The following is a 144,179-nucleotide window of genomic DNA, read 5'->3' as shown; positions in this document are numbered from 1 at the left end:
TTGACACAGCAAAAGAGCTGAGGCTATCAATCACAAGCTGTGTGCCGGAGTTCCCTTGCTGAGGCTATCAATCACAGGCTGTGAGATTGAACTCCCTCACCCGTCACCTTTTTTTCTCTTAGAGTCAGGAAGCATCAGAAGCAACTCATACTTATAGCAGAGAATTGAGGCTGCAGAGAAAAATGACACTTTGTGCTCTAGATTGAAACAAGCACACTCTATAGAGGGATACGCTTGTATTTGTTCAGTTTTTTATGTCTGAGGTTTACACTTTAATATACCAGGAGGCTTTTGGTGGGAAGGAAGGGGGTGTTGGGGTGTTCTCACCTAGGTGAAAAAGCTGGAAGTGGCCAGCCAGGACCAGCATGTGGGGGTAGTCACAAGGCGCATTCGCGATGCTTTAGTCCTGTGGCAAAAACTGTGCCCTCCACTCACATTCACTGACTGCGAGCCATACAAGGGGATGGAAACACACTGAAAACACCTGCAAACTGTACATCCCCCCCAATTCCTAAGAAAACGTTGATGGGGAAGTTGGGGAAAGGGAAAGAGGAGAGTGAAGGTCCACTTTATTGGGCTGTAATGCCCCTCAACACATTAGAAATTTTTGAATGCTGCATTTTTTTTGTAGCACAGCGCAACGCAGATGTCGTGGTGCAAGTGTGCTGTGGAGGTGCTTTAGGGTACCATTTGAAATAAATAGCAATGCAAAGCACCAACATGCGTAAGGTACATTAATGCAACAAGCTGAATTGAATGGGCCCCTAAGGTACATTGCTCTTGAGATTAGCCAAGCTCTGGGCAAAGCAAGCACTTTGGGTTTGATTTATTAAAACAGGAAAGTTCAAAATCTGGTGCAGCTGTGCATAATAGCCAATCAGCTTCTAGATTCAACTTGTTCAATTAGGTTTTGACAAAAAAAATCTGAAAGCTGATTGGTTTCTATGCAGAGCTGCACCAGGTTTTGCACTCTCCAGTTTTAGTAAATGACCCCTTTATTTCTAATAAAATATGGTCTAAAAAACGTACTGAAACGTGAAGACACACCGCACGCCGCCTGGCACAAAAATATCGGCCTGTCAACTGGTTGAAAAGGATCTATAAAAAGGGAAATCTTGCAAGGCACAAGTGTCTGATATCTGTGAGATAATCTGTGTAAGTGTGTGGTGGTGTTTTTTTACTCCGCTTGTTGTTTACAACGGATAAGACGCGGTGATGAAAATCGGGAATGACAGGGACGCTGGCTCTGCGGGAGAAAATGCGATCGGCTTTGTGCATTTTTTTTTTTAATTGACTTATCTCCATTCCAGAAAAATTGTTTTAAAAAAAAAAAAAAAAACTCAGTGACTCTCTTTCGGTGAAACTTGAGATGTTCAGTACTTGCCGTGTATAAATCACAGCGGGTCTTCTCTAGCAGACTCAACAGGCCTAATTTATGGGCGTAGATAAGGGAGGAAATGAAGGCGGCATTGCCCTTAGCAACCAACAGGATATCCCTTCCCCTTTTCCCCATACTGCGGATAGGGAAGCCTGGATGAATATTGGTTACCATGGGCAACACAGCATGTGCCGATTCTCCTCTAAGGCACCAAGCCCTGCTGTCTCTGCTTCATGGATCATTAAAATCCCCCCCCCCCCTACCAAGGCATGAAGTATGGTTGGTGCCATCAAAGCACTTTTAATAATTAACTCCCAGTGATCCCATAATGTGTTGAAGATGTCCTGTGCATCCTGGGAGTAGATGTAAACGCTCACAAATATTCTACAAAATAAGGCAACAGTGATAGGAAAACTTTCCAAAACAAATGGGATGACGAGTTCGCTTCAGATATGACAAGGCTGAATGGAAAGGGCAACCGATGTCCATGAGCCAGCGTTGTGCAGCCATGATGGGTCAAGTCAAAAGAATATACAAAGACCAGTGGCATCACTTAGGCAACGAGAGGCTTATTTGTAGAGCAAATCAAAATGGAGATGCTGCTCACAAGAACCAATCGGATTCCTAATTTCTATGGCAGAGTTTCTCAAACTTTTTTCAGTCAAGGCACCCTTTATATTCTGCACAACCTCAAGGCACCCCATTCTAAAATGTTAAAACGTAATGAATAGTTTTACGTAACGCAGCAACATCCACACACGTAGGACACGCACGTTAGAGATGATTAATTCTTCCAAAGCAAACACACCTTTCCACACTGCTACTGACAAGTATTCCAATGTTTCTCTGCTCACTCAGTTTCTTGCCCTCACTCCTCTAACGCTACCCCAATGCTGACAGAGAGGTGAAGAGGAGGGGCAAGCAAGAATGCCAACAGCCGACGTCCTCCTTATCAATCGATGACATCATTGGTTGTTAGGATGCTGGTAGCTAGAAGGTTGTAATGGTGCACAATAAAAAAAAAAAACTGTGGTTTTGGGTAACTAGAAGACACGCTTGATCCACCCGCTGGCTTGTACAGAACTCTTGGACAATTATTACACATTTTGCCAAGGCACCGCTGAAGAAACCTGAAGACACCCTGGTTGAAAAAGGCTGTTCTATGGCATATGAAAAAAAAAAAAAAAAAACATAGGCCAAAATCTGATTGGCTTCTAAAGCCGATGCCACTCTAGTATAGCCTTACTAAACCTTTTTAACATGAAGAAACCCTTAAAATACAGGGAACCCATTAATAATTTCTACAACTAAAAGTAACCTTACATTGGCAGCTTGGGGATTAGGAAGAAGGCTCCTTACATTTAAAGTCATTGGGAAACATTCCTCATTACAGGAAGCTAAAAAGACCATTGGCGTCAGGGGTCACTTTTTTCAGGGCCAGAAATTGCTCAAGGAACCCCTAAAAACTGCTGGAGGCACCCCCCCCCCCCCCGGTGGTTCCACTGAACCGTGGTTGAGAATGGCTGCCTAATGCCCCGTACACACATGCAGATCGTCGGCCGTCTTTTGTCCCCGGCTGTCGTGTCTGTTGAAAAGTGCAAAAGACTGCACAAGAATTTTGTCCGCTGACTACAGCCGACGGCAGAAGTGATGTCATGTGATGGTTAACTTTCCCTGTGTTTTTTTCTTTTCTGAGCATGCCCAGTCTTGCAAATCTGCTGTCTGTCGGCCGAATTCTGTACTGACTGGCGAACAATCGGCCGTTCTGGTGTCGGCATACAAAAATTTTAATGCTTGCACAACAGATTCTGTTCGGCCGAAAGTGCGCTGTCGGCTGTCGGAAGCATCATACTAACAAGCCTACAATCGGCCGATCGGTCGTCGGCCGAAACTTTTCGGCCGACAATCTGCACGTGTGTACGGGCCTTTAGTGTATCCAGTGGCTGGTGACAATTGTCCCACAACAGGATCACTAGAAAGGATAGAGAAACTACCTAACTGTTTCTAGTTTTGCTGCCCCTGTTCTGTGGGGAGATTTTCTTTTACTTAAGGTCTTGGATTCACAACAGAAAATCTCTCCTCAGTGAACTTAAAAAAAGGACCAGAGAGGCTTAAGCCCCATACACACGCAACGATTATCGGCTGACCGATCGTCCGTCTTTTGTCCAGAGTGGTGTTGTGTTGGTTGGAATGTGCCTAGACTGCACACAAATTTTCTCGCCCGACAAAATTCTACTTCTGAAGTGATGTCATGTGTTGGTTTGCTTTCTTTGTGTTTTTTCTTCTCTGAGCATGCCCAGTCTTGCTCATTAGATTTTTCCCTGTCGAAATCTGTACTGACTGCACGAAAATCAGCCGTGTTTGACGGCGGACAAAAATTTTATAGCCTGTACACCAGATTTTTCTCGGCCGAAAAGTCGGAGTCAGTTGTCAGAAGCATCATACTAACAAGCCGAAAATCGGCAGATCGGTCGCCGGACGAAAATTCCCTGCCGAATTTCGACGCGTGTGTACGGGGCTTTAGTTGTTATCTGTATGGAGATTTTGTTAGCCCCAGAACTTCCAAAGACCAAGTGTTTGAATGTATTTACATGTCTCCATAGAGATAGCATCCTGACTGGGATACAAACCAGGATCCCTAGTGCCACTAAGCAGAAGTGCCAACCGGAAAACCATCCTGCTGCTTCTATTACATTTTTTCGCCAGGTACGACTGGGAAGCTCCACTAACTCAGCAGGAAAGTAGGAAGCCATGCACCGATGAGGTGAGATAACACCCAACTTTATTAAAGCCAGGCAAAGCACATTGCAATGACTTTCATATGTTCCTTTTATTTACATGGAGTTTGCATGTTCTCTCTGTGCTTGTATGGGTTTCCTCTGGGTACTCCGGTTTCCTCCCAAACTCCAAAGACATGCTGGTTAATGGACTCCTGTCCACTTCCTAGTTGGTGTATGTATTCATAGGAAATAGGGATTTTAGAACGTAAGTTCCTTGAGGGCAGGGACTTCCAAACCCAAATATATATAATTTTTATATATACACTATATTACCAAAAGTATTGGGACGCCTGCCTTTACACACACATGAACTTTAATGGCATCCCAGTCTTAGGCCCCTTTCACACAGGGAGTCTGTTCAGATCCGCCTGTCAGTTTTTTTTGGTGGATCTGAACGGACGCCCCATGCATCTCTATGGGGCATCGGATGTCAGCGGACACATGTCTGCTGATAATGCAATGTTAGTATATAGCAAACCAAGTATGCTGGCTCTTGTAGCTCTATAGCCTAGTTTTTGTAGATGCTGTGACTTGTAGTGAGTACCCACTGCATGCTGGATTCTTGTAGTTCTACAGACCATATATCTCTTGCAATGGTTTATACCTGGAACCCTTAGACCATGCTGGATGAGGACGTGCCAGTGTATTGCAGACAAGGCATGCTGGCTCTTGTTCTATAGCCAAGGTATCTTCAGATGTACCAGGTACATTTGTGCATGCTGGCTCTATTAGTTCTATAGCCTAGTTATCTCTGGTTGCTGTATCCTTCTACTAGAAATCCCAGATCATGCTGGCTCTTGTAGTTCTACAGACTCGATATGTGTACATGTGGCAACTTTTACCAGGTACCCAATGAATGCTGGCTCCTGTAGTCCTAAAAACCACTTATCTCCTGGTGTCACTAGTAGCAGGGACCCTATACCATTCTGGATGATGCAATATCATTATATAGCAAACAAGGCATGCTGGCTGTTGTAGTTCCACAGACCACATATCTCCCGGTGTCACTACTACATGACCTGTGACATGACCTGGTACATGACCTGTAACATGACCCGTGACATGCCTGTGCCATGACCTATGACATGCCTGTACCATCACCTGTGACATGCCTGTACCATCACCTGTGACATGCCTGTGCCATGCCTGTACCTTGACCTCAAAGTCACGCAATTTTTTACCGTGTTTTTTGCTGCGAAGCAATAGCTATTACATTTTTCTTTTTGCGCCCCCACCCAAAAAAATTTTGGGCACCAACCGCCACTGATGCACCCATACATAAGACTATTTTAGCACAAGGATGTAAAGTCACATGTAAAATATGCCTATAGCTGAATGTAAAATTATCTTACATCTTTTCCTTGAGAACACCAAAACGCTATTACCTCTACCATACTGCCCTCTTGTGATGAAACATGTTTATGTTCCGTATTATAGTACTGATTGGTATGCACACCTTTTAAGCAGAGACAGCTGAAGCCTTTTGAGGGGCCCCACATTTTGTCTGTTTTGTACTGTACTGAGGCTTTGTGACAAAGTGTATGCTTGCAAGGTCTTTAGGCGATGAAACCTCTTCCAGAATGATTTTCCATAATGGTTAACCTATTTAATTTTTTTAAAATCAAAATTACATTCCCCCCCAAACTCACTCATCCATGTTTATGGACCTTGCTTTGTGCACTGGTGCGCAGTCATGTTGGAACAGAAAGGGCCATCCCCAAACTATTCCCACAAAGTTGGGAGAGCGAAATTGTCTTGGTATGCTGACGCCTTAATGCCCCATACACACATGCAGATTATCTGCAGACTTTTGTCTGCAGACTTACCAAAACCATATAATATGAGGTCAAACCTAAACACTTTCAATTTGTATGCAATCCGGCAGGCCCTTGCACTACATAGAAAAGGTAAGTCTGCAGACAAAAGTCTGCAGATAATCTGCACGTGTGTATGGGGCATAAAGCCCCGTACACACGTACCGATGGTCGGCTTACAAATGTTCCTCTTTTCTCCCCGGGATGTCGGTGTCTGCTGAAAAGTGCAAAGACAGCACAAGGACAGCACAAGAATTTTGTCCGCCGACTGCAGAAGTGATGTCATGTAATGGTTAACTTTCCCTGTGTTTTCTATTTTCTGAGCATGCCCAGTCTTGCAAATCTGCGGTCTGTCGGCCGAATTGTGTACTGACAGGCGAACAATCGTCCGTTCTGGTGTCGGCATACAAATATTTTCATGTTTGCACGAAAGACTTTTGTCCGCGGATTGTGCGCAGACATCTGTCGGAGGCACCATACTAACACGCGTACAATCGGCAGATCCTTCGTCCACCGACGTTTGTATGCCGACGATCGGTACGTGTGTACGGGCCTTTAGAGTTCCCTTCACTGGAACTAAGGGCCAAGCTCAACCTCTGAAAAACAACCCCCACACCAAAACTCCCCCCCCCCCCCCCTCCACCAAATGATTTGGACCAGTGCACAAAGCAAGGTCTATAAAGACATGGATGAGCAAGTTTGGAGGGGGGGAACTTGACTGGCCTGCACAGAGTGCTGACCTCAAACTGATAGAACGCCTTTGGGATGTATTAAAACGCAGTCTGCAAGCTAGGCCTTCTTGTCCAAAATCAGTGCCTGACCTTAAAAATGCGCTTCTAGAAGAATGGGCAAACATTCCCATAGACACACTCTTAAATCTTGTGGACAGCCTTTCTAAAGGTGTTGAAGCGGTTATAGCTGCAAAGGGTGGGCCAACTCAATATTGAACCCTACGAACTAAGACTGGGATGCCATTAAAGTTCATGTACGTGTAAAGGCAGGCGTTCCAATACTTGTGGTAAAATAGTGGATGTAGCCAGCCAAGTCACTGTGGGCAGAGAAGGTGATTCTCACAAACTAAAGCCTCGTACACACTGTAACAGGACGTCAAGTGAATGTGACAGGAAGTCAGCTAAATCTGTGAGTGTTGTCACAGATCGGATATACAATTCACCAGTTACTATAGGGTGTCGGCTGCAGAAGCCAGAAGAAATGTCTAAAGACGCTGAACAGATTTCAGCTGTTCGGAATGAGGGAGTTAAGGCTTCTATAATTGTCCAAAGGAAGTCTGAGGATTGCTGCCTCCGGAAGCTGTCTCCTGAAGCCATGTGGGCTGGGAGAAGGAGGACAGTCAGACCTGTGCCTCCCGACAGGATGTGTGGGCCTGGGAGAAGACCCCCCGGAGTAATGTGTACCAGGGAGGGTAACCAAGTGTGAAGACGTCTCAAAGGTGAGAAGACGAACTGTTTCTGTGTGAAAGAAATAAAGGACTGTTGCCCTGTGAAGATATTATAAATGGACTATTGAGTGTCCGCTGTAGGACAAGAAAGTCTGCCCAACAGTAGGTTGGAGACAGACTCTTAGGTAGGTTCCAGAGTGAGAAGGTAGCCGCCCACAGAGGCAAGGATTTATTTTCTGTTTTATTTTATTTTGGATGTTTTTGCTGCATGCAGTCTGGTGAAGAAAACACCATTAATAAACCAAACTGTTGTTTGCAAGCACTTTTTGGCTATCTCTCTGTGAAAACGCACCCCCCCTAGGGGTCATCTACGCCTACCACGAGCTAATCCCTCACATATGGTGGAGGTATGCAGTGGGCAGAAGCAGAGAGCTCTGCAAGGAAGTGCATATGTTTGATGAACTTTGTCTGGTGCACGAAATTGCACAATCTATATGTGCAGGAGAGAAGATCCTGAAAGAGGAAAAAAAAGTGTTTTAAAGAGACAGCGGTCTCAAAATTTTTGATGAACTGTGTCTGGTGCAAGGGACTGCACAAACTGTGTGTACAGGAAAGGAAATCCTGCAAGAGAGAGAAAAACTACTAAGTTATTAAAGAGACAGTGGTCTTAAAAGTTTTTCTGGACTTTGAAACATTTTTTTTGTGGAGTGACTAAAGATGGGGCGATCAAAACGCCTGAAAGATGCAAGGATCGCTGAAATGAGGGACCGGATTCTATGGATGGAGGGGATGTTACCGTCTGAACCAGCCCCATCCATGCCTGAAAAGAATCGGCTAAAGAGAAAGGTTGTTGTCCCTAGCAACACTGGGGCAAATGAAACTGCTATGGAGACGCAGTGTTCTCAGATGAAAAGTAAACCCAAAATGGGGGAGATGCTGAACCAGCAGAGCTTTGCAGCTCAACAAAAGGCTCACCAAGCGAGCATGGCAGGCTGGAAACAGAGACGCCAGCAGCCAATGGAGGAAATCGGTTTGGAGAAAACCGAGTATGTGTGCAGGACTGAGTTGGATGCCTTGCAACGGGAAATGGAAGAAAAGGAACAAGCCTTGGAGTTGCTTAGGATGGAGCATAGAAACGTGCAGGCTCAGGTGTTCCAGTGGGAAGAATCCACTGCTCTTCTTTGTTCCGAGTTGCACAAACGTAGAGAGACTATAATGGAGAAAGATACCATCCTCATGGAAAAGGAAATTGAAATTCAGACTTTGCAGAAGCAAAGTATGTGTGAAATGTTGGAGTTGCGTAATCAGCTGGAAAAAAGTCTTCAGTCTTTGGAAGCTACCAAAATAGACCTGCAGGGGGCGCAGGAACAGAATGTCGCTCTGAAAACGACATTGTCGCTCAGCGACAAAGAGAAAAGTGAAAGAGAGGCTAAATTACTGAGTACTATGTGTGAGCTCACCACTTTGAGAAGTGTGGTAGATGAATTGCGTATGGACTGTGAAAGTTGGAAAGATGAAGTCCAACGTGTCCAGCAGCAGTTAAAGGAGAAAGAAGCCTGTGTGGCAGAATTACAGTCTCATTCCCAGAAGCTAGCCAATGAGGTGCAAGCTCTTATGCAGGGAAAAGGAGATTCGGAACACAAGAGAAAAGAAGTAGAGGCACAGCTGCAGGAATCGCAAGTCAAGGTGTCAGAAGGTGACCGAGTGTGTGCTAAGCTGTCAGAGAAGGCAAACCGACTGCAGGTTGAGCTGGACAATGTTACAAATCAGCTTTCTCAAGCAGACAGCAAATCTAGAAAAATTGCCAAGGATTTCTCTATCTTGGAATCGCAGCTGCAAGACACACAGGAACTCTTACAGGAAGAGAGGTGTCAATGGCTGAGTTTTAGCACAAAGCTCAAACAAAGGGAAGATGAGAAAAATGGCTTCCTGGAACAATTTAAAGAGGAGGAGGAAGCAAAGAAAAACCTATCAGAGCAAGTCGCAACATTGCAAGCTCAGATAGCGGATATGAAAAAACGCATGGAAGAAAGCGTTTGTTCATTAGAGAGTGTTGAAGTTGTGAAAAAGAAACTGCAGAAAGACTTTGAAGTTGCTAATCAACGCTATGAGAAAAAAACAGCTGCTTATGACAAGCTTGAAAAGACCAAGACAAGACTTCAGCAGGAATTGGATGAACTGAGTGTGAATCTGGATCACCAGAATCAGATTGTGTCCAACCTGGAGAAGAAGCAAAAGAAGTTGGATCAGATGCTTGGTGAGGAGAAGACTGTGTCTGCAAAATATGCAGAAGAACGTGACTGTGCAAAAGCAGAGGCTCGGGAGAAAGAGAGCAAAGCCCTGTTCTTGGCTCGCTCCTTGGAGGAAGCTCTAGAGTGTAAGGCTGAACTAGAAAGAGTTAACAAACAGCTGTGTGCAGAGATGGAAGATGTGGTCCGCTCCAAGGATGATGTTGAGAAAAACGTTCAGGAGCTAGAAAAGTCTAAGCGAGCCTTAGAACAGCAAGTAGAAGAGATGAAGACTCAGTTGGAAGAACTTGAAGAGGAATTGCAGGCGACAAAGGATCTTTCCCAAAGACGGGATAGTGTGCCTGATGCAAGTTTTAAAAGGATCAGTGTTTTGGGGTATGTCCTGAGTGAGCATCAGAAATGTAATGACATGTTGTTTGAATCACCCCTCTGGAATAAACAGTTCCTTCAAAAACTTCAAGCATTGGAAAATATATCATTAGAACTTCAGCAAACAAAGGAGCTGGGTAAGAAATGTGATGATTTCTCAGTTCAAGCTGAAAACCTAGTGGAGAAAACTAAAGCGGAGAAAACTAAAGCAAGTGATATAAAGCTGGGAGAAAAAAAGCAAACACCACCTAGTGGAGAAAACTAAGGCTGTTGGTGAAAACGTGAAGCAAATGAATAAGTGCCTTTCAGGGAATATTTCCAAAATGGAACTGGTGAAAGATAAGTGGCAGAAGTTTGATCGTGATCTTGAGATACATTCCATGTGGAGTTCAGATAAAGAAAAGGAACCAGGTGACCTTGAGTGGTCAAATAGTTCAGCAGAAAGTGCATTGAAGAAACCTGTAATAGACTGTGTTGTTGCCTTTGACCCCTATGTTGGTGGAAGGAAAGTTGATGATGTTCTGGTTGGCTACTTCTGTGAAGAGTTGGGTAAGAAATATAAACTGGATATCAAATCAAATAGTAAGCCTTTACTGCGACTCGCTCAGGAGGGCGAAAAGTTTAAGAAGTGGATGAGTGCAAATGCTTCAGATTTGCCTCTGAATATGAAAGGTTTGGTGAATGATATTGATGTCTCTGGAAAAAGGAACAGGGGTCACTTTGAAGAAATGTGTGGCAGCCTGTTGTCACAAATGGAAAATCCTCTGCACAGCATCTTAGAGCAAGCTAAGCTCAAGACACAAAGAGTCAATGATTGTGTACAGCTGTATGGAGAGGCAACTCCAGTCACAGAGGGACATCAAAGAGTCCCTACTTGGAACAAAGCTTAGTGAAGCAAAGGTTCTCAAAGTTTTGTGGAAAACCTTTATGAATTGCAGAGAGAGGCGGCTCAAGAATGTTGAAGACATTAAGACTAGCACAATTGAGTTGCCTATGGATCACGGTCCCCCATGGCGGATAGGACAAACTTGAGAAGGAGCTAAATGATGCCAAAAATGCAGTTGAGGAATATGTATATGAGAAATCTGTCAGTGAAGATGACAACAGAAACAGTTTCATCCTGAAGCTTGAAAATACAGAGAGTTGGCTATATGAAGATGGCGAGGATCAGCCAAAACAAGTGTATGTGGACAAGCTGACGGACTTGGAGAGAGAGCCACCCCTGCAGGCCTTTCAACAGAGGTTGGCAGTTGTAAATTCATGTCGGCATGGAGGACAATGGCTGATGGAGAGAGCCCAGCAGATTGCTCAGAAGGATGTATCTCTGGCAGCTGAAGCAGACAGAGAATTGAATGGACTGAACATTACTTGGGAAGATACTGAGAGGCTTATCAGTGAGAGTCAAGAGCAATGCCAGACACATGCGTGCCTGGAAAACTGTGTCCCAACCCCAGGTTTGAGACAAGGGGGGGGGGGGGATATGCAACAGGACGTCAAGTAAATGTGACAGGAAGTCAGCTAAATCTGTGAGTGTTGTCACAGATCGGAGATACAATTCACCAGTTACTATAGGGTGTCGGCTGCAGAAGCCAGAAGAAATGTCTAAAGACGCTGAACAGATTTCAGCTGTTCAGAATGAGGGAGTTAAGGCTTCTATAATTGTCCAACGGAAGTCTGAGGATTGCTGCCTCCGGAAGCTGTCTCCTGAAGCCATGTGGGCTGGGAGAAGGAGGACAGTCAGACGTGTGCCTCCCGACAGGATGTGTGGGCCTGGGAGAAGACCCCCTGGAGTAATGTGTACCAGGGAGGGTAACCAAGTGTGAAGACGTCTCAAAGGTGAGAAGACGAACTGTTTCTGTGTGAAAGAAAGGACTGTTTTGCCCTGTGAAGATATTATAAATGGACTATTGAGTGTCCGCTGTAGGACAAGAAAGTCTGCCCAACAGTAGGTTGGAGACAGACTCTTAGGTAGGTTCCAGAGTGAGAAGGTAGCTGCCCACAGAGGCAAGGATTTATTTTCTGTTTTATTTTATTTTGGATGTTTTTGCTGCATGCAGTCTGGTGAAGAAAACACCATTAATAAACCAAACTGTTGTTTGCAAGCACTTTTTGGCTATCTCTCTGTGAAAACGCACCCCCCAAGGGGTCATCTATGCCTACCACCGAGCTAATCCCTTACAACACGTACTGATCGTCGGCCGAACGATCGGCCGTCTTTTGTCCAGGGCTGTCGTGTCTGTTGAAAACTGCAAAAGACTGCACACGAATTTTGTCGGCCAACAACAGCCGACTGCAGAAGTGATGTCATGTGATGGTTAACTTTCCTTGTCTTTTTTTTTTTTCTGAGCATGCCCAGTCTTGCAAATCTGCTGTCTGTCGGCCGAAATCTGTACTGACTGGCGAACAATCGGCCATTCTGGTGTTGGCCAACAAAAATTTTAATGCTTGCACAACAGATTCTGTTCGGCCGAAAATGCGCTGTCGGCTGTCGGAAGCATCATACTAACAAGCCTACAATCGGCCGTCGGCCGAATATTTACGGCCAACAATCGGTACGTGTGTACGGGGCATTACTGTAAAAGGAGGACCCAGACCCCTGCGGGTTAGGCCCCTTTCACAGTTGTGTGACTTCATGATTTCCAATGAGTTCCGTTCATATCTGTACGACTTCAAGTCGCAACGACTTCAAAGTAGTCCCTGCACTACTTTTGGCCAATTTTAATGCGTTTTGAGGTCCAAAGACAAAGGCATTGCTTCAAGACGCGTCAAAATTGCAGTAAAAAAATCGTGGCAACATCGCGCAACTTTTAAGTCGCACAAGTGTGAAAGAGGCCTAAATTGGAGGGCAGCAGGCCAGCACTGCACCAGAGAAGAAGAAAAAAGACAGTAACTCACTGTTCTCACAGTGTATCCTAACCACATTGCGTATCCTATGTGATGTGCATAGCCTGATACATCTTTCCACTTCCACTTGCCTCTTCGGGGGTCAGGGACGGGGTGGAGGCCTTTTCCCGCCCGGGCTCTTAGTCCTAGATGCCCTCACTGCTTGCTTTCCCTGCAGCCTCCACCTCCAGGGCTGCCCGCTCGCCGTGTGGGGATGATAGGTCGAGCAAATCACGTTAAAGGACGGCCCTGCTCTGTCACATTAGCCAGCTCTTGGACATGCGGCCTGGGCCTGCTAGTGTCCTCTACCCATCTTCACATCACCCCTCCCTGCACCCCACTTTAGTATTCTCTGCCCCTTGACATCACTCCCTACTGTAGTGTCCTCTGGCCCCCCTCCCCCATAGTAGTGTATTTTGTTCTCCCTTCACATCACCCCCACTGTAGTGTCCTATGCCCCTGTCCCCCTTCACATCACCTACCCCCATGTAATGTGCTGTGTAGTGTCATCTGCTGCCCTTCACAACACCCCCCCCCCATGTAATGTCCTCTGCCCCCTTTACATCACCCCCTCCCCACTGTAGTGTCCTCTGCCTCTCCCTTACACTGTCCAGTGCCCCCCCCCCCTTGCCCAAAGCAGTGTCCTCTGTCCCTTTCAAATCACACCCACTACCCCCCCTTTACCAACACCACTGTAGTGTCCTCTGCCCCCCAGCACACACAACACCACTGTAGTGTCCTCTGCCCCCCAGCACACACCCCAAAAACGCAGCAGGGCACAGGTAGCACTCTCCTACCTTATACACAGGTGTATTACAGAACGGAGAGTGGGAGCCAGCACAGTAATGGATGGAAGGCGAGAGCAGGAGCTGCCAGAGTTAACTTTTCACATTAACAAGTTACTGATTGGTAGGACCGCCCGGCATCCTAGCAACCAATCACCTGCTCGTTAACCCAAAAGGTAAACTGAGGCAGCTACCGATCCTGCCCTCCATTCACTACTACTGTGCTGCCTCCCGCTCTTCGTTCTGTAGTAAAGAAGAGAGCGGCAGAGGCTTGGGGGGGGGGGGGGGGCCTTTGGACCGGCAAAGCAGGGATGTGTTTGCGATCAACAGGTTCACAACCCAGGGCACATACTCGCCAAGCAGTTTATTAGACAGGGCCTCCCTTTGCTCTCAAAACAGCCTCAATATTTGGAGGCATGGATTCCACTTCTTATAAACATACCTTTGAGACATTGGTCCATATTGACATTATTGTATCATGCAATTTTTGCAGATTCGTCAGCTGCACATTCATGCTGCAAATCTCCATTTGATGTTCTGTTGATATCAGATCCTGTGATTCCCCTTTTTATGTTCTCTCAGCAGAAATCAAAGTTCATAACCCCAGGCTACTTTTTTCCAGTCTTCAACAGTTCAAAAAGGCCCAGAGTTAGAAAAGAAAAAGTGTGAACTCAGGGCCTCCATGACAGGGTTAAAAGGAGTTTGGTATGGAGAAGGTGTTTCTGGGCAGTTTTAGGCCCCTTTCACACATACGGTCCGTTCAGTTCATCAGTTCAGTCACGTCAAAATGTATCAGTTTTCCATCCGTTTTTCGTCAGTTGTCATCCGTTTTTCGTCAGTTGTTATCCGTTTTTCATCCGTTTCTCGTCAGTTGTTATCTGTTTTTCATCCGTTTGTCATCCGTTGTCATCCGTTTTTCGTACGATACGTTTTTATTGACGGATGAAAAAATAGGGCATTCATCCGTTCAAAAAAACGGACATTGACGGAAGTGGATGAAAACGGATGTTAACTGATGATCATCCGTTGTCATCCGTTTTTACATAGAGATACATTGGCCACAGGCTTTCACAATTTTGGCCAGTTTTATTGGGGAGAAGGCCCTGGAATTCGGGGTTATTCTACTATTTGGACACCTTCGGTAAGGCTTACCAAGTGTATGGTGCGGAAGCTTTGTTGCGATACGACGAGCAGTTCCGGCAGCGCAAGGCGGTGCGGCCGTCCTTGCGTTGGGACTATAAAGACATTGGTCTTTGGATGAAGCTGATGACATCGGCCCGGGCTGGAAATTATTTTTTATTTGTTCAGTCAGGATAGTGAAACCGCTACCTCGGGAAAACCGGCTACTACAAAGAAGGGGTACTGCTGGCAGTTCACCACAGGCACCTGTAAATTTGGCTTGTCCTGCAGCTTCAGGCATAAGTGCTCTCGCTGCGGGGGCTCCCATTTTTACTCTCCCTGTTTCAGCAACAGTAAGGGTCGTTCAGGCGAGTCTTCAGGAATACAGGAGGACAGCACGCCGGAGCAGGTAGTATGAAGGCGTCCTTTTTTCTACATAGTTACTTACCCCGAGAGGCAGGCGGAACAGCCATTGGCCATTGTTTGCACAATAGGGTTCGATTTACTGTTTGCTGTGTGGAGATTTTTTTTGGAGTAATGTGCCCAGTTCCATATACTTCATTCGATATTACGTTGTGGTGGGCTCGGAGTTATGTCCAGAGTGCCCTCTTGGGCGAAGACAGACATCAAATCCGACTTTCTTTTGTTACTGGTGCTCCTTCGTTGTTTTCGTCTGCTGGGCAGCTGCTGGCAAGGTTGTCAATTGGTTGTTTATATGGGGGGTTCAATTTACTGTTCGTTGTTGGATACTTTTAGTTACTTATTTGGAGTACTTTAGGGCCTCCCTTCAGTCAGCTGCTACTTGGATGAATGTTAAACTGGTGTAGCCAAAAGAGTCAGTAAGGTCCGCTAGGTGTAGGGTATGCTCACTCTGTGTCAACTGCAATTCCTTTTGGGGAAAACATGCCTTCACCTATTGAATCTTGCCCATGAATAGGGTGTTCTGCGGCGGGCTATGACTGGGGTTTTTGGCTGACCGTAATTGGCTGGCACAGAAGCTCGGTCAGTGTGGATGTAGGAGGCTTCAAGTAGTTTTGACTTGTAGCTTTTACTTAAGTGGCCAGTTCTCTTTGATATGGGTTATATTTTTAGGGTCACTGCAGTGTGGGCTGTGTCTTGCTGAGCGGTTTCTCATTGTGTTGGCCGTAGGACTGAGGAATGCGGAATTTTGAAATGGCAAGTAGCATTTGAAGGGTGGTATTGGTTACCAACAGTGTGTCTGTGTCTTCGCTGACCGTGATATGTTTGCTTGGACATTTAGTATTGGCCTGTTTGCGTTTGACTGCTTTGGTGTATGCTGTTCACATTCCTGGTTGCACACATTCTTTCACCTATTCGCTCTCTCGTTTCTAGTGGAGAACATTTAGGAAAGTTGGCAGGGGAAGTGGGAGTGCATCGGAATCCCTTGTCCAGCTTGGCTGTAGAGGATTGCTTTACATTGACCTCTTTTATTCAGCATTCGGGGAGAGTACACCTGGTTGGCTTACTCTAGGGCATGGGAGAATGGTACCGTTTGGTGAGTGTGGCCGGCAGTGTAATTTATGATGAGGATGAATATTTGCGGATGCTGTATTGTGCATGTCGCATTGTGGAGAATGGTGTGTCTGTGGGAGCACATTTGCGGGCTTGGCATTCTTGTTCAAGTTCCTGGATTTGATCACGCTAAAGAATTTTGGTCAGAGGAGCCCTGTGGGGCTATAGGCAAGGTTGACAACGGCCTGATGGTAGTCGGCCAGAGTCTCCTGCGCTGTTGGGTTTTTTGGTTACAGGTGTTTCCTTCCATCTGTTTTTAAGATTTTGAAGTGGTGTTGCTCAGGGCAGCGTTTGTCTTGGCCGTTATTGATGCTTTACGGATTGGGTAACTAGTCAGTGTCTGGAATCTGGGCACGGACAGTTTTTAGTTCCAGGACCTTCAGTGTTCAGTTAAGTTGGTGGTCCTCTGGATTAAGCAATCTGATCTGGATCAGCTTGCCAAGGGTGCGAAAGGGTCGTTTTTCCTCATTCCTGGTTCAGAAGTGTGTCTGATTTGAGTGAGGACCCACTTCTTGTCCCTGTGGCATGGCAGTAGTGGTCTAATTTTGGGTCATTTAAAATGGCTTGGCATTGTACCTATCATTTTGTTTCTACTTTATGCAACTGTTTGGCGACACTGGGTTATGCAGTTCTTTCCTTTGGGATTGGAGCAGCAACTGGGCAGCTAGATGTTTTTTTTTTGGGGGCAGGGATGGTCCACCCTATTGGTTGGATGGGAGTCTAGGCATTATCGCTTGTAGGTTTCCTCCTCACATCTTGTGAGGTAATGGTTTGTGGGTAGATGGGTGTTTTTTTTCTTTGTATAATTTTTCTGGTGGGTTTTTTGGGCTTGTCTTACCTGGTTCATGGGGCATTCCAATGTTGCTTGGGGGGCTAAGAGGGCAGAGATCCAGCTGAACTTAAGACAGTGGGGCTTTGCCAGAGAGGATGCTGTGATGCATTATATTGGCACACCCAGCATGGTTTGGAGCCGTGTGATGCCCAAGGTGTACTGGTTTAAACAACTGCATTGTGCTCCTGCAATTTTGCTAGTTCATGTGGGGGGTAATGATCTTGGCATTTTATCTATGAGAGAATTAAACAGGAATATAAAGTTTGATGTTTCACGTCGCTGTCATCACAAGGAGCGGGAGGGGACATCCCCCGCCCTCCCGTCCGGGTCTCTTGTCCCACCGGGAGACCCGGGCAACTAGCCTGCACGGCCGCTGAAGACACGATCAAAGCCACATTCGGCTCTGATCAGGTCTCCATGTAAAACCCGGAAGTAATGTCATGACTTAGGTATTTGGCGTTTTGAATGCTTTTAACTGCAGAGGAGGGGTTTGGGGTCTCTTAGAACCCCAGATCCCTCCACAACAGTACCTGTCAAGTGCTATAAAAAAAAAAGTTGTTTTTAAATGTACGAAAATATCGTCCAATACCGATATGCATTGGCCAAAATATCGGTATTGGTATTAGCTACGAAAAACCGATATCGGTCGATCACTAGTTTGACCAGAGCCCAGGTAAAGGTAAATTAAGATGTGACTTGCTTTGTGGTTAGGAATGACCAGGCGGTGGTCAGGCATATTGAGCTTGACATGGATACGTGGCAGTATTGGCGTGGGGATGGCGTGCACTTGCATTGGGTGTCTTGGGTTGCAGGATGGGCTTCAGCAGGCCCTGGGGGGTTGGCAGAATGTGCACACATAAGGTGTCATGTTCGCGCATTTGTGGTGGGGTACAAGGACCTTCTATGGTTTTGATTAAGAAAAATATGTACATTTGTAGGGACCCATCCTCGATACGGCTCCCATTATTATTTTTGGGACCCATTCTCGGTATGGCTCCTATTATTATGGTTGGGAGTCTTGGGACCTGTCCTCGGTATGGCTCCTATTATTATGGTTGGTGGTATCTGCGAGTAGTAGTTTGTCCCTGAGTCGGTGTTTGTTGCGGCTGGAGGCCTAAAAATTTGCAGTGGTTACGCAGGTACTGAATGTAGATGCCCACAAAGACCTTGTGACTCCTATTTGTCAGACTGTTCTGGATGTTCATAGGTTTATTTGTTATTTTTAAGGGTGTTAATAAAAGGCTGCTTTGACCATTAAACTCCATCTTGGATTTCATGTGTTTTTTTTTTCTTAAGAAAAAGTTAGTGGTGGTTCAGTAGTTAGGACAAAACATCTTTTATACCCTAGTCAAGTTTTAGGTAGCCTGTGTCCACTGCAGCCTCAGCTTTCTGTTCTTAGCTGACCCCAAGGTTGTCTTTTGCTGTTGTAGCCCATCCACCTCAAGGTTTGATTTGATTTGTTGTGAATTCTGAAATGTGCTTTTTTGCTCAAAACAATTTTAAAGAGTGGTTCCGGTCAGCTTAAACCTGTCTGGCCAGGCAGGCATTTTTGTCCACAAAACTGACACTCACTAAATGTTTTTTTTTTTGTATTTCACACCATTTTGATTAAACTCTAGACTGTTGTATAAAAAATGCCCAGTTATGGAAACATTAAAACCAACCAGTGGCAGCTGGTGCTCAAAGTTTTTGGGGGGGGCGCAAACAGAAAAATGTAATAGGCATTGCTTTGCGGCAAAAAACACTGTAAAAAATTACGTGACTTTGAGGTCGCAAAAGTGTGAAAGGGGCCTTCCCTTCAGTAATTAAGGTATAGTGTGCCCCCTTTCAATGCAGAGAGACCAGCGTGCCCCCTTTCAATGCAGAGAGACCAGCGTGCCCCCTTTCAATGCACAGTGACCAGCGTGCCCCCTTTCAATGCACAGTGACCAGCGTGCCCCCTTCAAAACAGTGACCAGCGTACATGCCCCCTTTCAATGCAGTGACCAGCATACATGCCCCCTTTCAATGCAGTGACCAGCGTACATGCCCCCTTCAATGCAGTGTGCCCCCCCAAGACCAGTGCACTTACCTGGAGCAGCCGCCGTTGCGCCTTCTCCTCAGTGTCCCGTCGGCGGCTTCTCTTCAATCCCCCGTCATCTCCACGAGTCCTCCCGCTCCCGCCTCCTCCTCGGCCAATGGCATGGGGTTTGCGGCCAATCAGGAAGAGCATAGCGGACGTGCTCCCTGATTGGCCAGGAGGAGGATCCGTGCGACAATAGCTATTGTCACACAATGGGTGGGCTCGGGACGCACTGCTCTGCGCCCCGGGTCCACCCTTTGCATTGCCCTATTAGAGCCTCTGGCTCTAATCAGGTGATGCCAAAAAAAAAGCCCCATTGAACTCCATGCGTCCGGCGCCACTGCATGCAGATTAAAGGGCCGGACGCATGGATAGGTGGGGCGGCGCCCCTGCACCCCCAACGCACCGGCCACCACTGAAACCAACCCATCTAGCACCAACAATTATGACACGGTCAAAATCATTTTTCCCCATTTTGGTGTTTGAAATGATCATTAACTAACATTTCTAAACAGTGTCTGAATGATTTCATCCATCGCGCTGCTGCCACATGATGGCTGATTAGATATTTGCAAGAATGAGAGTGTATATGTGTTAAAAAAATAAAATGCTTGGCGATTGTGTAATAGTTTTCAAGTTAAGCTTGCTCCATGAGAGAAAGCTTAGGCTTCATTCACACTTACATAGTTACATAGTTACATAGTAGGTGAGGTTGAATAAAGACAATAGTCCATCCAGTTCAACCTGTGTAGGTGTGTGTGACTGTAATCATCTAACATAGCCCTCAATCTCCTGATCCTTGAGATGTAAGTCTAAGAGTCTTTTGAAAGTCACCATACTACCCGCAGAAACCACCTCTTGTGGTAGACAATTCCACAATCTTGTAGCCCTAACAGTAAAGAACCCCCCACGTTGCCTGAGGTTAAAACGCTTCTCCTCTAATCGCATTGTATGTCCTCGAGTCCTCAAGTTGTATGACAAGTCATTCCCCATGTTTTCCAATGACAACTATTCATATATGTGCGAGTTAAAGTGCAGCAACTTCAAAGTAGTCCATGCACTACTTTGGTCTGCCTTTCATGCAACTTGAGGGCCATAGACTTCAATGTTAGTTCTCAAAAATTGCATGAAATTTTTACCTGAAGGTTACAGCCCTGGCCAAAAGATCTTTTTATCAGATGTTACTATGGTATACTGAAATATAGCTACAAGCATTTTATTAGTGGCAAATACTTTTATTGACAATTACATAGGTTTATGCAAAGAGTCAATATTTGCAGTATTGACCCCTATTTTTCTTGACCTCTGCAATTCGCCCTGACATTTGGTCAATCAACTTCTGGGCCACATCCTGACTGATGGCAGCCCATTCTGGCATAATCAATGCTTGGAGTTCTTTTGAGGATTGACCACCATATGTTTTCAATGGGATTAAGGTCTCGGGAGTTTCCTGGCCATGGACCCAAAATTTCCATGTTTTGTTCGCCAAGCCACTTAGTTATCACTTTCTGCCTTATGGCAAGGTGCTCCATCATGCTGGAAAAGGCATTGTTCATCACCCAACTGTTACTGGATGGCTGTGAGAAGTTGCTCTTGAAGGATGTTTTTGTATGATTCTTTATTCATGGCTGTGTTCTTAGGCAAAATTGTAAGTGAACACACTCCCTTGGCTAAGAAGCAACCGCACACAAATGGTCTCAGGATGCTTTACTGTTGCCATGACACAGGACTGATGGTAGCACTCACCTTTTCTTCTCCAGACAAGGCTTTTTTTTTGGATATCCCAAACAATTGGAAAGGGGATTATATTTGAGAAAAATGACTTTACTCCAGTCCTCGGCAGTCCAATCCCTGTACGGTTTGCAGAATATCGGTTTGTCCCTGATACTTTTCCTGGAGATTAGTGGCTTCTTTGCTGCCCTTCTTGACTTCTTATGTATAAATACATAACACCAAGTTCACTATATGGACCCCTTGAGCTGTTCCCTTTAAGGTCAACACAGAGGACAAGGAGGCACTCTTTACGTCTAGAGGAAAACAGATTTTGTCTCCAAATACGGAAGGGTTTCTTCACCGTAAGCTGTGAAAATGTGGAATAGACTTCCTCCAGAGGTGGTTCTGGCTAGCTCACTAGATTGCCTTAAAAAAGGCCTGCATTCTTTCCTAGGTGTACATAATATAAATGGGTACTAACATTTTTTTTAAGGTAAAGTTGATCCAGGGAATGTCCGATTGCCTCTCAGGGAATCAGGAAGGAATTTTTTCCCCTGCTGTAGCAAATTGGATCATGCTTTTCTGGGGTTTATTTTCACCTTCCACTGGATCAACAGCGGGTATAGGATTGTCTATATGGGATTGTATGGTTGGGTTCTGAACACTGTTTTTTTTTTTTTTGGTTGAACCGGATGGACGTGTGTCTTTTTTCAACCTGACCAACTTTGACACCAGGCCATCCTCCAAATGTTTTCGCCTCACTGTGCACTTACAGCTGCCTGCTGCAATTCCTGAGCAAGCTCTGCACTGGTGGTATCCAGATCCTGCAGCTGAATCAACTGTAAGAGACGGTCCTGGATCTTGCTGGACTTTCTTGGACACCCTGAATCTTTCTTTACAACAATTGAACCCCTCTCCTCATTAAGTTCTTGATGATCCAGTAAATGGTCGATTTAGGTGTAATCTTAGTAGCAGCAATATCCTTGCCTTTTTGTGCAAAGCAATGAGGACGTCCCGTTTTTCCTTGCAGGTGTCCATGGTTAACAGAGGAAGAACAATGATTTCAAGAACCACCCTCCTTTTAAAGCTTGCAATCTGTTTTTCTAACTCAATTAGCATTACACAGTGATTTTCAGCCTTGTCAACACAGACAACACAACACCTGTGTTAACGAGAGTGTCACTGACATGATGTTGGCTAGTCCTTTGTGGCAGTGGAAAGTTTTTTTGGGGGGGATTAGGTTAATTTTCATGGCAAAGAGGGACTTTGGATTAAATTGCAATTTATCTGATCACTCTTCATAACATTCTGGAGTATATGCAAATTTCCTTTATAAAAATTGAGGCAGCAGACTTTGTGAAAATGAATATTTGGGTCATTCTCAAAACTTTTGGCCAGAACTGTATACAATGCAGACAAAATAAGAGTGCAGATAACACCAGCCAAAAGAAGGTACCTGCATGATCCAAGTAATGTAACTAGGAAATGGCTTGATTTGATTCAATAGGATTTATGAAAAAAGTAACATCACATAATCAAAAAAGAACCACCTCCACCAATCACCATGTAAAAAATGACAACGTCATAATATAAAAACAAACAAAGAGCCCGTTGATCAAATAAATTAAAGATATGCTTGTACATATGCACTGTTACTGTCAAAATGACACTGGCAGGGAAGAGGTTAACTTTATTGGTTATCAAGGGGTTAAGTGTGTCCCTATGGGTGTGATTCTAACTGTGGGGGCGTGGCTTGTGATGTAACCACAGAGACATACGATCCTACATAGCAGGATCGTATAGTCGCTGCACTTACACCAGGGAGAATGACAGACGGCTGTGTTTACATCAGCCGTGTGCCTTTCTCCCTCTCCTGCGGGAGATTGCGAGTGGCTGGCGGACATCGGAGCCGCCGGTCACTCGCGCAGGGATCTCAGTGAACGAGCGGGGGTGGGCGCTCGCCCCCTACAGCCGGCTGAGCGAGTGACGTACCCCTACGTCACTTTGCCCAGCAGCGGCTGCCTGACACAGTATATCTACGGTGGGCGGTCGTTATGTGGCTAACATACACACTTTGAGGTTCTTCAGCTAAAACAGGGCAGCTGGGATTAAAGTCTTTACCAAGTAACTACAGACCTGTTAGTTTAATTTCTACAGTTGGAAAGATACTGAAAAGTTTAATCAAAGAACACAGATGAGTTCCTGCTGGAAAAAAATATTTTAAGCAACAGCCACCATGGATTCATGAAAGACAGAAGTTACATAGAAACATAGAATGTGTCGGCAGATAAGAACCATTTGGCCCATCTAGTCTGCCCAGTATATCTGAATCCTATGAATAGTCCCTGGCCCTATCTTATATGAAGGATAGCCTTATGCCTATCCCATGCATGCTTAAACTCCTTCACTGTATTTGCAGCTACCACTTCTGCAGGAAGGTTATTCCATGCATCCACTACTCTCTCAGTAAAGTAATACTTCCTCATATTACTTTTAAACCTTTGCCCCTCAAATTTAAAACTGTGTCCTCTTGTGGTAGTTTTTCTTCTTTTAAATATGCTCTCCTCCTTTACCGAGTTGATTCCCTTTATGTATTTAAAAGTTTCTATCATATCCCCTCTGTCTCTTCTTTCTTCCAAGCTATACATGTTAAGGTCCTTTAACCTTTCCTGGTAAGTTTTTTCCTGCAATCCATGTACTAGTTTAGTAGCTCTTCTCTGAACTCTCTCTAGAGTATCTATATCCTTCTGGAGATATGGCCTCCAGTACTGCGCACAATACTCCAAGTGAGGTCTCACCAGTGTTCTGTACAGCGGCATAAGCACTTCTCTCTTTCTACTGCTTATACCTCTCCCTATACATCCAAGCATTCTGCTGGCATTTCGTGCTGCTCTATTACATTGTCTTCCCACCTTTAAGTCTTCTGAAATAATTACTCCTAAATCCCTTTCCTCAGATACGGAGGTCAGGACTGTGTCAAATATTCTATATTCTGCCCTTGGGTTTTTACGTCCCAGGTGCATTATCTTGCACTTATCCACATTAAATTTCAGTTGCCAGAGTTCTGACCATTCTTCTAGTTTTCCTAAATCCTTTTCCATTTGGCGTTTCCCTCCAGGAACATCAACCCTGTTACATATCTTTGTGTCATCAGCAAAAAGACAAACCTTACCATCGAGGCCTTTTGCAATATCACTTATGAAGATATTAAACAAAATTGGTCCCAGTACAGATCCCTGAGGTACCCCACTGGTAACATGACCTTGTTCTGAATGTTCTCCATTGACTACAACCCTCTGTTGTCTGTCACTCAGCCACTGCCTAATCCACTCAACAATATGGGAGTCCATGCTCAATGACTGCAGTTTATTGATAAGTCTTCTATGTGGGACAGTGTCAAAAGCCTTACTAAAATCTAGATATGCAATGTCTACTGCACCTCCACCGTCTATTATTTTAGTCACCCAGTCAAAAAAATCTATAAGATTTGTTTGACATGATCTCCCTGAAGTAAACCCATGTTTTTCATCTTGCAATCCATGGGATTTAAGATGTTCCACAATCCTATCCTTTAATAGGGTTTCCATTAATTTGCCTACTATTGATGTCAGACTCACTGGTCTATAGTTGCTTGATTCCTCCCTACTACCTTTCTTGTAAATGGGCAAGACATTTGCCAATTTCCAATCTTCTGGGACGACTCCTGTTACTAATGATTGGTTAAATAAATCTGTTAATGGTTTTGCCAGCTCACCACTAAGCTCTTTTAATAATTTTGGGTGTATCTCATCAGGACCCTGTGACTTATTTGTCTTCACTTTAGACAGCAATCTTAGAACGTCTTCCTCTGTAAAGACACATGCATCAAACGATTCATTAGTCATCCTTTCAAGTGGAGGTCCTTCTCCTTTTTCTTCTGTAAAAACTGAACAGAAGTATTCATTAAGGCAGTCGGCTAGCCCTTTATTCTCTTCTACATACCTTCCATCCTTTGTTTTTAATTTAGTTATTCCTTGTTTTAATTTTCTTTTTTCATTTATATATCTGAAGAATGTCTTATCCCCCTTTTTCATAGACTGAGCTAGTTTTTCTTCTGCCTGCGCTTTAGAAGTTCTTATAACTTGCTTGGCCTCTTTCTGCCTAATCTTGTAGATTTCCTTATCTTCATTGCTCTGGGTTTTTTTATAATTACAAAATGCTAGCTTTTTATTTTTAATGATTTGGGCCACTTCTGCTGAGTACCACAGTGGTCTCTTCCTTTTTTTGCTTTTACTGACAAGTCTAATGCAATTTTCTGTTGCCTTCAATAATGCACCTTTTAAGTAGTCCCATTTCTCCTGGACTCCATGTAATCTTTGTTGCCAAACAAATCTGATTTCTTTTTATGAGAAGGTAAGTAAAACCTTAGACAGAGGGGTGGCGGTGGACGTGGTATGCTTGGATTTTACAAAGGCATTTGACACAGTTCCTCACACACAGCTAATGTGTAAGGTTAAAGCTGGATACACACTATACAACTTTTTGTTGTTCGATTTCCTTTAGATTTACCTTCAACTATGTTGTGTGAGGGCCTGCCTGAATGCATACAAATTGAAAGTGTTTAGGTTTCACCTCATATTATATGGTTTTGATAAAGCTAAAGAGGATTGTATAGTGTGTATCCAGTCGTACATACGATAAGAAAATTGGAAGTAAAATTTCATCCGACGAACGATCTGCCAATTTTCAGATCGTTTATCTAGTGCTTTCGACAGCCGATCAAGAATTTTCATATGACAAAAGCTGTGCAGGCTATAAAACTTATCACACATGAACACATTGTCTGATTTTCGTTTGAAAAAAAATCTTAAGAGCAAGACTAGGCATGCTCGGAAATTAAAGAATACATACAAAACAATTCAACACATGACATCACTTCTGCAGATGAATTCCGTTGTATGCAAATTTTCGTATGAAAGTAACCTCTTCACTTTCAATAGGAGACTAGCATGCAACAAAAAACAGACGAAAATGTGTCTGATAATCTAATTGTGTGTGTACGAGGCTCGAGTCTACAGGCTTGGAAGGATCAGTTTGTAAATGGATATAAAATTGGCTAAAAGACTGAATTAAGATAGTGGTTAATGATTCCTACTCTTACTGGTCTAAGGTTATCAGTGGTGTACTCCAAGGTTCAGTGTTGGGACCCTTACATCTTTATAAATTATATAGGGTCTGGGATTAAAAGTACCATTTCAGTCTTTGCAGATGACACCAAGCTTTGCAGTGGTATAACGTCCTTACAGGATGTCTCAAACTTACAAGCCAACCTCAATGCACGTTTCATTAGGCAACTATGAGGCAGATGTGGTTTATTGTTGATAAATGTAAACTGATGCATCATACATACTAGGGGGAGTACAATTTGGGGAATCAATGGCAGAGAAGGATCTGGGTGTTTTGGTAGATCATAAGATTAATAGCATGCAATGCCTAACTGTGGTTTCCAAAGAAAGCAAAATCTTTGGTATTGAGAGGTATGGACTCCAGAGAGAGAGAGAGAGAAAGATATCATTTTACCCCTGTACAAATCATTAGTAAGAACTCACCTGGAATTTGCAGTTCAGTTTTGGGGAACTGGAGAAAATGCAGAGAAGGGCAATCCAATATAATAACCAATGTAATGACAATAAGAGACATGGAGGACCTCCGCTATGAGGGAAGATTAGAGGAACTGAATTTATTTTCACTTGAGAAGAGGAAATTAACTCCTTCGCTCGAACGGAATGCAAATATGCAGCCTCTGCTTCAGGGGGTTGTACCGGGGTGATGCCTGCAGCTAGAGGCATCACCCCAGTACCGTTGTTTAGAGCAGACAGTTGGATTTCATGTAATGACAACCGATGCAGCTGAGCAGCCACTCGGCTGTCATTACAAGGAGCAGGGGAGACACCTTCTGCGGGGAGACCCGAGCGACCAGTTGGCACGTCCGCCAGCTGCCCAAAGATACAAACAAAGCCGCATTCGGCTCTGATCGGGTCTCCGATGTAAAAACCCATAAACAATGTCATCAAATCATAAAATGTATGGGTGGTTCCTGCGCTATCTGAGGTGGTGTATATTTCCTTCTTACTGCAGCCCCACGGTGCTGGTACCAGAAACCAGTTTATATAGATAAAATTAATTTGTATTTGTGGCGCGCTTCAGAAGTGAAAATACAAGTGCCTAATAAACTATTGTGAATCAGTATATAATCCTTGAGTAAAACTGTGTTCTTATTTGGCTGAAAAATAGTGAGTCACTTAAAATATACCGTGATTACATATAATAAAAAGTTCCAATATGTCTCTATAAATATCAAAAAGTGCTGAGTGCTTATGTTCCAAATAAAATGAATAACTAACCAATAGACTCAATATAAATATTTCTTCAAAATCAATCAAAGGTGCTCTGTGCTTTCTTCAATAAAAATTAATACAACACTGTGTTTCATAATGTCCATATATATAAAAATCCAAACGATAAGGTGCAATAGTATTCAATATCTTCAAAAGTGCTCTCATGCAAAGGAAAAGTGTTGTGACTTTCTACTTCCACCAGGTGTCACATCTAGGTGCTCTGGACTCTCACCTTAATGAGGTGTATATTGCGCCTATTATATATCACTCGGTCTCCGATTCGATAATTGAAGGTCTTTTTAAAACCGTTCCGATATCCTGTTATGATCCCAACGCTGTATTTGTATTATCTTGGCATACAAAAGACCTGCTAAATGTAAGTGCAGCTCTATTTTTTAACAATAAAACTGGTTTGATATACTACACCATGATGCCCATTTGTGCTTACTGAGCCCGAGGTACGTTAAAGGAGCCAAGGACGCTAGAAAGTATATAACCCCCCAGACACGGATAAGACAGGAAACACCCGTGGTCATAACAGGATATCGGAACGGTTTTAAAAAGACCTTCAATTATCGAATCGGAGACCGAGTGATATATAATAGGCGCAATATACACCTCATTAAGGTGAGAGTCCAGAGCACCTAGATGTGACACCTGGTGGAAGTAGAAAGTCACAACACTTTTCCTTTGCATGAGAGCACTTTTGAAGATATTGAATACTATTGCACCTTATCGTTTGGATTTTTATATATATGGACATTATGAAACACAGTGTTGTATTAATTTTTATTGAAGAAAGCACAGAGCACCTTTGATTGATTTTGAAGAAATATTTATATTGAGTCTATTGGTTAGTTATTCATTTTATTTGGAACATAAGCACTCAGCACTTTTTGATATTTATAGAGACATATTGGAACTTTTTATTATATGTAATCACGGTATATTTTAAGTGACTCACTATTTTTCAGCCAAATAAGAACACAGTTTTACTCAAGGATTATATACTGATTCACAATAGTTTATTAGGCACTTGTATTTTCACTTCTGAAGCGCGCCACAAATACAAATTAATGTCATCAAATCACTTCCGGGCACTGGAGCTTTAAAGGCGCCAGATTAAAAAAAAAAAAATCCCAAAAATTGCATTAAAAGACTGCTGAGCAAATACTGTGCAACATAAAATATTGCAACGACCACCATTTTATTCTCTAGGGTCTCTGCTAAAAAAAAAAAAAATGTATATGTATATGAACATGTGCAGTAGAAAACAGGCTGTGAAGCCGCAAACCTGCATCCGTTTTTTTTGTTTTGCAAAATAAAAATATTTTCATAACAGGGCTTCTGCTTGTTCGCCCTGCAGGCAACTTAATCTTTAACATCATTTATTGGCACCATCCTCCTAGTTCAATCTCATACTAGAGTTTTAATGTTGATTACTAGTTAGAATTGTCCATTTCGAGATATGCTTTGTTGCTGTTCCTGTTTAATGTAGTGCTCTATGCATTGTACAAGACTTTTGGTTGTATGGTCTCCTACAAAAAAAAAAAAAAAAAAGCAGTCCTGCAAGGGATAGTGGGCTAAAGTTCCTACAAAGCGATTTAAAAGTATCGGTATATAGGATGCTTGGTTCTAGTGTTATTTGCAAGCATTATTTATTCACTTTGCTCCCTTTATTAAATGTTAGATTTTGACTGCAGACCTGGAAACTTTCAGTCTGAGAGAAAATGCATTAACGGAGGAAATCAGGAAGTACAAAAACTTTTAATTTCACTATATGAGGTTAATTGTGAATGGTGGACACAGGAAGGATCTTTGTTAGGACCTGTGTCTACAGCTTTGCACTCGTGTCGATGGCCAAATGTAGATTGTATTTAGGTACATTCAAGCTGAACGGAGATCAGTTTCAGATGCTTCTGAGATCATTCAGAGTACATTGCATTTGACCTCCTGCTTTATCCTGCTTTGGGCTGGGCTTTTGCATTCGTATTGACTTGTTGATGAGAGCCGCAGTTTCCGTGCAAAAAAAGCCCATCAACACAGGCCCTAAAGGGATATACACACTATAAGATTTTCTGAAGACTTTTTCCTTCAGATTTACCTTTTCTATGTAGTGCAAGGGCCTGCCAGATTGCATACAAATTGAAAGTGTTTAGGTTTGACCTCATATTATATGGTTTTGGTAAGTCTAAAGGAAAAAGTCTTCAGAAAATCTTATAGTGTGTATGGCCCATAAGTCAGGTCAAGATGGAATATGTAGTCAGCTTTAGAGCCCATTCACACTAGCGCTACTTGTGAGGCAACTTGTGTTGCCCCAGGTAGATTGACATAACAAAAGCAATGTTAATCAATCAGTGCCATCTTAATTGGCACTACTGAAGTTGCTCCGACTTCAGAAAAGGGTCCTGTACTACTTTGAGGCGACCTGTGATCCGACTGTCCCATATACTTCAATGGGAGTTGCCTCCTTATCTTAATTGAAGCGACTTGTTATCAGACTTTCCAGGAAGAAGAAAGAGATTAGCCAGGCATTCCCCACAGACAAAGTCGCCTGTCTCTTCAAAGTAGTGCACAAGTCTCTAAACAAGTCTCTAAACAAGTCTCTAAACAAGTCTCTAAACAAGTCTCTAAACAAGTCTCTAAACAAGTCTCTAAACAAGTCTCTAAACAAGTCTCTAAACAAGTCTCTTCAAGTCACGGGGCGACTTTCTGGTAGTGGTAGTGTGAACCAGCTCTTAGGGTGTCAAAATAAACTCATGCGTGCCATAATAGCCATTCCTTCAATGAACACATCAGTCTGCTCAAGAAGTTACCACAAAACTTTTATCGGCAAATTATATATAAAATGTCACTAAAGGCACCTTTATGCATACAAACTGATTCTTAAAAAAAATACAACATAAACAATGTTATCGTTTCTTTTCTGATAAATCCTTCAATGTTGTTATTTACATGAGGTGCACATCCCAAATTAAATATAATGTACAGGTTATTTCAAAATATTAAAACTTTGTTTTTTTAATTTTGGCAAAATATAAACCTAAAGGCTGGGTTCACATATATGCAAATTGGATGCGTTTTACACTGCATCCAATTCACATGATATGTGAATGTGACAAGCTCTTAATGTAGCCAGTTCACACATGTGCAGGGCAGACGCAGAGTTTGTTGGTTTCAAAAAAGGTCCTGTGCGTTTTCATGTCTGCTTCAGGTGCGAATTCAGGAAAAATGTGGCCCTGAATTGCACTTGAACCTGTGAACACAAACGCACCGGACTCCGAGCTGAAGCCCGCAGTCAGACATGTGTGAACCCAGCCTTATTCAGTTTTTCTTTTTGTAAATATATACAGGTTTGCAGAATGCTAATGAAGTACACTTGTTATGAGAGAAATATGTGCTCTGCCATTGCTTGCCCCATGTGAAAGTTCAAATTTTTTGGTTCAGTACTTCTGAGCCATGGACCCAGAAGAAGTTTAGGTAAAAGCCAAAGTCTGAATCCCTTAACTCTAATCTTTCTCTGAGTCAGGGATTCAACGTACTGAAGCCAGTGAATCAACATGACAGCCACACAATGGCAGCCTACATATTTCCCCCCATGGCAGGTAACCTTTAATAAAAAGGCAAACTAAAAGGCAGCATTCAATAAAACTAAAAATATCAACATAATCAGTGACACAGGGCTCACAGCACAAAGCAGGTGCGATTCAAATACGGCAGCTATGAAGATTTCAGTTGCACCCTCATGTAAACCAAAAAAAAAAAAATTGAACTTGGCAGAAAATGAACATACCACACAAAAATGGTTAGAAAGGTTTGGATTGCGTATGCTGGTAAATTAACCTAGTAATGGTCAAAACTTTAAATCACAAGTCCATATGAGAACCGTCTGATGACTTTAAAGGTACAGAGTCAAATCCATCGGATGTTCTCTGGAATAGAAATAAACTGTCATAAGTCCCTAAGGTGCATATAGTATAAAAGGAGAGAAATAAAGATAGACAGTAGTAGAAGGAATATAAGAAATTATAGAAAAAACACACACCTTCTTAGACAGTGACATAAACTTGCGCAGTATGGAATGACGATTATTGAATATGAGTTCATCCTCGGCATCCTCCCCCTCCATTATGGCACAGCTGTCAGCTGCTGGTAGCTCTCCATCCTTACTTGGGGCATTCATCATCAGCCGCGAATACTTGTACTCCAAGCTAGGTGACAAGAGAAAAAAAAAAATCTGCATGATAATGTAGGAAAAGCTTTGAAATTAAGGACCTTCTAACGCGTATGAGATTACAAGCTTCCTTATAACACTATGTACATGTTAAAGAGGCTTCAGAGAATGAGCTTGAAGATTAATGATATTTATCCTTTTTACATTTTATCAGTGAGTATTCTATGGCAAGTTATTCCATTATAATGCACACCCCTTTATTAAAATAATAGCTTAAAGTATAACTGAAGGCAACATTTTTTTTTTAGTTTTGGATAGAGTAGAGAGGGATAGAACACCAGTCAGTGCCCCCATTAGGGAGAGTCATTCTATTTGTCCTGCTTACCATTATCATTGAAAGTAAGAGAAAATCCCAAATTTTGGGTTGTCCCCAGAAAAATACCAGGAGAAATCTTTCAATGAGGACCTGGAAATTCCCTTAATTTTTAGATATTTCCTCTCACTTCCTATTTGGTTATGGGACAGGAAGTGAAGGGAAATTTCTGCAATGGGACACAGATGGCAAAATATAAATTCTGACAGAGATTATAACCCTCCCTTACTCTATCCAAACTGAAAAAAAAAAATGTGCCTATAGTTCTACTTTAACCTAGAGTGTATATAAAATCTACTAACACCAATGCACAAAGTAAGAGATAAACACAATGGTGGATAATAGAGATACTATAAAAATAACCAACCGCAAATACTTGTGGTTGCTCTGCAAAAACATATACAGCAACAACAAGATAGACCTAGATCATATGATCTAACAAATCCGAGGTAAAAGGGGTAGAAACACAAGGTAAGGGATTAACCACCTTAGCGGTAATCCCGAGCGTGACTCGGGGTTGATTTTTCATATCAGGAGCGGTAACCCCGAGTCACGCTCGGGGTGGATTGCAGAGAGCGCAGCGGAGCTTCTCTTACCTTATCCTGGCAATCCAGCGATGATCTCTCATTGCTGCGACCGCCAGCCGAGAGTCCCGCCGCTCCTCCGTCCCTCCGTCGGTACGATCACTTCCTAGTTCCGTTCCCTGCAGCAGCAATGCTGCATGGGAGCGGAACTAGGGAGGGAAATTAAAAAAAAAAAAAAAAAAACGTTGCACAAAACACAAAACACACTTTATATTATATTATATATATATATATATATATATATATATATATATATATATATATATATATATATATATATATATATATATATATATATATATATATATATATATATATATATATATATAAATAATATGCACACACACACACACACACACACACACACACACACATATATATCTATATATAATATATAATGCATGAATTATAATCTAATCAATAATATAATTTTATTATATATATTAAATAATAAAATAATATTATTGATTCGATTATAATTCATGCGTTTGTGTTTCAAATTTATCACATCTGGGATGTCCACTAGAGTCTTGTTTTGGTCAGGTTTAAGTCAGTAATTACTAAGAATTATAGGCCTATAATACATAACGCCAAATTTCCATGAAAAGAATTGTACCGCTTTTGGTATGTAATTCCAGACATAATCATACCGCCAGGGAGGTTAATGGCCCGTACACACGATCCGAAAATCGGACGAAAATTAACGCTTGTGAAAGGATCGGACGATAATCGGATCGTTAGTACACAGCTTACGAGAGGCGATCACGACAGTTCACCCGATATTATCCGGTCGTGCAAGCATAAAAATTTTGATCGTATTATAACACATCGTACGATAATCGTATTATCAGTATGTTCTTCGTCCGAAAAAAATGGTGAGCAGTAGACAGCGCATGAGCAGTAGACATCATTTTCCCCTCACACGCTACAGCGTGGTTACGCATACCGGAAGCGAAGAATTATTGTCCGAGAAAATTCGTATCGTGAGTAACCTCTCCCGTTAAGAGAATATTATTGAGAGCTGCTAGAATACGAAAAATAACAGATGGAACGTCGCCCGATTTTCGGATCGTGTGTACTGGGCATAAGTAAACTGTATATAATGTGGCAATGGAGAGAGAAGCAGTAGCAGACCGGTGAATGAAAAAGTATTTGGTGTCAGATTGCATGCTTGCCTAAAAGGATGAATTTTAAGGGTGTATTTAACAGATTCACAGACTGGAGAGTACTGTGTGACTAAAGTGAAGGAGGTGGTCATTTCTGGAGTAGAGGTTTGAACTTGGTACACTTGATGGTATCTGGAAAATAGTAGGAAAATTTATGTATTTTCAGATTGGAATGACTTTGAAGGGTCATCAAAATTTGAGCTTAAAGCGGAGTTCCACCCTGGTTATACATTTTTTAATAAAAATACCCCCGGGACAGTCAGGCTAGCACATCCACAATGGCTAGCCTCTGATCTGTCCCGGGTTGCACTTACCTTTTGGGAGAAATACTTACCTTGAAAATGTATTCTCCAGCGCTGCCATCTCAGGTGTGGGCAGCTTGAAGCCAGCGCGATCCTCTTCCGCGTCCTCTTCCTTCTTCTTCGGTCCCACGATGCACTGCACCGGCCCCGACGTCACTTCCGGTGCGCGCGCGTCATCCCTCCACAGCTTCTGGGCATGCCCAGAAGCTGTTTAGAAGGGAATGACGCGCACGCCCCGGAACTGACGTCGGGGCCGGTGCAATGATTCCTGGGAGCGATGACGTTCAGCTCCCAGGAATCCTTGCAAAAGCCAGGAAGTGACGAATCGCCGCGGCGAGGAAGAAGGAAGTATATTTTCTCGACAAGTAAAAAAAAAAAAAAAATTGCGATTATCCATTTGTTTTTCAGGTGACCCGGAGCGAGAAGATGGAGGAAAGTATAAAATTAGGGTGGAACTCCACTTTAAAGACCAAGTCTAGTTTTCCCTCGCACCTCCCTTTCATTTTTAATGTTTTTACATTTTTCTGTATTGGTTGGTCCTGAATGTTGCAGGGAATGGTGTGGTTTTCATTATATAGTATTGTTCTCTGCAACCTTGTTCTTTGAACCCAGGGTGACTGAGTGACATACCCTCAGGAGGTGGGTCTTTGATGCCCTGGGTTAAACGCAAATGGCCCAAAGTGCCAGTACAGCATTCAGCCCAATCCAGCCACAGGGGGCCGGATTCTGCTGACCCTCCCGGGCACACTAAAACACAGCAGCTTGACAGCCCCTTCTGCAAGGGCCCTACGAGGTTAATGAGAATTTTTTTTTTTTCTTTTTACCATTTTGTTCATTTAGTTTTGTGGTAAATCAAAAAAGTATACACACTTTAAAAAAAACCTCTATTTCATTAGTAAATCATTTTACCATGCTGTATGCCATTTAGAAAAAAGGTACAAATCACAGAATACTGTAATTTATGAGATATACACTACATTAATTCCCAGATGGAGAAACACATTTTGGTTATTACAAAAATTTTAGCAAAAATCTGGTACAGTTTCATTATGCTCATGACTAAATCACACTGATTTGACTAGGTCTCACCCCCAGTTCTACTTAGTTTTAGATGGAGAAAAAAGGGGCAACCAAGGGACTTTGGCAGTCGTTTCTGGCATAGCAACTGTATGTTCAAGCACAAACCATCTTGGCTTGGTAAGCAGGGTAATTAATTATTAATATATTATTTAATATAATATAATTAATAATAATTATAATAATTATAATTCATATATTAATAATTAATATATTAATATTTACTGTCTGCTACAATGAGTATCAAGGATTTGACTGTCTTAGCCGCCATGACTGCTCAGATCACAGAACTCAATGAATGCAGGGAATTACAAACCCTTTGGGAGGTAAAAATTTCCGAATTTGTATTTCAACTGTGTGTTAAGCCATTTGCCAGGGGTTCTGTTTTGAGTATTGCTGTTAATTTTATAGCAACTGCTACAGCAAGGGGCCATATATACAACAAACAAATGGCAACTTTGCAGCAAGGAGCACATGGAAGAGCAACGCACAACAAAAATTTTTGATGTGCCATTTATTCCACACCTCACTGCAACGCATGCAATTTTAAAGCATAACTCCACTTTTGTTGAGAAAAACAACTTTTCCCTGTGAGTGATCTCTGTAAATTTTTAACAAACTTTGTTACAGATTCCTACCTTTTGTTATTCTGAAGAAATCCCTGTTTGTTCCTCTGTGCTGAGTTGGTCTAATGGGAGTGGTTTCATAATTATCCACCAGCTGTGGCAGTTGCAGGACACTTAGGAGGAAAGCTGCTGGGCCTGCATCCCTTTAGACATGTTTCTATTGGGAGTTTCTCACCAAAAATGACATTTGTATTACAGGGGATGCCAGAAATCTGACTTAGGCAGACTTCTGGGAAAATCGGTGAGCCAATTACACAAGCAGGAAATTATGTTTCTGGGGTGTGGTCAGTATACATTCTGTGTACAGAACAGCTCCCGGTAGCCATATTGCATTGCATTTTCAGAAAAATGCAGATTGAAGTAAAGGTAATTTTTAATTACATTCAATTACAATATGATTTGTGCCGCAATTGTATACGCTATATTGTTTTTTTCTTTGCTACTTTTTTTTCCCTCACGAAAGTGGAGTTACCCTTTAGGTGTTGAGGAACATTGTGGCGTGCTGCATTAGGCAGCCTATTTAAAATAAATGGGCTGCAATGCACCTCCATTTGCAAAAAGCAGTGCAGACAGTATTTTTTTTTCAGCGCTTAGCACAAGGCACAGTGTGTTGTAGTGAACTGAAGTGCGCGGTAGTGCACTGGGGTGCCATTGAAAATAAATCGGTAAAAGTTACTGCAACACAGTGGTATGAATAAACCCTAAAGATTAAATATATAGCAAACGAGAAAAAAAAAAAAAACACCTTTAAAAAGAACGGTAGGTAATTTAAAGGAAAATTCTTACTTGCGATTCTTGGTCCAAAAGTAAGCAGTAAGTGCTGTGAGTATCAGTGCAGAGCAAATACCACCGGTCACTCCCACTTTCAGCCAGAAATCCTCAGTCTTACAAATACTGACAGTCGGTTCTGGAAGCTTCACACCACCGACACACAGCCTTGGCATATGCCACAATGCAGTTGTCCTCTGAAAAAAAAGACATTATGGTAAAATGGTTAACCACTTAAGCTCAGGAGGATTTAGCTGCTCAAAGACCAGGGCCTACTTGCCATTCGGCACTGCATAACTTTAACGGACAATGATGTACCTTAACAAAATTGACGTCCTTTTTTTCCCACAAACAGAGCTTCCATTTGGTGGTATTTGATCACTTGTGTGATTTTTACTTTTTGCGCTATAAACAAAAATAGCAACAATTTTGAAAAAATAACAATATTTTTCAAATTTTTTTTATATGAAATTCAAAAAAAAATGTAAAAAAAAAAAAAAAAAAAAAATTTTTTTCCATTTTAGGCCAATTTGTTTTCTGCTACATATTTTTGGTAAAAAAAAAAAAAAAAAAAAAAAAAAAAAAAATCGCAATAAGCGTATTTTGATTGGTTTGCGCAAAAGTTGAGTTTACTAATTACGGGAAAGATTTATGTCATTTTTATTGTTTTTTTTTTTTTAGTAATGGCGGCGATCTGTGATTTTTTTTGTGGGACTGTGACATTGCGGCAGACAGATCGGACCACTCACTGACATTTTTGACACTTTTGGGAGTACCAGTGACATTATTAAAGTAATCAGTGCTATAAATATGCACTGTTACTTTAAAAATGACACTGGCAGGGAAGGGGTTAACCCCTTGATGGCAGGGAAGGGGTTAACCCCTTGATCACTAATAAAGTTAAGTGTGTCCCTAGGGGCGTGTTTCTGTCAAGGGGCGTGGCTTGTGATGTAACCACAGAGACATACGATCCTACATAGCAGGATCGTGTAGTCCCTGCAGTTACACCAGGGAGAATGACAGGCGGCTTTGTTTACATTAGCCGCCTGCCTTTCTCCCTCTCCAGCGGGAGATCGAGAGAGTGACCGGCGAACATCGGAGCCGCCGGCCACTCGCGCAGGGATGTCAGGGACCGAGCGGGGGTGGGAACTTGCCTCTAGCGGCGTGCGCTCGCCCCTAGAGGCTTGTGGGCGAGTGACATACCGATACGTCACTTTGCCCAGGAGGGGCTGACCGCCGCAGTATATGTACTTGCGGCAGTCGGCAAATGGTTAATGGACATTTATATAGTGTGTATATACATGCCTGCACTACCACTGAATCGAAAAATCAGACTTATTTTTATACCCGACTTTGTTCTCTATACTATCTGAATGCGCTCATTACTTAGTAGTTGTGTCATGCCTGATGACCTTCGTTATGGTTCCTTGAGAGTTTTATCCTGAGTACTGCTTGTTGTTTAAAATAAATAAGTATATTTGAACAAAAAAAATAAAATAATAACCGCACATATTTGCATGGCAAAATTTGCATTAATTACTTTTTTTGCAAATCAACCTGCTAAGCAGTGCAATATCAGGCTCCTGCAGACTCTTCATTCAGCATTGTGTCCATACCAATGCACTACCTTTCAGTTACTGAGCCAGAGGAAGAGTTCATGGACTACAAATGCAGGGATCACTGCTCTTTTCCATTGAGAACTTACAAGTCCATGTGCTGCAGTCAGGCCTTGGAATTAATTATTGGAATTAATTATTTACAGATAAAAATGTTTTAAAAATTTGGGGGTGAAGTCTTTTTGCACCATGTTACTGTCAGGTCACCTGCGGGACCAAGTGATGGGGAGCGTACCGCAGAGGTTGTGGACCCAACGGCTGATTGCTGAGGGTCGATGGCTTTGAGAAGCAGCTACACAGGGTGACAGCCACGGTCCTGGACAGGGAGCTAGAGCATAAGATTCCCCATGGCGCAGAGTCTAGGAGCCAGCAGATTTTCACCAGGGCCTCTGATGGGGAGGATCGACTTGGCTGCAGCTGACTCCAGGTCGCGGCCCCCAGCTCATGGTTGGCTCAAGTTAAAATAGTGTTTCCTGTTAGAGGCTGGGGGGGGAGCCATGCTAAACGCACAGGTGTCCCTAAAGCTGATACACAGACCAGAGAGGTAAGCAGATATTCAAGGCATGAAACATTACTGCAGATTCGTGACAGTTAAATCTTAAATGTAGGTGTAACATGTACCATAGCTCAAAAGGTAGAGTTCGCCTTTGAATGGCTTTTAAGCCCCCACTCTTTTTATTCCTATAGAACATAATCTCACTTCAGAGATACTGTAAAATCATATGACTATACTACTCCTAAGAGGATCCTAATAAGATGAGATCAGACCTATTTTTTTAAAAAAAAAAATAATAATAATAATAATAAAAATAATAATAAAGGCTGGTAAAACATTGAAAACATAAAAAAAAAAAAAAATATAAGAAACCCACTTTAGTATAGTTCTTTCTCCACACTGTAATTCGGGAATAGATCAAAGTGTGGCCATGCTCAGTTTAATAACAGCAAGGAGTTTGTTGAATTCGAATATCTCTTTCAACAAATTGGGGCACAACTTGTACATCTGTAATGAATAACTTTCACAAATCGGAGAATGCTAATTACATTTAAAAAATATATGGTTTATAAGGATTTAAAAAATCTACATAATCAAAAAGGTTTATGACGACACACCTGGATTCCATGCTGACACACACTTGTGATGATGTGGTAATCATTGACAGTACAAAGAGGACACGCCTGTTCTGTCTCCCACAGAAAATGAAATGCACAGCCATCACAAGTTCCCTCTGGGCAGTTCCTGTAAGACAAAATTAGCGTCATGTCAGATGCATTAGCTATTTCTTTACATTAAAGATGCTCTTCAGTCTGTAGAAAAAAAAAAACTTCTGGCTAGGTGATTCCAGCTGAAGTGGCAGTGGGTACCTGCCAAAACTAGTTACCCCCCCCCCCCTATATTAATTAAAGGGGGGGGTTCCTTAAAACAGAACTTTCCGTTGAGGGTGAAGTTCCGCTTTAAGCAATACTCACACAATCAAAATGTTAATAAATACAATCAGTACAAAACCCCAATGCTTTTTAGTACAAACCTTAAGTGAACTTCAGGTATAGTAATTATTGCATACTAACATTGTTCTAGCTTGGTAGCATTGAAGATATGCATATCTCACACCTGTTGGACCTCAGAGAAGCAGATCATTACTGCAGTAGGTGGTATTACTACAGTGATAGCAGAAATCTTGGTCCTGTGCCAAGCGGTTTTCAATGTGCAAACTGACCACAGGGGGCTGCTTTTCTCGCACGGCCACCATTCACATAAAGCCATATATTATTTTCAGTGAATAGAAGGCGTTCATAGGTTGAACTGGATGGACTGATGTCTTTTTTCAACCTCACTAACTATGTAACTATGGACTAGGTAGAGAGGAGGGGCAGAGATGTCACGATGCAGTTCTAACTATACTGAGCTAAAGATATTCTACCGGTAGGTAAAATATGCAGTATGTGTATATTAGTGACACTCACAAGCTAGCTTTGATAAGCTCTGAAACCTATTTAACATTGCAGAACAAGTTCAGATAAAAACAACTACTACTAACCATACCATGACCTTGATAAATTAGATCCTCCACAGAAAAGCAGTAAAGGGATTACTTGACTTCAGTGTCTAGTACCCTTCTCTGCCAATCCCTCCACTGGTTCCCCTTCCTAATACCCTTTTCTTTAGCCGGTTGCCGACCGCCGCAAGTACATATACTGCGGCGGTCAGCCCCGGCCAGGCAAAGTGATGTACCGGTACGTCACTTGCCTGTCACTAGTTTGTGAGCCAATAGCGGGCGAGCGCGCGCCCGCCCCGGCTCGTTCCCTCGGAAGTCCTTGCGTGTGACCAGCGGACCCGATTAAAAAAAAAAAAAAAACAGCAAAAATGACAAAAATCTTTCCCTTTGTTAGTAAACGCGATAACTTTTGCGCAAACCAATCAAAATACGCTTTTTGCAATTTTTTTTTACCAAAAATATGTAGCATAAAACAAATTGGCCTAAAATGTTAAAAAATTTTGATTTTTAAATTTTTTTTTGGGGAAATTTCATATAAAAAAAAAAAGTGAAAAATATTGTTATTTTTGCAAAATTGACGCTCTTTTTTTGTTTATAGCTCATGATCAAAAAAAAAAAAAAAAAAAAAAAAATCGCACAGGTGCTCAAATACCACCAAAAGAAAGCTCTGTTTGTGGGGAAAAAAAGGAAGTCAAATTCGTTTAGGTACAGCGTCGCACGACCGCGCAATTGTCTGTTAAAGTCACGCAGTGCCGAATCGCAAAAATCCCCCTGGTCAGGAAGGGGGTAAAATTTTCCGGGGCTTAAGTGGTTAAAGAAGCTTTTCCTGCTTCAAACTAATACACTGTTTTTTTACTTTCTCCATCATCTCACCCCCCAGTTTTGTATCTCGTTACCCTCTCTCTTAGACTGTTAGCTCCAACGCGAAGGGCCCTCTGATTCCTCTTGTACCAAATTGTATTGTAACTGTAATGTCTGCCTTCATTTTGTAAAGCGCTGCACAAACTGTTGGTGCTATATAAATCCTGTATATTAATATTTGAAAATAGTTTTCTTACCAATTGTTTATGCCTCTTTTTAAATTTATAAATAGTTGCATAAGAATTAAAATTGTAAATATTTCAGCTATATAGCTACAGTATATAATGTGAACCATGTGCAGTCAGTTTCAAATTCATATTGTTTTGGAACTGTATATAAATATAAAGAACATTTCCTACCTTGGCACAGATATATTTTGTATGCCAATAATTTGAGGATTACAGCGAAGGCGGATAGTAGTAGACCGGCCAGAAACACAGGACTGTGTAACCTCTTTTGACCTGTAAGAATATGAAGAGATTAGTGGAGAAAAAATTAAAGAATAAGCATACCTTAGAGTCTGTAAAATAACGAATGTTAACCTCCCAGTATTCGCAAAACAGACGGAATACATTATGTTACACACTGACACTGAGCATAGGACACTGCTATTTATGTATAAACAAAATTAAAATCTAGTGTATAGCAGAACTGTCATTATGAAGAATCCACAATAAAGGCAATGACTTTTAGTAGTGCTTCTGCTGGAATATATACAGTATATATATATATATATACATATATACACACACACACACACATACAGTGGGTACGGAAAGTATTCAGACCCCCTTAAATTTTTCACTCTTTGTTATATTGCAGCCATTTGCTAAAATCATTTAAGTTCATTCTTCTTCCTCATGAATGTACACATAGCACCCCATACTGACAGAAAAACACAGAATTGTTGACATTGTTGCAGATTTATTAAAAAAGAAAAACTGAAATATCACATGGTCCTAAGTATTCAGACCCTTTGCTCAGTATTTAGTAGAAGCCCCCTTTTGATCTAATACAGCCAGGAGTCTTTTTGGGAAAGATGCAACAAGTCTTTCACACCTGGATTTGGGGATCCTCTGCCATTCCTCCTTGCAGATCCTCTCCAGTTCTGTCAGGTTGGATGGTAAACGTTGGTGGACAGCCATTTTTAGGTCTCTCCAGAGATGCTCAATTGGGTTTAAGTCAGGGCTCTGGCTGGGCCATTCAAGAACAGTCACAGAGTTGTTGTGAAGCCACTCCTTCGTTATTTTAGCTGTGTGCTTAGGGTCATTGTCTTGTTGGAAGGTAAACCTTCGGCCCAGTCTGAGGTCCAGAGCACTCTGGAGAAGGTTTTTGTCCAGGATATCCCTGTACTTGGCCGCATTCATCTTTCCCTCGATTGCAACCAGTCGTCCTGTCCCTGCAGCTGAAAAACACCCCCACAGCATGATGCTGCCACCGCCATGCTTCACTGTTGGGACTGTATTGGACAGGTGATGAGCAGTGCCTGGTTTTCTCCACACATACCACTTAGAATTAAGGCCAAAAAGTTCTATTTTGGTCTCATCAGACCAGAGAATCTTATTTCTCACCATCTTGGAGTCCTTCAGGTGTTTTTTAGCAAACTCCATGCGGGCTTTCATGTGTCTTACACTGAGGAGAGGCTTCCGTCGGGCCACTCTGCCATAAAGCCCCGACTGGTGGAGGGCTGCAGTGATGGTTGACTTTCTACAACTTTCTCCCATCTCCTGACTGCATCTCTGGAGCTCAGCCACAGTGATCTTTGGGTTCTTCTTTACCTCTCTCACCAAGGCTCTTCTCCCCCGATAGCTCAGTTTGGCCGGACGGCCAGCTCTAGGAAGGGTTCTGGTCGTCCCAAACGTCTTCCATTTGAGGATTATGGAGGCCACTGTGCTCTTAGGAACCTTAAATGCAGCAGAAATCTTTTTGTAACCTTGGCCAGATCTGTGCCTTGCCACAATTCTGTCTCTGAGCTCTTCAGGCAGTTCCTTTGACCTCATGATTCTCATTTGCTCTGACATGCATTGTGATCTGGAAGGTCTTATATAGACAGGTGTGTGGCTTTCCTAATAAAGTCCAATCAGTATAATCAAACACAGCTGGACTCAAATGAAGGTGTAGAACCATCTTAAGGATGATCAGAAGAAATGGAAAGCACCTGAGTTAAATATATGAGTGTCACAGCAAAGGGTCTGAATACTTAGGACCATGTGATATTTCAGTTTTTCTTTTTTAATAAATCTGCAACAATGTCAACAATTCTGTGTTTTTCTGTCAGTATGGGGTGCTATGTGTACATTCATGAGGAAGAAGAATGAACTTAAATGATTTTAGCAAATGGCTGCAATATAACAAAGAGTGAAAAATTTAAGGGGGTCTGAATACTTTCCGTACCCACTGTATATACACATACATACATACACACACACACACACACACACACATTGCCTTGCAAAAGTATTCACCCCCCCCCCCCCCCCCCCTGTGCATTTTTCATGTTTTGTTGCCTCACAACCTGGAATTACCATGGATTGGTTGAGGATTTGCATCATTTAATTTACAGAACATGCCCACAACTTTGAAGATTTTTTTTTTTTTTTTTACTATTGTGAAGCAAAAAAACAAAAGACAAAATAATAGAAAAAGTCAATGTGCATAACTATTCGCCCCCCTAAAGTCAATACTTTGTAGAGCCACCTTTTGTGGCAATCACAGCTTATCGCTTTGGACAAGTCTCTATGAGCTTGCAACATCTTACCACTGGGATTTTCGCCCATTCCTCCTGGCAAAACTGCTCCAGCCCTTCAAGTTGGATGGTTTCCATCTTTCCCTCAACTCTGACCAGTTTCCCAGTCCCAGCTGCTAAAAAACATCCCCACAGCATGATACTGCCACCACCATGTTTCACTGTGTGGATGGCCTTCTTTGGGTGATGTGAGGTGTTGGGTTTGCGACAGACATAGCGTTTTCTTTGATGGCCGAAAAGTTAAATTTTAGTCTCATCAGACCAGAGCACCTTCCTCCATACATTTTGGGAGTCTCCTCACATGCCTTTTTGCAAACTCAAAACGTGCCATTTTCTTTTTTGCTGAAAGTAATGGCTTTCTTCTAGCCACTCTGCCATAAAGCCCAACTCTATGGAGCGTATGGCTTTTTGTCGTCCTATGTACAGATACTCCAGTCTCTGCTGTGGAACTCTGCAGCTCCTCCAGGGTTACCTTCGGCCTCTGTGCTGCTTCTCTGATTAATGCCCTCCTTGCCCTGTCTGAGTTTTGGTGGGCGGCGGTCTCTTGGCAGGTTTGCTATTGTGCCATGTTCTTTCCATTTGGTTATAGTTACATAGTAGTTGAGGTTGAACAACAGTCCATCCAGTTCAGGGGTATGGGAAATGATTCACACCTACACAGGTTGAATGTTTGATCCTGGAGATGTATTGTTATGATAGATTTGATGGTGCTCCTGGGGATCATCAAAGATTTGGATATTTTTTTATAACCTAACCCTGACTTCTACTTCTCAACAACATTGTCCCTTACTTGTTTGGAGAGTTCCTTGGTCTTCATGGCAGGGTAAAAAGGTGTGTATATGTAATGACAGATCACGTGACACTTAGATTGCACACAGGTGGACATCATTTCACTAATTATGTGACTTCTGAAGGTAATTGGTTGCACCAGAGCTTTTTATGGGCTTCATAACAAAGGGGGTAAATACATACGCATGTAGTACCCTCCTAGGTAGGTGCTAGGAAAAGCATATTTGTAGCCCTGTCTGCTTATCAGGGGGGGCCTGATCAGTCAGTTAGTCGTGTGTTCCCAGGTGTGGTCTGTTGAGTCTGGGGATTCTCCCCACTGTATCCAATGAGGGCTCCTGTTGGACAGTAGAGAAAACCTGGCTGATAGCACACCAGGGTTTATATCTGTCTCAGTGGGCGGAGTTTGCCGCAATGCACCCTGGGATTGGGTATAAGCCTAAGGGGAGCACGTGACAGCGCGTCTTTGGCGGGAGTCCCAGGAGGAGGCTGACGGCTGTCTCTCCTCCTGTCCGAGCAAGTGAGGGTGTACACTGGGCGGTCGGCCTAGAGGACCGGAGGCTGAGCTGGGCTACAGGAAGGATCCAGAGTGCTGTGCACCGAGTGGAGCTGCTGGAAAGAAGCTTCCTGGAAAAACAGTGTTGTGAGTACTCAAAACTGCCCGGGGGTCTGCCTGAGAGAGGGGACCACTCCAAAAGGTCAAAGGAATCTGGAAGCCAGCTAGCCAGTAGTGGTGGCTTAGAAAGGGGATGCCAGTATCTAAGCCCTGAAGATTGGAGAGAGAAAGGGGGCGCCGGTGAGGGCCCTGAAGTGTTCAGCAGTGCAGCAGTGTATTCAAGTAGCTACCTCAGCAGGAGTGTTTAGGGGAGCTTGAATAGGACTCTTTTAGGCAGAAAGCAGTCCCAAGTCAATTCAGCATTAACAGGCATCTGGCCAGCGTTAACAAGTGCCAAGTCAGTGTTGATAGGCATTCAGCCAGCGTCAAGTCAGCGCCCAACAGTAATATTCAAGTGTCTCCGCCAAACGAGCCTAGTTTAGTTCCAGGGGTATCCCACTCATCCCTTCTCCCATCCCAATAATCAAATAAATACAAAAAACCCAAAAGATACTGGACTGGTCATTGTCTCAGAACTCAAACTTGGAGAATATGCTTAAATGTGCTGTTGTTGCCAGCGGTAACCCGGGGGGGGGGACCCATGTCCAGCAAAACGGCTGGGAATTGTGCTACACGCACATGCCAATTTTCTGTTTTCGATTTCTAAAAAATAGTTTTATGTATATATTTTTCTCATTTCACTTCACTAACTTTGACTATTGTGTTCTGATCCCTCGCATAAAATTCATATTAACAAAAAATTTAACTTAAGGCTGTAATGTAACAAAATAGGTAAAAAGTCAAGGGGTTGAATACTTTTGCAAGGCACTGTATGTATGTATGTATGTATACACACACTATATATATATATATATATATATATATATATATATATATATATATATATATATATATATATATATATACATACACACACACACATATATACATACACACACACACACACACACACACAGTGTCTTGCGAAAGTATTCGCCCCCCCCCCCCCCTGAACTTTGCGACCTTTTGGCACATTTCAGGCTTCAAACAAAGATATAAAACTGTAATTTTTTGTGAAGAATCAACAACAAGTGGGACACAATCATGAAGTGGAACTAAATTGAAAAATTGGGCGTGCAAAATTATTCAGCCCCTTTACTTTCAGTGCAGCAAATTCTCTCCAGAAGTTCAGTGAGGATCTCTGAATGATCTAAATGTTGACCTAAATGACAAATAATGATAAAAAGAAACCACCTGTATCAAGTCTACGTATAAATGCACCTGCACTGTGATAGTCTCAGAGGTCCGTTTAAAGTGCAGAGAGCATCATGAAGAACAAGGAACACACCAGGCAGGTCCGAGATACTGTTGTGGAGAAGTTTAAAGCCGGATTTGGATACAAAAAGATTTTCCAAGCTTTAAACATCCCAAGGAGCACTGTGCAAGCGATAATATTGAAATGGAAGGAGTATCAGACCACTGCAAATCTACGAAGACCTGGCCGTCCCTCTAAACTTTCAGCTCATACAAGGAGAAGACTGATCAAAGATGCAGCCAAGAGGCCCATGATGAACTGCAGAGATCTACAGCTGGGGTGGGAGACTCTGTCCATAGGACAACAATCAGTCGTAAACTGCACAAATCTGGCCTTTATGGAAGAGTGGCAAGAAGAAAGCCATTTCTTAAAGATATCCATAAAAAGTGTTGTTTAAAGATTGCCACAAGCCACCTGGGAGACACACCAAACATGTGGAAGAAGGTGCTCTGGTCAGATGAAACCAAAATCGAACTTTTTGGCAACAATGCAAAACGTTATGTTTGGCGTAAAAGCAACACAGCTCATCACCCTGAACACCCCACCCCCACTGACAAACATGGTGGTGGCAGCATCATGGTTTGGGCCTGCTTTTCTTCAGCAGGGACAGGGAAGATGGTTAAAATTGATGGGAAGATGTTAGAATGACCAAGTCAAAGTCCAGACCTGAATCCAATCGAGAATCTGTGGAAAGAACTGAAAACTGCTGCTCACAAACGCTCTCCATCCAACCTCACTGAGCTCGAGCTGTTTTGCAAGGAGGAATGGGCAAAAATTTCAGTCTCTTGATGTGCAAAACTGACATACCCCAAGCGACTTACAGCTGTAATCGCAGTAAAAGGTGGCGCTACAAAGTATTAACTTAAGGGGGCTGAATAATTTTGCACAATACAGGAGATTGTTGTCACATGTACCACCCACGCAGCCAATACTTGGGCAGATATTCCTGCAGCTCCTTTACCCACTTACCGCCAATCGACGTAGCTCTACGTCGGCTGCAATAAGTGGCTGTACCGGGGTGATGCCTGCAGCTAGAGGCATCATCCCGGTACCATTTTTTTAGAGCCGGCGGTCGGCTTTCAGCTTGGGAGCCGCTCGATTGTTACCCCAAAGATCGGGAGAGGACACACCCTCCCGCCGCCTTCCGCTGGCTGGTTGGAGTCCCGATCAAAGCCGGATGCGACTTTGATCGGGTCTCTGATGACATAACCCGAAGGCGGCGTCCATGATATCACATCTGGGTTACTCGGCTGCTAAAGGCGCTAAATTTAAAAACTGACTGTATTCAAAATTGCCGTTTTCGGCATTTTGAATACATTGAAGTGCAGTGGAGGGGTCTAGGGTCTTTTAGACCCCCGATCTCTCCATAAAGAGTAACTGTCACTGCATATTGCTGTCACATGGGATGTTTACATTGCTTGTTACAACAATAAAAGTGATCAGATTTTTTAAAACCTGTGCTAAAATTAAAAAAATAAAATAAATAGGAAGAAAAAAAAAAAAATGTAACTGCGCCAGTCATGGTGAGCTCACGCACAAAAGAAAATGTACACGGAAGTTGCGCCACAAATGAAATCGCTGTTCAAACCACACATGTGAGGTATCGCCGCGATCGCCAGAGCGAGAGCAATAATTTAAAAAGAGCTACTCTCGAACTCTAAACTGGTAGAAAAAAAATTTAAAGCGCCGCCAATGGAGATTTTTTTATTGACCGTAGTTTGTCGCCATTCCGCAGGTGTGCGCAATTTTAAACCGTAACATGTTGGGTATCCATTTACTCGGCGTGACATCATTTGTCACAATATACAAAAAAAAAAAAAAAAAATGGGCTAACTTTACGGTTTCATTTTTTTTTAAATGCAGTGAAATGTAAATTTTTCAAAAAAAAAAAAATGGTTTGAAAGACCGCTGCGCAAATACCGCGTGACTAAAAAATATTACAATGGCTGCCATATTATTCTCCAGAGTCTTTGCTTAAAAAAAAAAATAAATTTATATATATATATATATATATATATATATATATATATATATATATATATATATATATATATATATATATATATATAATGTTTGGGAGTTCCAAGTAGTTTTCTAGCAAAAAAATGGATTTTTGTAAGATCTTACCGTAAAATCCTTTTCTCTTAAGCTCATTGACAGACGTAGTCTTCTTGATTCTCAAGAGCTGGGTTATGTTGTCTCCGCAGGAGTAGGACTAGGCAGAAAGACAAAACGTTCTGGCTCCACCTTAGGGGCAGTCCCTGAGGGTATATCCTCCCTCTCTCTGCTAATCAGTTCTGTTTTAAAGCAGTACAGAGAATTTAACCCAACCCAACTCAATGATAGAGGGGCGGGTACTACGTCTGTCAATGAGCTTAAGAGAAAAGGATTTTACGGTAAGATCTTACAAAAATCCATTTTTCTCTATCGCTCATTGACAGACGTAGTCTTCTTGATTCTCAAGAGCTGGGACATCCAGAAGCAGTGCCACAAATGAGGGGTGGGATTGACAAATCAAATCCAATCTAGAAGGCCCAACCGGTGCCAAACTAGAAGTTTTAAAGGCTCATTATAAACAAAGAATGAGACTAAAGAAAAAAATTTTCCAACGGAAAAACCCTCGAGGTAGACCACTGGTCTCCTCAAATTGCGGCCTGCAAAACCTTGCGGCCAAACGAGGCATCAGACGATGCCATTACATCAACTTTATAATGTTTAGTAAAGGTATGCACCGACGACCAGGTAGCCGCCTTGCACACCTGGACCACTGACGCCTGATGGCGAAAGGCCCATGACGCACTAAGTGCCCGAGTGGAATGCGCCTTAACAGGGAACGGGGGCTCCCGACCCTTAATAGAATAAGCCTGTACTACCGTCTGTCTGATCCATCTGGAAATGGTCGCGGCAGATGCAGGCAACCCCTTTTTGGGTCCATCTGGGATCACAAAAAGTGAATCCGTCTTGCGAAACGAGTCTGTCGTTTTCAAGTATACCCTGATCGCCCGGACCACATCCAAGGAGTGTAAAGCAAACTCCCGAGGATGACTGGGCTTAGGACACAGGGAAGGTAATACAATTTCTTCATTCAGATGAAATTCTACTAGACAGAAAAAAACTGATTCCCTGTAGCAGAGAGAGGGAGGATATACCCTCAGGGACTGCCCCTAAGGTGGAGCCAGAACGTTTTGTCTTTCTGCCTAGTCCTACTCCTGCGGAGACAACATAACCCAGCTCTTGAGAATCAAGAAGACTACGTCTGTCAATGAGCGATAGAGAAAATACTGATTTTAACTTGTAAACGTGTCAAAAAATGGGCTCGGTCCTTAAGTGGTTAATGTTGCTGTAGGCCTCTTGACAGCCTCCCTGACCAGTTTTCTTCTCGTCTTTTCATCAAATTTGGAGGGACGTCCAGTTCTTGGTAATGTCACTGTTATGCCATATTTTCCCCACTTTATGATGACTGTTTTCATGGTATATCTAATGCCTTGGAAATGCTTTTGTACCCTTCTCCTGATTGATGCCTTTCAACAATGAGATCCATCTGATGCTTTGGAAGCTTTCTGCAGACCATGGGATATTGATCTGGTCAGTTAAGTAGCAGAGGGGGTTGTTAATTTCAGCTGCTTTGGTGTTAACGAAATTAACAATAGGTGCAGTAGATGAAAACAATAGGAATGGTTTTACAGGTGTTTTTGCAGGTGGCCTCTAGTGTTTTTTTTCCTTAATAATCTTTTCTGACTGTTTTTCACTAATTTTGCATTTGGCTAGGGTCAGTGTCACTATTGGTAGCATGAGGAGATACCTGGACCCTATAGAGATTGCACAGGTAGTCCAACGCCTCCAGGATGGTATATCAAAACGTGCCATTCCCAGAAGGTTTGCTGTGTCACCTAGCACAAGAGCATGGAAGAGATTCCAAGAGACTGACAGATACTCTAAGAGAGCTGGACAGGGTCGTAGAAGGTCCTTAACCCATCAGCAGGACTGGTATATGCTCCTTTGTGCAAGGAGAAACAGGATGAGCACTGCCAGAGCCCTACAAAATGACCTCCAGCAGGCCACTAGTGTGAATGTCTTTGACCATACAATCAGAAACAGATTTAATGAGGGTGGCCTGATGTCCTCTAGTGAGTTCTGTGCTCACTGCTCTGCACCATGGAGCTTGATTGGCATTTGCCATTGAACACCAGGATTGGCAGGTCCGCCACTATGCTTTTCATAGATAAAAGCAGGTTCACCCTGAGCACATGTGACAGACATGAAAGGGTCAGGAGAAGCCGTGGCGAATGTTATGCTGCCTGTACCATCATTCAGCATGACCAGTTTGGTGCTGGGTCAGTGATGGTCTGGGAATGCATATCAATGGAGGGACGCACAGACCTCTACAGGCTAGACAATGGCACCCTGACTGCCATTAGGTATGGGGGATGAAATCCTTGGATCCATTGTCAGACCCTACACTGGTGCAGTGGGTGCTGGGTTCCTCCTGGTGCACGACAATGCCCGGCATCATGTGGCGAGAGTATGACAGTTCCTGAAGGGTGAAGGAATTGATACCATTGAATGGTCCCCACACTCGCCTGACCTAAACTCAATAGAACACCTCTGGGACATTGTGTTTTGGTCCATCCGACGCCGCCAGGTTGCACTGCAGTCTGTTCAGGAGCTCAGTGATGCCCTCAGTGATGCCCTGGTCCAGATATGGGAGGAAATACCCCAAGACACCATCTGTTGTCCCCCTTAGGAGCATGCCCCAACGTTGTCAGGCATGTATACAAGCATGTGGGGGGCCATACAGAGTATTGACTACCATTTTGAGGTGCTGCAATGAAATTTCAGCAAAATGGACTAGCCTGCTGCATCATTTTTTCACTTTGATTTTCGGGATGTCTTTGAATTGAGCCCTCTGTAGGTTGATCAGTTTCATTTCCATCAAACGATGTGGCATCCTTTCGTTCCTAACACATTACCCAGTCCATATCAGTATTGATATATAGCATGATATTTTCCCCATTCAGATCTGACGTGTTTTCAAAGCGTTCCTTTAATTATTTTGCACAGTACGATAGATAGATAGATAGATAGATAGATAGATAGATAGATAGATAGATAGATAGATAGATAGATAGATAGATAGATAGATAGATAGATAGATAGATAGATAGATAGATAGATAGATAGATAGATAGATAGATAGATAGATAGATAGATAGATAGATAGATAGATAGATAGATAGATAGATAGATAGATAGATAGATAGATAGATAGATAGATAGATAGATAGATAGATAGATAGATAGATAGATAGATAGATAGATAGATAGATAGATAGATAGATAGATAGATAGATAGATAGATAGATAGATAGATAGATAGATAGATAGATAGATAGATAGATAGATAGATAGATAGATAGATAGATAGAATGCCACCACAAAGAAGGGAAACCGGAAGCAATTCATGTCGGTCATTTTTTTCCCCACAAAAAAAAAAAAAAAAAGTTTGGACTGGAGTTCACTTTACATCTATTGATTTTGGGCCCAAATTACCTATCCACCCATTACCTTGGAAATCCACTTCTGCATGGTACAGAATAATGTATTTGACATTTGATTGTGGCTCGCTTACCTGTAATAGAATATGATGTCATTTATGGCTATATTTTCTCCAGGAAAAAGATTCACTGGTGAGGAGATTTTATCAAGAGTGGTTTCTGTTGTGACACCTAGCAATAGAAATAGATTTGTTTTTGCAGATTTTCCTTTCCTTCATATAGTCAGCTATTAGCAATTTATTATAGTAGCCTTTTAACGCCAAACTCACCTATGAGCTGATCAGCGAGGTTTGCTGGTTGTGTAGTCATCATTGTCTTGTGACCAACTGTATCTGATGGCACAAACATAGACTGGCAAACATAGGAGGCAACAAAACGCGTGGGCTCCATATCTGATCCCCAAGTATCTGATACATTTTGCACACACGTAGCCAGCTTTTTCCCCTATAAGAATAAATTTACACTTACAGCCTGATACATAAAATTAGAACATTTATGTTCATACACATTCTAACAGGTCAACAGAATCTGTAGCATACTTTGTGAGAAAGTAGTTTAAAAATTTTAGCTGCATCTAGGTCAGTGGCCCCCAAACTGTGGTCCCTAGCCTGCCTTTATCTGGCTCTTAAGTCTCCATTCAGACCTGAGCGTATCGTTTTAAGGCTTTTTTGGGCATTTTTCAGGCGTTTTCCTGGCGTTTTTTTGCAGGTGTCTGGAGGCAGGCATTGAGATCTAACAAAAACGCTTTTAATCTGCCAAAAAAGAAGCTCATGTATGTAGCACCCTACAGGTAGGTTCTAGGTAAAAGTATAACGGGCCTTGGCTGCCTAACAGCAGGGCCATGATTTCAGCTGGACTGTCATGTCTCCCAGGTGAGGTTACTCAGAGGGGAGTCTCCCCACTGGCTGTGTGAGAGGATTCTCATTGGGCAGTGGAGGAAACCCAATCAGTGGCTCAGTCAGGTCTGTATCTACCCCAGAAGGCAGATTCTGCCGCAGAGGATTCTGGGAGTAGGTATAAGTTTGAAGGGAATGCATGACACAGCATCTTTGGTGGGAAGCAGAGTCCCGGGAGGGAGAGTACGGCTGTCTCTCCTCTTGTCAGAGGAAACGGGTCTCTCGGTTGGCTGCCTGAGAATCCAGAGAGTGTTCAGCTGAGCTGTAGATGGGATCGGGTGTGCCGAGAACCAGCAAAGAGAGAGAGGGGTCCAGTTCCAGAAAAGCCTAAAAAAGGTCGTAAGCACTGTGGATTGCCCCTGGGGGTCTGCCTAGTGTCAGAGGGGACTACTCCAGAGAAGGTTCTAGGGATCCAGGAGTCAGCTAGCTGTTAAAGGGGGTGCCTGGTCAGAGGACCCTGAAGTATTAGAGAGGGTACCTAGGTAGAGGACCCTGAAGTGATAAAGGGGGCGCCTGCAGTTTGGGCCCTGAAGAGTCAGTGTACAGTGTGGAGTGTAAGAGTTGCAGCAGCCCAAGTATTTACAAGGAGCTACCTCAACCAGTGCAGGGCTGGAGGGAGCTGTTCAATGACTTTTGAGCTAAAGCAGTGTCAGGAGTCAAGTAATCTACAGTCCTGGTTATTCTGAGTTAACAGTCAAGTTAAAGTCGAGGTTCCAGCACAAGTTCAGTGTCATAGTAACTGTAAAGCGCTAGGAAGTGTTGGCCGGCATTCAGCTGGCGTCAAGACAGCGCAAACAGGCATTTTTCTTCAAGTGTCCCAAAATTGAGCCAGAGGAGTATCCCACTCATTCCCTTCTCCCATTCCCAAATACAATAAAACAAAACAAACCAAAGATGCCAAAATGGTCATTGTCTCAGTTCTCACACCTGGGGTCACAACTCAATTGTGTTGGAAGTGTCACCAGTAACAATGGCAGACCCACATCAGGCACAAGACATGGAAATACTGCTACGTGTACTTTGAGCTTCAGGCGACAAAACACTCATATGTGAACAGGGGCCGTTGAAATGAATGGGATTTTTTTTGTTAGGCGTTTTGAGACTTCAGAGATGAGCGTTTTACGAGCTGAAAAACCCTTAGATGTTAACAGGGCCTAAGGCACCATTCCATCCACTGACACCAATGTTGGGGCACTATTTCCTCCACTGACACCAGTGTTGGGGCACCATTTGTCCTACAGACACCAACAATGGGGCACTATTCCTCCCCTAAATACCAACAATGAGGCACTGTTTTTCCCACTAAAACCAATGATGAGGCATGGTTTACTGCTACTGCCGCCAGGGTGTTTTCTAATCCCACTGGTCACAGTCTGGTCTCCCTAAAGCCTGAATGAGAGTTAACTGGCCCTTTGCTTGGAAAGTTTGGAGACACCCTGATCTAGGTGGCTGTGGTACTGATTGGTTTATTGATTTTTTTATACAACTATTATGAAAAATGTTTTTTTATTGCTGCAGCAGACCTGCAACTGCTATGAGGCCCATGATACCTGGCAGTCATTAGATATTGAGATTGCTTATATCCTTTTATAGCTAAAAATACATGTAAACAGCTCAATAAGCAAAGAAATACATACAGTATGTGGGAGCGGTTTTACCTGTCAATTGGATTTGTATTTCTGTCTATCCAGTTATGGGATTTACCCAGCTCCGCCACACAACAGTGTCCAGCCTAGCAGGGGAGGGAACCTGATCTCTCTGGTGCAATTTCGCTTTCATTTACAGGTCCCTTTTCTACCCCCACCCTACAAGTGGACAGTGAAAACCAAAGCAGCACTAATGAGCTCATCGTCACTCTGCTCCAACTATTACTACATTCCTTGTACTACAACACACTTGAGTGGCCCCTTCTGCTGCTCCTCATTCTCCAGCTCAGATCTTTACTTTACAGGGACTGCAAGAGGCTGACACTGCTTGCATTACAAAAAAAAAAAAAAAAAAAATGAAGGCCCCCTTTAAATCACATTTTAACTGCACATATAAACTTTATATAAAAATATATTTTCTACTCCGCACTAAAGCTGGCCATCAATGACTCAATTTGTTTTTTCAATCAGCCAGTAGGCTGAACAAAAAAAAAAAAAATGGAATGGATTCCTCCATCCACACAAGCACCTCCCCACTGTGCTTATGTATTATGACAGTGGGGACTCCGCCTGTCAGAATACACCGATCAGCGCTGCAGCCTATTGGCTTCAGTTCTGATGGAACAAAAATTTACCAACAGTCCCATTCAAGAGGAGTCCATCAGATCGACTCCTCTCGAACAGTAACCACCATGGATGGATCAAAATTCAGCCGGTTTTGATCCATCTATTGCCAGCTTAAGTCGCCACACCTGTACACTAGTTAAAGCATGTTAGAAGAGAACGATATAATTTAGGACGATCTATTCAACCTTCCCTTATTTCTCAATGTGTCTCATATATAGTATCCAACAAACTTCAGATTAAGAAATGTCATATGCAGATTAATATCAGGTTATGTGCAATACTGAAACAGAACTGATTTTCTTAGTCCTTTTTGCCCTTACATTTTCCTTGTATAACCAGAATTTCAGGTTTGTAAATTAATGATAAATCGCATAATAAATAAATAAAAAAAGCATTACTTGGAAATGAAAACACTACAAAGAGCCTTTCAATAAACTAAATGTTGCAATTCACAACCTCCCACTTTAATTATAGTTTGCAGAGGTATGTTGTATTGTCTAAAAAGATTTGTGTAAGATTCTGCATGTAAAGCCACATATGGAAACCTGAAAGAACAAGTAGGGTATTGTTTTAAAAGGAGGTGTCAAAATTAGGTATAATGCCAACCCAAAAGTTCTGCACCTGCCCTCTATTTCTGGCCACAGCTCTTATATCATTTTTTGTTGCTTTGTTGAACTTCTAAAATACTAATGATTAATCAACAAGAAGAGCAGTTTTTTGCTAATCAGATTAAGTAAATGGCTGCCTATGAGGTCAGGTGCACAAGTATCATGTTATAGATATTTACTGCAATCAATTCTCTCTTAGCTTACACCATTAGAAGCCAGTTTTTTTTTTTTTTTTTTTTTTTTTTTTTTTTTTAAGACAACTGATCATATATTTGACTGGGGAATTTTGCAGATGGCTGACAACCCTAGGCAAAGTGGTGACAAAGAAAATAAAATTCAACTTTCACTTGTACCTGGCACCTAGAGAGATTGGGCAGTATAAAAAAAATAGTTTTTTCAAACAATAGGTTACATTTCTGTTATGGTATGAGGCAATTCTGAATAGAAAATTGGCGCTCAAATTATTCAAAGCTCAAGTATTTGAGATGGCCTTTAGCAATCTAAATAAAACCGGAAAAACACAACTACAGCAGATAACACAAACCTGGTTCCCGCAGAGGCTTATACTAAACTGACGATAGTATTTGAGTCCTTTGCCGGTAAAACTGGGAGCTCCAATAAATGTGGTTACATTTGAAAGTAATGTAAAGTCATACATCAGTTCTCTTCCGCCTGCTGATACAGTCATTTTGCAATCATGAAAACACAGGGAGTGTGCCTAAAAATGTAATTTAAAAACATTATAAATAAAATATAAAAAACATTTTTTTATAAAATAAGTGAACCTACATAACTTAAAAAGGACATTACAGTGATACCTCGGTTCACGAACTTAATTCGTGAACTGACTCTGGCCACGAACCGAATTGGTCATGAACTGAGGCACATTTTCCCATAGGGTTCAATGTAAATCCGGTTAATCCGTTCTGACCTTTTTTTTTTTGGTTTTTGAAGCACAAAAATATGAAACAAATTACAATGTACATTAATACAGTATAGTAATGTATAAAGAGAGAACACTAACCGTGCTTGAGATGACTCCACTGGCATGGAGGAAGACAGGTGGGAGGCTGTGAGATACAATACAGTATTGTACAGAAGTACTGTACAGTATTATCCAAAAAGTGCAGCGCTAAAATATTAGTGACATAAAAAGTAATAAACTTAAAAGTTCATATAAAAGGAACAACAAAGCAGGAGTGACTTAAGAACCAAGAAAAAAGTTCCATATTTGAAGGTGAATCCAGAAATATGAATCAATTCTTCCTCCTTATGACACCCAGGAATTCTGTGAAGGGGGGACACCTCTGTGCACAAGTGTGATAAGCAGCTTACCAGACAGCCATGGCTACTCAAATGAATGAGACAGCCTCGCCAGATATAACAAGAATCTCAGGAACTCCAAGGGGTCATGGAGAACACCAGAAGATAATTCCTCAGGGTAGCTCCATAAAGGTCAGAGGAGGGTGTAAGGAAAAAGATGGTACAAAAAGACCATAGCGTAATCCCGTAAGATCTAAAATAATGTATTTATTAAAAAACTACTCACATATAAGTAGAAAAGAACAGGCACATAATGTTGGTAGCTGGGGATCCAAACAGCGGCGTCCCGCATGTATCCAATCAGCATATAAAAAATGGTAGCCGGCTCATGGAAGGGGCGTGTGGACAATTGCGTCTGGAGTCGCCAACGTTTCGTCATAAAAAAGACTTCATGACGAAATGTTGGCGACTCCAGACGCAATTGTCCACACGTACCTTCCATGAGATGGCATTTTTTATATGCTGATCGGATACATGCGGGACGCCGCTGTTTGGATCCCCAGCTACCAACTTTATGTGCCTGTTCTTTTCTACTTATATGTGAGTAGTTTTTTAATAAATACATTATTTTATATCTTACAGGATTACGCTATGGTCTTTTTGTACCATCTTTTTCCTTACACCCTCCTCTGACCTTTATGGAGCTACCCTGAGGAATTATTATCTTCTGGCGTTATCCATGACCCCTTGGAGTTCCTGAGATCCATGTTATATCTGGCGAGGCTGTCTCATTCATTTGAGTAGCCATGGCTGTCTGGTAAGCTGCTTATCACACTTGTGCACAGAGGTGTCCCCCCTTCACAGAATTCCTGGGTGTCATAAGGAGGAAGAATTGATTCATATTTCTGGATTCACCTTCAAATATGGGACTTTTTTTCTTGGTTCTTCAGTCACTCCCGCTTTGTTGTTCCTTTTATATGAACTTTTAAGTTTATTACTTTTTATGTCACTAATATTTTAGCGCTGCACTTTTTGGATTATATTGTTTGCTGATCATTGCTTGTGGATCTTGTGCCAGCTGCTTTATACATTTTATCACTTAAATTTTTCGTCATTTTCACTCATTAGTTATAGCGCAGAAAATTTCGTATTTTTATTTTGTGTACTGTACAGTATTGTACAGTACAGTTCTGTATGTGCTAAAAAAGCACACCAAAAAGCAAAAAGTGTCTTCACAGTACCCACGGTACTTCTTTCTGTGTCTTTTCTTCTCTCCACGATCTTCCTACAGGAAGTCACGACCATGTGACAGCCTGGAAATAGCATTAAAATGGCCACGGCTCCTGTTTGTGAACCGAAACAGAGTTCGTGAACCGGAGCATATTTTTATGAACTTTTCTGTTCGTGAACCGAGTTGTTCATGAACAGAAGCATTCCTGAACTGAGGTATCACTGTACTTGTGTCTTAGTATTTTGAAATGTAAAAAAAAGCACGGCAATTGATTTACTGGACAAAGGTTATTTGGTTGTATATTCAAGTCTTGTTGACATTTGCAGTAAGATATACCACACTACACCACAAAGCGCATCGCAACCTTAGAACATTCATCATGTGTCATACATGTACAACATCTCAAAAATGGTACAAAACCTCAGCAAAAAAATAAAAAGCAATAAAGAAAAAAATAATAATAAAGAAAAGACAGCCTAACCTCCCAATTGTGTCCCCCACTTCCACATGAAAGGTGCATATCTATTGCTTCCAATCAAGAAGCGTGATGACAGTATTGGCATCTGCAGCTTGCTCCCCTGTAAGCATTATACCTGGGGATCCAGAATTTCTTGCTGATGAGGCCCAGATCCCTGGCAGTAACATGTGCAGGGTCCGAGCCACAGATGCGGACGCTGTCATCACGCTTTAACATAAGGACTGCTGAGCTGAGAGACTGTACGGTGTGGAATGCTGGTTGGGTATTGAGTGTTATCTAAGCACTAATGTCCCGCTTCTCTGTGTTTACTTTATCTGGTTTTAAAAAAAAAAGAAGATGGAGAGCACTTTTAGTCCTTTTCAGTTTTTTTGTATGTCAAATTTGGTGGCTACTTCCTTGGGGGGGGGGGGGGGGTCAGACAAGAGCCATGTAATGAGAGCTGCTGCGTGGGGGTTATTAATGGGGACACTGCTGTGTTTGGTCCTAAATGTTACAAACTTGATATGACCTCAAGTTGTTGAGGTAAGCAGTTACTTTTAATCATGTGGTGCAGAGCACAAGTGGTCGGCGGAGAATGGAAGCAATACGTGTGCACCTTTCCTGCAGAAGTGGGGGAAACAATCGGGAATTTGGACTGTCCTTTATGATTATTGATGGTTTCATGATTGCTTTTTATTTTTTGCTGATGATTTTTTTTAACTATTTTTGAGATGTTGTACATGTATGATACATATTGACTGGTATATGGTTGCGCTGCAATTTTTGGGGTATATCTGAGATTCGGGAGGGTGTGGGTTCACTCTTCTAGTGTTACAGCAGCAACCTAAAAGGCACGGGGTAGTTTGTGTATGATGAGGAGGTGACATTTTTAATCCTGTTTTTTTAAACCTGTAAAGCCTGCACCACTGTACCACAGAGGTATTGCATACAATTGCAGGGAAGTTGTGGTACTGCCCCACATAATGTATTGCCAGCCTACCAGATTGAAATTTACTGACACGGCACCCAAAATTTACTGGCCAAGTCAAGTTTTTACTGGCATTTCCAAAAATTACAAAATTACAGTTTTAAGGGAAACTTTAGTATTTAGGCTACAAACAACTAGTACAATATGCAATTAGCAATGTGATCAAGGCAAAAAATATATATATTTTTTATTTTTCATATAGCAGGTAAGTAGCTCAGGGACAGGACTCAGGAGGGCAAGAAATTAGAATGGGCAGGCACACACATGCATAAAATTGACTCTAACAGTGACACCGACAGCAGTGTATAGCAGCACAGATGAGGATGACACCTCACCGACAGGAACACGTCCCCTCCTGAGTCACAATGTCCGTCTCTACACCAGATGCTGTTGATGTGTTTTTTTTTTACACAATCGGCCGGGAGCGTCTGTACTTTATGTGGAAGTGATACAATCGGCTGTGAAGCCGTCTATCACTTCCACCACCATCCCCAGATCTGTAGAAACCCCTCTCAGATTGTTACCTTGTGGTATAAGAACATTATAATAAGCATTCTTTACAAATTTTACATTCCACTGACCAACATTTTCAGAATGTATGTATTTTCCCTTACATTATTGCTTCTTGTTCCAGGTCCACATTGTGCACAAGTTTCATCTCCAAAAGGTAAGTTTGATTGCAGGTAAGTGTTCGTTGGGCAGGAGATGCAGCTGCTGGCCTTTTTGTCAATGTAATGCCCAGGGGGACAGGAGACGCATTGGGAATCCTTGTCCTGGGCACATGGCCGACACCATGATGCAACGCCATCCTTGGCATTAGTAACATTTATGGAATATATTTTTGCAATATCTGCAGTATATTTCCGACCCTAAATAAACACAAAAGGTTAGTAGTAATACATTATTACAGAAATTGCATATAACAAATGGTTTTAAAATGGGATGCTCAATTCAAATGTATGTACTGTGATTGCACTATTTCTTTATCGTACATCACAGGACACAGAGCCATATTCATTACATATGGGTTATAGGCAGTGGTGGGATTCAGCCGGTTTGCACGGGTCCATAGAACCGGTTACTAACTTTCTGCAAGTTCGCAGAACCGGCTGAATTCCTCTGCGCGTCCGAGCGCAGTACAATTGAATGTCCCGCGCTCGGACCGCGCAGCCGCAGACGTAGCGGCCAGGAAGCGGAGCAGTGCGCCCCGACCCGCCCATTCTGTGACAATAGCGAATGAGAATTCACTATTGTCACACGGATCCTCCTCTTGGCCAATCAGGGAGCGGGTCCTCCCGCTCCCTGATTGGCCGAAAGGCAAACACCGTGCCATTGGACGAGGAGGAGGCGCCGCGGGAGGACTGAAGACTCGGAGACGCGGGGATCCGGGGACTACAGAGAAGCTGCCAGACCGTCCGTGAGGTAAGTGCTGGGGGAATCGCTGGCACTCTGCAATCATTGGGGGCAATGCTGTGGCTGGCACTCTGCAATCATTAGGGGGCAATGCTGTGGCTGGCACTCTGCAATCATTAGGGGGCAATGCTGTGGCTGGCACTCTGCAATCATTAGGGGGCAATGCTGTGGCTGGCACTCTGCAATCATTAGGGGGCAATGCTGTGGCTGGCACTCTGCAATCATTAGGGGGCAATGCTGTGGCTGGCACTCTGCAATCATTAGGGGGCAATGCTGTGGCTGGCACTCTGCAATCATTAGGGGGCAATGCTGTGGCTGGCACTCTGCAATCATTAGGGGGCAATGCTGTGGCTGGCACTCTGCAATCATTAGGGGGCAATGCTGTGGCTGGCACTCTGCAATCATTAGGGGGCAATGCTGTGGCTGGCACTCTGCAATCATTAGGGGGCAATGCTGTGGCTGGCACTCTGCAATCATTAGGGGGCAATGCTGTGGCTGGCACTCTGCAATCATTAGGGGGCAATGCTGTGGCTGGCACTCTGCAATCATTAGGGGGCAATGCTGTGGCTGGCACTCTGCAATCATTAGGGGGCAATGCTGTGGCTGGCACTCTGCAATCATTAGGGGGCAATGCTGTGGCTGGCACTCTGCAATCATTAGGGGGCAATGCTGTGGCTGGCACTCTGCAATCATTAGGGGGCAATGCTGTGGCTGGCACTCTGCAATCATTGGGGGCAATGCTGTGGCTGGCACTCTGCAATCATTGGGGGCAATGCTGTGGCTGGCACTCTGCAATCATTGGGGGCAATGCTGTGGCTGGCACTCTGCAATCGTTGGGGGCAATGCTGTGGCTGGCACTCTGCAATCATTGGGGGCAATGCTGTGGCTGGCACTCTGCAATCATTGGGGGCAATGCTGTGGTCACTGTGCATTGAAAGGGGGCACGCTGGTCTCTCTGCATTGAAAGGGGGGCACGCTGGTCACTGTGCATTGAAAGGGGGGCACGCTGGTCACTGTGCATTGAAAGGGGGGCACGCTGGTCACTGTGCATTGAAAGGGGGCATGCTGGTCATTCTGCTGGGAAAGTCGGAACTGGTTACAAAAATTTTTGAATCCCACCACTGGTTATAGGCCAACTTTAGGTGAATGGACACTGGCAACCAATCAGACAGGAAGTCCCCCTATATAAACGCCTCCTATACAGTAAGTACCTCAGTTTTGTAGCAAGCAATAAATATCCCATACAAGAGGGGAGGGACCTCTGTGTCCCTGATGTACTCCAAGAAATGGATTTTACAGGCAAGCTGTAGAGAAAGAAATCTACATTTCTTTATCGTACATCATGGGGCCACAGAGCCTTATTCATTAACCCATATGTAATGAATATCGCTCTGTGTCCCGTGATATACTCCAAGAAATAGATTTTACAGGCAAGCTATATCCACATATTTCAGGTATTGTGGTCAACAGCTGGATATAAAAAAATGCTACAAAAGCTTCATACTGTGTAGAAAATCTCTTTTTCAATATACCACAACATCATTGAAAATCAATCATATTTTCATTGTATCGGTTGACGTTTTCATATTCCATCCAATTTTTGATCAAAGTAATTCTTATGGATGACAAAAAAATAGCCTATGATGATAATTAGCTGTGAGATCACAGACATTATGGAGATATACACTAGCAAGCTGGTTCCTTTCACTATTGGCAATTATTCTCATTGATCTGCACTTTCTTCCAGAGGTATTAGTATGTATTTTTGTAGGGTGTGACACCAAAGTGACTACTTAGAGCATGGGGATATACATAACTACACCCAGTAATAATAATCTGTTGAATTTGGGAATAACTTGCATTTTCTTTTGTTCTCTGAAACTTTTATAATTGTTGTTACTGCATGTTACTCTTTAACATAAGAGGAGTAAGCCCCCGTTCACATAGGGGCGACGCTACTTCGCACCGCGACCTCGGTGCGGCTGCCACGGACTTCATAACATTGAAGTCTATGGCGGTCGCCTCCTGGTAGCCCCAAAGAAGCTCCGGACCCTTTTTCTAAGTCGGAGCGACTTGTGTCGCTCCTATTAGAACGGGTCCGCAGCTTCCCTATGGGAGGCGACCTACGGCGACCTGTGAGGCGACCAGGTCGCCTCACAGGTCGCCTTAGTGTGAACGGGGGCTAACTTGGATGTGTGCCAAGAATAAAGCTGAATGCCATGAATGAAGTAACTCTTATGCAAATGCACAGGACTTACATAATTCCTGGCTATCCTATGGTAGAATAGGAGCAATGGGGTAATCAGCAGACGTGGGAGAGGGGATGGCGGCTGCCATCATAGTACTGAAGACTGAGAGACTTGAGACAGCTCACTTAAAAGTGAAATTGTGGGGGGGGGGGGGTGTTACAAAGCTTTAGTAAACACTGCTCTGGTCCTTCTCTTTTACTTTTATATGCGTTATTGCATAGTAAGGCAGCTCATCACTATAATCTGCCGGCTGCAATATGTATAAGCCGAATGTCAGAAACACAGTAGCAACCAGGGAACCTATGCATTGCAACGTATACTGTGTTTTTGGGTGCCTACCATTGCATAAGTAAGGCTAACTAAATGTATAGAAAAAGGTAAACAAATTTGTCGACAGATTTACAATCCCCTGTATTTTAATGTGGTAGCAATGCAGTGCAGCATAATATACAAAATAAGACATACAGATGACTATTTATTACTTACCCCATCTGAATCATCACTTGTCCTTTGGAATGCCCATGTAAAAGTGGTATTAGCATTTTTCTCCACACGATATGAATAGGACTGTTTTTCTGTAGAACCCGTCCAGCTTTCTACCAATGAGCTCATTTCTGAATTTACAGCCTGAAAACAATCACACAAAAAGTTATATAAAGACAACTAAAAAGGTAAATACAAAAATAACATAGTAATTCACCAAGTTGAATGCGCATGTAATCATACCTGAATTATTTCAGATGGTATTGAGGTTTTGAACACCAGCTGAGGAAGAGCCTGGAGGAAGTTCCCCCAACTTAATATGGGCTGCTATATTTAATGTCTATTAGGACTGCCTGGCCCTTAAAACCATGTTGGTTTGCCTGCAGGGCCATGGGCTACACAACTCACATGGAACAGCAGTAATGTTCGGAGGGTGCGGTCCAAATGACTCAGATAGCTACCTCTAAAGAGCAACAGTCTGAAAGTAAACAGCTTTTGCTGTACTCTCACTGCAAATGCATAATGCTCTGTGAATTCGGTCTCATCTGTGTAATAAAAGTTCAATTGTGAAACAATTTTTACAATTTGGAAAAAAAGCAGACCAAAGATTCTATACAGATAATAAAGAAGGAGAGAATATATCCTTAGTTTGTGATTAAATACACCAGTACTTACCATCATGAAAAAGAGCTGGCATTTGACAATACATTTGATATCAAACACAAATGAAATATGGGCCACTTCATTATTACTGTCATCTGTTACACTTCTAGGAGAGCTGTACAAAAAGGGAAAGCAATTAGACATTTAGTCAATTAACTAATAGGCTGCTATGTTTACAGGTTACGAGGATTATTACCTGAAGCTAGGTATGTTCAATCTAAGTACCATGTAATCATTATCTGAAGATGCAGCAGAAGTGTAAATATATTCTCCAGCAACTTCCCACCCTGAAAAACAGGTAAATGGAAATAGAAACAACCTTTTAAAGTTTTTTTTAGCAAAATATTTGTAGGTGCTCTTACTTTGTGATTAGTTCATAATAAATTTAGAATAGCCCTCCATGATTAAATGGTTGCACAATACGTAAAGGTGGTCATATGTATAAAAAGTCCCATTAGTACATTCGATGACAAGAAGAATGTCGTTAAAAATTGTTTGCTTTTAAACAGTTTTTAAGCCCTTACATATACCCAGTGATGGGACTGGCCTCAGGTGACACACAGAGATGAAACCAATCCTTCTACATTCGTTCTACCTGTTTAACTGCAGCCCTGTCTCCTCTACAGCCGTTCAAAGACCAGAATTTATACAGCTTATCTGAGCTTTGAGAAAGCAGTGGCAGGAGGCTAAATTTACACCCTGCAGTGCTTAGCGAGAGCTGATTGGAGGTAAGGTACACACGCCCCTTCTCACAAAGTGCACAGTAACAGAGATGAGGATATAAATCTTTGGCTATGTGCTGGAGCTCCCTCCCCTGTCACCTTTTTACCTCCTGGTGTCAGGAAAACTTGTCAGAAATTACTCAAGCTGATAGAGGAAAGAGGCAGAAAACAGAAAGGACACTTAGTGCTCTGGATTGAGACAAGTACTCACTATAGAAGGATACGCTTTGTTCATATTTCATGTTTGATGTTTACAACCAGTTTATAACAAAATCGATTTTGGAGTGAATGGACTTTCCTAAGTGAAAACCACATTCACTGTTCGAACTTTGAGAAAAGTTTTCCATTCTGCTCCTTCGGATTTCCTGGTCTCTATAGTTAAAAATTAAAGAGGAAGTAAACCCTCAAAAAAAAAAAAAAAAAAAAAAAGAGAAAAAAAACCTGTAAAGACAAAGGCATAATGAGCTAGTATGCATCGCATACTAGCTCATTATGAAATACTTCCCTTAAAACGAAGCCCTCGCAGTGCCGCCCGCTCAGCGACAGGACGGCCGACATGTCCGGCCGTCCTGCTTCCTTGTTCGCGTCCTCCGGCCATCTGATTGGGAGCCGCCGTTCACGGCATAACACTCTGAAGGGACGGCACGAGTGGCCGTTCCTTCAGAGCACATGCGCCGATGACGTCATCGGCTGCATGCACTGTAAATATCTCCTACACTGTGCATGTTTAGGAGATATTTATAGCACCTATAGGTAAGCCTTAATATAGTCTTACCTATAGGCAAAAGACTTTATAGTGGGTTTACAACCACTTTAATGTCAAATTGACCCAACTCACAATAAAAAAAATTTGAGCAACACTTCAAATTCGACTGTGTATAGCCAGCTTTAGAATAAATAGCCTTGAAGTACAAGTAATGTCAAGTCTTGATGACCATGTACTATAAAACATGACCATTTTGACCAAACGTGGGTGCAGATGCATCTCCCCTGAACACATGAAATTGGGAACAGAAGCAGCCACGTTTGGTCAAAATGGTCTTGTTATATAGTACACCTATGCATCTCCTGCAGGCAAAACACAGCCCTCACAGAGGTGTATGCTTAAGTATGCCTGTGTGAACAAGACCCTAAAAGGGATGTAGAACATTTTTTAGTGAGCAAATATTTTGAGTAATTTTTGCAGTGTTTATCTCAATGGTTCTAAAGCTTCTTCTGTCATGCTTTACTTTAAGATACCATATATACTCGAGTATAAGCATTTTTTGTCCTGAAAAGGTCCCCCTCGGCTCATGCTCGAGTCATAAAATAAAAAAAAAAAATGTCCGCGGCCGGCCCGTCAAGCACACTGCGCATACGCTGCCGCTGCTCGGTGATTTTTTTTTAAATCTAAAGCGTCTCAGGAACAGGTAAGTGAGACTCCTCCAAAGCCGCACTGCCTACCATTATGCGGGGCTGCGGGCATACTACAGGAGATGCAGTGCTGCAGGTATGGTACCCCTGTACCATACCCGCAGTACTACATCTCCTGTAGTATGCCCACATTCTCTTGTACTATGCCCGCGGCCCTGCATTCTCCTGTACCATGCCCGCAGCCCTGCATTCTCCTGTACCATGTCCGCAGCCCGCATTCTCCTGTACCATGTCCGCAGCCCTGCATTCTCCTGTACCATGTCCGCAGCCCTGCATTCTCCTGTACCATGTCCGCAGCACTGCATTCTCCTGTACCATGTCCGCAGCCCTGCATTCTCCTGTACCATGCCCGCAGCCATGCATTCTCCTGTACCATGTCTGCAGCACCTGCACCATGCCCGCAGCCCCTGTTTGGGGTCTCGTGGTGGTCCAGTTGGGTCCAGTAGCTGCTGCATTTTCCCCCTCGAGTCAATAATTTTTCCTAATTTTTTTGTGGTAAAATTAGGGGCCTCGGCTTATTTTCGGGTTGGCTTATACACGAGTATATACGGTGGTTAAATATTTACCCCATTACCCAAAAAGATATGCCTACCAGTGTGTTGTAACAGTGGTTTACACATTCTCCCCATGAGCATCACCTTGATGCACTGGCACCTGGATTCAAGTGGTTTTTACTCTGATTATGTAAAACGCTTTCAATTAAATTGCAATGAAACAGAAAAGACTATGGTCTCTCATTAAGCCTCGTACACACAAGGAGAAAAATCGGACGAAAAATTCTGCTTTCGATGTGATCGTACGGTTATCTGATCATTAGTACACACAGCATAGTAGTACACAGCTGTCCTATGAAATTTCCCGAAGGGACAAAAACAAAATTTTTTCTCATAGGATACTAGATAGTACAATTTTCGTTTAATCAGTACAGTTTTCATCCAAAAATTCAATACAAATACATCACATCACTTCCAAATTTTTTTTCTGTCGTACGAGAATTTTAGTACTTTAGTAACCTACTCGCATTCGATATGGGAGACTGGCATGAAAAAAAAAAAAAAAAAAAAGCAACAACACGGACAATCATTCGTTTGATAATCTTATTGTGTGTACTGTACAATTTCAGCCACATAGGGAATGGATTGTGTTCAGCCAACTCACAGACATGCACTCTGAGAAGGAGCTGTAAAATAGGGCCTGTGTTTGTAATGGACAAATATAGATGCCCCCATGCACATGTAGAAATTACAAGTTATAACTACAAACAAGCTTTTTAAAACACTTACACGTTGAAAACACTATGTAGATCTATCTAACCTCTTTAAAGTCTATACCTCAAAAACACAAAAAAGGCTATACACTATATTTGTATATCTACTGTATGTATGTAGCAAATTCCATGAAAAAAAAAAAAAAAACACACACAAAACACCAAACCTTTCTGGCAGTTGCCTGGTACTTACCTGACACCTTCTCATACTCAAAGGTAAGCCCACTCATGACCAAACTTTGCATGTTGTCAGGTAGTGTATTCCACCATTTGTACTCATATCCAAGCACAGCTTCTGTACCAGCTGGGCAGGGATTGCAAGCTATGAGAAAGAAACACAAAAGTAGGGGGTAAGACGAATAGAATAGCCAACATTCAAGCTGCAGTAAAATTGCAACTTTATCGCTATTTATTCATCTACAAAATACATATCATACATTAATGAAATGTTAAACACATCAATGTTAAAGTTCTTTAGAGAAACCAGCTTATCCAATATAATTAAAAATTATTCCTGTTGTCAAAACTTGTTAATCCTTTAAAAACTAAAAGATTTGTGACAAAACAGGAATCAGAAATTAAAGTGAAACTCCAGACAAATTTATTTATTTTTTTGTATAAGCAAGAAGATTTTCCCCTTGTTTTTTGTTTTTAAGGCACAACAGAAAGTGAGAGGAAAACCACCCAAAAATGAAGGAGAGTCCCACCCCTGACCGTTGCCACTCTTTACTGGTAGAACTTCTCTATGCTCTTGTTCCATGGATGGCTATAAAAAAGGTTTTACATTCTTTGTACTGATAGAAGTCAAAAGAACGGATAAGTAGGAGTGCATGAACGTCTGGAGTACCACTTTAAATATGTAAACCCAGTTACTAAAATATCACAAACAAGCAAGTTAAAATATTTCTTTAAATCTACAGCTTTCATTAAAATAACATATGGTGATCAAGCTATGAAGACATATGGTAAAAATGCTCTATTGTGCTCCAGCATTGTCACATGGGCTTCAGATGGAGACTACAAATGGCCGTTTTAGCATCTGTTCCCCAAAGTCCACTTTTATCACCATCAGGGAACCCACCCTGGGAACTATCATACAGCTATTGCTGTAGTGGATGCATGTAGACAGCAATTGTATACGCTATATTGTTTTTTCTTTATTTGATTTTTTTTTCGTCACAAAAGTGGAGTTACCCTTTAAACGGAAGAGAACAAGGCACCTCTAAGTGCAATATAGACCATTTAATAGAGTATAAAAGGGTTAAAAAAACTTACAAAAAGTTCTTAAAATGAAAGCCAAAAGCAGAAGGTGGAGATGGATGAGCAGCATATCTTTTCAACCGAAGGAGCCAATGCTCACTTGTCCAGTGTCCGAGAGGCTGTTTTGTGTATCGGTGTGCACACAGCGTGGAAGGGCTTCTGGTAACCATGCTGGAATGCACGCGGCCGGTGTCAGATGTGGGTGGGCGGTAACATGTTTCGGAGCATGCGCAGCTCCTTCATCAGATCTCCGCCCGCTGAAGATCTATTGATTTATAGAGACAAGTGGGGCCAAGGATGGCAGGGGCTAAATGATTACTTCATGACTACTCATAGAAAGACAACCAAGGGGAGGAGGAACGGGGCAAGGGATGAGCTTTCATGTCGGCATCGTACCTGTATTCTATCATGATCGTTCGTATATGGACAATTTAAATAAGGAGATGTGAGCTAATGGAAAAAAAAATTCTAAAATTAAAAAGGAATAAAACTGAGGGATTAAAACCAAAATGAAAAAAAAAAAAAAAAAAAAAAAAAAAAAAAGGGGGGGGGGGGTAATCAAAAATAAACAACAAATACATGTGGTCATAATAGATATAAAATTCTCTACAAAAAAAAAAAATAAAAAAAAAAAGGAAAGAATGAGAAAGGAGAGTGAGGGAGATCTACCGTGGTCCAGAGTGACTCTATATTGGTAATAACACCAATAGAGAGTCACTCTGGGACCATAGTAGATCTCCCCTACTCTCTTTCTCTCCTTTTTTCTTTTTTGTTGAGAATTTTAGGTCTATTATGACCACCTTTGTTATTTTTTTAATACCCCCCCTTTTTATTTTTTGTTTTTAATCCCTCAGTTTTTATTCCTTTTTAATTTTAGAATTAATTTCCATTAGCTCACCATCTCCTTATTTAAATTGTCCATATATGAATGATCATGATAGAATACAGATACGATGCCAACATGTATGCTCATCCTTTCCTCCTCCCCTTTGTCGTCTTTCTACGAGCAGGCATGAAGTAATCATTTAGCCCCCTCCCATCCCCGGCCCCACTTGTCTCTATAAATCAATAGATCTTCAGCGGGTGGAGGTCTGATGAAGGAGCTGCGCATGTTCCGAAACATGTTACCGCCCACCCACATCTGACACCAGCCTACCACGATGCACACCGATACACAAAGCAGCCTCCCAGACACTGGGGCTTAAAAGATATGCTGCTGATCCATCTCCACCTTCTGCTTTTGGTTTTCCTTTTAAGAACTTCTTGTAAGTTGTTTTAAACCTTTTATGTTCTTTTAAATGGTCTATATTGCACTTGGAGGCGCCTTGTTCTCTTCCATATTTCTGCAGAGCCGCTTCTCCTCTCAGGTTCGGCCCGAGTGCATGTAGATCTATACAACCCGTTGGATCCAGGGCTCTACCCCACGGAAGCGCCCACATATACACCTTTTTTACCCGAGTTACCCTTAAAGCAGAACTAAACTCCACAGCAAAATACTCACACGCAACTTCCAGCAATGCATTGGTTACACCCCTCTCATTTACCACTGTAATCTTCCATTTCTGGGTGCCGGGGTTTCAGCCTTTTTGGCTGGCCTTTGGAGGAAAATGGATATCCATGCATGCAGACATAAGTCAGTTATTTTGGCACACCTGCAGTGTGTCGGGGATGCACGTTGAGCTTCGCATTCGCAGCTCAGTAAAGGTTTTATAGAAGATTGTAAGCAGACAGGTAAGTGTGTCTTATTGCAGAAGAGACATAGCATAGCCTGTTGATCATTTTTATTTGTAGGCTTGGTTCCATTTAAGTCATCAACTGCCTCATTATTGTGCTTACACCTAGAATTATACTTCGTATCAATAAAATTAATTGAACTCTCACTACAACATTGTGAAATGCAGCTCCTCTACACACCTCTGTGGTGCACCCTATTTCCCTTTAAAATGTCCTTGATCAATACCCTTTAGCAGTAAACATTTCTAACAAAATATTAAATTTATGTATTATGTGGATACAGGTTCTTTTAAATTTTATGTTGAAAGTTTCAAACGCTAAATGCCGTGGACCAACAGCTGTTTATGTTTTCTAGCCGAATACTGCTTAGACCTAATAAAGAATGGATCCCTGACAAATGAACTGACAGTGCAAATAAAAAAAAAAAAAATTCAATATAAACTAAAGTGCAAAGATATCAGCTGGTAATGGTGTTTATACAAATTATCATTAACGTAAACCTGTCAAAGAAATATAGGGGCTTCTATTGCTGATCTCCAGCATTTGCCTTCTACTCCTACTGCCCCGCTTTCTTTAAAACATCAATAGCTGCTGACGTGGCACAAGTATGCAGATCAGCAAATAGCAAAACATTTTTTGCTTGTCTTTATCTGCTTTGTTCCAGTTTAGTGACTTAAAGAACTGAAGCAGGAGAAACAAAACAGCAGCCAGGCAACAAACTGATGTCAGAGATAGCAGTTTCTATGTTTAGGTTATAAAAGCTTTTCTTTAAGTATTCATTTCCATTTGTGCAGTGCATTAATGGGCATCATGGTGCAAGTGGTCTTGCTCGTTGAGGACCTTTTTACACCATCCTGTTGCATTAACATGCATTAATGGCAATGCATGTGCAATGTGTTTGAAATGAAGTGCTGCCATTTCATAATGGAATCATTTCAGCGCAACCTCTGTTGGAAGGTACCTTGTGGCTCCATTCCAAATGGATGGCACCATTCCCCCAATGCATTACACCAGCACATTAGATGTGTTATGTAAAGAGGTGTTGTGAAGGGGCCCGGAAATCAACCAAAACCTTAAAAAAAAAAAAAAAAAAACAAATTTCAGGAGGTGCGAAAAAAAATTGTAACACGATGCATGTGATCTGCTGTAACTCATGTTCACCGCCTTGGTGTGCTGTGATGCCATTTAAAATGAATGGCATGTATAGCGAACATTGCCATGCACTACCACAATGCATAAACGTGCATGGGCCTTTGCCGTGTGTATTCACAGATATTCAACTTCATATCCACTCAGAGAACTTTGTCATTTAACTTTTTTTTTTTATTTGTTACAAATATGCAGGACTTACTGGTCCCATTTGAAAAAGCATTTTTGGGGCAGGGCTCACAAGAACTCGTATTTGACACATAGAATCCTGGATTGCATGGTGGACACTTCTTCTTAACACCGGATACTGGCAGACCTTTCGCTCCTTCCACACTGTTACTGCATATCTTGGGCTCAATCCATTTATACATGAGTTGAGTCTACACACAAAGACAATACTGGTTAACACTTTTCCATTTCTGCAAATTCCATTGTGGCGTAAAGTTCTACAATTTACCTCCCCATTGGCATCACATGGTGTGTGTGTGTAGAAATAATCTTTGTCTGTGCATGGTGGACGAGGAAGACAAGATCCAGATCCAGGAACTGGAGATAAAACATTACATGGGGAGGATTAGTATTATTTTTATTTATTTTTTTCCACCAAAAGGTTCTTTGCTTTTATCATCTGTGAACCATGCTCCTCGAACAAGAAGAGGTGAACCACAAATTAGCTGTTATAACTGAACTCTGGCTCAAATAAAAAAACAAAAACAGACTCTGTTAACACTAGGATGCACCTCCTGCACCCTGGAGTCATTTCACACTTTTTATGCGGTGAGTGTACAAGCTGGGAATGGTCTTGTTACACAGCACCAAGTATTGTAACAGCATGTTGCAAACAAAAAAGCTACATAAATTCTAATTTTCTGCAACAGTCATGTGAAGCAAACTACAACTAAAAGTAACTTTTTTTTTTTTTTTTTTTTTACACAATAGTCACTTAAGCAACTTGGAATGCATTTAAAAATGGCAACACTGGATTATTGAAAAGTAGCTGACCTTTTCAGCTCATCTATAGGCAAACGGATATATATGTACATAAGGGCTGTCTTTCCTGCCAAAGGATTTGTATCTCTGTCGATCCAGTTCTGAGATTTACACAGCCCTGCTACATAGCATAGTCCTGTCGGGCAAAAATGGGACCCGTTTATGCTCTGCTGCATTTTTGGTACTACTTACAGATTTCCTCCCTGTGACTATGCAGTAAATAAGAAGCAGCACAATGATGAACTCCTCTGTCCCTCTATATTCCTACCCACATGCATTTTTTTTAACTGGAGAAAATCGCACATACTGTTGTGCTCATTTTGCCTCCTTCCTCCGAGCTCTTATGTACAGAAATCTGCAAGAGGCTGATTCCAAGTAAAATTCAGGTGCTAAAAAGTCAAAAGAAAAAGAAGATAAGACACACCCTGTAGGTTACCTCTGAAAAAAAGTTATTAGCCAATGGAGGCAAGAGAACAACAAAAACAGCATAAGATCCCAAAGAACACTGTACAGTCCAGTGTTAATTTTGGCAGCAAATTTCAATTTAGTCTTAGTCTTAGGACTAAAATGGCATTTTAGTTTTAGTCCCATTTTAGTCTTCTGCAAGTGTTTTAGTTTTAGTCGTATTTAGTTGACTAAAACTCCAGTACATTTTAGTCGACTAAAACGTCCTACATTTTAGTCGACTATAACTCATTTTAGTCATCTATAATCGAATGGGTGTAGTTCAATTGTAATTTGTAATGCATTATTTAAGCATTTCTCTACAATTTCCAAACTCATTATATACTACTGCTAGTCCTGGAGTGAAAAATCTAATATGTTATTATTTATGCTATTAAGCTTTGAGCATGCACCAGTGTTATTTTGGCAGAAAATTTCAATTTAGTTTTAGTTATAGTCTTTTGACTAAAATGCCATTTTAGTTTTAGTCGTATTTTAGTCTTAAGACTAAAATGCCATTTTAGTTTTCGTCGTATTTTAGTCGACTAAAATTTTTTTTACTTTAGTCGACAAAAATGTTTTAGTCGGTTTTAGTAGACGAAATTAACACTGGTACAGTCCTCCCCTAAAAACAATCCACTCACCTAAACATGCCCCTAACGCCTAAAAATACCCTCCTACAACCACCCACAAGGATACTCCCGCAGGAGCTGGTCTAAAACTCCCCTAATAAGTCCCCTTCTCCCTGCCCAATGACCTGCCACAGACAACACTAGTAAATGAAATATTCAAAAAACCGGTTGATACCCTGAGAGGCCTGCACCTCACCTTAAAACCACAATGGGTAAATGAGGTGCTGAAACTCTACAAGGTAAAGACTAAAAACTTGAATGGAGCAGTAATGTGTGTGCAAACAAGCAATGCGGAGCTCAGTATTCTTCAAAACGGGCATTAGAGATCGTCCTTAGGAGCCAAAGCAGATCCTCTGATCGTAGCATGCAGATACAAATGAGCTGAGTGAAGCTGAACACCTGATGCCGGTATGTGACTGCAAATTCATATAGGCTGTGATTGATCACTCAAAGGTGGTTAATGATGACTAAACAAAGTCTAGATATAATATCAACCATGTAGCAGTTCACCATTGATATGACAGTTTGTGGAAATCACATAAGCACAGACCAAAAGGAGGATATATACAGACTAGCTTCCGGTCCTTAATGTTCAAAGTATATGGTACACAGACTCTCATAGGAGTGTGTGGTCCAGCCTGTAGCACTGGGATAGTACCAGTGATTGAGTAACCCAAACCCCTAACTGCCTACAGCCGATGTGACCATTTACACAAACACCTTGTGTCTATTAGTGCTGCAGTACTCACTATCCTCAGTCTGTTTGAATGGTCTCACTTGATGCTGTATAGTGTCCGATGCTTGTCTCCCATGAGCAGACCATTGCTGTGCCGACCTAGGCATTCAGGGAATCAACACAATAGTGATGGCCGCTCCCATTATATGCTGTAAACTCGGATAGTCCAGATAGGGAAGTATAGCCGGCATAACAAAAAGGTCAAGTCAAGCGGCAGGGCAAAGAGGCCGGGGCTCTTCCCCAGACTGTCCCTGTGTCTACATGTTTTGTTCCGCCCACCGGAACTTCGTCAGGCCATGTGAGGTATGAGTTGTCACCGGACTATATATGCGGGCTAGATCCTGCCCCTCACTGGGGAGATGACCTGTGATTCAAATCTAAAACAACTCACTACTGGTACAAGCATATACATAGAACAACTATGTGGTACTCTGGCAGGTAAAAAAAAAACTATTTAGAAGAAGTCTATAGACAACTGGATGATTTTAGTTGCTATGAGAAATGGAGAAAAAATCCCTTCCCTGATCTTGTAAGGGAAATTAAATTATCGTCACACAGAATTTGACTACCTTCGGTTAGGGGATTATAATATCCCTACATTCTATGTTACACCAAAGATACATAAAAATATGGACAAACCACCAGGAAGACTCATAGTATGAGGAGTGGGGGGGGGGGCATTGGAAAGGATAAGCAAATACATTGATAAGAGGATAAAACCCTTAATAAAGAATTACTCTCTTTTGTATTGGACTCGACAGATATTCTGCGGAAGCTTATAGATCCTAATATACCGGAGAATGGTTTACTCCAAGTGCATATATCCTCCTTTTGGTCTGTGCTTATGTTCAATTTCACTCAGCTCATTTGTATCTGCATGCTACGATCAGAGGATCAGTTTTGGCTCCTAAGGACGATCTCTCATGCTCGTTTTGAGGAATACTGAGCTCCGCAATTCTTGTGTACACACATATTGCTGCTCCATTCGGATTTAGTCTTTACCTTGTAGAGTTTCAGCACCTCATTCACCCATTGTGGTTTTAAAAGTTGAGGTGCAGGCCTCTCAGGGTATCGACAGTTTTTTTTGAATATTCAATTTACTAGTGTTGTCTGCGGCAGGTCATTGGGCAGGGAGGAGGGGGCTTATTAAGGGAGTTTTAGACCAGCTCCTGTGGGAGTATCCTTGTGGGTGGTTGTAGGAGGGTATTTTTAGGATTTAGGGGCATGTTTTAGGTGAGTGGAATGTTTTTAGGGGAGGACTATACAGTGTTCTTTGGAATCTTATGGTGTTTTTGTAGTTCTCTTGCCTCCATTGGCTAATAACTTTTTCCAGAGGTAACCTACAGGGTGTGTCGTATCTTCTCTTTTTCCTTTTAAAGTCTATATAGTGATTACATAACCCCTGGTCTTTAAAAGGGATAGAACCTCTTGGTCTTTTTTGTGGATGTGGCAGAACACCTGGATACAATTTTTGTTTCTTTTTGATGAAAATTCAGGTGCTTACAGCACTTGCATTAAAAACTATGTACTAATGAATTCAGAATTGCATTAATTTGTGTTCTTTATATCTGCCTGTAGTTCAGCTTTAACTGGGTTGAAGTGTTTGTAAAGGTATTTTTTATGGAGTAGGGAAGGATTAAAAGGCACCGTCAAGTTTTTAGAACTGTCACTGCTGGAGAAAATCCTCCTTCTATTTCCTCTGGTGACCATTTTCACTATAAAAGTGAAGGGGAAACCATTTTTATTTTTTTGGTGTCACCAGAGCAAAGGGTAAACGGAAAATCCTCAAATGGAGGACCCTGCTCCTCTGAAAACAGAGGTTGGAATTCCATTCTCTTTAGAAAGATTATGTCTCATTTCTGGTTGCTGCTGCAGGACAGGAAGGTAAAATAAATCTCTGTAGCAGAACACATGAAAAAAAAAAAAAAAGGGGGGGTGTCAACCTTTTTTTTTCTATTTACAACTTAAAAAATGTTTGCATTTCAAAACAGTTTTGCAGTTAGCGTACTTAAATTTGTGTTGACATCGGCCTCCTGTGATCACCTGTAAAGCAGACTGCGATAAATAGAAGCAACACTAGTGACTGAAGGGATGACCTCATAAATAAGCTACTGCCATGGTTGCATTGTCCACACGTCACCAAGGCTCTGTTTACACCTATGGTTGAGCAGCAATTTTAATGTCCCCCAACTGTTCCCCTTTAAGCTGCAAAGACAGAGAACAGAAGTGTACACATGCCACTATCAGTATGCCTTGAATCTCAACATGGCAAATATGATCTCCCCAGTTGCAATCAGTGGGTAGTACAGCCTGCTGAGCATGACCCAGTCAACTGAATGGAGCTGCACTACAAAAGCCCCTTATTGCATATGGTTACAATGTGGTGGTGCAGGTTTTTAGTGTTAAACCAGTCAATGAGTAGGCAACATAAAGCCTCTTCACTGCCTGTCAAATGCCCCCTGAGAAGAGATGCATGACAAAGTGACCTTCAGATGGCTAACACCAGTGTAAACTAGCTTCAAGGGTGGGTTTTGACTAGTGTTTCTGACCAAGTTGTGTTGCTGCTGCAGTGGAGGTCAGGCCCTACAGAGTAAAAATGCAAATCCTTTGGCAAGAAGCCAAATCTCAACTCACCAGAGTACTTATCAGCTTCACATGGTATACAGGAGGAAGCTCCACGTATTGAGTAAGTGTTTCTTTGGCAAATCTGGCAGGATGGTGCTCCATCACTGGGTGCAAATGTTCCAGGCTTGCATGGGAAACATTCTGATGTATATGCAGCACCTGTGAAAAAAGATACACAATATTTTTCCTATACTACCAGAATAAAAAGGAAAAAAAGTAATACAGTGTAAAAATACCTGTGATGAAAATGTTTCTCAACAACACTGGTTTAGGGCTGGTCTCTCCAAAGTAAAAGGCTGTAGTTTTCCAGTACAGTACATTGGTTCCTTGAGTAAGTTTTACCTGCAGATACAATTCATTTTTGTAATTAGTAAGCCCAAAATGCTGTCTAAACTGCACTTGATTCTTTATAGCACAGGTGTCAAAACACAAGGCCCGCGGGCCAAATCCGGCCCTCCAGGCCATTTCATGTGGCCCTCGCACCTCTCCTGCAGCTGCAGGAGAGTTCCAGCCCTCCTTTGGTCCTTCTCTAGACCCTGCACTTTCTGCTTCCCAGCAATGCCCCAGCTTCTTCCCAGCAGCAGCAAGGTAAGGGTAAGGGAGGGTGGGGAACTCTTTGACTTCTGATGGTGGGGGGGGTTCTTGACATCTGATGTAATAGGGGGTGGGTGCCCTGGACATCTAATCTTACAGATTCATCTGGCCCTTTGAGGGCAATCATAATGCTGATGTGGCCCGCAAAGAAATTTAGTTTGACACCCCTGCTTTATAGTAAACCGTATGTGTCTAAGGGGGTCTTATCTAAGTAACTTATGTCTGGATAGCAGCACAAAATTGTTAGATGGAAATTAAGTGGTTATATGAATTAAAATCATATTCCTCATATGGTCTTAACATAGACTGGGATATAAACTGTTTTATAAATACTAGTTAGAACTTAAAATTTTGTTACCGGCCTTATGGATAATCATTTTACATAGTACATAACATGCACATAGCATATGCAATATGTTTAAAACTTTATATATAGATTTTTAGCTTTCTGATCATGTACTTTTTTTTTAGCTCTTTCCAGTATATTTATATTATCAATACTATGGGTATTTTAGTTTACGTTTTTTATTTGTTATATGTAGCCTATTCGGAATGCAAGTTTATCTGATCAATTTCAAATATTCATCAGATGTTAGAGATATATTGTGGACAGGATTTATCTTCCTGGGATTTGATTTTGAGCCACATTACGAAGTGGCTTATACAGAAAGTATTTTTTTTTAAATTTGGTCAATTTTATAGCAGGTCCACATTACAATGGCGGTCGCTTGTATGTCTTTTGACCACAACAAAATGGCGCAGAGACTAGAAGTGATGTCATATTCCTTCGGTATCTATATTGATTGGTCTCGACCATAACAATATGCCACGGATACCAAAAATTACGCCATTTAGTTCTGATTGTTGGCTACATAACTATGGCTGCTGTACACAGATGATAGAGCCTAGTAATGATGCGCAGTTGCACAAAAGGACATTGAGCAGAGCAGTAGTGCTTGAGGTCCTGCTGCCACTTCTTGCTGGGATGGCGGTACCTTAAGTTTACTAAGCGGCACCCTTTATTTGGCTTTTATGGTTGTTTATCTAAAGTAGAAGCAAGCTCTTTTTTTGCAGTTGTACCTAAAGGTAAGCCTATCATAAAGGCGTACCTGTAGGTACAGTGAAGATCTCCTAAACTTGCACAGTTTAGGAGATATTCACACTGCATACAGCCGGTTTTGTCACTGGCGCATGCGCTCTGAAGGGATGGCAAACCCGGCTGAAAACGGGAGCCCTCTCAGTGGTGACAGCGTGCCACTGGAGGGCTTCATTCTAATGCATACTGGCACATTAGGTCATTGTCTTGCAGGGTTTAAAAAAAAAAAAAAAACTACTACTTTAACTTGTTCATGCACTGTGGATCACCATTAAATACAGTACTACACTAGGAGTTATTTCTTTGTATTGGGTGTCACCTTTTGCTGGGGGAGGGAGGAAGAGAGTGAGATGGATCATAACGATCGTATTTTTCCATTCTAACCTTAGACAGCATTGTGTTGTAGTAAGCCTGCAATCTTTCTATAAAGGTGGAGGTTTCTATGCATGGTGAAGGTTCAAATAATATACCAGTATCTCAGAAAAGTGAGTACACCCCTCACATTTTTGTAAATATTTTGATATATCTTTTCATGTGACAACACTGAAGAAATGACACTTTGCTACACTGTATAGTAGTGAGTGTACAGCTTGTATAACAGTGTATATTTGCTGTCCCCTCAAAATAACTCAACACACAGCCATTAATGCCTGGCAACAAAATTGAGTACATCCCCAAGCGAAAATTTCCAAATTGGGTCCCGTTAACCCTCCGTAGTTTCATGTGACTCGTTGGTGTTACAAGGTCTCAGGTGTGAATGGGGAGCAGATGTGTTAAATTTGGTGTTATCGCTCTCATTCTCTCATACTGGTCACTGGAAGTTCAATATGGCACCTCATGTCAAAGAGCTCTCTGAGGATCTAAAAAAAGAATTGTTGCTCCAGGACCCCAAACACAGCTCTGAGACAACCACTGCCTTGCTAAAGAAGCTGAAGGTAAAGGTGAGGGACTGGCCAAGCATGTCTCCAGACCTAAACCCTATTGAGCATCTGTGGGGCATCCTCAAATGGAAGGTGGTGGAGCTAAAGGTCTCTAACATCCACCAGCTCCGTGATGTTGTCATGCAGGAGTGGAAGAAGGCTCCAGTGGTAAGCTGTGAAGCTCTGGTGAACTCCATGCCCAAGAGGGTTAAGGCAGTGCTGGAAAATAATGGTGGCCACACAAAATATTGACACTTTGGGCCCAATTTGGACATTTTACTTTCGGAGTGCACTCACTTTTGTTGCCAGTAGTTTAGACATTAATGGCTGAGTGTTGAGTTATTTTGAGGGGGCAGCAAATTTACACCAATACAAGCTGTACACTCACTACTTTACATTGTAGCAAAGCGTAATTTCTTCAGTGTTGTCACATAAAAAGATATAATAAAATAATTTTAAAACATGTGAGGGGTGTACTCACTTTTGTGTGATACTGTACATCAGCAATAAGTTCACTGGATGCTCAAGGGATATTCACATTTGAATGTGACACATCAGCGAAAGAACTGTTCATTTTCAGATTTATGAACATTTTAACGCTTAACGTTGCAATAGTTTTTGGTACAAAATTTTCAGAGCCAACCACATATGCACAGCTCATTTGCTCTAATAGGATAAACTAAACAAACCCATTGGTTTGATTTGCTCAGCCTCAAGTAAGTGCCAAGGGTAACAACAGATATGAACCCTCAGAGACATATGGTGTGTAAACTTTTAACTAGAACGTTGAATTAGTTTAATGCATTATTATATGGTTTCATTTTTTTTTTGGGTTGTAGTGGAGCCAAGGTTTGATCGGCTGTTGAGTGTCTTATGTGGTTTGTTGCCCTGGTAGAAAGAATGAGGTTGATTTACAACAGACAATTACCGGTAAGATGTTAACTTTGAGGAATTTTACCTTAGCTTAGTTAATGAGGTGAAGCTCTGATAACATCCAACAGCAATACATGTGCAAACAAAAATATACTTTTAAAAATTTTCATTACATGCGATTGGGGTTTTTTTTTTCCCCCCACAGTAATTTCCACCACAAGCTAAGCGAATGGAAAATGTCCTTGCAAAGTAAACAGACCATTTGTCTTCAGTAAATCAACCCCACATTTACCACAATTTTGGCTCTGAAAGACAAAAAATGTACTTAATTCTCCAAAGGGCTTTCTCCGCAATTTCCAAAATGAGAATCTACTACCAAAGGGCCAAGGACTCAAAAAAAATATACCCCGTGCTCAGTATGCATTCCACAATATAGATTTTTCCTGCATATAAATAACTTTGGGAATAGTTTTAGGCATGTGCATAATGCCTGTGCAATATTGCATTGGTTGAAATAACTTTCTTTTCCTGTAATACAAATCTAAACAACAAATGTTGCAGGCATTGCTTTTTGTGTACCTGGGGATTCACTAGGGGAGGCTATATATTTTTTGGCCTTTGGAACAATTTCGTTTTAAATGTCTAGGCCACATATATCTAAAGGGCCCAATTCTATGCATATGTCTGAAAGCATAGAATTTATGTGATACTCTTTATTGGCCTACTTACGTTATTAAGCTACAAGTTTTTGGAATACATTAGATCCCTTCATCAGGCTCTATACATTTCTGAATGGTAAAGGCTTGCATCTTTTATTTCTAGCCAGGCCACAAAAGCAAATCTTTAAAAACTATTCAGTAAAGGGTATCATCTATAGTCCACATTTTTGCAATAATTGATGGTTATCACAGTACAATATTCTATTACTGCTATGCACATGTCTACATTTGGTCAAGTCACACTTTCTCTGATGATGCAAAACTTGAAAACTTGCTTGACTCCTTTAGAAATATTGGTCTAGATTACAATGATGGAATTTCAATTTAGTTATTTATATAATCTATAGAGGCAAAACGTATAGTAGAGGATTTACTAGGTGAACATTCCAGCCTTTCTCAGTGGTCCTCATCCATCCAGAATCCTCTTCTCTGGGTTGACATTGATCATTATGAACCTAAAAACACAAAATGAACAATTACTAAAATATTTGAAAGAACTATAATCTGTCCTGTAAAACAAACATATAAAATGGTGCTGTGGAGTTTCAAGAACAGTATATTATATAACAACTGACATTTTACTTACTTCTCCCTAGACTACATTTGGAAGTTAGGAAGTTGTAGCTCTTACCATATCACATGAGGCGTCCATCTGCTGTACATGCCCATTAAATAAATAAAAGGAAACTCCCATCATTCACAATTCAGGGAAGCGACATCATACTCCATGAGCTTGGAAGTGTATATGTGTGTGTTTTGTTATACTATGTCATATTCTGTAAATGCAATGCAGTACATTTTGATGCACCTGTTGCCATGGATTTTATAATCTATTGCCTTCACTGACATAACTTCCCTTAGAACACAATGTTTGTAGGAACAGGTCTTCTATCACAGGACGTATAGATTGTTTTAACTATAGCAGACCTGTGGTAAAGAAAAAAAAGCAGAGACATGGTTTCTGGGAGAACTTTCTTCAAATTGAGAAGGATCAAAGGGGGTAGTTTCTGACCCTCTATAAGGTCCAGCAGGGATATCCAGCTTTTTATTTATATTTTTACTACACTAGGAGGTGTATAGCAATGTTAGAATTTAAAAATGTTCTTTTTCTACATGTAACATCAAGTGAAGTTTAATTTAATAATGAAAAGAAATGGCTGCACTTAGTTGTGGTCAAAATCCAGGTTTATTGGACATCCCAATGTGGCAAAAAAAGTGGCAAGGTAGATGCGTTTCACACACTAAGATGTGTGCCTAATCATTACTGTGATGTTACAATGATAACGATGATACTACAATGATTAAGCACACATCTTAGTGTGTGAAATGAGTCTACCTTGCCACTTTTTTGTCACTTTGGGATGTCCAATAAACCTGGATTTTGACCACATCTGAGTGCAGCCATTTCTTTTCATTATTGACTGTCCACGGAGGCGAACACCGCTGTTGGTCATCAAGCTTCTCATTACCTAGAGCAGTGTATCTCTTTCCTTTGTATGAAGTTTAATTTAACGCTGAAGTTTAATCTGAATATATTTTCCCTTCTCTGTTCCCTCAGCTTTGCCATTTACCCCCTTTGCCATTTTCAACAAATACCTTATTTTAGACCCAGAGACATCATCATCATGTGCATTTAATCCAAGCAATGTGTGGCAAGTGGGAGGGATCAGCAGAGTGCTATACAGTAACTTAATCAAAAATGTCAAAGCACCCAGCCTCAGAACTAATCTCTAAACTCCTCAGCCCTGATGCAAGCAGTGGGCTGGCTCCTAAAAGGAGTTATGCAAATTGCAAAACATCTTGTGGGAGGCTGCATAGGCGATAAATGTTGACCGGCAGTGGAGGTAATCTATCAGCTGCCACAGAAAAGCGCAGGTGAATTGCTAGGATACAGGTGTCAGTCTGGAGGAGTGATCATTCCTAGGTGTACTACATTTCCATGTAGCCCTTCATGAGTAACATCTTCATGGGATTTTGGTCTGCTGTCAAACTTTATTCAAAAGAAAGGGATAGGCCACTGACAGTCAGGCAGGAGAGGAAAGATAGAAATGTCATAATTTAAGAGGGCTGTAGCTGATTTACTGCAGTTTCTATTTTTAAAAGACATTCAACTTTTGGCAGGGGTTTGGGGTGAGGGGGAGGGAAGGTGCGACAGATCCCTGCTAAAATTCCCGCATGGACACATTTACTCATGGAGAACTGTGGATTTTTTTTTTCCCCCCCATCATGACCACCTAAGAAAGGATTTCAAGAATGTTACTTTGAACAATAACATTGGAACCCATTTTTAAAGGTTCAAAGTGGCTACTTTATCTTATGTAGGTTAAGGTTTCTTCATTTCACAGTAAAGGCCCGTACACACGTACCGATTGTCGGGCGTAAATATTCGGCCAACGTCCGATCGGCCGATTGTAGGCTTGTTAGTATGATGCTTCCGACAACCGACTGCGACTTTTCGGCCGAACAAAATCTGGTGTGCAGGCTATAACATTTTTGTAGGCCAACAAAGAACGGCCGATTGTTCGTCAGTCAGTACAGATTTCGGCCGACAAAAAGCAGATGAGCAAGACTGGGCATGCTCAGAGAAGAAAAAACACACGGAAAGTGAACCATCACATGACATCACTTCTGAAGTCGGTTGTGGTTGGCCGACAAAATTCGTGTGCAGTCTTGAGCACTTTTCAACCAACAGGACAGCACTGGACAAAAGACGGCCGATCGTTCGGCCGACAATCGGTACGTGTGTACGGGGCTTAAGTTTTATTTATGTCCGAGGGGATTGCTTACCAATTTTTATTCATTATTTCATCACTTTTAACAGCTTTTCCAATATTTTAATGCTCCTATTTTTACAAATTTAAAATTGGAATTTGAGAATGACAGGATTAGTATGGCCTTTTAAAAAACGGCACAAAATTTACTTCAAAATATCTCTCGCATAAATTTTAAAAGGTTTGTGCCGTTTCTTTTTCTAAAAGTCCACCACTTTGATTCAGAAGCTTTCGAAAGGACACTTCAGGATTTTCTAGCTTTCTAGTTTGTAGCTCGCCACTATAGAACTACAGTATCTGGAAAATAATGGGCAAGTTCAGCTGAGAAATGCAGCAAAGCAATGCTATTTTCTAAATAGATTCCAATGTAGGTTTTCTTAAAAAACAAAGACGGCTGTGTCTTTAACCACTTACCGCAAAGTGACGTAGCCCTACGTTGGCAAACTTTGCGGTAGTATACCGGGATGATGCCTCTAGCTAGAGACACCATCCCGGTACCGTGGTTTAGAGCCGACGGTCGGCTTTCCGTCAGTAACGACCGATGCGGCTCGGGAGCCGCTCGATCGTTACCCGGGTGAACGGGAGGGGACGTCCCCCCCCCTCTCCCGCCGCCTTCTGTGACTTTGCTCGGGGCTCTTGTCCCACCGGGAGCCCCGAGCACCGGAAAGCCGGAAACGGCTTTGATCGGGTCTCCGATGACGTAACCCAGAGGCGGCGTCCATGACGTCACTTCCGGGTTACTGTCTTGCAAAAGGCGGCAAATTTTAAAAATGGCTGTATGCAAAAACACTGTTTTCGGCGTTTTGCATACATGGAAGTGTAGTGGAGGGGTCTAGGGTCTTTTAGACCCTCGATCCCGCCAAAAAGAGTACCTGACACTGCATATTGGTGTCACAAGGGATGTTTACATTGCTTGTGAGAGCAATAAAAGTGATCAGATTTTTATTTTTTTTAAAACCTGTAATAAAAGTTAAAATATATATAATAAATAGGAAAAAAAAAACATTTTAGCCGCCCCCGTCACCGTAAGCTCGCACACAAAAAAAAAAAAAACGTATACGGAAGTCGAGCCGCGAATGAAATCGCTGTTCTAACCACACATGTGAGGTATCCTGTGATCGCCAGAGCGTGGGCAATAATTAAAAAAAAAAGAGCTACACTCCAACTCTAAACTGGTAACTGTTAAAAAAAATTTAAAGCGTCGCCTATTGAGATCTCTATTGACCGTAGTTTGTCGCCATCCCATGGGGGGGGGCGCAATTTTAAACCATAACATGTTGGGTATCTATCTACTCGGCGTGACCTCATCTTTCACAATATACAAAAAAAATGGGCTAAGTTTACTGTTTAGTATTTTTTAAATGCAGTGAAATGTGATTTTTCAACATTTTTCCAAATAAATTGCGTTTTAAAGACCGCTGCGCAAATACTGCGTGACAAAAAAATATTGCGATGACCAACATTTTATTCTCCAGAGTCTTTGCTAAAAAAATATATATAATGTTTGGGGGTTCTAAGTAGTTTTTTAGGAAAAAATACTGGTTTTAACTTGTAAACAAAAAAAGTGTCCGAAATAGGGCTGGGGCTTAAGTGGTTAAAGTGTTACTAAACCCACAAGAGTAAAATCAGTCTATATGCAGTAAAGCATGCTTGTTATACTAACTGTGGAACCTAAGGGGTTAATCCTCTGCATTGGTTAAAAAGGCTGTTTGATCCTGTATGCACAGATCCTCCTTTTTTTGCATTATCCCCATAACAAGGCCAGATTTGACAGTTACTGGAGTCAGGCACATGCTCAGTTTGGTGTGTATTGCTAGAGTGTTTTTTTTTTCTTGGGAAAGTGCATGTGATCAGCACAGGGCCAATCAGCACTGTCTAGACAGAGGGTCAGGGATCCTACATTCTGATTGGACAGCCAGTGCAATATGAAAACTCCTCCTACAAGCTTTACCCAGATACTGATAGAAGTCACAAGGCTGCTATATACTGCTTAAGAGAAAAGGTATTTAACAGTTTATATTTACAAAAATAAATTGCATTTCCATGTTATGTGGGAGACCAGATATAGTGAATGCAGGGTCCTGGGTTTAGGCACAATAAACAGAATTTTGTTGTTGTGTAACTTTTTCTCTAAAGTTTTGCATAAAAACGGCTTGTGGTATCCAACAAGGTCCTTCATAGAAACAGAATTTCAAGCTGACTACATTGAAATGACTATGTTTCTTGTTGTGCATGCCTTTTTGCATGGGGTGCATACTCACAAAGAACTCAAATGCAATACTAGTGTCTGGATATAAATATTCAAAGGTGAGGGTTCCTTCCTGTTTCAGGTTGATTGAATACATTAAAGTGGCCGAGCATTCATCAGTATTTGATGCTACATATTCACCACGGGCTTCCCACTGCGACCTTGACCAAAAAAAAAAAAAAAATGCACAAAATGAGAAATGAAAAGCAAAGGGACATATATGAAGAGTACTAAGGAAATAAATGTTTCCCAACATCAAGACAACATTAAAAATTGAAGAAAAAAATGGCAACAGCTACCACACAGTCAGCAAGAGTGTTGTACAATGAGAGGGCAAATTAACAAGTACAAAAAATACAGAATTCCTTCAACAGCAGCCTACCTATAGGAAGCAATGGTCTCAGTATTGCATTTTTAAAGTTCATAGGTTTTGTAAAGCACAGGGAGGACCATACTAGAACGAAGATCTTCCATAGTGTAGATATACTAACAAAATCTTAAAACACACAAAACTTTATTTTTTGGGGAAAATAAGGTTTTATTTGCATTTTTCTTGTACATTAAAAATAAATCAAATGAAAATTAACAACGCAAAATCAAACAAGAATTCGTATGACCTCTTGTTAACACATTTACCAATGAAATGATAAGTTCTGAAGAAATACAGACGGAAAGCAAGCACAGCTGGAATGCAGTTATACTGGTAGTCATCTTCTATCGCGATTAGCCATCAGAATATATTTGTACAGTACTCTTTACATGCAAAGTCATCTTATACATTATCACTGGGTTAACAAGCTTTATATAAAAAAAAACAACACATAAACCTTGTGTGCTTTTTACTATTCAGTGAATGTAGCTTCACAGAAGGGAAGTGAATTACTAAGCATTACAAGTTATTGTACAATTGCCGTGTGAGCTCCCAGGAATATAGTAATGCACAAACTTAAAGTGGACAGTAAGGGGTGCCGCCCAGACTACACTAACACAGCCTCTGGAGCACTAATGACATTGGGGTCAGTTCCCGGTACTGACAATCAAGGATACCAGAGTTGACTAAATTTATTGGAACTGCCTCCATTTTAAAAGATTACGTTTTCCCTAGGAAGTGTATTATTAACTTGCTGTATCCACTTCGAGTAGGTGGATGTAAAGATAGCCATTTCAATGCAGTTTTCTTACAGGCAAGAAAGAGAAGTCTGAATTGGCGCTAAGACATCTGGTGAGAAGGCCTCTTCTTCTAACGCTCCAGGAAGATATAACCGTTTCTATGGCGATATGATGGTTATAACCAATTGTTAGTAATGAAGAATTGGGGCATCGCTAGATCATACATAAAGTCTGCTTTAAAAGGCCTTGACACTTTGCCGTATCCCGCCGCCACATCACAAATATGGCTTGATGGGTGTACAATAGGTCTGTGTATTATACAGTATCTCACAAAAGTGAGTACACTCCTCACATTTTTGGAAATATTTTATTATAGCTTTTCATGTGACACTTTGGTACAATGCAAAGTAGGGAGCGTACAACGTGTATAACCGTGTAAATTTGCTGTCCCCTCAAAATAACTCAACACACAGCCATAAATGTCCAAATCATTGGAAACAAAAGTGAGTACACCCCTAAGTGAAAACTTCAATATTTTGTGTGGCCATCATTTTCCAGCAATGTCTTAACCCTCTTGGGCATGGAGTTCACCAGAGCTTCACAGGATGCCACTAGAGTCATCTTCCACTCCTCCATGATGAAATCATGGAGCTGGTGGATGTTAGAGATTTTTTGCGCTCCTCCACCTTTATTTGAGGATGCCCCACAGATGCTCAATAGGGTTTAGGTCTGGAGACATGCTTGGCCAGTCCACCACCTTTACCCTCAGCTTCTTTAGCAAGGCAGTGGTCTTCTTGGGAGGTGTGTTTGGGGTCATTATAATGTAGGAATACTGGCCTGCGGCCCAGTCTCCGAAGGGAAGGGGATCTTCATGCTCTGCTACAGTATGTCACAGTACATGTTGGCATTCATGGTTCCCTCAATGAACTGTAGCTCCCCAGTTTCGGCAGCACTCATGCAGCCCCAGACCATGACACTCCCACCACCATGCTTGACTGTAGGCAAGACATACTTGTCTTTGTACCCCTCACCTGGTTACCGCCACACATGCTTGACACCATCTGAACCAAAAACAGGTTTATTTTGGTTTCATCAGACCACAGGACATGGTTCCAGTAATCCGTGTCCTTAGTCTGCTTGTCTTCAGCAAACTGTTTGCGGCTTTCTTGTGCATCATCTTTAGAAGAGGCTTCCTTCTGGGACAACAGCCATGCAGACCAATTTGATGCAGTGTGCAGCGTATGGTCTGAGCACAGCATATGGTCTGAGCACTGACAGGCTATCCCCCACCCCTTCAACTGCAGCAATGCTGGCAGCACGCATACGTCTAATTTCCAAAGACAACCTCTGGATAATACGCTGAGCATGTGCACTCAACTTCTTTGGTCGACCATGGCGAGGCCTGTTCTGAGTGGAACCTGTCCTGTTAAACCGCTGTATGGTCTTGGCCACCGTGCTGCAGCTCAGATTCAGGATCTTGGCAATCTTTTCATAGCCTAGGCCATCTTTATGTAGAGGGACAATTTTTTTTTCCAGATCCTTCGAGTTCTTTGCCATCAAGTGCTATGTTAAACTTCCAGTGACCAGTATGAGAGAGTGCGAGCAATATCAAATTTAACACACCTGCTCCCCAGTCCCACGACGAGTCACATGACAAAGGGGAGGGAAAATGGCCATGAAAAGATATAATAATGTGAGGGGTGTACTCACTTTTGTGAGATACTGTATATTGTCTTTCCTGGTTTCTCCCTTCCATCTTTATCAACATGCTAAATTTTAAATAAAACCATTAGGTTTTTTATTACATGCCTTATTTTAGACCCAGTGATGTTATCTCAGGGTCTCTGTGCTTCTCTATGCAATGCAGGCAGACTATAGTTGGTGAACAAATCTTTTGAGAGATACTGTAAATAGTCAACATCAATCATTGTGTAGATCAGGGGTATTGAATTCAAATAAATGGAGATCCAATCAGTAAAATATCCTTCCTGCAGAGGTCCGAATCACGTTTGTGCGATTACTCAAATCACAGCCCCCTCTCCTCTATCTTTGGCTGGTATACATGCACAATATTGCATGCGTTCCTGACTCGCAAAGAAACATGCTGCACTTCAGCAGATGCGTGGGGTTGCCATTAATTCTTGATGGAATTCCCACACATTTTTGCACATGCCACACCACATGGTGCTGCAAAGAAAAAAAAAAAAAGGGATCGGGACTTGTTTCCCTGTGTTTGTCGTGGGTAGGGCAGCCCATTAAAATTAATGTAATTCCCTACCTTGGAAATGTGTGCACAAACACAGATCTGAAGCCTCATATCACAATTCTGTTCTTACATCAGCAACCCTTAGTCTACCCCTTCACATCACAGTTTCCTCCCCTTCAGATCAAAATCCCCCTTTCACATAACTGTTCTCAGCCCCCCCCCCCCCATACTGTCCTCATTCCCCCCTTCACATCATTCAGATCAAAATCCCCCTTTCACATTACTTTTCTTGGCCCCCCCCGCCCCCAATACTGTCCTCATTCCCCCCTTCACATCACCCCCCACCCTTCCTGTTTTACCCTACATTTATAGGGTTGAGGGTGGGAGGCATAGCAGGTTTGGATTGAGGGAGGGAGCTGCAAGCTAGTGACTGGTTGCTAGGACCGCTTTGCATCCTAGCACCCAAACACCTCCTCCCACTGTTTGATCTTTAAGAATGACAGCAGTAGCTGTGACGGCTGCCAAGCAGAATGGCTCCTAAATGGTGGAACTGCAGTGGTCAGGATAGTACATTGACTAGATCCAGATCTGGACCAGTCTGCCACCTATCACCTGGTGTAGGTGATAGTGACACTATGGGAATATTTTCCAGGGCTCTGTCTCAGGTCACTTCTGATACACTCCCAATATCATCTACCTATCCCGCCGCCAGGCAAAACAGGGTTTCGGGTTGAGTGCTTGAGTAAAGCCTTATAAATATAAGAAATAAGTATTTTTACATAGTTACATAGTAGGTGAGGTTGAATAAAGACAACAGTCCATCCAGTTCAACCTGTGTAGGTGTGCATGGCTGTAATCATCTCACATAGCTCTTAATGTCCTGATCCTTGAGATGTAAGTCTAAGAGTCTTTTGAAAGCCACCATACTACCCGCAGAAACCACCTCTTGTGGTAGAGAATTCCACAATCTTGTAGCCCTAACAGTAAAGAACCCTCCTCGTTGCCTGAGGTTAAAACGCTTCTCCTCTAATCGCATTGTATGTCCTTGAGTCCTCATGCAATTCCTTTGAATGAACAGTTTTTTTTCTATGCTGAGATCCCCATTAAGATATTTATAAATTGCTATCATGTCCCCCCTCAGACGTCTCTTCTCCAGGGAGAATAAATTGAGCGATTGCAGCCGCTCTTCATAGTTAAGGTCCTCCAACCCCCTAATCAGTTTAGTTGCCCTTCTCTGGACTCTCTCCAGCTCCAACACATCTCTCCTGAGGACTGGCGACCAGAACTGGACAGAATACTCCAGATGCGGTCGGACCAGAGTTTTATAAAGTGGAAGGATTATAGACTTGCCTCTGGAATACATCCCTTTCTTTATGCATGCTAATATTCTGCGGGCTTTGGCAGCTGCCGCTTGACATTGCATGCTGTTGCCTAATCTATCATCAACCTAATCTATCATCAACCAAGACTCCCAGATCTTTCTCCATTTTTGATTCCCCCAAGGGAAGGTGTTTTTATGTTTTTAGTCCCCAAGTGCAAAACCTTACACTTCTCCACGTTAAACCTCATTTGCCAAGTCGTTGCCCACTCCGTTATTTTGTCCAGGTCATTCTGTAGGATATCTGCTTCATGCTGTGTAGTTATTGCCCTGGCCAATTTTGTGTCATCTGCAAAAACTGATAACGAACTACTGATCCCGTCCTCAATGCTGTTTATGAATAAATTGAACAAGGTTGGTCCCAGGACTGAGCCCTGGGGCCCCCCCGCTTACTACCTCAGACCAGTCTGAATAAGCGCTGTTTATTACCACCCTTTGGACACTGCCTTTTAGCCAGTTTTGTATCCAAGAGCAAACCCTGCTGTCGATACCTGCAGACCTTATTTTATAAATTAAGCGCTTGTGGGGAACTGTATCAAACGCCTTAGCGAAATCCAAGTACACCACATCCACTGGTCTGCCCCTATCTAGCTCACAGCTCACCTCCTCATAGAATGTTAAGAGATTGGTTTGACAAGAACGCCCATTTGTAAACCCGTGCTGATTACTGCTGATGATGTTGTTGTCTTTAGCATACTCTACGATATAGTCCCTTATCATCCCCTCCAGAAGTTTACATACTATTGATGTCAAAACTGACAGGCCTATAATTTCCCGGGATATGCCTCTGGCCCTTTTTGAATATCGGAATCACGTTAGCCTTCCTCCAATCCCCTGGTACATCTCCTGTCCTAATACTGTCAGCAAAGATCAGGAACAGTGGTCTAGATATAACCTTATTTTTCTATCTGAGATATCAGCTATTTTGTCTTTCAAAGGGGTAGAGGGCCAGGGCATGACTGAAATGTACCATAAGTGCATGTGTAATTTGTAAATATTAGACGTTTTTTGCTTGGGTAGATGAAAATTCCTCCTGCAACACGTGGAACATTTTATATACAGTATGGTTCCCCATGTACAGTTAATACAGTGTTAGATTCCAGCCTAGTACAATGCATCAAACCCACACATAAGCAGTGATCGGGAGCTTTAAATTAGCCACCGGTAACTGTGTCGGGAGTGCGCAGGGTGCGTGATTTTGGCACAGCTGGTTTTGCAATTTTACATGCAAATATGCGGCCACTCAGCGCCATGGCCCACTCGCGTGATCGTTGTTCTAGATTGATGTGAACATGACTCTTTATGCTAGGGAATTTTTACACCTCTCATCCTGTTCCTGGACAATAGCATCTACATTTTCAACATTAAAGAACAAGTCTAGTTGAGTGTCTCTGAAAGTGACTACTAGATACATTTTACTGCAGAAAAGTGTAAATGGACAAACGGGGTATATTACTTTCTACAGGAAATACTACACAGGTAGAGAATATCATTTCTGAATAAAAATATAAAAAAAATTACATTTTTCAAAAAAACAAATACAACCATGGACCGAAAAGTATAAAAAACCAACATATATCATAAAAGTTGAATAAGTCGAAAAGTTACCATTGTTCAAATGCTGACTTGGCTACAGATAAAAACATTTAGGGTATGTGCAATTCTGTTGACTTTGCAAAATGATCACAAACTAGCCCTCAGTAACACGCAGAAAATTAAGCGCATCTAAAGCCATAAACTTTTTTTAGTTGTGGAACACCAGTCAAATGGTGAGACACTAAGTGATTGATAGCGGTCACTAGAAAAAGGGGTAGAGGGTTATCCTACCAATGATGGTGACACCTGTTTAAGTGATTATATGGCTATACATAACATTTTAAAAACAATTTGCAAACTGGGTGTTGGCACTTTGAGGCATGGTTTTCATCTCCACATTATGGCACTGTATGTATGATAAAGCAAGCAAACACATTCAACATGTTTAGCAAATCAAAGCAATACATGAATAATAAATAGGTCTTCCTGCGATTTTGCATTTTCCTTCAACTACTTTACTGCATTTTCTTTTTACCCAACTGATGAAAAATTTGTACAGTATGTAAAGGCTCACTTCTGGCTCATTTAATGCTTCTTACAGAGTTTTATAGTCTCCAGAATAGTGGCAGTCTAAAAACTGCAATCTCTTGAATTATGGTTCATTCTCTGGTCTAAACGTCTAGGAGGTTTATGTATGAAAAGTATACTAAGAATACAAAAAAAAGAATACAAAATTCTTTGTTCTACATATTTAACTCTTCCCTTCAAAAAAGACAATTGGAAACTGTTTCTGCTACTGGCAGAAAGAAACACTCTTTTTCATACATGAACATCTACTGTAAGGGGCAAGGAAAAATTGAATGGGGCATTTTATTTATGATTTCTGCAATGCAGGTGAAAAATAAATATACTGACTAATATGGACAGTAAGACATTTCATTATTGACACTTTTCTTACACTGGATCATAAATGGAATTACATGGAATTGTAGGAAAGAGTTGCTCCATCTTAAACAACAAAACAAATTCAAGCTTACCCTTTTTTGCTCTTGTAAATCCAGCAACTATCTACCACTACCTTCTGATGGGGTTTAGAAAAGGACAAAACTGGACAATGAGCAGGACGAATATGTGGAAAAACGAACAAGGGAAAAATACAACAATAGCTGTGACTTTTAGTTATTACTCACGTAGTGCAATTGCCAGTTGATCCAAATACAGTGGTGGAAACGCTGTAGAAACCAGGTGGAAGTTCTGTCCACTCATCAAAACGCACACCAGTACCCAGAGAGTATGTTCCCTTTGTACAGGGTGTACATTCTTGTAATGCCATATCCAGGTATTGCCCAGCAGAGCAGGAGAAAGCTAGGTCACAAAGGAACAGTTTAATTTGTAAATGGCAGTTAAATTAAAATAAGCTATATTGAGCACATAGCGTATGCGTATATATATAATATGTAAAAATTTACATTCATAGGGATATTTTAACATCTGGGGGAGGAGCTGTGAAGGGGTCCCCCACACTGAACCACACGAGAATAAAGACAATTCTCACTTAAGAATAGAGCGGATCTTTACAAGTGTCAGTAGGTAGGAGTTGGTTTTTCCTTTGGTTCTCCCTACCTGGGGGAGAAAAACAGTAAGCTAGTGGTCTGACTGGGGAGACTAGGAAGAGTCAGATGAAATAATAATTAGTAATAGTATTAAATACTGCTGCAAAACAGTAAAGAAGTTTATTGCTAGGTCTGACCTCCGTGTCTGCGAAGTGCCTATTTCCAAAGCCATGCCTTGAAGGTGAGAGAAGAAGAGTGTTTCAATGTGAAAAACCTGGCCATGGGTCCTGGAAATTGTGCTTGGACTAAGTGTGTGAGTACTCCCGGGGGAGAGGGGGTTGACCATATAGAGCCAAGAAACCTATGAAGTGTAGGCCTCTGACCACCATCCCTGGACGGGACAGTATTTTGATGGGCTGTACAGTTAGTGCAGCCCAGTAACATAAATTTCCTGGGACAGGGTTCAGCTTTGAAGGCTATGTGCGAGTGAGCTGCCCCCATCCACATGCAAATCTCCAGTCTGGTCTTCATTTTTTAATGCAGTAATGTAGCATTTCCCTTTTTAACCCAAGTTCTAATAATCACCAAGTGACTGCATAGACTCATATAAATCTATTATATAAAACCAGTGGTCCTCAACTCCGGTCCTCAGGGCCCACTAACAGGCCAGATTTTAAGCATTACCTTAGGGAGATGCAGACTAGAGTAATGCAATCACTGAGCAGCAAATTATATCACCTAGGATGTATTTTAGTTATCTTGCAAACCTGGCCTGCTAGTGGGCCCTGAGGACCAGGGTTGAGGACCACTGATATAAACGATAATTCCTCTGCTTAGATGGGAATGGTTAAAAACTGATATGCGCTCATCAGATAAGAAAACAGAAAATATTCCACACAATGCACTTTATGTAACTACCGGGCAGACAATATGGGGCCGATTTGCTAAAACTGGAGTGCGCAAAATCTGGTGCACCTCTGCATAGAAACCAATCAGCTTCTAGTTTTTTTTGTCAAAGCTAAACTGAACAAGCTGAAGTTAGAAGCTGATGGCTACCATTCACAGCTGCACCAGAATTTGCACTCTCCAATTTTAGTAAAACAACCCCTAGGAGTATTTTTTGGTCACATATAAAAACAGGACACTAAGCATATCCTGCAGTCTCTAGTTACTCCACAGAATCAGCTATACACAAAACAGTCCAAGTTATGGCAGGGATATCAGGGATTCCAAGTACACAGGGCAGCTATCAGCCATGTTGGGATCCCTTACGCAGCTTTAGGCCTGGTTCCCCTGGGGTTGACCCTCCCCATTCCCCAGGGCCTGCCCACTGACTGTCCCACCAAATCCACCCACTGCCCATCCAACCAAGTCCTTCACATCACCCACTTTTATTTTAAACACTCCTACAACTTAAAGTAGAACTATAGTCAAAACTTTTTTTTTTTCATTTACAGTACGGATACAGTAAGGGAGGGTCATAACCCCTGTCAGATTTTTTATCACCCTCTGTGTCCTATTGTGGAGATTACCCTTCTGTCCCATAGCAAACTTAACGGAGGGCACAGACAGCAAAAAATAAATAAATAAACAGGGGTTCTAATCCCTTTCCACTTTATCCAAAACTAAAATTTATAAATAAAAATTTTAGTTTTTACTTTAGTTATACTTGTTCATACTAATGTATGAAAATTAAAAGTGTATTCTAAGTCATCAGTGCTTGCATCCTCATATATTCAGCAGTGTGTTGCACAAGTGTTGGCCCATTGCAGCAAAGAGACATCCCAAAATATTCAGCAAATCGTTGGCTCGGCTCCGGGCCCCCTATACCTGTATGGGCTGTCCCTCCCTAATGGCAGTACTGAAAGTACATCACATGTAGTTCTCATGTAGAGCTCCTGATTTCCGTGCTACAATTTAATTAGTACCTTGATTACAGATTCAAGGATCCGGAACAATAGAAATGTTGAAAGTAACCTGCTTCCTTTCTGCGATCTCAGAAGATCCATATTATTGGATTTCTTCTGTTATTGGCATCGTCTTTATGGGCTTTGGTCCCTTACTTTTTAGCATTTACATGTTTACACTTGGCCAACTTCTTAGATCACATGGTCTCACTTATCACTTCTATGCTGATGACACTCAGATATACATCACCACTAAACCGGATTCTGCTTTGGCTGCTTCTCTCCTAACTGTAATCGGGATGAAAAAAAAAACTTGGATGGCCCACAATTTCCTTCAATTAAACGGACAAGACTGAAGTCATGCTTATTTGCACCCCCTATCAATTATGTAAGGCCGGTCCTAATAGCTTATCTATAGATTACACTGTACTTGAGCTTTAGTCTAAACTGAAAAATCTAGGGGTGATATTTGATGCCAATATAACCTTTGATCGACATGTACAAAATGTTGTCGTCAGGACATCTTTCTTCCCACTTGAGAAACATTGCTTGGCTGCGTCCTATGCTATCAAACACTGTAGCTGAAAAGCTGATCCATACATTTGTGTTCTCCCAACTTGACTACTGCAATGCTCTACTCGCTGGTGTACCTAAAATACACTATTAATCAACTTCAATATGTTCAAAATTCTGCAGGCAGAATCTTGATTAGGTCTGGTACAAGTGATCATATTACCCCTATCCTGGAGTCCTTGCACTGGTTACCCGTCAGGTTTTGCATAGACTTTAAGATCCTCTTGCTCACCTAAAAGGCTCTTCATGGCTCAACCTACTCCCTCCCTCGTAACCTCCGCTCCTCAAATTCTGGGCTTCTGGGTGTCCCCTCTACTCACCTACACTCGAAGGGAGATGGAGCCTTTTACTGCTATGCGCCAAAACTCTGGACTTCACTTCCAAAGAATATCAGAGAGTCGTCTTCTCTAAACTCATTCAAATCTAAACACTTTTTTCCTTTAGACAAGCTTTCACATTATTGTTCCTTTTTTTCTTTATGTTATCCTGTGTAGGTCTTGTGTTTTCCTTCTAAAGCGCTTTGAGAAGCTACCTTTAAAAAGGCACTATATAAAATAACGTTTTTTTATTATCTACAGCAGTATACTACTGGCTTATTCCACCCAATTCCCTATGATCATTAAAGTGTAAAGCTGGCCATAGATTGACCGAAATTCAGCCGGTTCAGCAGGAACCGGACAAATGTGGATCCACGTACGTATAGGCACTCCGGTTGTGCAAAGGTTGATCCATCAATCGATTTGTGTACAAACAGCCTGTTGGGTTTTTCCCTGAACATTTAGTGCCACCAGCTATAGCCAGCAACACTAATCATTGTGTTCTGCCAGCAGGGAAGGCTCCCCTTCGGCAGAACACAATAGCTCTGCAGGACAGATTCCCCCATTAACTTACAAAGATTCAAAACATACAAGCGTAGAATAGAAGGTAGACTGTGCCCTGCAGCCATTCCCCGTTCTTACAGATCGCCCTCTGTTGAAGTAATTTGCTGACGAAACGCGTCAGAGCGTGGTCATGCGGTCACGAAGGTTGCCTACGTCACACGCCAGACCCAGAAGTTCCGCCAGCTAGGTACCGAGCGGCGATCTGTAAGAACGGGGGAACAGCTGCAGGGCACAGGTCTACCTACTATACTACGCTTGTATGTTTTGAATCTTTGTAAGTGCATAACTTGAGGGGTCTGTCTGCTTGGGGAAAAGAAGTTTAAGTTACGCAGTATCACGCTATGTGACCTCATTGTTTCATGCACTATGGTATGCCGATTGGTCTAATGTGAGGAGAGTATCCTATCCAGTGTTCGCTAGGCTTTGGAAATACATCAGGGTATTGGCAGTGAAGTCTATCCTATATCTGGAGTCTAGAGGGGATCGGAGGGTCTGGTGGCTCCCAACCTATAACGGCATTATTTGGGCTTGCATATATTGCCTTTCCGGTGAGTTCACAACCAAGGGTGAGGTGGAGGTTCCTTCCTATTTGGTGTGGTGAACACTCATCAATTGAGGATCTACATTGTTTTGGACTGTCACCTTTGGTGGATATTTGGACTCAGTGCATGAACTTTATATTTATACTTCACCCATTGCAGAGTTTTATATAATATTTAGTTCCTTTATATGCATATATGAGGTGGTACACTTTGTATGTGTTGACATAAGGTTTAGTAGCACTGCTAGTGTGTCATCTATGGTGTAGCTGTATGCTTTATCACCTAGTGTATACACCCTTTCTATATATGCATATAAAAGGTTGTAATTCTCTTTCACACCAATGTTTAAAGAGAGATATTTAGAGGACTATGTGGTATAGGCAGTCAGCAATGACTTAGGCCTTTAAAAAGGATGAATAGTGTCAGTGGCTCTCCAAAGTATGGTACATAATTTCTGAATAAAATTTACCTAGAAGAACTTTATTGGTGTGTGCTAGCTTCTTTTATCCTACCCCTGACCATTGTACGTTTGATCAGAACTGCGACTGGATAGTGAAGAGTGAGGGTCCTGTCCATGTTCTCTCCTCCGTTTAGCAAATGCTACACTGTGTAATGTAGTCAAACATGACTGGTGTGCAGGGCTACCCCCTATCACTTTTGGTGGTTTTGTGTAGGGGAGATTACAGGTGGCTAGCACAAGGACAGACTAAGCGTACTATTTAAGAAAAAAATATATATTTTTTTAATGCACGCATAGCTGGACTAAATGAGGGCCTCTTATATTTGGCTAGACTCCCGTTAAATATCCCCCCAAAAAAAACAAAAAACAAACACTTATCTTACACTGAGCATGTATTTATAAAAATGGCTTCTAATAAGCCCACTAACAACAAATCACTGAACATTATTTCGTAACTCACAAGAAAGAACACTAAATAAGTTACAGGCATGTGGGGTAGCCCTGTCAAATATACTTACAGCATTCTTTTCCTTTGACTGGATCTGGCAGTCCTGTACACAATCCCGGAGTATGAGGCACTGCCACGCGCCATCTGGTGCCTTTGCTGTCACATTCAGTGTATTCATAGTGGTACTCTGACTGAAAAGTAACAAGGAAAAAAATGGTCACATACATAGGATGTATATAATATATATATATATATATACATATACATACATACACACACACATACATACACACACATACATATACACATACACAATATATATATATATATTATATATATATATATATATATTATATATATATATATATATATATATATATATATATATATATATATACATACATACATACATACACACATACACAGAACTGATCTAAACACATTCCTCCCATAGTAAAATACTAATATTCCTTCACAAGTACTTGTCAAGCAACCTCCAATTAGAATATTTTGTATAATTTGTTTTCAGACCCTTTCTACAAAAAGGAAATAGGATTGTTTTCAAATTTAAAAGGATTGAGAGACTACATTATACCAAAACATAACATTGGGTATGACTATTGTAGGAGTATTAGGTATAATTACTTCAGACAGATATGCAAAGACAAAAGTGGACATATCTAGACGTAAACCAGACCTCCCCCCCCCCCCTTTTAGTAAAATCACATCAGCATACATCACCATTCATTAGTTCAACAAACCTTTTTGCTTTTACTTGCAATTATTGCTTTTGGACTTCCTGGTTGAATGAGGCACTGGTGATGTAACCCTGCCCTCAGATGCATACTGCTAAATTCCTGTCACATGTTCCAGGAGGCAGACCCAGCGTTCTAGGCAGAGTTCCAGGAAATAAGGGAGCTGTAGTCACCTACCCTTAGTAAAAATGGCCATCATGAGAAGAACCAACAAATAGGGTATGCAAAGAATAAACCAGCTGGCCCTTTAAAATCTGACTCGATGCACCAGGGCAGTGACTGAGCAAATATTTCTTCTTTGTTCCTAAAAGCACCTCCTCTTGTTCTGTGAATACCGACTGTTCTGGCTATGCCATTGGAATATGCTCTGCTTTTCATTAATATTTAAACTTTTTAGTTTTGTTGTGTCTCTAACTGGGGAGAGGAGAAAAACATTTCTCCAAATAACAAAATTCCCATCAGAGGCTGGTCACAGTAACAAGTGTCCACAGGAAAATTTTTCTCTCCCCTCTTGCTTTGACAAACTCAAATTTTGGATTTCACCTCATTTTCTGGGCACCAGGACAACTAGAGGAGTTAATCTCCCCTTTGGGTAAAGTTACACCAATAAAAACTTGACAAAAGGGTAGAATTCTACCCTAATCTAAAACTAAAAAAATAAATAAAAAAAAATAAAATAAAAAAAAAAAAAGTTGCCTTAAGTCAACTTTAAATGAAAATATGAATGGACATTAAAACATTTTTATTATGTGAAAAGTTTTGTTTTCATACATTTTACATCAGGTTATGTATTATACAACTATATACATTTGAAAATGTTCATGTTTCTTAAAAGGAACATGTGCTTTTGGGACCCTGTGTTTCTATTTGCTTTAGCACATACTAAAACAGTGAAACAATTAAGGTGTAAAGCGTACAACAAATAGGTGAGTAAGCCGGATCCAGGATGCAAAAGCAAACCTTAAGGCAAAACCAGTATTTCTCTCACAAGGTAAGCAAAGACATTAGAGAAAGAGTGTGTAAGAAGAAAAAAATAAAAATAAAAAGAAGAAGTGTGAAAACTATATTCTAAAACTAAAACTATTAGAATATTAAAACTATTATATACCACTTGCCCTCTGGAAGATCTACCCCCCTTCGTGACCAGGCCATTTTTTGCAATACGGCACTGCGTTGCTTTAACTGACAATTGCTTGGTCGTGCGACACTGTACCCAAACAAAGTTTGTCATTTTTTTGCACTAAAACAAAAAAAAAGACCATCAAATTTTGAAAAAAAAAAAACAATATTTTTTACTTTCTGCTATAAAAATATCCCGTTAGAAAAAACAAAAACAAAAATATAATTTCTTCATCAATTTAGGCCAATATGTATTGTGCTACATATTTTTGTTAAAAATCCCAATAAGCGTATATTGATTGGTTTGCGCAAAGGTTATAGAGTCTACAAACTATAGGTTGTTTTTGTCATTTATATTTTTTACTAGTAATGGCAGCAATCAAAGGGACTTATAGTGGGACTGTGAAATATTGCGGTGGACAGTCGGGACACTGACACTTTTAGGGACCAGTGACATTAAAACAGTAATCAAAAATATGCACTCTAACTGTACTAATGACACTGGCTGGGAAGGGGTTAAACATTAGGGTTTGGTCAAAGGGTTAACTGTGTGCAGAGCCACTGTTTTTCTAACTGTGGGGGAGATTCTTTTTCTAGGGGAAGGCATTGATCCTGTGTTCCTGCATAGCAGGAACACAGGATCAATGCCTTCCTTAGTGACAGAAGAATGATCTGCCTTGTTTACAGATTGCTGTTCTGCTGTTCTGCCTGTGTACCAAACAATCAGTGGGTGCTGGTGGACAGCAGGTACGTGGGACCCGCTGATCAGCTCCCGCTGTGTAGAATCTTGTGCCCAAAGCCCAGAAGTGCAGGATCACATACATAATTTATATATATACACACACACACACACACACACACACACACACACACACGCGCGTGATCCTGCACAGTGGGGCCGCTCTGTAGCAGTAAAGCGGCTATAGGGCGCACAGCAAGTGAATATTAAAACTATAATGTAATAAAGTAAATTACAGTTATTCATACTTACAAATACTGAGCACAGAAAAAAGTTCTGAGATAGTTAGGGGTTAGTATAGCATAAAAAAAGTACATCATTTAGACAGCATGTACCCTCCAATATTACGTTTTGGTTTAAAGTGAAATCCTGGGACCTCAAGGTTTTCGATCTGGATATCGTTGGAGATGGGTTCAGACTAACCAATCCACTTAATGTCTTATATCTCACAAGAACTCCATTTGTGAGATTCATGCACTTGCGATTCTGGGTCTGCATACTTCATGTCCAGTGTGGGATTACACTCTGTGGAGGCCTCTAGGTAGTGGAAACCTTGGGGCCCCCCTTGCATGTTTCTTACGGTTTCTTGTTCATGTGCTCTACTGGTAGAACATTGAACTAAGTTGTATTCATGTTGGCCTCTAGATGGAGATGACCAGTAGGACTGTACATGTACGTAGGTTGCACCAACATTTTTTTACAAACTAACAGCTGAAAGAAGAGGACCTTTTAAGAGACAAAACTGTAACGTGAACCGGATAGCTATGGTTTATGTTCTTTAACCACTTGCCGACCACTCACAGTAATACTACTGCGGTAGGTCGGCTCCCCTGGGTCCAACGACGTAGACCTACGTCTCCAGACTCCTAGTGATCTCGGCGGCGCACGCGCCCCGCCGGAGGCTTGCTCCTGCTGTGTTTAGACACAGCGGGAGGCGGACAGGAAGAGGAGAGGCAGCGATTGACCCCTCCCCCCCCCGATTGTCGGAAAAGGGCGAGAAGATCCGCCTGCTTGTGTTAACAAAGCAGGCGGATCTTCTCTGTGACAGACATGGAGAGATCACAGGATTAAGCATAGCTGAACCTGCGATCTCTGTCTGTGTCACAGAAACCCCTCCCCCCACACACATCAGTAAGCATGAGGCATACATTTAACCCCTTGATCACCAACAATGTAAAAAAAAAAAAAAAAAAAAAAAAAAAAAAAAAAAAAAAAAAAAAAAAAAAAAATCGCACAGGTGATCAAATATCCCTAAAAGAAAGCTCTATTTCTAGGGGGAAAAAAAAAAAGGATGTAAATTTTGTTTGGGTACAGCGTCACAGGACTGCGCAATTGTCTGTTACAGTAACGCAGTGCCGAATCGCAAAATATGGCCTGGTCAGGAAGGTGGTAAAATCTTCTGGTCTTAAGTGGATAAAATTACGCTCAATGAGAATTTTTTTGTCAAAGACATGTAGCTAAATACATTTTGGCCTAAATATATATTTTTTATTAATATCGCAATAAATAAAAAAAGGGCAGAGGTGATCAAATACCACTAAAAGAAAGCTCTGTTTGTGGGGAAAAAAAAAAAAAAAAAAAAAGAAGGACGTACATTGTTTGGGTAGAGCATTGCATGACCGCGCAATTGTTAGTTAAATTCACGCAGCGCCGAGTTGAAAAAATTGGCCTGGTCATTAAGCAGTCAAATCTTCCGGGGCTAAAGTGATTAAATTGTTATTGGGTACATTACATTAATAATGTATTTTCTTGATAAAAGTCTTTGTTTCTTTCAGTTGTTTCATTTTTGTTTTAGATCTTTTGTAAACAATTTAAAGAAAGCTACATTGCAATTTTCTTTTGAAATCAAATCAATATTTTTTTTCCCATTGCTGCAGGAGCCATAAACAGCGTGGGGCCCATAGACCGGTGCCTACTCTGCCTATTTGACAATCCTGCCCCACTCACCTGGTTGGATTTTTTATTTTATATTAAAAGGAGGGGCAGGAAGTTGGAAAAGGTGGGTGGTGGATTTCAATACTCCTGGATGAACTTGAATATGTTCTCAAGATTACGGCAAGGAGACCTCACAATTAGAATATTCACGTTTAACAAAAATATATAAAAAAAAAAAAACAAACACTTTTGAGTAAACTGAAATATATTCTCTTGAGTGCTTTTAAAAGGACAATGTCTCACTAGGAATAGGAATTTGAGGTCATCCAGCCAGAAAAACCCGAATGATGAAAGGAAAATAACAAACTGCAAGTACAAAAAACACATTACATGCATCAAAACAAGTCACAAGTGCTTAAAAAAAAAAAAAGACACTTGGAAAAGCAGGCTTACCAAGTGCATGCAGAAACACAGCCAGACAAAATTAATCAATCTTGTCCTTCATATTAGTTTTCCTGTCACACAGATGGGTGGGGACCTGGTTACATTTTAACAATCTTGCAATTATTTATACAATTCTAATGCTTGTACATTAGAAGTACATACTAGGGAACAAAGGGCACTATTTTTACCTCTGCGTGCTGATATTTACCATTTGTGTCTTTTAATAAAGTAGGAATTTTAAATCAGTTTGTCAAACAAGCTCTGTTTTACCATCTGGGTTATTTCTCAGAATGTTTAATTTTTATCTGGAAATTTTTTTTCAATGGTGCTTGTGAACTCTTTTATATTTTCAATGTATCTTCATCAATATTACCCAAGACATTAGCTAATTAATTCATGCAAGTCCTCAAAAGAGAAAAAGGGAGCCCATTTCAGCAAAGAAGTGAAATACATTAAACCTGTTCATTTATTTAAAAAATGTGCCAGAGTTACATATTTGTATGTGGCAACAAGTATATAAATCTCTAGGATTCTCAGTTTATTTGTAGGAGGCCCTGCTTTATCTGGGTCTTTACTGACCAAGACTTCACCAACTCACTGTCAGGAAGATAGGCTGCAGAGGGAAGGAGGAGGGGCCAAACAGCTTTGTAGATTGCCGCTGCAATCTTACCCGGAAGTCAAAACCAGGTACCCGCTCCCCCCTCCCCCCCAAAAAAGTGCCAAATGTCAAATGTGGCAGTGGAGAACGAGAGGGTGCCAACAAGTGGAGCTTCCTCTTTTGGGTGGAGCTCTGCTTTAAGCTGTAATAGGCAGTGGACTGGGTGCTGATGCCGCAATGCTTTTCGCTCGCGGTAAACTTGACCCAACTTGTAGCGATATCTTCTGCCGAACTCCTCACATTCATTTTAAGGGGAAGCACAGCAAACTCCTCACAAGCTTGTGCAATGCATGTGGTTGTGGTGCATTTGTTGGTAAAATGGGGGTTAAAGCTGGCAGTGAGGAGGTATCACATTGCTTTCTCACCGCCTGTCAGTAGCCTCTGAAGCGCGATCCAAATGTGGATTGGGCTCTAGAGGCCAGGGAGATTTAGCCCCCGTTCACACCTTCCGACCTATTGTGTCCGCCTGTCTGTTTTTAAGGCGGACCCAATCTGACCATCCATTTTCCTCTATGGGGAGGCGGATGTCGGTGGACATACTCTTTGGAGAGACATCAGGGGTCTAAACAAATCTCAAATGTCTTTTTTGAAGAAGTGAAAGGGACTAAAGACAGCTCCTTTCTCTGCAGCCTGAGCTGCACTGTATATGAATGGATAAGGAGTCTGTATAGACTCCTATTGATTCATAAAAGTAAACATTGTTTGATTCACAAACTGACACATAGTAAACACAGTTTACAATCTGTAATGATTGCTGACTGCATTCTTTCAGGATAGGAAGAGGGCTGAAAAAACATTATTTTTAGATGGAACAGCCAACGTCCAGATCCATTGAAACAGGACTGAAGGAATGTAAATGGATGTAATCCATTTACATCTGTTCCGTTTATGTACATTTTTAGGGAATACATTTTTTTTGTTTATACTTTTGTAACCTCTGATTGGTCTCCGAAACAACGAAGAAAAAAAAATGGATGCAAAAACGGATGTAGGCTGATGTAAATAGAGTAGGAGGAAGAGGGGAATGAGAGAGTCCCACAAAACAATGGGGTCTCTCAACCTCTTGAAAAAATTGGGACTTTAAAAGGCAAATAATAGGTGCTGATCTTGATGGAAATAAGTACAACAATCATCTAAAAAAAATATATAATTTATTACATATATGCGTACAAAATATAACAATATACACGTATTTGATAAAACATGATAAATTCATGCACAAAAGTCAATAAGACAGAGTTGATTAACCACTAGAGATGTTTGGACTTTATGGACATTAATTCTCCATGATCATATGTTTAGCGCGACTTAATTTGCAAACTAGAGCCCCGATGCCTCTATTGACCAAGGCAGCTCATATATAATATATGACAATTCATGATAAATCATGATAAAAATCATACAAAAATGGGGTTCACTTGTGGTAAATGTGGAATCGCGACGCGTTTCGCTTGGTCGCTTCCTCAGGCGATTCCTGAAAACTTGTCTACAGAACAGGCATTACTTAGTTGCTTCACCCCTTGATCAGAATGGAGTGTCCAGTTAATGTGAAAAACATATCACAAATAGTTCCAAAGGTTAGTCCCTTATTAGCCGCCAGGTATGAATTGGTGGTCACAAATTAGGGAGTGGGGGAACATCCGTTTGTCACAAAAGGATCAATCTATCCAGTGCATTCCTCACTTTGAGGCAAATGCTAAGGAAGAATAGTGTTGCATGAACGAAAAGAGTCCGGTCCTGTGATACCACCAAACAGCCTCTCCTCACGGAGACAGCCTCTCCTCACGGATCCTTTTGTGACAAACGGATGTTCCCCACTACCTCATTTGTGACCACCAATTCATACCTGGAGGCTAATAAGGGACTAACCTTTGGAACTATTTGTGATATGTTTTTCACATTAACTGGACACTCCATTCTGATCAAGGGGTGAAGCAACTAAGTAATGCCTGTTCTGTAGACAAGTTTTCAGGAATCGCCTGAGGAAGCGACCAAGCGAAACGCGTTGCGATTCCACATTTACCACAAGTGAACCCCATTTTTGTATGATTTTTATCATGATTTATCATGAATTTTCATATATTATATATGAGCTGCCTTGGTCAATAGAGGCATCGGGGCTCTAGTTTGCAAATTAAGTCGCGCTAAACATATGATCATGGAGAATTAATGTCCATAAAGTCCAAACATCTCTAGTGGTTAATCAACTCTGTCTTATTGACTTTTGTGCATGAATTTATCATGTTTTATCAAATACATGTATATTGTTATATTTTTTACGCATATATGTAATAAATTATATATTTTTTTAGATGATTGTTGTACTTATTTCCATCAAGATCAGCACCTATTATTTGCGTTTAAAGTGCCAATTTTTTCGAGAGGTTGAGAGACCCCATTGTTTTGTGGGACTCTCTCATTCCCCTCTTCCTCCTACTCAATTGCATTTACAGGGATGTGGCAATAGTAGGATATAGAGTATCTCTCATTCTTTTTTATATCTGATGTAAATAGAAATGAACTGAGAAACTGAACTGAAGTGCAAACTGATGTAATCCAAAGTAAACTGAATCCATTTTTGTGATGACGTCGGTGTGAAAGGGGCCTTACTACGGGAGACTCAGTTTCCACACTCACCTGCTGCTGGAAGAGATATTTAAGTAACGAAAGGTAAATTTGTGCAATGTACACACTTCAGGTCAGCAGCTAAGACCCCATTCAGACTAGCGCGACTTGTCAGACGACTTGTCAGGCTGACAAGTCATGGTCGGTCGCTCGCCATTGATTAGCACAGGACCCGTTCTAATAGGAGCGACTTAGAAAAAGGGTCCTGTACTACAGTGGTCCTCAACCCTGGCCTACAGGGCCCACTAACAGGCCAGGTTTGCAAGATAACAAATAGATCCCAGGTGATATCATTTGCTGCTCAGTGATTGCAGTACTCTAGTCTGCATCTCCCCAAGGTAATACTTAAAATCTGGCCTGTTAGTGGGCCCTGAGGACCGGAGTTGAGGACCACTGCTGTACTACTTTGGGGCGACCTGGGAGCGACTTGCATAGACTTCCATTATGTGCACCGCGACTTCACAGGTCGCCCCTCGAAGTCGGATCGCGCCAGTCTGAATGGGCTGTATATACCAAGACCAGTTTGTTATTTTGTATCCCCTTTCAATTACAAGAGAAATTGGCAGTAAGCAGACACTGAGAAATTGAACATTGATAAAGAACATCCCATATTATTCTGCAATTTTTTACATTATTACCATTATAGAAAACCCTAGAAACCTGTACACTGTATAACATTTTTTACAAAGCAGATGGTAATCAGAAAGGAGGGTCAAGGTTGGGTTCACACTTATGCGAATTGGATGTGGGTTTCCCTGCATCCAGTTCGCATGACAGAAGAGGGAGACCTGCTCTCAATGAAGCCGGTTCACGCATCTCCGTAGTGGCCGCAGAGCGCACTGCAGAAGGGTCCTGTGCGTCTTTGTTTCCATTTCAGGTCCAAATTTAGTCAAAAATACGGACCTAATTTGGACCTGAAACGGTAAACGTGGATGCAGCAGACCCCTACTGTGAGCCATGCCACAGATAGTGTGAACCTGGCCTGAGAATAGGCTCCACAGCTAAAAATTAGATGCAATTGCTTAAATTTGGATGGCTGTAATTAGGGAGGGAAAAAAAATATATATATATATATATATATATATATATATATATATATATATATATATATATATATATATATATATATATATATATATATATATATATATATATATATATATATATAAATTGCTTCATGTGTGTTTTTTCTGCTGTGGATTCTATTCTATTTTACCTTATTATCAACAGCCTGGGATTTGTAATTCAGTACAATAACATGCGATTGGCATGACCATTTCACTTGTTTCCTGTTAGATGAAAAATTTCAATTCAGGCATGAAACGTCCATTCGCATGTCTGGCTAGATCGTATACCATACATTAAGGATGTCAAACTCCGTTAAATCGCAGGCTGCATCAGCATTATGGCTGCCCTCAAAGGGCTGGATGTATCTGTAAGATATATGAATTTATCTACTTCTTTTGATACCAGTGGTGTGCGACCCTCCTTTTCAATTGGCATAGAATTGTGTTATTCTTATAATTATGTGGCTGCGCAAAGAGGTGTAGGATCTGTAGGAGCTCTGTCTTCCTTTCTGCTGCCTACTGCTGAGACAAGGGGACGTTAGCAGAGATGACCTTCACCACGACTGCATGGAGAAACACAGCATCTGGAAGAGCAGTTCTGTCCGCTCGGTTGCTGACTGCTGAGACTATGGGGGTGCTGCAGTTGGAGGAGTGGTGCGAGGGTCACATGAAATGGCCTGGAGGTCCAGATTCAGCCAGCTGGCCTTGTGTTTGACACATGTGCCATACATGGTCTACTGTGGATGAAGAGGGGGAGCAATGATTATCTGTGGGGAGGGCACCAGTGTTATGTGGACAGTGGAGAGGGAGGGCACTGATGCCCTATGGAGGAAGAGGGTGAGGCAGGGGTGCCACAGAGAAAGAGGGTGGGGCACAGGTGTCCTGTGGATTGAGGGAAGGGGGAACTGACGCTCTTCACAGAGGGGGAGAGAGCATTGGTACTCTTAAGGAGAAAAAAAAAAAGGAGGCCCTGTGGAAAGTGAGAGGGGCTTGGTGCTTGGTAAAGTTAGGGTGGGGGACATTGAAGTTCAGTGGATTACTTACCTGTCCATGCTCTCCATCCTGCGTTGCTGCCTCCATCTAGACTATAGTTCTCATGTCAGGCAGGAGATTGCTGCTTTGTCTAAAAGAACAAAGTGAAAGCTGGGGGGTAGGGGTGAATGTCCCAGCATCCGGTTAGCAGGACACACCCCAGGTCTGCAGGACAGTCCTGGAGAACTGTTGAGAGGTAGGAGTACTACTCAGCAGCCCCATAGGTTTGGATGAATTTTTTAGGTTATTCTTGGTTACAAACACTTAGTGAACTTTTTGATTGTTGAGGATAGTGTCCCCCATGCCAACACCCCAGTTTGTGCTTGTGTAAGGAGTTAGAGCCAGGCGCTAGAACAAGTGTTTTGGCAGTCAACCTCAGAACATGGTCCCAATTTGCAGGGCCCCAAGCTCATGCTAAGATTCCAGGGCAGTAATGTGGAATTCAAAATGGTTGAGGGGTTTAGGTATGACTAATAACAAGTGTATATAGATGTTAGAATTCTGGATATTAGGCATTTCCATCATTTTCATTAGAATGGGTGCAGTTCACTAATTGGCATGGAGGGATATTCAAGCATCACTCAAAAAAAAACAAAAACACAACAACAAGTTTAGCTAGGTCCCATAATACATACATTAGAATCCCAAAAGTGTTGGGACGCCTGCCTTTGCACACACATGAACTTTAATGCCATCTGAGTCTTAGACCGTAGGGTTCAATATGGAGTTGGCCTTTGTTTGTCCACTGGTACACAGTCATGTTGGAACAGGAAGGGGCCATCCCCAAACTGTTCCCCCAAAGTTGGGAGCATGAAATTGTCCAAAATGTCTCAATATGCGGACGCCTGAAGAGTTCCCTTCACTGGAACTAAGGGGCCAAGCCAAACCCCTGAAAAACGCCACACCATAATCCCCCTCCACCAAATGATTTGAACTAGTGCACAAAGCAAGAGCCATGAGGACATGGACGAGTCAGTTTGGGGTGGAGGAAGTTGACTGGCCTGCACAGAGTTCTGACCTCAACCGGATAGAAGACCTTTGGGATGAATTAGAGCCGAGACTGCGAGCCAGGCCTTCTCGTTCAACATCAGTGCCTGACCTCACAAATGCGCTTTTGGAAGAATGTTCAAGCATTCCTATAGACACACTCCTAAACCTTGTGGACAGCCTTCCCACTCAATATTGAACCCTACGGACTAAGACTGGGATGCCATTAAAGTTCATGTGCGTGTAAATGCAGGCGTCCCAATATTTTTGGTAATATAGTGTAGTTTTGGGAACTGTAAAGGCCACCATACATGTTACTATTGGATTGGACAACCGTCTTTGGATTTACCCACAAGTATGTAATGGAAGGTCCTGCCTCATTGGATACAGATTTATTGTATGGTTTAGGTAGATTCTCATATTACATAGTTTTGGTAGATCTTATGGTGGCCATACACACTTTTATCAATTATTTTTATTATTTCTTTTGCGATTGATCGCCCCTAAAAAAAATTAATAGGAATATACAGACTGTATGGACAGATTGTAATGTGTATGATGACCCTAAAGTGGATTGTACAATAGTTGCACAATTAGATTGTTACATGTATGGTGACTATGGTATGAATCTTAATGTGAACTATGGCAAATATGGTCCTTGATGAAAAATATGTATATACAGAATTAAACTAGAACTCTAGCCATGTAACAAAAAATAAAATAATTCATCAAGTGGGTATAAGAGTTTGGTCAAGTTTGGCGACTGCTACATTCAGCTGGAGAAGTTGGCTTGACAATTTTATTACATTGCTCAGAATCTGTTAACCCTTTTGAGTCCAACAACTTTTCTGATCTAGTCAGATCAGTGAATAAAGTCCTGAATTGCATTGGCTGGTCCTATCAAAATGCACATTGTGAGTCTATAGATATATAGATAACAGTTTTTGTTGAAATTTTGCTGCATATAATTTCATACCTTATGCTGGCCATAAATTATACAATTTTTCTTTAGATTTACCAAAAAAAAAACATATAATAGGAGGTCAATCCTAAACACGTTAAATTTGTATGCAATCAGACAGGCCCCTTCACTACATAGTTTAAGTTTAAATCTAAAGTGAATTGAATATTAAAATTGTATAATGTATTATTATTCTCAAGCATACATGCGTTTACAAAAAGGTTTGCATCACATGATGTGTGCCAGGTCCACAGCTGGCAGGCATGCTGAAATGTGTACTTTTCTTCCAGGTTGTGCAAACATCTACAGAGAACCTTTAACAGGAAGTAAGATGCAAGATTGTGGGACTAATAGGCAAATATGATACAGGGTTACACATCTACAGTATTTTACAAAAGTACACCCCTCACATTTTTGTAAATATTTTATATCTTTTTATGTGACAACACTGAAGAAATTACACTTCGCTACAATGTAAAGTAGTGAGTGTACATCTTGTATAACAGTGTAAATTTGCTGTCCTCTCAAAATAACTCAACACACTGCCATTAATGTCTAAACCCCTGGCAACAAAAGTGAGTACACCCCTAAGTGAAAATGTCCCAATTGGGCCCAAAGTGTCAATATTTTGTGTGGCTACCACTGTTATAAATGGGCCCAATTAGCCATTTCCCTCCCCGGTGTCATGTGACTCATCAGTTGACCATGGCGGGGCCTGATCTGAGTGGAACCTGTGCTGCAGCTCAGTTTCAGGGTCTTGGCAATCTTCTTATAGCCTAGGCCAGTTTTGGTGAACCTTAGCACCCCAGATGTTTTGGAACTATATTTCCCATGACGCTCATGCACTCTGTAATGTAGTTGAGCATCATGGGAAATGTAGTTCCAAAACATCTGGGGTGCTAAGGTTCGCCATAACTGGCCTAGGCTATAAGAAGATTGCCAAGACACTGAAACTGAGCTGCAGCACAGTGGCCAGGACCATACAGCGGCTTACCAGGACAGGTTCCACTCAGAACAGGCCTCGCCATGGTCGACCAAAGGAGTTGAGTGCAAGTGCCAAGTGTCATATCCAGAGGTTGTCTTTGGGAAATAGACGTATGAGTGCTGCCAGCATTGTTGCAGTGGTTGAAAGGGGGGGGGGGTGAGCCTGTCAGTGCTCAGACCATACGCCACACACTGCATCAAATTGGTCTGCATGGCTGTCGTCCCAGAAGGAAACCTCTTCTAAAGATGATGCACAAGAAAGCCTGGAAAGAGTTTTCTGAAAACAAGCAGACTAATGCCCCATACACACGTGCAGATTATATGCAGACTTTTGTCTGCAGACTTACCTTTTCTATGTAGTGCAAGGGCCTGCCGGATTGCATACAAATTGAAAGTTTTTAGGTTTGACCTCATATTATATGGTTTTGGTAAGTCTGCAGACAAAAGTCTGCAGATAATCTGCACGTGTGTATGGGGCATAAAGGACATGGATTACTAGAACCATGTCCTGTGGTCCGATGAGACCAAGATAAACTTATTTGGTTCAGATGGTGTCAAGTGTGTGTGGCGGCAACCAGGTGAGGAGTACAAAGACAAGTGTGTCTTGCCTACAGTCAAGCATGGTGGTGGGAGTGTCATGGTCTGGGGCTGCATGAGTGCTCCCGGCACTGGAGAGCTACAGTTCATTGAGGGAACCATGAATGGCAACATGTACTGTGACATACTGAAGCAGAGCATGAGCCCCTCCCTTTAGAGACTGGGCCACAGGGCAGTATTCCAATATGATAACGACCCCAAACACATTTACAAGACGACCACTGCCATGCTAAAAGAAGCTGAGGGTAAAGGTGATGGACTGGCCAAGCATGTCTCCAGACCTAAATCCTATTGAGCATCTGTGAGGCATCCCTTAAACGGAAAGTGGAGGAGCGCAAGGTCTCTAACATCCACCAGCTCCATGATGTCGTCATGGAGGAGTGGAAGAGGACTCCAGCGGCAACCTGTGAAGCTCTGGTGGACTCCATGCCCAAGAGGTTTAAGGCAGTGCTGAAAAAAAATAGTGGCCACACAAAATATTGACACTTTGAGCCCAATTTGGACATTTTCACTTAGGGGTGTACTCACTTTTGTTGCCAGCGGTTTAGACATTAATGGCTGTGTGTTGAGTTATTTTGAGGGGACAGCAATGTTACACTGATATACAAGCTGTATACTCACTACTTTACATTGTAGCAAATTGTCATTTCTTCAGTGTTGTCACATGAAAAGATATAATAACATATTTACAAGATACCTGACTAAATTGTCATTTAAAATAAAGAACAGTTTAAACACTAACTATGGTTAAATGTTTCTCTTCCCCCTGACTACCGACTACTTTGTGCAAATAAAAAATCTGTATACTTACCTATTTTTCCATCACTCGAGACTGGTCACGTGATCCTGCAGCTCAAGCTCCCCTGTGAAAGCGACACACACGCACACGACAGGATAGATAGGAGGAACTTTTTTTTTTTTTTTTTTTTTTTTAGGTAGGCATGGTTAGTATTAGCCTGGAATTTCACTTTATGCTCCGTTCTCTTCTCATACTGGCATATCGAATCGCGGGCAGAATCACAGGAACACCCATGTGATTCCCGTGACTTGCACTGGCACCCCAGATGCGGCACGATTTTGCCGCGATTGTAGCCTGACGCATCACGGTAAAGTAGAAGAACTTTTTTGGAGACAGGTGTCCCAGGATTCTGTTTGCACGATTTTACCGCGATGTGTCAGGTGACAATCGCGGCAAAATTGAGCCATGTTTGGGGTGCCATTTAAAATCATGGGAATCGCGCGGTCGTCCCACAATTTGCAATGATTTGGGTAGAATCGTGGCAATTCTGCCCGCGATATGACACGCCAGTAGGTGAACGGAGCCTCAATGCCCGGTTCACACTGGTGTGATGCGGGAATCCTGCAAATCCGCATCGCCCCCGACTCACAGGCAGTTCACACTGCCATATGCAAACTGCTGGGAGTGTCAATACAAAGTTAATGACACCCCCAGATTAGTTTACATAATTGCAGTGCGAAATGTCAATTGGGACAAGAATCGGATCGCATAGGTGTGAACAGCAATGTGATCCAATTCTGGTGCAGACCAAAAAAAGGGTCCTGCACGAGTTTAGTCTGTATGCAATGCAAATTCAGCCATAGAATGTGCATCGCACAGACATTGCATGGGATTTGTCTGACCAGTGTCCTGCCGAAAGTTCCAACTTGCCTGGATCTCCAAACCACGTCACTTCTGGTTGGAGATCTCGGCAAGTTGCCGCTACTGCGCATGCGTGAACGTCAATGCGAGTTCTCGGCCCACAGACAGTGCCCGACAGTTGGAGCTTTTGGCAAATAAAAACCCATGCACAGACGGCACAGTGCTACCCCCCACAGTAATTTGTACAATTGAGTGTCCCTATGCGCTGTTTGAATAGGCAGAGACACAGCCAGAGCTAAACCTGAAAGAAAATTCTGGGATTTATAGTTCCTCAAAAAAAAAAAAAAAAAAGACAATTGTGAACAGCGCAGGGACACAGGCTGCGTCATGGGGGACACAGGCTGTATGACGGCGGGGACACGGGCCGCATGATGAGGGATGCACTGATGTTGTACAGATGAGGCACAGGTGGGCATGAATGAGGCACAGGTGGGCATGAATGAGGCACAGGTGGGCATGAATGAGGCACAGGTGGGCATGAATGAGGCACAGGTGGGGCCGATCGGTGTGTACAGCGCGCGAGGAGAGAGCTGAACCGGACATGCAGTGGTTTAATGACAAATGATTGTTCTGTCATTAGACGAAGCGATCACATGGTAAAAGGCCCCTGTCATTGGCCCTTTACCACAATCCGCAGGATGCGCCATTCTGGGAGGACGTCCCTGTACGCCCTCCCAGAAAAAGCTGACCACACTGTAGCCATCATTGGGCAAGTAGTTAATCCCCATAGTCTTAGCTATCCGATAGTACCAGTGAAGTGGGGCTTTGCATTACCTATATTCGGCAGTATTTGGCCAAAGACGATCACCATACCAGTCCCTTTGAAAATTAGGCATTGCCTCCAAAAATGTTTGTGGCTACTGAAAGGTGCTCTTGTATAAAAGTTTGCCAAGCATGGTGCCCTGAACCCCTGTGGTTTGGGCCCTACATTTATAGTAGCTTGGTCTGCTACGTTAATCTATGGCAGGGTTGTAGTCTGGAAATTTGAGGGGCTACAGCTTGGACACCAAATGAGTCTGGGGGGGCCATATTTGGCACAGAAGTAGGGGAGACCTTCCTTTACCACCTCAAACATTTACGTTGGTTAGCCCAAAATTTCCTGGTCAACATTTTCTAGAGCCCCTTGAGAGTATGTGGCCCCGGGCCGTACGGCACATCAGGGAGTGCTGGATACCGCAGGAATCCCTTGACTATTCTGTGGTGGTCAGCTAAAGTCTACCCCAATGCAGGTCCCTGTGAAAACTAAGCATCTGCCCCAAACAAATGTATATGGCCCCTGGCTATTGTATAGTATCCCTGTGTCAAACCTGGTGCCCCTGGGAACCGTGGTCGGCTACCACAGGGCCCTACATTTAGGCTAGCCTGGCCTGCTATGTTAATCTATGGTGCAGCCACGATCAGGAATTTGAGGGGCCACAGATTGGGCCCCGAATCAGTCCAGGCGCCCAAATTTGGCACAGAGGTAGGGAAGGTCTTCCTATACCACCCTACAATCTTGGGGCCGGAAAACCTGAAATTTTATTGTCAGCTTTTTAGGGGGCCCCTTGGGAGTGTGTGACCCTCAGGTGCTACTGCAGAGCGGAGATTGGCAAGTATTGCAGGAATCTCTGGACTCTTAGCTATTTAACAGTATTTGCAGAGCGGGGCTCTGCAGTTCCTGTGTCCTGCGGTGGTCAGGCAAATTCCACCCCAATGCAGGTCGCCATGAAAATTAAGCATTTGCACCAAAAAAACTTTTGTGGCCCCTGGGATTCCTCTAGTAACCCTGTACCAAATTTGGTGCCTCTGGACAACATCGTCCTGCTACCACAGGGCCCAGGCCTAGCGTATGCCTGGCCTATGTTAATATATGGCACAGTAGGGAATTTTGAGGGGCCACAGCTTGGCTCCAAACATGTCCAGGGGCTCAAGCTGTGGGAGCCTAGACTCTTTCGGGGCCCAAGCTGTGGCCCCTCAAATTCCCAGCCATGACAGAGCCATACATTAACATAGCGGGCCAACCTACCATAAATTTAGGGCCCTGTGGTACCCGAATCACAGGGGTTACGGGCATCAATCTTGGTACAGAGATACTAGATGACCCCCGGGCACCACACACTTTTTTGTGGCCAATGCCTAATTTATGCGAGGACTAGCATGGGGGTCGTATTTGCACGAATACTGTGGAACATGGGTACCAGTGAGCCCTGCGCTGCAGGTACCATTGGATAGCTAAGAATATGGAGATTAATATGGTACACAGCAGTCCCTGCTTCACAGTACTGCCTGAGGGCCACACACTCCCAAATGGCCCCTGAAAAAGTTGACCAGGAAATTTCAGGCTAGCTACTCCAATATTTTAAGAGTGGTAAAGGAAGATCCCCCTACCTCTGTGCCAAATATGGGCCCCTGGACTGGTTTGGTGCCTGAGCTGGGGCCCGGCAACTGTGACCACTCGAAGATTGCCATACAGCACCAAGCTGACTTAAAATTATGGCCCTGGTGGTACCTGAACCCTGGCGGCTAGGGGCCTCAAACTTGGCTCTAGAGATACTATAGCAGTGCTGGCGAGCCTTGGTAGCCCAAATGTTTTGGAACTACATTTCCCATGATGTCCATGCACTCTGCAGTGTAGTTGAGCATCATGGGAAATGTAGTTACAAAACATCTGGGGTGCCAAGGTTCGCCATCACAGGATATCCAGGATACCCAGGGGCCACATGCATTTTTCGGGCCAATGCCTAATTGTTACCGGGACCTGCACAGGGGTTGATTTGGCTAACCACTATGGAACACAGGAACTGCAGAGCCCCGCTCTTCAGGTACTGTTGAATAGCTAAGAGTCCAGGGATTCCTGCGGTATTCAGCACTCCCCGCTATGAGCCGAGGGCCACAAACTCAAGTGGCCCTGGAAATAGTTGACCAGGAAATTTTGGGCTAGTGACTCCATAATTTTTGGTAAAGGGAGGCCTCCCCTACCTCTGTGCCAAATATGGCCCCGCAGGCTCATTTGGGGCTCGAACTGCAGTCCCTCAAATCTCCAGGACTACGATCGTGCCAAAGTTTAACATAGCAGGTCAAGCTACCATAAATTTAGGGCGCTGTGGTACCCAAACCACAGGGGATTAAGGACACCATACTTGGCAAACGAACACTAGAGGACTTCTAGGAGCCACACAAATTTTTTGTGGCCAATGCTTAATTTTTACATGGGCTGGCATGGGGATCGACTTTGGACAATACTGCAGAACATAGGTAATGCAAAGCCCCACTTCATGGATAGCTAAGACTATGGGGATTAATATGGTACCCAGCATTTCCCAGCATTTTTTGGTATTGACTGGCAGCCATATGCTCCTAAGTGACCCTCTAAAAATTTGACAGACATTTTGGGCCAATGACCCCAACATTCTTGGGATGGTAATGTTAAACTTCCCCTACCTCCGCGCCAAATTTGGAAACCCCGGACATGTTCAGGGGCCTAAGCTGTGGCTCTGCAACTGTGCCCACTCCAAGCTTGGCATACTGCACCCAGCTGACCTAACCCCAGGGGCACCAAATTTGGCACAGGGATACTAGAGGGCCCTAGAGGTAGACCTCCCCTCTCTGTACCAAATTTGGGACCCTGCTTTCATTCAGGGCCCGAGCTGTGGCCCCTCAAAGTTGCCTACTGTGACTGCACCTATAGTAACATGACGGGCCCCTCACTCCTCTAGCCGCTTATTCTGCCCCCCCCCCCCCCCCCCCCCCCACTGACAGATCCTCCATCTTCATTCTACAGCCGCTGACCATTCGGCATGCAAGGGGTGTGTGTCCCCCTTATCCAGCCCATGTACCCTGCCGTCATCCAGCCCGTGTCCCCCCTCATGCAACCTGTGTCCCTGCGCTGTTCACAATTGTGTTTTGTTTTTTTTTTTTTTAAAGGAACTATAAATCCCAGCATGTACTTTCAGGCTCAGCTTCACAATTTTTGTTTTTTTGAGGAACTATAAATCCCAGCATTCCCTTTCAGGCTTAGCTCTGCTAACTCCTGGCTGTGTCTCTGCCCATTCAACAGCACATAGGGATGTTCGCAATTGTAAAAGTTACTGTGGGGGATAGCACTGTGCAGTCTGTGCATGGGTTTTTATTTGCCAAATGCTCCAACTGTCAAGCACTGTCTGCAGGCGCATGTGAAGTAAGTATTGAATTGTGCTGCTGAGAACTCCAACTCTCATGCACGGCGTTGGAGTTCTCTGTGAACAAGCATTGACATCACGCATGCGCAGTAGCGGCAACTTGCCGAGATCTCCGACCGGAAGTGACATGGGTTGGAGATTTCGGCAGGACACCGGACCTAAAGCTGAATTCTAGACAAATAATAAAAAAGCACAAGTGAATGTGGATCTGTAATCATTGATGTACTAAATGTATTTTTTCAGTACAAGTAGTGTAGGTATGTCAATTTGACTGGATATCAGTCTCTTGCAATCCATGTATTGCAGAACTGGATTTTGAGAAACAGCCAGGAAAAGGAGGCATGTGCTGACAAGAAGGGAAAGCAGAGTGACAGAGAGATGAGCTTGTCACTGTGCTGCTTGTCCTTGCACTGTCCAATCACTGGCTAGGGCTGGGTTCAGGAAAACTTTGGCTCAGAGAAAGGGAGTAGAAAGATGATGGCCATCAGATTGAAAACATCTAACAGAGAAAAATGTACTGTGGGAGAAATCTCTGGATTGAACGTGAATATTGCAGAAAGTGTTATTTTCTGGCATCTTTTATGGGGAAATTCAGTTTTATTGATTGTGGATCACAAAAAATCCGCATTTTGAAGATTAGGTTGCAAAGCTTTTTACTCCTTCTTGCTCCCTAGGGTGCCTAAATGCCTAGCACTTCCAAATACTGGGATAGCATGCAATGTTTAGAGGTGAAATATACCATTGTTTGTGCAGTACATGGCCCTGGGCCAGTATCCACCCTTACTAAACACTAGGACATCTTTAAACGAACAAATTGGACATTCATAAACTTTGCAACATTTAGGCTATGGCCCAAGAAACCGTTCTTTGTTTTACAAACTCTATTCCATCCTAATGCATGCTAACGTGGACACAAACTCATTCTCCACATGATACCATCAATTCATTCTATTTATTATAGTAGAACTCTAGGCAAAATAAATACAATATTGACAATCTAGCTACAATAATAAAGTGTATGTATGCTCAAAATGTAAAATCATATATTCACATTATACATCGGTTATTTCATGTCTACTCCTATTAATCTGAATGATCTTGAACATAGGTGTGCACACTGAAGCTCAAACACACATGCGTATATATATATATATATTATATATATATATATATATATATATATATATATATATATATATATATATATATATATATATATATATATATATATATATATATATATATATATATATATATATATATATATATATATATATATATATATATATATATATATATATATACACACACACACACACAAAATAACTTTCTGGATTCCCCCCCCCCCCATCTTAAAACGGTATGTCCTCAATTCTTACAGAGCTGTTCTCTGCTCACTAACAGCGGTCACAAAATTAAATAAATTAAAGCCTCTGCAAATGTTTATCAACGTTGTTAAGGCTGCTAGATAACTATAAACACAATGCTTTACAATGTATCATTTCGTTCTTTTAGCTCAAAGGAATGAACTTCCCTATGTTAGCCTTTTTCACACGGCCACTCCGTTTTTTTTGCTCCGCTGCGGGACGTTTTTTTTTTTTTTTTTTCACGGAGCAGATGACACTTGTGTCATCCGCTCCGTATGTCCGCATATCATCCCATCCGTTTGCGGATGATATACGGACATAATGTAAGTCTATGGGCATTGCGGATGTCAGCGGATGACACCGCTGACATCCGATTTTGCTTCCTTTCCGTTTTTTGAACGGAGGAAAAATAGGGTTCTGTTCCGTTCCAAAAAAATGGAACAGAACTGAAAGGAAGAAATCGGATGTCAGCGGATGGTATTCCGCTGACATCCGCAATGCCATTGACTTACATTATGTCCGTAAATCATCCGCAAAAAAATAGGATGATTTGCGGACATACAGAGCGCCAGTGTAAAAGGGCACTAAAGGAGGGCAGTTTAACCTCTTAAAGAATAAGCCTTTTCTTTTTCTGGCACTTGTTGCTTACATGTTAAAAATCAGTATTGTTTTGCTAAAAAATTACTTAGAACCCCCAAAACACACATACATATACACACACACAGTATCTCACAAAAGTGAGTACACCCCTCACATTTTTGTAAATATTTTATTAGATCTTTTCATGTGACAACACTGAAGAAATGAGACTTAGCAACAATGTAAAGTAGTGAGTGTACAGCTTGTATAACAGTGTAAATTTGCTGTCACTTCAAATAACTCAACACAGCCATTAATGTCTAAACCGCTGGCAACAAAAGTTGAGTACACCTCTAAGTGACAATGTGCAAATCGGGCCCAAAGTGTCAATATTTTGTGTGGCCACCATTATTTTCCAGCACTGCCTTAACCCTCTTGGGCATGGAGTTCACCAGAGCTTCACAGGTTGCCACTGGAGTCCTCTTCCACTCCTCCATGATGACATCACAGAGCTGGTGGATGTTAGAGACCTTGCACTTCTCCACCTTCCATTTGAGGATGCCCCACAGATGCTCAATAGGGTTTAGGTCTGGAGACATGATTTGCCGGTCCATCACCTTTACCCTCAGCTTTTTTAGCAAGGCAGTAGACGTCTTGGAGGTGTGTTTGGGGTCATTGTCGTGTTGGAATACTGACCTGCGGCCCAGTCTCCAAAGAAAGGGGATCATGCTCTGCTTATTAGGTCACAGTACATGTTGGCATTCATGGTTCCCTCAATGAACTGTAGCTCCCCAGGACCGGCAGCACTCATGCAGCCCCAGACCATGACACTTCCACCACCATGTTTGACTGTAGGCAAGACTCATTTGTCTTTGTAGTCCTCACCTGGTTGCCAACACAAACGCTTGACACCATCTGAACCAAATGAGTTTAGCTTGGTCTCATCAGACCACACGACATGGTTCCAGTAATTCATGTCCTTAGTCTGCTTGTCTTCAGCAGATTGTTTGCGGGCTTTCTTGTGCATCATCTTTAGAAGAGGCTTCCTTCTGGGGCGACAGCCATGCAGACCCAATTTGATGCAGTGTGTGGCATATGGTCTGACAGGCTGACGCCCCACCCCTTCAACCTCTGCAACAATGGTGCCAGCACTCATACGTCTATTTCTCAAAGACAGCCTCTGGATATGATACTGAGCACATGCACTCAACATCTTTGGTCGACCATGCCAAAGTCTGATCTGAGTGGTAACTGTCCTGTTAAACCGCTGTATGGTCTTGGCCTCCGTGCTGCAGGTCAGTTTCAGGGTCTTGGCAATCTTTTTAGAACCTAGGCACCCCAGATGTTTTGGAACTAAATATCCCATGATGCTCATGCACTCTGCAGTGTAGTTGAGCTTCATAGGAAATGTAGTTCCAAAACATCTGGGGTGCCAAGGTTCGCCATTTCCCATGAAGCTCAACTACACTGCAGAGTGCATGTGCATCATGAGAAGTGTAGTTTCAAAACATCTGGGGTGCCAAGTTTCGCCATCACTGGCCTAAGCCTAGGCCATCTTTATGTAGAGCAACAATTATTTTTTCAGATCCTCAGAGAGTTCTTTGCCATGAGGTGCCATGTTGAACTTCCAGTGACCAGTATGAGAGAGTGAAGACACCAAATAGAACACGCCTGAGACTTTGTAACGCAAACGAGTCACATGACACCAGGGAAGAAAAATGGCTAATTGGTCCCAATTTGGACATTTTCACTTAGGGGTGTACTCACTTTTGTTGCCAGCCGTTAAGACATTAATGGCTGTGTGTCGAGTTATTTTGAGGGGACAGCAAATTTACATGGGTATACAAGCTGTACCCTCACTACTTTACACTGTAGCAAAGTGTCATTTCTTCAGTGTTGTACCATGAAAAGATAATAAAATATTTACAAAAATGTGAGGGGTGTACTCACTTTTGTGACATACTGTACACACACACACACACACACACACACACACACACACACCCTCTCTTTCTGCCCCATTGGCATAAGATCTCCCTGCCTGCAGCTTCAAAATGAGAGAGAAATGTTTCCACGCTTCTCTTATAAGTAGAGTTGCTCAATGGGAGATCTTTCCCATGACCCCTTTGGCACACACAGCAAAAATGCTAATATAAAATGGGATGATTAGGGTGTGCCCAGGCACACACCTATGATCTTGAAGAATGTAACTTGAAGATTCAAATGTGTAGTTCCACACACACATTTACCTCCAGCATTGGTGAAACATACTCACTATGCCCTGTGAGCAGGCACTGCTGTGTCACAGAAATCACAGAGCCTGCCTTTCAGGAGACAAGGTCAGTAGAGGAATCACTGCTTGCAAGCAGCAAGGTACCATGGGGCACGTAGTCCTTAGACATTGAAAATAAAAGCTGCAAAGCATGCAGGGAATCCAGGAGGTGATGGACAGCAGACAGGCAGAACTCCTATCATGAACACACACACACACAGAACCATGGAATACAACTGCATTAGTTACGATGAGGCATTTTTAAATATAGAATTTTTAAAGTAGAACTAAAGCGGAAATTTTTGTTATATTTTATATAGGGGGGGGAAGAGTAGGGGAAGGTTATAACCTTTATTTTTTTTTGTGTGTGTCCTTTTGGGGAGATTTCCTTTCACTACCTGTTTTACATCCACAACATTAAGCAGGGTCACCAGAACTAGTGCCCCTATTGGATGGTTTCCCTTCTATTCCTGTTCTAATGGCAACTCAAAATTTGTGATTTTCTTCGACCTTTTGCCTTTACTTATAATCTAATGCCGCTCGGCGCTCAGCTGATATCCCGCTGCTGTCCTTCTCTTTTCCCCCGCTGACAGCTGGGGGTCACAGAAGCGCAGAGCGGCGCTGTAACAAAGGTATTTCACACAATTCTAATTTAATACTCTGCGCTTCTGTAAAACGCTCTGTACACTGCAGAGGGGAGGGGCTGAGATCCCCCTCTGACAGCTATGAGAAGAGAAAGACAGCAGAGCAGGAGGTCAGCTACCAAAGGTATTTCACACTATTCTATAACAGAAACACACACTGGACATTATATAAAACACTAATAAAGTGGATTTTAGGATTTTAGAAACATAGGTGTGCGCAGGCTATGGCATTAGGGTGTGCACCCCAAAGCTCAAACACATATGTGTTCGTGCGCATGTTTATATATACTGACAGTGTACGTAGGCAGAGATGGTGTCAGTAGGGCAGTGGATGGTGAGTGTAGTTTGTTATTTTTTTTTTTTTTAATTATTTTTTAGATTTATTTTTATAATATTTTTAGGGTCTAAACAGGGGGAATCTGCACCACATAGGATGATTAGGGTGTGCCCAGGCACACTTGGCACACCCTGTGTGCACGCCTATGTTTAGAAACACTATACTAGGACTTATTTTCATGGTAGGGCTTATATTGCAGCCCTCTCCGAAAATAACAGTAGGTCTTATTTTCGGGGAAACGGTAGTATCTTTTGGAAAAGTTCCCAGTGGTCTGCGCATCTAGTTGCTCTAGAGCAGGGGTAGGGAACCTATGGCTCACGGGCCAGACGTGGCTCTTTTGATGGTTGCATCTTGCTCGCAGACAAATCTTTAATAAAGGGGGGGCGTATCCGGACGAGAGCCGCGCTGGACGTGTATTATTATTATTATACAGGATTTATATAGTGCCAACAGTTTGCGCAGCACTTTACAATGTGAGGGAAGACAATACAGTTACAATACAGTTCAAAACAGAAGGAACTAGAGTGCCCTGCTCGTTAGAGCTTACAATCTAGAACGGAGGGTCAAGTGAAACAAATGGCAATAACCGTGGGGGATGGGTTGATGGAGAAAATGGAGGTACATTTGTTAGGTGTGGGTAGGATAGGCTTCTCTGAAAAGGAGGGTTTTCAGAGATCGCCTAAAAGCGAATAGAGTAGGAGATAATGGGACAGATAAGGGTAAGGAGTTCCATTGGATTGGAGAGGCTCTGGAAAAGTCCTGGAGGCGAACATGGGAGGAGGTGACGAGGGGGCTAGAGAGCAGGCGGTTTTGAGAGGAACGAAGAGAGCGATTAGGTTGGTATTTTGAGACTAGGCTAGTGATGTAGCTGGGGGCTAAGCGGTGGATTGCTTTGCAAGATGTTGTTAGTATTTTGAATTTAATTCGTTGGGTGAGCGGAAGCCAGTGGAGGGCTTTACAGAGGGGAGCAGTAGTCCGAGAGCTCCGCCGTGTCTACCACTCAATCCACTGCCCTCCGCATAGCTGTGCCCGTGCCAAGGAGATTGCTGCACCTATTGACAGTACACTTTGTGGGCTACCCACCACTACCCTCAGTTCGTCTCTGGGTGACCGGATTGCAGCACTACAGACCCTGCGGCCTACTCGCTGTACCGCCGCCGGGTCGTGTGCTGTGCATCTGAGGGCCTTGGCAATCACTGCCCAGTAAGGAGACCTGCCATCCGCTCCCTGTGCCCCGACAAACACAATCTCCTTCCCCTCTGACACCAGGGGACCCGCCTCTCACATCCACTTTTGAGGCCTTCAGCGGCCAGACACCATTTTCTCGGGGCAGGCCTGCAGGTGCTTTACCACTCCGGCCTCATTGCATACCTGCCTGCTCTGCTCTCTTCCCGACCGGACTCCAGGCACTTTCACAAGGCTCCATCTACTCACTGTATAGCTGTGACCCATGAATATGATCATTAAATAAAGGTTCCCGACCCCTGAAATATATAGTGTATGGCTCTCACGGAATTACATTTGAAAATATGTGGTGTTCATGACTCTCTCAGCCAAAAAGGTTCCCGACCCCTGCTCTAGAGGTTGCTTTGACTGCTAGTTTCCAGGAGGACTCAGGAATTTCAGTACCTAGGTCTTTGTCCCAGCGGAGCATGGTTGTTGTTTTAGTGAATGATGCAGATTAGCTGAGTTTTTTTTTAAAAAGAGAGAGATGTATATTACAGGTACTTTTGCATCGCTGACCATTTTACAGATATGTTTTGTACATTCACATCAATCCCTGCCCTCAAGGAGCATACAATCTAAGGTTCTTAACTCACATTCATACATACACATACCAGGGCCAATTTAGGCAGGAGCTAATTAACCTACCAGCATGTTTTTAGAAAGTAGGAAGAGACCAGAGTACCCAGAGGAAACCCTCACAGGCACAGGGAGAACATGCAAATTCCAGGTAGGTAGTGCCTTGGTTGGGATTAGAACCAACAAGCCTAGTGCTGCCAGGTGAAAGTGATAACCAATGTGCTGCCCAGAGAGTATCTGGGGCAATCAAACTTCTAGAAAAAAAATGGAGTGCGATAAAGCCTGCTACAGTTTTGGTTTAAAAATAAAACATCATGTTTTTATCTTTGCAATACTCCTTGTCAATAGATTTACAATGATGTAAAATGTTAGGCCATGTTCACATTAGGCAATCTGGAATCGCAGTCAGAATTTGCAGCAAAATGCACAATGCGTGTTTGGGTGCCAATATTCTTGCACTCCAAACGCCGTGGGATTCTGCCGTGACGGAGGCAAAACGTGCATTTAAAAATCGCACTAAGCTGGTTTCCTAAAAAGGAGAAGGAGCTTGATTTGGGCGTCAATTGCGCAAAAGCCAGCCCACTGAAGTGATGTAGAAATCGCACTTTTAGAATCACAAGCGTGAAAACTCATTCCCGCAATGTGATATCTGAATGGGGCCCTAGGCCTTGTTCACATGGGTGTACTTAAAGAGGGGTTCCAGCCTATAAAAAAAAAAAAAAAAAAAAGACAGCAGCTACAAATACTGTAGCTGCTAACTTAACATAAGGACACTTACTTGTCCAGGGAATCCTGTGATGTTGGCACCTCTAGCTGATTCGTGAATCGGCTTTGGGTGCAGGCTCTGGCATCTGGAGTAAGGGAGACAGCCTGTTTCCTACTGCGCATGAGCGCGTCATGCTGTGCTTTCTAAATGGTCCCGTTGTCTTCTGGGACCGGTGTGTCTCCCAGAAGGCAGCGGGGGGGGGGGAGAAGGAGAAGGAGCCAGAAATGATGCAGATCACCGACACAGCGATCTTACCCAGAAGTGGGAGCAGGCACCTGTCAAGACCAGGTACCCGCTCCCCCTTCCGCCCAAAAGTGCCAAAATGTGGCAGTAGGGGGGGGGGGGTGGAGTGCAGACAAGCGGAGCTTACCCTTTTGGCTGGAACTCCGCTTTAAGCATACACACATCTGAGGTCAGTGTGCAGCCTTTTCAGGTCAGTTGGAACACAGCTTCTGCTCTCAATTTGCAGGTGCCTGTCCCTGAACTCACAATGCTGCGTTAGGGAACGTACACCCACATGGATGTCAAATTGGAGTAGCAGTTGTGCCCATGCAGCTGCTGACATGAATGGGACTGTCTGCACAGGGACACATGAAATACTCATGCATCCTGTGCGGACAAACACAGCTCCCACGTGTAAGTGCGCACTTAAAAAGTGTTACTAAACCCAGGAGCCTTCATTCACTCTATCTGGTCTCCCACATTATACACAACATGAAAATGCAATTATTTGAACCACTTCTGGACAGAAGATTTTCCCCCTTAATGACCAGGCCATTTTTTTGTGATTCGGCACAATTGCGTGGTCGTTCGATGATGTATCCCAAAAAAAAAAAAAAAAAAAAAATTAATGTACTTTTTTTCCCCACAAATAGAGCTTTCTTCTGGTGGTATTTGATCACCTGTGCGATTTTTATTTTTTACGATATAAACAAAAAAAGAGTGACAATTCTGAAAAAGAAAAAAAAAAAAAAAAAAACAAGATTTTTAAACTTTCTGCTATAGAAGATTCCCCCTAAAAAAAAAAAAAAAAAAATTGAAAACATTTTTTTTTTTATAATTTTAGGCCAATTTGTATTCTGCTACATACTTTGGTAAAAAAAAAAAAAAAAAAAAAAAAAAAGTTATCTTGTGTACAAACTAGGGGAAAGATTTATGTCATTTTTATTTATTTATTCATTTTTTTTTACTAGTAATGGCGGCGATCAGCGATTTTTAGCGGGACTGCGACATTGCGGCGCACAGATCGGACCGCTAACTGACATTTATGACACTTATGGGGGACCCGTGACATTACTACAGTAATCAGTGCTAAAAATATGCACGGTTACTGGAATAATGACACTGGCAAGGAAGGGGTTAACCCAGGGGTGATCAAAGGGTTAAATGTGAGCCTAGGGAGTGTTTTCTAACTGTGGGGGGGGGGCTTGTGCAATCAACATAGAGACCTGTGTTTCTAAATAAGAGGAACACAGGCGCTCTGCATTGATTCAAAAGAGAACAACGGTCTGCTGTGCTTTCAACAGCAGCCCGCCGTTCTCTCTTTACGGGGAGCGATTGTGGATGACGGGCGGCGATCGCGGCCGCAGGCCCCATGAACTGACTTCCCCACTGGGAGCGCGAACCGCCATACAGGTATGCCGCTGTGTATAGGGCGGCTGGTGGGCAAGTGGTTAATAAATAGAAACTGGTAAATACCTTTTCTCATCAGCAGTATATATAGCAGCCTTGACTTCATCATATCAGTTCCTAGTAAAGCTTGTAAGAGGAGTTTTCATCTTCCCCTGATCTTCTGTCTGGACAGTGCTGATTGGCCCTGTGCTGATCACATGCACTCTCCCAAGAAAAAAAAAAACCTCTCTAGCAATACACAGCAAACTGAGCATGTGCAGCCCGTCCCCTTGCTCTGTAAATATCAGGTTCTTTTTTGGAGACAGTGAAAGAAGGAGGAGGATCAGAGATACATGATCAAACAGACTTGATACAGAATGCAGAGGATTAACCTCTTAGGTTCCACATAAATAACACATACTGTATATAACAAGCATGCTTTACTGCCTATACAGACGGATTTTACTGCTGTGGGTTTAGTACCACTTAAGTACATTTGTGTGAACAAGCCCTAAATCTTCAAGCAGACACAGATGGTAGCTAGGTCTTACAAATAAAAAAGGTAGATATATTTTATCATAAATGAGAAAGGTTATCCCTTTTTAAAGTACAATGTCTGGGTGCAAAATTAAGATCCGCTGTTGCACACTTTTTTGAAGGTGCAGGCGCCATAGCAGTCATGTTTTAGATATCCTGCATGCCAGTCAGGGACTCTCTAAGCGATACGGCACTGATGAGGGTAACCCCAAAAATAAGTCAGCAAAATTGACACTCATATTATCTGGACAGGGTCCCATTAAAGTAGAATAGGCAAAACGTTTTTTCATTTTGGATGGAGCAAAAGGAGGGTTATATCCCAGTAAGATTTTGTTTTCGCCATCTGTGACCCATAGCGGAGAGTTCCCTTCACTTCCCGCCCCGTAGCCAAACCGAATGTGAGAAGAAATCCCTGCAAATTAAGGGAATTCCTTGGGGACCCAAGGGTTCCCATTGAAGGATTTCCATCTACTAATTTTTTGGGGACAACCCAAAATTTGGGATTTTCTTTTACTTGCAAAAAAAAAAAAAAAAAAGAAGAAGTTTTGCCTTTAGTTATACTTTATGTAAAAACAAAAAAAAAAAACAAAAAACAAACAAAAAAAAAAAAAACACAGACATTTGCAATGTTACCCTTTCATGCAATAAACACAGAGACTGCCATTAGTGAGCTATTAGTTAGAAAATGCTAGCTGCTCAGCTGATATGCTGGCACAGTGTCCTCAATACTTTGGGGTTGATTTACTAAAACAGGGGAGTGCAAAATCTGGTGCAGCTGACCATGATACGGTTACCCAATCAGCTTCTAATTTCAAACTTGTTCAGTTAGTGCCGGTTCACATTTGTGCAATGCGGGAACGCTGTGAATATGCAGCGTGATCCCGCATCGCATTCACACCCCTGGCAGTTCACACTGCCATATGCGATACGCAGGGGGTGTCAATTAAAAGTTAACGACACCCCCAGTTGCGATCGCATATCGCAGTGCGATCTGCAAGTTCGCACAGAATCGGATTGCACTACTGTGAACCACCATGCGATCTGATTCTGCTGTGAATAAAAAAAAAGCCTCATGTGCGAGTTTAGTGCGGATGCGGTGCGAATTCAGCCATACAAAGTGTATGGCTGAAATTCGCACCGCACATGAGATCGCATGTAATTTAGGAGTAGTGCGCTCTGAATTACATGCGATCTCCGCAATCGCACAAATGTGAACCGGGGCTTAAGCTTGGACAAAAAAAAAAAAAAAAAGCTGGAAGCTGATTGGTTTTTATGCAGAGGTGCACCAAATTTTGCACTCACCAGTTTAAGTAAATCAACCTCTTTAAGTCACTGATGGGGGAACAGATGCAGATAAGGAATTCTGACTATTCTCAAAACTCTGACGTTTTTGTTTCATCTCACTCAGAAAATACTGAAGCCAGTGGGTCAGCAGAATAGCCAGGCGACTAGCATTTTCTGCCGGAATTCCCTAAATTTGTCATGTGACAGGTTTAGTTTAAGGGAACCTATCACTAAGAATACAGGGCCTGGACATTAGGCAGTTTACAGATTAATGTAGCATATGTATGTGTATTTCTTGTGCTTGTAGCAGAATTAAAGTTCTGCTGTCACAAACAACGAGCAGGCGGCTCTTTATTGTAGAAGAGACATGCAACGTCTTTTCTGCAATAAAATACATCTATATCCCTGTTTGCAGTGTTCTCCGGCACATAAGGAGTGTCGTCATCTAGAGCCAGCCAATAAGAACCGCCAGAGACTGGTAACCAAAAGAAGATGCCAGAAAGGGATGGGACCATTGAAGGAAAGGAAAGTGTTTCTCCACTTCAATACAATACAAATTCTAGTCTGAGCACAACGATGTTGAGTAAAGAGCTTGCCAATTTTCCACTGATAACTACTCAGCAAATTCTGCATTATTTTTTACACGCACATAGTTTGCATGTTCTCCCTTGTGCCTGCATGGGTTTCCTCCCACTTTCCAAAAACATGCTGGCGTGTGTATGAATGTGAGTTATGGACTTTAGATTGTATGCTCCTTGAGGGCCGCCCTGGAGCTGTGTGAACCGGCTCCATTTGAAAGCCAGTCGCACTCTCCTGTCATGCGAATTGGATGGGTGGGGGGGGGGGGACCTGGATCCATCTCGCATAAGTGTGAACCCTAGAGATGGGCTCCGTGTGTTCCAGTTCCCACGTGCCCGATCCCACCAGGAAGCAGACACTGCACTCCGCTAATCACAGGCAGTGGGATATTTACCATTCTGTGCAGCTGCGGATCGGGAAATGTCTCACTGCCTGTGATTAGCGGAGTACAGTGTTGGCTTCCTGGTGGGATCGGGCACGCGCAAACTCGAAAACACAGAGCCCATCGCTAGTGAACCCAGCCTTAAGCTGGACACACACTATACAACTTTTGTTGTTAGATTTCCCTTCAACTGTGTAGTGCAAGGGCCTGCCTGATTGCATACAAATTTAAAGTGTTTAGGTTTGACCTCATAGTATATGGTTTTGGTAGATCTAAAAAAGGAAAAAGAGATCATTGTATAGTGTGTATCCAGCTTTAGACAGCTAGATAGATAGATAGATAGATTTTCAGCAACAAACTATCCAATTATAGGGTAGTGATAGCAGGGGCTGACTGGCAACTTTTGGCCCAGGGGGCAAGTACAAACCAGAGGTCCATGGTGCAAGGACTCAGCCCCCCTCCCACTCTCCCTCTCCTGAGCCTGTCCTTGTCTTCATCCCACACTCAGTAGGTCAGCGGCAGGGACTTTTTACTTCTCTTCACCAGGAATCCTTTAGGCATGTCTGTGGCAGAAGTTGTTCAGCCTTTTTACAGGGCATCAGAGCAGCCCAGGGGGCAATTGCCTCCCTGCCCCCTGGCCCAGTCCTCCCCTGGGTGACCAACAATTAAAATAACTTATACAGCATCAGCATTGGACTAATAAATCAACGTATAGCTTAAAGCACCTTGTATTGATTGTTTTTACCTGTAGATATGTACTTTGTATTTAATATGCTTTTTTCTTTAGACTTCTATATGAGTCCTAGTTCACACCAGTTAGATTTGACAGTTAAAAAAAAAAAAAATTGCATGACGCGTCACTCCCCCCCCCCCCCCCCCTTTGCGGCAATAGAACCATTCAAATTGTTGCAGTGTTCCTACACTACTCTTTTGCGATTTCACTGCAACTTGCATTGACTTCTGTTAAATGAAGTCGCAACAAGCCTCGGTTCACACCATAGCGATGACAGACATTGCATGTGATTCGGAGCACACTGCTCTGAAAAATCACATGCAATGTCTGTGCGATGCAAATTCAGCCATACAGATTGTATGGCTAAATTTGCATCTGATTCGGACAGAACACGCACAGGACCCTTTTTAGGGTCTGAAGCAGGATCAGATTGCATGGTGGTTCACACCAATGCAATCTGATTCATGTCTGCACGGCGATATGTGAACTGATCCGGGGGTGTCGTTAACTTTGCATTGACACCCCCAGCGATTCGCATATGGCAGTGTGAACTGCCTGCGATTTCAATGCGATGTGGGAACCCGCAGTGGATTCGCAGGGTTCCGCATCGCATATGTGTGAACCGAGCCTTAAATGGCCCATGAAAAAAAATAAATAAATAAATAAAATAAATCGCACTGATCGGGCAGCTATGAAATCACAATGAAGTAGCAGGATTTCAAAGCCACACTGGTGTAAAACAGGGCTTACAATAGTGTGAAAACAATGGGAAGATGCAAAACACAGAAACCCGTAATAGCCAATCGGTGTTTGATCTTAGATAAGAGTGCTAATTGACTGATTTTTAAATATTGATCAAGTTACTATTTTTCTTAGTGGGTTTGCCATTTTTTAAAATTGCCATTTATGGTCACATTTTGTTGCAGGTTACTTCAATGTGCAATTTTAAAATCAAAACCCAGCTCACAAAGAGCTGCATGGAAGGTAGTAACCTGATCCATACTAGGTAGCTCATGAACATATTAATCATCAGAGAACAGCCTGCAAAACACTCAAGACAATGTGACCTGTAACAGCTGTCAGGTATCCATGGGCTTGCACAACCCTCTGCATCCCTTATTTATCTAAGGCTTGTTAACCCTTTCCCATCGGTCTTAGACCAGGATTCTACAGAGCTGACGTAATCCATAAAAAAAAAAAAAAAAAAGCAAGTACCAAAATTGACTTTTTAAATCTTAAGGATTGTCTTTGAAATTCTTACCTCTTTGCAAGCATGAAGTAACTGCCCCTGGAGAAGGTTGAAGTTTAGAGCCAGTAGCACACAGATGAGAAGGTGTCTTGGCCCATGGTATGGTGAAGAAATGGTTGGTTTAGGCATGGTTTTCTCCTGCCTTCCCAACACCTGTCTGCTGGAGAAGTAGGGAAAGAGGGAGAGGTGTAGTACAGTAAAGAACAGGTGCTTCCAGCTCTCATGTGTTATCAAGGAGAGGGAAGGATTTAGCATTGGGTCACACCTCTCTACTCCCCTGGATCAGCCCTGCCCTGTTAGCCTCATTGGATTATAGCTTATTCACTACCACATTTTTTGTGCTTTGTAAAATGAAAATCTCAAGCACTGCTGTTTAAATCAGCCACAAAAATGGCAAAGTTTTATAAAAAAAAGCAAGAAATGCAAAAAAAAAATAACAAAAGCAAAATATGTTCTGTTTTGATGACTTCCTCAATATAATATTTTACAGGAACGTTTGATTTTTGGTCAGTCTTTTATACCCTATCTGAAATCTTTGTTGTAATAAATGTATACATTATAAAAATAAAGATGCTTACTTTGCCAACCTTTTTCTGAAAATGCTAATTGCCTGGCTGTAATGCTGACTAGTGGTAATTATGTTTAGTGCAGTATGCGTCCAGGGACGAATGCTCGGACCTGCAAGCAGTCTGTATTCCAGGCATTCATCCCCCGATACATACCACCCTCAAAATAAGCACTACTAGGTGCACTGTCCAGCTCCAGCAGCTGTCAGCCTCTCATAGAGTTTGGCTGTCAGTATAGGTTGGAAGGTGCACCTGTGCCCTCCACTTGCAACTAAATGCCAGAGCCTAGCGCAATGGGACTTAGCACAAATTCAGTTCTGGTAATTCTACCCCATCCCCTTCACCATTCAATTGCAGTGTGACTGAATTGCTACCAGGTAACATTTAGTCCTCGTTCACATTGAAGCGATTTTTCATGCGATATTAGAGGTCAAATTGCATGACAAGTCACAGCCTATTGCCGGCAATGGCCCCTTTTCAATCAGTGCAACACCAACTTTGCAGCACCGCGCCGATTTGCAAAAAGTAGTTCCTGCACTACTTTTGCCGATTTCAGGTGCGACTTCAATAGACATCTGTGCATAAAGCTGCACAGATGTCTTTCAAGTAGCACCTGAAATCACACTGACCTGCAACTTTGAAATTGTGCTACTTCAAGTGAGTATTACAATTTCAAAGTAGCAACAATGTGGCTTAGGCTGCAGTGCGTTGCGGTAACGTGTGTTAACGTACATTAGCATCCTGCAGTACCATTCCTTTATTAATTTTTTTTAAGACATTCATACATAGTGGTTGAGTTGAGGTTGAATAAAGACAATAGTCCATCCAGTTCAACCTGTGTAGGTGTGTGTGGCTGTAATCATCTCTCATACCCCTGAATGTTCTGATCATGGAGATGTACGTCCAAGAGTCTTTTGAAAGCAACCATACTTCCCGCAGAAACCACCTCTTGTGGTAGAGAATTCCACAATCCTGTAGACATAACAGTAAAGAACCCTCCTCGTTGCCTGAGGTTAAAGCGCTTCTCCTCTAATCGCATTGTATGCCCTCGAGTCCTCATGCAATATTTTCGACTGAATAGCTTTTTTTCTATGCTGAGATCACAATTGAGGTATTTATAAATTGCTATCATGTCCCCTCTCTGGCGTCTCATCTCTAGGGAGAATAAATCAAGCAATTGCAGATGCTCTTCATAATTGAGGTCCTCCAATCCCCTAATTAGTTTAGTTGCCCTTCTCTGGACTCTCTCCAGCTCCAACACATCGCTCCTGAGGACTGGCGACCAGAACTGGACAGAATACTCCAGATGCGGTCGGACCAGAGTTTTATAAAGTGGTAGGATTATAGTTTTATCTCTGGAATACATCCCTTTCTTTATGCATGCTAATATTCTGCCGGCTTTGGCAGCTGCCGCTTGACATTGCATGCTATTGCTTACTCTATCCTCTACCAAGACTCCCAGATCTTTCTCAATTTTTGATTCCCCCAAAGGTTCCCCCCCTAAAGTGTATTGTGCTTTTGTGTTTTTAGTCCCCAAGTGCAAAACCTTACACTTCTCCATATTAAACCTCATTTGCCATGTTGTTGCCCACTCTGTTATTTTGTCCAGGTCATTCTGTACGATATCTGCTTCATGCTGTGTAGTTATTGCCCTGCCCAATTTTGTGTCGTCCGCAAAAACTGATATAAAGCTACTGATCCCGTCCTCAATGCTGTTTATGAATAAATTGAACAGGCTTGGTCCCAGGACTGAGCCTTGGGGGACCCCACTTACCACCTCAGACCAGTCTGAGTATGCGCTATTTATTACCACCCTTTGGACAAGCCCTTTTAGCCAGTTCCGTATCCAAGAGCAAACCTTTGCGGTCGATGCCTGCAGACCTTATTTTATAAATTAAGCGCTTGTGGGGAACTGTATCAAACGCCTAGCTCACAGCTCACCTCCTCGTAGAATGTTAAGAGATTGGTTTGACAAGAACGCCCATTTGTAAACCCGTGCTGATTACAGCTGATAATGTTGTTGTCTTTAGCAAACTCTACGATATAGTCCCTTATCATCCCCTCCAGAAGTTTACATACTATCAATGTCAGACTGACAGGCCTATAATTTCCCGGGACATGCCTCTGCCCTTTTTTGAATATCGGTATCACGTTAGCTTTCCTCCAATCCCCTGGTACATTTCCTGTCATAACAGTGGTCTAGATATAGTCTTACTAAGTTTTTTGAGTACTCTCGGATGTACGCCATCCGGGCCTGGTGATTTATTTGTGTTAAGTTTATCCAGCCTTTCCCTGATTTCACCCTCTGTTAGCCATAGCGGCAAGTCCTGTGTATTACTACTAACCATACAGTCATGGTCAGTGTACCCCTCCTTTTCCTGTGTAGACTGAGGAGAAAAAAGCATTCAGCACGGTTGCTTTTTCAGTGTCCTCTGTAACCATCCTCCCATCATCGTTAATTATGTGTGCAATATGCTCTGCCCTAGTTTTTTTGCTGTTGATATATTTAAAGAATTTCTTTGGGTTCTTTTTACTATCCTCCGCTATTTGTGTCTCAAAGTTGATTTTAGCCATTTTGATTTCGTATTTACTTTTCTTATTTGCCTCCTTGTATTGCTCGAAAGCCGATACTGTGCCCTCTGATTTATACTTCTTGAAGGCCATTTTTTTACCCCTAATAAGTTTTTTAACATTAGCCAGCCAGGTTTGGCTTTGTCTCTTCTAAATTTATTTCCCATAGGAATGCACTGCGAGATGCATTTGTTTAATATGTTCCTAAAGCATTCACATTCTTTTTGTTGCAATTTGCAGAAAAGGTACAATACAGCACACCTAAAATGCTCAGCAGAGCTTGGTACAAAAAGCACAGAGGGAACAAAACAAAATAACAAAAAAAAAACAACATAAGCCTCATACACATGATGAGAATATTGGACGAATGATCGTCCGTTTTTTTTTTTTTGCATGCTAGTCTCACTTCGAAAATGAAGAGGTTAGTACACTTATGAAAATTCTCGTATGACAGAATACAACTTCAGAAGTTATGTAATGTGTTGTATTGTATTGTAATGTATTCTTTCGTTTCTGAGCATGCATAGACTTGCTCTTCCGATTTTTTTAGAATGAAAACTGTACGGATTAAACAAAAAATAATACAATCTGGTGTTGTACGTGAAAAATGTTCATGTTTGTTGCTTTGGATAATTTTGGGTGAACTGTCATGATCAGCTCTCGAAAGCTGTACTAACGATCGGATTATCAGATGATTGCTTCGAAAGCGGTCTTTTTCAGACAATTTTCTGATTGTGTGTACTAGGCACCCCACTCAGGGCGTACACAGATGAAAAGTTTCAAAGGATGAATTCAGGGAAAATTGTCCCCGTTACTAAAGTACCATTAGAAATTTTTAGATACCAGGAAGAGTAAAATAAGAAGTCTTCATAGACCATAAAAATGAAGTAGGACTCGACTAGATTCATATTGGAAGTAAGATATGGAACTCCATTTACTAATTGACTCTACCCCAAATAGCTAAGACCCAGATGCATCCTGTCAAACCCCACAATGGTCAATGGAGATGTTCACATGGCAGAAGTAATTACCTAGTATCCCTATTTGTGGATGGAGAGGACAGCTGGGGCTGCAAAACGTTTTAGGACACCCTCTGCTCAGATAGATCATTTTATAATATGGTAGCATTTTGTTTACTAAGGTCTTCCAAAGTGCTTTCTTGTGCCATTTCTTTTAAATGACAACTCGGTGCACTAAGGCAATACACTGATGTTGCAGCTTTGGTGCTGTCATTTGAATAGGCAGCCTTAAAGCAATGTTTTGGTGTTGCCAAAAATTGTGTAGGAGAATGTAAGGTCCTTTAAGTTGGGATCCCACCTAGAGGTTGCTTGGCAACCTCCTCCTGCCACTGATCCAGGGTAAATAAGCAGGGAGTTGTGGAGGGACTCCGTTTTTTGGCAGGCAACAAAACAGCCCAAAAAACCCTTTTTGTCTAGGGCCTGCACACAAAATATGTGAATGCATGTTCATCAGACCTGTCTGCCCCCGTGGATTTCTCCATATTGGAGAGGGAAGCCCCAGCACCCCTTTGATTGGATGAAAATGTTTAAATCGAAGAATGAAGAATTAATGAGAATGTTGAATTGAAAGTTTATGTAATCTGTTGAATAGTTACTATTAGTTAATCAGGTTGAAAAAATACAGTCCTAAAGTCCATTTAGTTCAATCAACATAAATAAATAAATGGAAAAACTTAACACCAAGTTAATTATATAGATCACCTACAGTGGTGATCGAAAGTTTGGGCACCCCAGGTAAAAATTTGTATTAATGTGCATAAAGAAGCCAAGGAAAGATGGAAAAATCTCCAAAAGGCATCAAATTACAGATTAGACATTCTTATAATATGTCAACAAAAGTTAGATTTTATTTCCATCATTTACACTTTCAAAATAACAGAAAACTAAAAAATGGTGGCTGCAAAAGTTACATAGTTACATAGTTACATAGTAGGTGAGGTTGAATAAAGACAATAGTCCATCCAGTTCAACCTGTGTAGGTGTGTGTGGCTGTAATCATCTCACATACCCCTGAATGTTCTGATCCTTGAGATGTAAGTCTAAGAGTCTTTTGAAAGCCACCATACTACCCGCAGAAACCACCTCTTGTGGTAGAGAATTCCACAATCTTGTAGCCCTAACAGTAAAGAACCCCCCACGTTGCCTGAGGTTAAAACGCTTTTCCTCTAATCGCATTGTATGCCCTCGAGTCCTCATGCAATCCCTTCGAATGAACAGCTTTTTTTCTAAGCTGGGATCCCCATTAGGATATTTATAAATTGCTATCATGTCCCCCCTCAGACGTCTCTTCTCCAGGGAGAATAAATCGAGCGATTGTAGACGCTCTTCATAGTCAAGGTCCTCCAATCCCCTAATTAGTTTAGTTGCCCTTCTCTGGACTCTCTCCAGCTCCAACACATCCCTCCTGAGGACTGGCGACCAGAACTGGACAAAATACTCCAGATGCGGTCGGACCAGAGTTTTATAAAGTGGAAGGATTATAGTCTTATCTCTGGAATACATCCCTTTCTTTATGCATGCTAATATTCTGCTGGCTTTGGCAGCTGCCGCTTGACATTGCATGCTGTTGCCTAATCTATCATCAACCAAGACTCCCAGATCCTTCTCCATTTTTGATTCCCCCAAGGGTTCCCCTCCTAACGTGTATTGTGTTTTTATGTTTTTAGTCCCCAAGTGCAAAACCTTACACTTCTCCACGTTAAACCTCATTTGCCATGTCGTTGCCCACTCTGTAATTTTGTCCAGGTCATTCTGTAGGATATCTGCTTCATGCTGTGCAGTTATTGCCCTGGCCAATTTTGTGTCATCTGCAAAAACTGATATCGAACTACTGATCCCGACCTCAATGTTGTTTATGAATAAATTGAACAAGGTTGGTCCCAGGACTGAGCCCTGGGGCACCCCGCTTACTACCTCAGACCAGTCTGAGTATGCGCTGTTTATTACCACTCTTTGGACACGCCCTTTAAGCCAATTCCGTATCCAAGAGCAAAACCTGCTGTCGATACCTGCAGACCTTATTTTATAAATTAAGCGCTTGTGGGGAACTGTATCAAACGCCTTAGCGAAATCCAAGTACACTACATCCACTGGTCTCCCCCTATCTAGCTCACAGCTCACCTCCTCGTAGAATGTTATTAGATTGGTTTGACAAGAACGCCCATTTGTAAACCCGTGCTGATTACTGCTGATGATGTTGTTGTCTTTAGCAAACTCTACGATATAGTCCCTTATCATCCCCTCCAGAAGTTTACATACTATTGATGTCAAACTGACAGGCCTATAATTTCCCGGGATATGCCTCTCGCCCTTTTTGAATATCGGAATCACGTTAGCTTTCTTCCAATCCCCTGGTACATCTCCTGTCCTAATACTGTCAGCAAAGATCAGGAACAGTTTGGGCACCCTGCAGAGTTAATATCTTGTACTGCCACCTTTGGCAAGTATCACAGCTTGTAAACGCTTTTTGTAGCCAGCCAAGAGTCTTTCAATTCTTGTTTGAGGTATCTTTGCCCATTCGTCCTTACAAAAGTCTTCCAGTTCTTTGAGATTTCTGGGCTGTCTGTCACGCACTGCTCTTTTAAGGTCTATCCAAAGATTTTCAATTATGTTGAGGTCAGGAGATTGTGAAGGCCATGGCAAAACCTTCAGTTTACGCCTCTTGATGTAATCCCCCGTGGATTTTGAGGTGTGTTTAGGATCATTATCCATTTGTAGAAGCCATCCTCTCTTTAACTTCAGCTTTTTCAAAGATGGCATCAAGTTACCATCCAAAATTTGCTGAAATCCATTTTTCCTTCTACTCGTGAGATGTTCCCTGTGCCATTAGCTGCAATACAACCCCAAAGCATGATTGATCCACCCCCATGCTTAACAGTTGGACAGAGGTTCTTTTCATTAAATTCTGTGCCCCTTCTGAGACTGAGCTGTCCCGGACTCTCCCTCCTGATCGGCTGAGACAGAGCAGGTGGTGCCATTGGCTCCCTCTGCTGTCAATCAAAGTCAGTGACCCAATGAAGAGAGAGAGGGGGTGGGACCGAGCCACAGCTCTGTGTCTGAATGGACACACAGAGCAGCAGCTCGGGTTCCCCCATAGCAAGCTGCTTGCTGTGGGGGCACTCGGTGGGAGGGAGGGCCAGGAGGGAGCTGGCCAGAACCACTTCTGGAGTGAGTCTATTCCACAATTTCACAGCTCTTACTGTGAAGAAACCTTTCTATTTTTGCAGACAAAATCTCTTTTCCTCTAGACGTAAAAAGTGCCCCCTTGTCCTTTGATGACCTTAAATTGACTCAACACCAACTTCACTATATGGACCCCTTATGTATTTATACATGTTGATCATTTCCCCCTTAATCTCCTCTTCTCAAGAGAATAAATTTAGTTCAGCTAATCGTTCCTCATAGCTGAGCTCCTCCATGCCTCTTATCAGTTTGGTTTCCCTTCTCTGCACTGTTTCCAGTTCCCTGATATCCTTTTTGAGAACTGGTGCCCAAAACTGAACTGCATATTCCCAGTGGCATCACTAGGGGGGGGCCAGAGGGGGCCATGGCCCCACCAAAATTAGTCTGTGCCCCCGCATGTGCCCCCCCAATTAATTTATAAGCACATTAGCACAACTGTCCGTCCTGCCGCCGCACCACGCAGCGCCTCTAAACACACAGCGGGCCGGCGAGCGGGCTGGGCGGACTGGTGCCCAGACGAGCGAGCGGAGGGGGCGGTGCACAGCGGAATGACGTCAGGGAGAGTGCGCAGCATGGCGCGAGTGCGTACCAGCCCGCCCCGCCCCAGCCTGGCCGAAAGCGCATGCGGGAGTGGCGTGACTGGCGGGCGACCGGGCGTAACGTGTCAGTCACGCTGCCGCTGTCCACACTGTGTGTGTCTGTCCTGTCGGGGACCGGGACGGTCGGGAGTGGACGTGGACCAGACCAGACGGTAAGTGAGGCAGCCGCGGTAGACGGAGGCAGCAATCATGGTAAGTGCAGCATACATGCAATGTAGATGGGGCCCCCACCCTAGGTGACATGCGGCCACATTAATCGTACAGGAAGTTTGTCATGTGCTGTGGTTGGGACTTTTGAGCTGAGTACAGGCTTGTAGTAACTGAGGGTGATGGGGCCCGGGTCCCTGCTAGGACCATGCTGTCCTCTATTGCAGTCTGACAGCTTTGTTGTTGCTATTTTTTTTTTTTTTTTTTACATTTTTTTTATTGAACAAAGGACAAGAATGTATTTACTTCCGTTTTTTCACAGACAGACCTGGAGGAAGGGACTGTTTCAGCTTCTCTGCCTTCTCTTTGTCTGTGATGACCAGAGTGTACAGGTATTTGCTGTGTTGTTGCTATTTGATGGAAGCCACTGTCCACACTGGCGACTGGCGTCTCTCTGGAGTCTGGCACTGGCAGCAAGCATAGCATAGGCCAGCCCAGTGAGCCAGCAATCCAACTAGGCCAACTTAGCACTGCAGAGGAGTGGAGGAGGACTCAGACAGACTGAGGAGCCGACTCAGCCGAGCCAGGCCAGCAGCCACCAGCAGCAGGACACGAGGAGCAGCAGGCCGGTGTTCCGTGAAAAAACCATACCCATGAGAAAACCATACCCTCGTCACTTCCGGTGCACCTACGCAGGGTATGGATTTATCACAGTACTGTGTTTAACGTTACACTTGCCGCGGTTACATTAAAACAGCTCCTCTGCAACATGAGTCATCTCCGCTCCTATCCCTATCACTACCCTGATAGCGGCTAATAAATATTAAAGCGGATCACGGAGCCAACATCTCCGTCATTTACATTTCATACACCAGCCGCCGCTTTTATATTTATTAGCCAACATCAGGGAAGTGACAGGGATAGGAGCGGAGATGACTCATTTTGCAGCCGACCTGTTTTATGTAACCGCCGCAAGTGTAATATTACTTACACTACCGTGATAATTCTATTCCCTCCGAGCATGCGCACTTGTCAACTTCTCAGCTGTTCAATGATGTTTCCAGGGCTCTGAGCATGCGCACTGCTACGCTGCTCAGCTGTTTCGGACAGGAAGTGACGAGGGTATGGAATTCTAACGAGGTATGGTTTTCTAACGTTACACCGGCATCGGCTTAGAGGTGGCACAGTGGCACTGGCAGCCATAGCCTGCCTGGAAGGTGAGTCACTCAGCAGTGAGCCTGATTGTCAATGTGGACAGTACTTAATTGACATGCCAAGCTGACAGAATTTTACAGCTGAACAATGCTGTAAAATTCTGTCAGCATGTCAGCCCACATTGTCATTTTCAGGGGTATGAGGGTGGTATGAGATGCAAATGTGCAATGGACTCACATTGAGTCCACTGCACATTTGCATCTCATACCACCCTCGCACCTGAAAATGACAATGTGGGCCGACATGCTGACCAAATTTATTTTACAGCTGGGCTGAACTGCTCCACTAGTCGAGTGCCATCTCTAAAACCGATGTCCCCGGGCCTGCTCCTTGTGTGCTGGCTCACTGTGTCTGGTTCCATTGCTGCGTACTGCTGCCTCACCTTACAGTGAGGTGACTCCGCTAATGCTGTCCGCATGCTCTGGGCCTTCAAATATATAAACATGAAATATTCGTGACTGATGCCCATTGTCAGGAATATTTCATGTTTATGTTTTTATTTGGCCAATTTTTCACAAATGTTTCATGTTTTATGCTATTGAAGGCCCAGAGTGTGTGGACGACATCAGTGGAGTCACCGGTAAGGCGAGGCCACAGCAGGCAGCAGAGAAACTAGACACAGCCAGCACACAAGGAGCAGGCCTGAGGACATCGATTTCAGAGGTGGCAGGTAAGTGGAGCAGTGAATTGCGTTTTATAGTTGGCCCCCCTACTTTTGTCCCTGTCCCCCCATGTGCCCCCCCTATGATGAGGGCTTACTAATGATTTGTACAGGGGCAAAAGTAATATATGTCTCCCTCTGGAGTCTTTAGCTCTTTTAATACAAGAAAGTATTTTGCTAGCTTTGGAAACTGCAGTTTAGCATTGCATGTCATTATTAACCACTTGCCCACTGGGCATTTTTACCCCCTTTCTGACCAGGCCAATTTTCAGATATTAGTGTTGTCGTATTTTGAATGACAATTGTGCGGTCACGCACCCAGCTGTACCCAAACAAAATTTTTATAATTTTTTTTAACACAAATAGAGCTTTCTTTTGGTGGTACTTAATCACCACTGGGGTTTTTATTTTTTGCTAAATAAACAAATGGAGACTGAAAATTAAAAAAAAAACAAAAAAAAAACAAAACCTTTTTCATAGTTTGTTATGGAATTTTGCAAACAGGTCATTTTTCAGGCGGCACTAATGGGCACTGTTAGGCAACACTGATATGCATTGGTAGGTGACACTGATGGGCACTGGTAGGCGGCACTGATAGGTGACATTGATGAGGAGACACTGGTGGGCACTGATTGGCAGCAGTGGACACTGATTGGCAGCAGTGGTGGGCATTAATTGGCAGCAGTGGTGGCAGCAGGGAAGAGAGCCAGTAACCGGCTTCTATTGACATTGTGATCAGCTGTGATTAGACACAGCTGATTACGTGGTAAAGAGCCACATTACAAGCAAAAAACAAAAACTTGATGTATGGCTCATACAGAATAACTCAGAAAAGAGGAAAAATCATTCCATAAGGATGTTCGCAAGTTGGTTTCAGATCATTGTTCAGATGTAAGAGGTGCCATTTGCAGAGTCAATGTGGAGGTCCGCAGGGAGAACATAGACCTGCACATGCTACATTCTACAGAAGTGGTTACAATATAGGCATGTAAATCGCATTTCACGGTGCTGATTGAGATACAACTGGTGCAGTCGTGGGTTCAGCTATCTAGCTGTGCCATATCTTGTTTTTTGGGGCAACCTCTATGATACTATGTATCCTTAAATAAAGGGAGATTACGATGCACAAGACACTTCAATTGGGGTATCAATGGGGGGTTTGGCTTTTTCCATTGCACTGCTATTTGCTTCCTGGTGTAAAATAGGAGTAGACTGATCAGGGTTCGGTTTGCTGTAGATGAAGCCAGGGTGTCTACCAGCCTAATAAACA

At 42.3% G+C, this 144,179-nt stretch overlaps 1 protein-coding gene across 1 annotated transcript; it reads right to left on the bottom strand.

Annotated features, from left to right (window-relative positions):
- Positions 1-30,636: 30,636 nt before the first annotated feature.
- Positions 30,637-133,166, bottom strand: ELAPOR1 (endosome-lysosome associated apoptosis and autophagy regulator 1). The gene is made up of 22 exons (XM_082245819.1): positions 132,961-133,166; positions 99,216-99,336; positions 93,972-94,146; positions 86,565-86,712; positions 81,907-81,987; positions 77,567-77,672; positions 77,340-77,489; positions 72,361-72,449; positions 72,106-72,283; positions 67,954-68,082; positions 64,555-64,645; positions 64,371-64,473; positions 63,699-63,839; positions 60,165-60,419; positions 56,156-56,329; positions 52,104-52,278; positions 51,909-52,005; positions 41,197-41,298; positions 39,093-39,219; positions 36,382-36,560; positions 31,339-31,504; positions 30,637-31,225 (listed from the first exon to the last, which is right to left on the bottom strand). Exons 1-22 carry the CDS (start codon positions 133,075-133,077, stop codon positions 31,160-31,162), a joined length of 2,970 nt encoding a protein of 989 aa, XP_082101945.1. The 5' UTR covers positions 133,078-133,166; the 3' UTR covers positions 30,637-31,159.
- Between the last annotated feature and the right edge of the window lie 11,013 nt (positions 133,167-144,179).

The sequence above is a fragment of the Pelophylax lessonae genome (assembly GCF_965119305.1).
Source record: "Pelophylax lessonae genome assembly, chromosome: 2".
Classification (NCBI taxonomy): Eukaryota; Metazoa; Chordata; class Amphibia; order Anura; family Ranidae; genus Pelophylax; species Pelophylax lessonae.
Note: the sequence above shows the minus strand (reverse complement) of the source record. Positions and strands in the feature narration are given on the sequence as shown.

Bases quoted from the DNA above. Each gene is read 5' to 3' on its own strand.
- ELAPOR1 (XM_082245819.1), bottom strand. From the start codon at position 133,077: ATGCCTAAACCAACCATTTCTTCACCATACCATGGGCCAAGACACCTT. The intron at 68,083-72,105 runs GTAAGTCCTGCA...TCTTTCTCATAG, and splicing joins TGCTTTTTCAAATGGGACCA to CTTGCAATCCCTGCCCAGCT. The intron at 31,505-36,381 runs GTAAGAATTTTC...CTTGTCACCTAG, and splicing joins TTTTGGACCAAGAATCGCAA to CTTGGAGTACAAGTATTCGC.